Source organism: Onychostoma macrolepis, chromosome 18 (assembly GCF_012432095.1).
Source record: "Onychostoma macrolepis isolate SWU-2019 chromosome 18, ASM1243209v1, whole genome shotgun sequence".
NCBI lineage: Eukaryota > Metazoa > Chordata > Actinopteri > Cypriniformes > Cyprinidae > Onychostoma > Onychostoma macrolepis.
This window is the reverse complement of record NC_081172.1, coordinates 19,149,244-19,293,422: the sequence shown is the minus strand read 5'-3', so window position 1 is coordinate 19,293,422 and position 144,179 is coordinate 19,149,244. Positions and strand designations below refer to the sequence as shown.

At 37.4% G+C, this 144,179-nt stretch overlaps 11 protein-coding genes across 11 annotated transcripts; 8 read left to right on the top strand and 3 right to left on the bottom strand.

Annotated features, from left to right (window-relative positions):
* Window positions 1–15,923: 15,923 nt before the first annotated feature.
* Window positions 15,924–19,862, top strand: LOC131524057 (extracellular calcium-sensing receptor-like). Its single transcript, XM_058750800.1, has 7 exons — window positions 15,924–15,968; window positions 16,348–16,586; window positions 16,676–16,967; window positions 17,244–18,032; window positions 18,246–18,473; window positions 18,721–18,844; window positions 18,949–19,862. Exons 1-7 carry the CDS (start codon window positions 15,924–15,926, stop codon window positions 19,860–19,862), a joined length of 2,631 nt encoding a protein of 876 aa, XP_058606783.1.
* A 10,482-nt stretch (window positions 19,863–30,344) lies between these two features.
* Window positions 30,345–36,003, bottom strand: LOC131524038 (extracellular calcium-sensing receptor-like). Its single transcript, XM_058750763.1, has 6 exons — window positions 35,545–36,003; window positions 35,150–35,444; window positions 34,145–34,933; window positions 33,838–34,065; window positions 33,501–33,624; window positions 30,345–31,243 (listed from the first exon to the last, which is right to left on the bottom strand). Exons 1-6 carry the CDS (start codon window positions 35,763–35,765, stop codon window positions 30,345–30,347), a joined length of 2,556 nt encoding a protein of 851 aa, XP_058606746.1. The 5' UTR covers window positions 35,766–36,003.
* A 10,487-nt stretch (window positions 36,004–46,490) lies between these two features.
* LOC131524044 (uncharacterized) lies at window positions 46,491–48,839 on the top strand. Its single transcript, XM_058750770.1, has 2 exons — window positions 46,491–47,856; window positions 48,055–48,839. The coding sequence occupies exons 1-2, from the start codon at window positions 47,103–47,105 to the stop codon at window positions 48,573–48,575; spliced, it is 1,275 nt and encodes a 424-aa protein (XP_058606753.1). The 5' UTR covers window positions 46,491–47,102; the 3' UTR covers window positions 48,576–48,839.
* Window positions 48,840–53,594: 4,755 nt separating this feature from the next.
* On the bottom strand, window positions 53,595–56,847 carry LOC131524031 (extracellular calcium-sensing receptor-like). The gene is made up of 6 exons (XM_058750755.1): window positions 56,627–56,847; window positions 56,215–56,506; window positions 55,232–56,020; window positions 54,931–55,158; window positions 54,590–54,713; window positions 53,595–54,496 (listed from the first exon to the last, which is right to left on the bottom strand). The coding sequence occupies exons 1-6, from the start codon at window positions 56,845–56,847 to the stop codon at window positions 53,595–53,597; spliced, it is 2,556 nt and encodes an 851-aa protein (XP_058606738.1).
* A 23,301-nt stretch (window positions 56,848–80,148) lies between these two features.
* LOC131524037 (extracellular calcium-sensing receptor-like) lies at window positions 80,149–83,532 on the top strand. The gene is made up of 6 exons (XM_058750762.1): window positions 80,149–80,363; window positions 80,530–80,821; window positions 81,002–81,793; window positions 81,904–82,131; window positions 82,332–82,455; window positions 82,625–83,532. Exons 1-6 carry the CDS (start codon window positions 80,149–80,151, stop codon window positions 83,530–83,532), a joined length of 2,559 nt encoding a protein of 852 aa, XP_058606745.1.
* Window positions 83,533–84,301: 769 nt separating this feature from the next.
* LOC131524036 (extracellular calcium-sensing receptor-like) lies at window positions 84,302–87,518 on the top strand. The gene is made up of 6 exons (XM_058750761.1): window positions 84,302–84,501; window positions 84,603–84,891; window positions 85,067–85,873; window positions 85,975–86,202; window positions 86,334–86,457; window positions 86,605–87,518. Exons 1-6 carry the CDS (start codon window positions 84,302–84,304, stop codon window positions 87,516–87,518), a joined length of 2,562 nt encoding a protein of 853 aa, XP_058606744.1.
* Window positions 87,519–94,050: 6,532 nt separating this feature from the next.
* Window positions 94,051–97,106, top strand: LOC131524039 (extracellular calcium-sensing receptor-like). The gene is made up of 6 exons (XM_058750764.1): window positions 94,051–94,250; window positions 94,334–94,619; window positions 94,767–95,567; window positions 95,663–95,890; window positions 96,007–96,130; window positions 96,211–97,106. The coding sequence occupies exons 1-6, from the start codon at window positions 94,051–94,053 to the stop codon at window positions 97,104–97,106; spliced, it is 2,535 nt and encodes an 844-aa protein (XP_058606747.1).
* Window positions 97,107–102,868: 5,762 nt separating this feature from the next.
* LOC131524040 (extracellular calcium-sensing receptor-like) lies at window positions 102,869–106,665 on the top strand. Its single transcript, XM_058750765.1, has 6 exons — window positions 102,869–103,638; window positions 103,800–104,088; window positions 104,398–105,204; window positions 105,393–105,620; window positions 105,796–105,919; window positions 106,166–106,665. The coding sequence occupies exons 1-6, from the start codon at window positions 103,436–103,438 to the stop codon at window positions 106,531–106,533; spliced, it is 2,019 nt and encodes a 672-aa protein (XP_058606748.1). The 5' UTR covers window positions 102,869–103,435; the 3' UTR covers window positions 106,534–106,665.
* Window positions 106,666–116,298: 9,633 nt separating this feature from the next.
* Window positions 116,299–118,541, top strand: LOC131524056 (uncharacterized). Its single transcript, XM_058750799.1, has 5 exons — window positions 116,299–116,374; window positions 116,601–116,787; window positions 116,936–117,481; window positions 117,620–117,725; window positions 117,859–118,541. The coding sequence occupies exons 2-5, from the start codon at window positions 116,632–116,634 to the stop codon at window positions 118,539–118,541; spliced, it is 1,491 nt and encodes a 496-aa protein (XP_058606782.1). The 5' UTR covers window positions 116,299–116,374; window positions 116,601–116,631.
* A 3,668-nt stretch (window positions 118,542–122,209) lies between these two features.
* LOC131524043 (extracellular calcium-sensing receptor) lies at window positions 122,210–126,037 on the top strand. Its single transcript, XM_058750769.1, has 6 exons — window positions 122,210–122,247; window positions 122,372–122,657; window positions 122,779–123,609; window positions 123,695–123,916; window positions 124,001–124,124; window positions 125,068–126,037. Exons 1-6 carry the CDS (start codon window positions 122,225–122,227, stop codon window positions 125,979–125,981), a joined length of 2,400 nt encoding a protein of 799 aa, XP_058606752.1. The 5' UTR covers window positions 122,210–122,224; the 3' UTR covers window positions 125,982–126,037.
* Window positions 126,038–127,005: 968 nt separating this feature from the next.
* Window positions 127,006–131,844, bottom strand: LOC131524030 (extracellular calcium-sensing receptor-like). Its single transcript, XM_058750754.1, has 6 exons — window positions 131,618–131,844; window positions 131,128–131,425; window positions 130,108–130,941; window positions 129,782–130,003; window positions 129,258–129,381; window positions 127,006–128,052 (listed from the first exon to the last, which is right to left on the bottom strand). Exons 1-6 carry the CDS (start codon window positions 131,842–131,844, stop codon window positions 127,160–127,162), a joined length of 2,598 nt encoding a protein of 865 aa, XP_058606737.1. The 3' UTR covers window positions 127,006–127,159.
* Between the last annotated feature and the right edge of the window lie 12,335 nt (window positions 131,845–144,179).

Sequence of the window (144,179 nt, the reverse complement as noted above, 5' to 3'; positions counted from 1 at the left end):
AAATTTGAAGACGACATGGAAAGTAAAGGCATGACTTAATACGTAACGCAAAAACGAATCAAAAACGGATGGACGAGCCCCCATTTGTCATAACCCGGTTCAAAGATTATGGCAAAAAAAGAGTTAAGTGGGGATTTAACCAAAATATAAAAATTTTATTTAACAAACAAAATAATACAAGTGCCGGCAAACAAATAACACAAAAGGGTGATGTACGAGAGAGAAACTCCCCACATACACACCACCAAACAGGGGAAAATGTAAGAAGCTTTTATAATGAGGGAAGACTCCGGGCCCAGGTGTCCTCCATCTACATTCGGACTGCAGCCCCGCCCCACTGAAACACAAAAACAAAACCACACAGCAGGCAGGTTTGCAGGCCGTCACAATATATACACGCCTCTTATCTTGTTAACTGGGTTGATTACTGATTGTGCTCCTCTAGTGTTAATTAGGTTAATTATCTGAACGTGCTCCTCCCGAACTTTGTTAATAAAACATCATATATAAAGTGCAGTCAAAATTAGCACGTTAACGCATGCGATACATTTTTCCACTTTAACAGCATTAAAAATATTTAACACAATTAATGCAGCGGCGGAGCTAGGGTTGGCCACCCCACTCACAACTGTTGCTTGTGTCTCTTTTTTCTTGACAAGAATTGCATATATTTTAATCTTTACGACCACAAATGCATATATCATTTCAAATTAAAGCTATATCTTAAGTCATGAAGTTATCCGTCACGAATCTGGTCTGTACTTCCATTCACTCACCACCAGAGGTCACTCACTCAACATCATCCATCGCACAGATCACACAGCTTTCACATATTACAATTGCACTGATTGCACACACAGCTCTCACTAATCACACACTCTATTTCAACCCTGGACTTTCCTTCCGTCACTGCCGAGTATTGTATGCACTTATCCCTCTCCTAGCGATAGCTACTATGGAGCCCACTTTGTTGTCTTAGTCTTGCCTGTTCTCCCGTGTTTGTTTTTAGCCTGTGTTCCCTGGATTAACCCTTGCCTTGCCGTTTGGACACTGTTTGCACCCCTATTGGATTCTAGCCCGTGTTCCCTGGATTATCTCTCTGCCTTGCCCATTGGATACTGTTCGCCGATTGTCGACCCACGCTTGCCCTAGGTTTACTCTTTGTCTTGTCCCTGCCATACCTGTTTGCCATTGTCTCGACCCTGCCTGCATTTATGACCATGCCTGTAAATAAAAGCTTGCACTTGGATCCGCACCTCTCACGTCTCGTCAGCTTTGTTACATTATCAAAAAGGCTATTAAAGCTACCTTAAATGTAAGTATTTGTAATATATGAGTCACATTTAAGAACATGTCTCTAAAAACTGTACTGGAGCACCCCGGCATTGTCTCCCTCATCTAACACACCCAATTCAATGCATCAGCTTATTAGTAGAGACTTTAAGACCTGTAGCATGCCAGAAAAGGTAAAGAGTTACAATTTAATTTAGAAGTTAGTGTTTGATAACTTCAAAGAGCTAAATAGGTGGCTAAATATGACATTCATTATAATGGGTTTATGTGAAGACTGTTTTAAGTTCAATTAAATTAAAAGTTTTTTTTTTTTTAGTCTAATAAATGTTAAAATTGTTATTTCTCAATTATACTGTAATGCTGAATGGCTATATTCAGTGGTTAAATATTAGAGAAAGAAAAATCTATTTCATAGAGTCATCAATACTGGTATCAGTGATACTTGCCTTCAGTCATAAAAAAAAGATGCCACCAAACAAATATAAAAAATATATACAGGTGCATATCAGAAAATCAGAAAAGCTTTTTTTTTGTTGTTGTTCTGTTTTTTTTTGTTATTTCAAAAAGTGAAATTTCATATATTCTAGATTCATTACATGTAAAGTAAAACATTTCAAAAGTTTTTTTTAGTTTTTTTTAGTTTATTTTGATGATTAGAGCTTACAGTTCATGAAAGTAAAACAATCCAGTATCTCAAAATATTAGACTAATTCCTAAGATCAATCAAAAAAAGGATTTGCGGTAACACTTTAGAATACTGTTCTGTCGTTAATGAATAACTACACAGGAATAAATGGCTAATGCACTATTAACTCAAAACTCAAACAGCTTCGCCAGGCCAAAGAGGACGCCTACAGGAGTGGGGACAAAGCCTTGTACAAACAGGTCAAATACACACTGAATAGGGAGATAAGAGTGGCAAAATTAAACTACTCTGGAAAGCTAAAAAAACAGCTTTCAAGCAATGACTCTACATCAGTGTGGAAAGGCCTGAAAGCCATCACCAGCTACAAGACCCCATCCCCCAGCACTGAGACCAATCAACAACTGGCTGAAGACCTGAACGAGTTCTACTGCAGGTTTGAAAAGACTGGTCTGACACCCCACACCCGCTCCGACCGTCTCACAGCACAGCCATCCACACCCTCACCCTCCCTCCCCCCTACTGTTTCTCAGCCTGTACTCAAGATCTGTGAAGATGATGTATGCAAAGTCTTCAGAAAGCAGAAGATAAGGAAAGCCAAAGGCCCAGACGCTGTCTCTCCAGCCTGCCTCAAAGCCTGTGCTGTCCAGCTATCATCCATCTTCACATTGATCTTTAACAGATCACTAGAGCTGTGTGAAGTCCCCTCCTGCTTCAAATGTTCCACCATCATCCCTGTACCCAAGAAACCAAAAATCACAGGACTTAATGACTACAGACCTGTTGCTTTAACATCTGTGGTCATGAAGTCATTTGAGAGACTGGTGTTGGCCCACCTGAAGGACATTACAGGACCCTTGCTGGACCCCCTACAGTTTGCTTACCGAGCAAACAGATCTGTGGATGATGCAGTTAATATGGGACTGCACTACATCCTGCAACATCTGGACAAACCAGGGACTTATGCAAGGATCTTGTTTGTGGACTTCAGCTCCGCTTTCAACACCATCATCCCGGACACCCTTCAGAACAAACTGACACAGCTCTCTGTACACACCTCCATCTGTCAGTGGATTACCAGCTTCCTGACAGACAGGCAGCAGCTAGTAAGGCTGGGAAAACACACATCCAGCACCTGCACCATCAGCACTGGAGCTCCTCAGGGCTGCGTTCTCTCCCCACTACTCTTCTCCCTCTACACAAATGACTGCACCTCTAAAGACCCCTCTGTCAAACTCCTGAAGTTTGCAGATGACACTACAGTCATCGGCCTCATCCAGGACGGCGACGAGTCTGCTTACAGACAAGAGGTTGAGCAGCTGGCTGTCTGGTGCAGTCTTAACAACCTGGAGCTGAACACGCTCAAAACTGTGGAGATGATAGTGGACTTCAGGAGAAACCCCCCTGCTCTCCCCCCACTCACCATCATGAACAGCACTGTGGCTGCAGTGGAGTCATTCAGGTTCCTGGGCACCACCATCTCCCAGGACCTGAAGTGGGACAATCACATTGACTCCATCGTGAAAAAGGCCCAGCAGAGGTTGTACTTCCTTCGTCAGCTGAAAAAGTTCAACCTGCCACAGGAGCTGCTGAAACAGTTTTATTCAGCTGTTATTGAGTCGGTTCTGTGCTCCTCCATAACTGTCTGGTTTGGGTCAGCCAGCAAATCAGATCTAAGAAGACTTCAACGGACTGTTAGGACAGCAGAAAAGATCATTGGTGTGCACCTGCCCAGCCTTCAGGACTTGTACAACTCCAGAGTGAAGAAACGGGCAGGTAACATCATCAAAGACCCCTCTCACCCCGGACACAACTTGTTTGCACTTCTCCCTTCAGGCAGACGCTACAGATCTCTGTGCACTAGAACATCTAGGCATAAAAACAGTTTTTTCCCCCATGCCATCTCCAGCCTAAACAGCTAACACACGAATCGCGCAGATTTGCGCACACCTGGCGAATAAAGCTAATTCTGATTCTGATTCTGAACATTGTAGTAACTACTATTAACTAACAAGAAACTCTGATTAACAATTTATTAAGTAATAGCGCTAAGTTGAAACTGGTAGTTCACTATTAGCTAACCAATAACTACTATTTTTTTTTCATATATCCTGAGAACTTCTAAGAACTACTTTATACAGGTTCATAATTAATGTGAATTATGCATAATGAATAATTAATTCTAAAATGAAGATCATGGTAACCCACTAGTTATGACTCAAGTATTACCAAATCCTTCTAAATGAACTACTAATTACTTGGATCAGTATTCTAAAGTGAAATCATCATAATTTCCTAATATTGACTGATGTCACTGTGAGTTTTTGAGATGTATGTAAGGTTTTGGATAGTAATGACTCAAGTGTTACTACATCCTTCTGAAGAAACTAATTATTTGGATCAGTATTCTAAAGTGAAGGTCATGGTAACCCACTAGTAATGATTTAGGTGTTACCAAATCTAGCTAAATTAATTACTAACCAGGACCTTACAAAAACCTCAAAAGTTTACAATGACTTCAGTCATTGCTAGGGAGTTATCACGATCTTCACTTTAGAATACTGATCCAAAAAATTACTAATTCCTTTAGAAGGATGTAGTAACACCTGAATAATTACTATTCAATACTTTACAAAAACCTCAAAAGCTTACAATGATTTCAGTCATTGCTAGGGAGTTATCATGATCTTCACTTTAGAATACTGATCCAAATAATGGTGAAAAATGGTGACATGAGTCAGATCACTACATCAGATGCAAAAGGTCCCTGCCAGTTCCTGTTCTCCTATTGTAAGTGAAATGAGCCAAATGAGCCAGACTCGAATCTTTTGTTCTGCAAATGGCTTTCGGAGCCCCCTGGCCCAGACATGAATCGTTAGACTGATTGGATTATCAATGCAATCGAGTGTTGTTGATTGGGTCTGTCTTTCTCATTTGCATGCTTTGTTTAAAGTTGTCACCCAGGTGCTTGGTCTCCATTCCTAAGCACTGCCCCCTAAAATGTATTTAAAACTACAATGTATCACTGCTTTAGTTAGACTTGGATGACTACAGCGACGCGCAGCGAGTTCTCAATAAAGAGTAACTTCTGGATGAAAGATATCCCAACGTCTCCTGGTCTCTGCTTCGTAGAAGAGAAAAGTTCACAACAGATGGTGCCGTGACCCGGATAGAGTTCCAGCTTCCTCACCTGAATCCAGATTGAAAACTTCAAGCTCAAACAAAGATCTGCTTCCAGACTGCATCTTTTGGAATCCAGCGAAAACTTCAAGCTGAACAAAGATTTCCAGACTGAATTTTTCTCTCAACCAAGGTTGTGGTGAGTGCTGTCTCTAATCCAAAAGAACCTTTAAGACCAGTACAAATTTGTTTATCCTCTGCGCCGTCAGAGAAGAGTTAACAGACAGCTGTAGGGTTTGGTTAACTAAGTTTTCCTCTAAAAAAATGAACTTTTAGAGATGAAGTTACCCTCTGTCCAGGCAGGGAAGTTTAGCATCAAGTGCTAATATTGTTTTATCCTCTGTTCTGTGTAGGCAGGGAAGATTGGCATTTACGTGCTAGTTATTTTGGTTTATCCTCTTTTCACAGAGAAGTTTAGCATTTCATGCTAATAATTTTGGTTTATCCTCTGTTCTTGTAGGCAGGGAAGTTAAGTGGGAAGTGTTGGTAATTTGGAAAGTTAACAATAGTTAAGCTGTGTTAACAAGTGTACCCTCTGTTGATCAGAGAAGTTTTAGTGTTTTTGTTTGTGTGGTACAGAAGAAACGTACAAAATGGTTAGAAGGAATGCTAGGCTGATTCCAACAACAGAAAAGGGTGGTCTTGCGACTCCTTTGTGGTCAGATAGCGAATTCAAATCACTGTTAGGAGTGCAAATGAACCTAATAGTCACTGAAAAAGTTAGACAAGAACTAATTCAGAAATATGAGATCCATCCAGATAAGACTTGGTCTGTAGATGAGTGTAAAAAGGTATTAGGAGCATGTGTTCGCAAGAACAATGTGAAAGGCATTATCTGCTGCCACAGAGAATTTGGTTTAGCACTAGCTACACAACAATCTCAGCGTAACTCAGAGCTAGAGAAACAGAACAATGAGCTTCAAGCTAGAGTGTCCTCTTTGACTAAGAAATTGAACCGCAACAAAGCTGCAGCAAAACTGATGTGGAAGTTAGTCAGCGGATAAAATTTACCCTGATTTACAAGCATTCTTTGAAAGAGATGTAGCTCTCCAATCAGTAATTGATGTGCCTGTAAATTCGGTCAATGTTTGTGGTGCTCGGAGAAGATCTCAAGGCATTGAGGAAACTGAAAGTGTTCCTCTCAACTCTTCTGTTGTGCAAATACAAACTGTTGCCAAAACACTAGGACCTAAAGATATAGAGACTGTCTCAGAGCTTACCCTCAGCACGCACACATTTTTCTGAATTTAGAAGAGTATTGACCAGTAAAATGCACCTTTACGACATGTCGTTAACAGAAGTCACACAGCTGATGTCACAAATTCTAACTGAATCTGAATTCAACAGTTTTGAGTCTGCTGTTACTTCTGAACTACAACATGCCAGTAAAGGCGATTTGAGAGAAGGTGTTTTGAAAATTCTAAAGAATATCATGGGACCCAAAATAGATTGGTCTAGAATTACTACCTGTGTGCAAAAGAAAGAAGAAACTGTGAGTGAATATACTGAGAGATTTTGTCAGTCAGCTGTAATTTACAGTGGAATTGTTGATGACCCTGAAAGTGTGCTAGATGACAAGGGACCCCTAGTTCGTATCTGGTCAGATGGCCTTGTAGCCGAATACAGAAAAGCTTTACCATTCTTAGATCTAACTTGGTCTAACAGAACTCTCAGAAGTAACCTAGACAGGTTAGCTACATGGGAAAGAGATGCTGATGTCAAGGCTAAAGTGAGAGTAGCAGCAGCTATGTTTAACACAACAAAACAAGACAAGAGATGGTCTAAAAGAGAAGGCAAATGCAACTACTGTGAAAAATTAGGACATTGGGAGAAAGAGTGTAGGAAGAAGTTGCAAGATAGTAAAAGAAATGCTATGCATAATTCTGCTCCTCCTCAGCCTGCCTACAACCCTGAAGTAGTTCCGCCAGTGACCACTGAAACTTTAGGACAGCTCGTACAGGCTCTTGTAAGAGCACAACAAGACCAGGAAAAAAACTAATTGTTGGGGCTGTGAGTAGTTACCTTTCCCCTGTAATCCATCACAATGACAAAATAATTTTTGTGAAAGGTAGCGTAAAAGAGAAAGAGATTGATTTTTTGCTTGATACAGGTGCAGAGTGTACAGTAATTCCTACAAAATTGGCACAAGTTTTAAACATCCCATACAAGAAAACCAAACTTTGTTTAACTGGCGTAATAGGTGAAGATTCTGTTTTGTATGAAACCCCGCCCATAGAGGTACAATTTGGCCCAAAAACTCTGACTACAAAATTGCTATGTGCTCCATTAAATACAGGTGCAATTTTAGGCATGGATCTTCTGAGACAAGTACATCTAACGTTAGACGTGTCCTCAGAATCCGCTAGCATAAACATTTCCTCAGCACAAGTTTCTACCAATAATGCAATCCCTACTGAGTATGCTTTCTTACAGAATCATCTAATTTGGGCTAAAGACAAGGATGATTGTGGTTTGTTAACAGGTGTAGAACCAGTTAAATTGACGGAAATCCACCTCCGGTCACCAAACAATATCCGATTAATAAGGAAGCTATACAGGAATCAAACCTATTGTAGAAAAGTTGCTGAAGCAGGAGTGCTAGTTAAAACCAACAGTCCATGTAATTCACCCATATGGCCCATCAAGAAATCAAATGGGACATGGAGACTTACAATAGACTACAGAGTAGCCAATAAACATATTGATAAAATCACCCCTAGTGGCAGATCCATCTACAATTTGTAATGGCTTACCATTAGATTGTAAGATTTTTCAGTAATTGATATGTCTAATGGATTCTTTTCTGTACCGTTGCACTCTGACAGCCAGTCATGGTTAGCTTTCACAGTTGACTATGAACAATACCAGTGGACACGATTGCCACAGGGATTTCAAAACTCCCCAACCATATATCATCAGGCTGTCAGACGTGATTTGTGTGACCCAGAATGTCCAGTCAAACAGTCCACTATGATTCAATATGTCGATGATATTTTGCTTGCCTCAACAGACCACGAGGTACATCAAATTGAATTGACAGCATTGTTGGACTATTTGCATAAAAAAGGACACAAATGCAGCTTTCACAAAACTCAAATTGCTAAAAAGCAAGTCACATTTCTGGGCCAAACAATTGGTGCAGGAAATAGATCCATTACACAGGATCGGCGGCTTCAGTCAAAGCCATACCTCCGCCTACTACCATTAAAACACTCCGCTCATTTTTAGGAACAGCAGGTTACTGTAGACCTTGGATTGAAGACTATGCCTCGATTGCACAGCCTCTCTATGATTTGTTGAAAGGCCATGGTAAAGATTCAGATACTGTTTGTATGGAAGAACTTCATATCAAAGCTTTTAATGATTTGAAGAGAGCACTATGTCAAGCACCAGCATTAGGAATTGCCCAATCTGATAGACCCTTTGTGCTTTATGTCCATGAATACTTAGGCTTTATGACTGCATGTCTAATGCAAGATCATGGGGCAGCTTACGCCCAATTCATTACTATTCTGGTAAACTTGACATAGTCGCTCAAGGTATGGGCCCATGCCTCAGAGCAGTACAGGCAGTTCATCTAGCGCTTCAGGCTTCATCAGGAATGGTGTTAGGTCAGAATGTAAATGTAAAATGCCCTCACGCAGTGTCTGCACTAATGAATCAAGCAAAAGTCACTTCTGTCACCTCCTCCCGTTGGGGAAATTGGTTAGCAACGCTCACAGCCCCGAACATTGTTATACAGCGTGCACCAGTCACGAACCCATCCTCATGTATGATGTCTGCAATGACTGAAGTTGTGTTAGATGGTGAAGGTGAAATGACTCATGATTGTGTTACGCTTACATATGCAGCGACAAGTGAAATAGCAGAAACTCCCATAGAGAACGCAGAATTGGAGTTGTTTGTTGATGGTTCAGCTCAAGTTATTGAAGGTAACAGACGAGCGGGATATGCAGTAACTTCCACCACTGAAGTAGTTGCTTCAGGTCGTCTTCAGATCATTTTTCAGCTCAAGCTGCAGAACTAGTAGCCTTAACAAGAGCATGCACGCTAGCTTCAGGATCAGTTGCAAATATCTACACAGATTCCAGGTATGCTTTTGGGGTAATTCATGATTTTGGTGTTATTTGGCAAACCAGACAATTTCTAACTTCTGCTGGATCCCCCATTAAGCATGCTGGATTAGTGAAAGATTTAATGTTTGCCATGAAACTCCCAAAGAAATTAGCGGTGATCAAAGTGAAAGCACACCTCACAACTAATACTACAGAAGCTAAAGGTAATGCTCTTGCTGATGTAGCGGCTAAACAGGCTTGTTTCTATGCAACTGTACAAGTGTGTTCAGGTAGTACAGCACAGAAGGCAATTCTACCTCCGGAATCAATCATTGATCTGTATAAAGACGTTCCTCTATATGAAGCATGGACATGGTTAGAAAAAGGAGCCACTGTGGATTCATCCAGCTGCTGGACCAAAGGGGGAAAGTATGTTGCTCCCGAATCACTGTTGCCATATTTGGCTCAACAAATACACAATTTGGGTCACAGTGGTCCAGCAACGATGAATCACAGGTTCTCAAATCAATGGTGGAGTCCAAAATTCAGAAACATAGCCACTGAAACAGTCAAGAGATGTGTAACATGTCAGAAAAATAATGAGGTACCAGCAGCCACCACACCAGCAGCACATACCCCAGCTCCACCAGGGCCATTTCGTCACCTGCAAGTTGATTACATATCATTGCCCCCTTGTAAAGGAAAAACTGACGTTTTGGTAGTAATAGACAAATTCTCAAGATGGGTAGAAGCTTATCCAACAGGGCGTGCTACAGCTGCACATACTGCTAAATGTCTTGTTACTGATTTCATTCCCAGATGGGGATTACCAGATTGCATTGACTCAGATCAAGGTACCCACTTCACAGGACAGGTAGTCAAGGAAGTGTCTAGAATGTTGAAGATTAAGTGGAACCTTCACTGTCCCTATAGGCCACAAGCATCAGGACAGGTTGAACGATCAAACAGAACAATCAAAACCAGGCTAAGCAAAATGCATCAGGAAGGAGTACCATGGGTTGAAGCACTGCCCGCAGTACTGTGTAGTATGAGGCGTCACCTAACAGATCAGTAGGACTGAGCCCTCATGAGATTATTACTGGGCGTCCTATGCAGATGCCAGGTGTGATTGATCTTAGAAATGCTGATGTTCACATTGCTTCAGATGCCCTGATCGCTTACTGTGAAAACCTCACAAAGGCAGTACAGAGTGCCAGAGAGAGTTGAGTCGTGTTGGCAGACTCCACTAGAAGGTGGACACACTATCATCCCAGGTCAATGGGTCATGATAAAGTCGTTCAGAAACAAGCCATTAGAGCCTAAGTGGTACGGACCACATCAAGTGATGTTGATTACAGCAGCTGCAGTATTGTGTCAGGGAAGGAAAACTTGGACTCATGTGTCACACTGTAAAGTTGTTCCTCTTGCCTTTTGTTTGTAAATTGCTCTTGATGCCCCTGCCCCAATCTTTGGGCAGTTAGGCTGATTAGATTAGGAGTGGTTAAATGGGGCAGGATTCTATACCTGAATACCTCATTTGCATGCTTAAAGGTCGTCACCCAGGTGCTTTGTTTTCACTCCTAAGCACTGCCCCCTAAATGTATTTAAAACTACAATGTATCACTGCTTTTAGTTAGACTTGGATGACTACAGCGACGCGCAGCAAGTTCTCAATAAAGAGTAACTTCTGTATGAAAGATATCCCAACGTCTCCTGGTCTCTGCTTCGTAGAAGATAAAAGTTCACAACAATGCAAATATGCTAATTTTCATAAAAAAATCCGGAATTTAAGGAAAATAAATAATCACCAAAAATAATAACAAAACCTACATAAATAATTAGAAAAAAAAAAGCCAAAAAAAAATAGCCAAAAAAAAAAAAATTCAGGACTGAAAAAAAAATTGTAACATTGAAGGTCTTCGGGTCAATTTGAGCCGCGAGGGACACTTTTGTTATAGGTTTTGGAGGGATGGATGAGGGTTAAGAATCCAGAAGAGACAGAATACACAGAGGACAAAAGCAGTTACGCTAAAGGGGCTCTAGACAGTGCATCTGCAATCACATTGTCAATTCCCTTCACATAGCGAACGTCCAAACAATAATACTGCAAAAATAATAACCACCGAATTAATCTTTGATTCGGACTGCAAGGAGTTTAAGAAAGTAAGGGGATTATGGTCAGTAAAGACCACCACAGGAGCACTGCCACTGACATAAACATCAAAGTGTTTTAGAGCCATAATCAAAGCCAATGTCTCTTTTTCAATCACTGAATAATTCAGCTGACAAAGATTGAACTTTTTGGAAAAGAAACTAACCGGACTCTCAATGCCAAGGTCATCATCCTGCATGAGGACTGCTCCAGCGCCTACCTGGCTAGCATCCACATACAATTTGTACGATCTATCCAAACGTGGCGCCGCTAAAACAGGAGCCGAACAAAGCAGCATTTTAACGTGCTGAAAGGCACTTTGACAAAGAGGAGACCAAACGAACGTAACTTTATCCCTCACAAATTAGTGAGAGGTGCCACAACACTAGAAACAACTACAAAATGCTCTGTAATAACCTACGAGGCCCAGAAAGCTCATCGACTCTTTTTTTAGTTGCTGGAACCAGAAACTGCTCTACCGCCTGAACTTTCACATTAACCGCACGCACCTGCCCTTGTCCGACTACACGGCCAAGATAGGTCACGGTCGCCCTTGCAAACTCACACTTGCAAACTCTAGGTTGACCGTGAGCCTTGCCTCCGCCAAACGTGTGAAAAGTTCCCGCACATGTTCTACATGAACATCCCAGGTGTCTGAATAAATGACTACATCGTCAAGATACACAGCGCAACCCTGCATATCACCAATAACATGATTCATGAGACGCTGAAAGGACGCAGGTGAGTTTCGAAGCCCGAACGGCATAACCTTATGCCTATACAACCCTTTATGGAGTAATGAACGCAGCAATCTCACGAGCACGGTCAGACAAGGTCCCACCTGATCGATGCAGTCATCCATTCTTGGAAGGGGAAACGAATCTGAAACTGAAGATGTTATATACCTTGTATTTAGCATTTAAGGTGAAAAATGGTGACATGAGTCAGATCACTACATCAGATGCAAAAGGTCCCTGCCAGTTCCTGTTCTCCTATTGTAAGTGAAATGAGCCAAATGAGCCAGACTCGAATCTTTTGTTCTGCAAATGGCTTTCGGAGCCCCCTGGCCCAGACATGAATCGTTAGACTGATTGGATTATCAATGCAATCGAGTGTTGTTGATTGGGTCTGTCTTTCTCATTTGCATGCTTTGTTTAAAGTTGTCACCCAGGTGCTTGGTCTCCATTCCTAAGCACTGCCCCCTAAAATGTATTTAAAACTACAATGTATCACTGCTTTAGTTAGACTTGGACGACTACAGCGACGCGCAGCGAGTTCTCAATAAAGAGTAACTTCTGGATGAAAGATATCCCAACGTCTCCTGGTCTCTGCTTCGTAGAAGAGAAAAGTTCACAACACTTGTTATTTACTAGTAGTTACTAGAGTGCTAATATTGCATTAATCGTGTGTTCTTGTGTAGTTATTCATTAATGATGGAACAGTATTCTAAAGTGTTACCGGATTTGCAAAACAGAAAGTTCAAGTTCTTTAAAGTATGTTCATTTATGCACTCAATACTTGGTCGGGGCTCCTTTAGCACAAACTCCTGCATCAGTGAGGTGTGGCATGGAAGCGATCAGCCTGTGGAACTGCTGAGGCACTATTGAGCCTTCAGCTCATCTGTATCGTTGGATTGACTGTTTCTCATATTTCTCTTGAAAATATCCCATAGATTCCTTATGGGGTTCAGGTCGGGCATGTTGGCTGGCCAATCAAGCACAGTAATATCATGGTCAGCAAACCACTTGGAAGTGGTTTTGGCACTGTGAGTTAGTGCTAAACGCCTGCTGGAAAAGGAAATCAGCTTCTCCATAAAGCTTGTAACTAGATGGAAGCATAAAGTGCTCCAAAATCTCCTGGTAGACAGCTGCATTGACTTTGGACTTAATAAAACACAAATCAACCAACACCAGCAGATGTCACGGCACCCCAAATCATCACTGACTTCGGAAACTTCACACTGTACTTCAAGCAGCTTGGATTCTGTGTCTCTCCAGTGTTCCTCCAGACTCTAGACCTTGATTTCCAAATTAAATGCGAAATTTACTTTAATCTGAAAAGAGGACTTTGGACCACTGAGCAACAGTCCAGTTCTTTTTCTCCTTAGCCCAGTTAAGATGCTTCTGACATTGTTTCTGTTTCATAAGTGGCTTGGTAGCCCTTTTCCTGAAAACGTCTGAGCGTGGTGAGTCTTGATGACTCCAGCTTCAGTCCACTCATTGTGAAGCTCTCCCAAGTGTTTGAATCGGCTTTGCTTGACAGTATTCTCAAGCTTGCAGTCATCCCTGTTGCTTGTGCACCTTTTCCTACCCAATTTATTCCTTTCAGTCAACTTTGCATTTAATTTGCTTTGATACAGCACTCTGTGAACAGCCACCCCTTTCAGTAATGACCTTCTGTGACTTACCCTCTTTGTTGAGGGTGTCAATGATTGTCTTCTGGACCATTGCCAAGTCAGTAGTCTTCCCCATTATTTGGTTTCAAAAAACAAGAGATACCTGGAATTTATAGTGTGGGGAAGGTCATTTAATGAAACTCAAATGTAAATATTCAAAAATTTTGAAGTACTGGATTTTTGACTTTCATGAGCTGTAAGCTCTAATAATCAAAATCAAAATAAATAAATAAATAAACTTTTGAAATGTTTTACTTTACAAGTAATGAATCTAGAATATATGAAAGTTTCACTTTTTGAAATAAGTTACCCAAAAAATTTGAATATATGCAATGAAACTTGAATATATGGAATGAAAGTATGAATATATGGAATACAAGTTTGAATATATGGAATGAAATTTGAATATATGGAATTAAACTTGAATATATGGAATGAAAGTTTGAATATATGGAATGGAATTTGAATATATGGAATGAAACTTGAATATATGGAATGAAAGTCTGGATATATAGAATTAAATTTGCAGTGTATGGAATTAAAATGTAAATTTAACAGGATTTAATGAATAATAATATACTGTAGCTAGTTATATCCTTGTTATCAGAACAATAGTTTTCTGAATTGAATGACTTTAAAAATATAATTTCCTCAAATTTTCCAATACTTTGTTGAACTAAAAATTTTGGCAACAGCTGATCATATACCAAACAAACAATACAAACAGTTTGGAGTGTACATCCCATCATATTGATATCCCATCATCTCAGACATTTCACAGTGTTAATTCTGACAGCATTTTGCTTTAGTTTTAGTCTTTTGACTAAAATGCCATATAGTTTTAGTCATATTTTAGTCATTTGAATTGTTTTAGTTTTAGTCTAGCTTTAGTCGACTAAAAATACAGTAGATTTATTCGACTAAAATCTACTGAGTTTGGTTAAACTGTAATGCATTAATTAAGCATTTACTGTATCACACAACTGTTACTTGAATACATGACTAAACTGACAGTTTGACAATTGTGTGTGTTTTTTGACAATTCAAGTGCAAAAAGGCAAAATAGAGCTCAATTCTGTGCTCATCAGGGCCTAACACATACTTTTTATGGCTCTAGTTAACTATAATAATCCTGATAGTAAAATCTATTTATTGAATAATATGTCAAATAATGTCCTTAGTCTTTCCTTCCTGTCATTGGAATCCCCGAAACAAGACCGAAATACACCAGAATTCTTATTTGCAGGCTGTTCATTCACGTTCATGAGGGAGATAAAATATGCATTCTTACAACCGTCTAAAACACATTACCATATAAACATTGTAAAGTAAACATCACTATAATTAATCAGCATTAGTTCATAAGCAGTTTCCTGTCATAAATGTGTGCTATTCATTTATTGCAAACCGCTCTGAATCAGTTTGAAGCACTGTTGTTCGAGCCTGTAGAACATGCAACAGCGCAGTTTTCCCGCGGTTAGATCAGAACGTTACAATTCATATGTGCACATCTATCACACAGGACGTCAGTTCTGACTGGGAATTTTCATCTCATTTTTATTTGTCAACAAAAATAGCATTGATGTAGATTACTACAGAACTACACAAGTTTTTTGTTTTGTTTTTTTTTTACCTGTAAGATACCATTCACTTGTTTCAAAATACATACTCTTTAATGTAAATCATCCACCCAATTCAAGTTTCGTCCCATATATTCAAACTTTTATTCCATATATTCAGACTTTCATTACATATATTCAAACTTTCATTCCATATATTCAAGTTTCATTCAATATATTCAAGTTTCATTCCATATATTCAAACTTCATTCCATATATTCAAACTTTCATTCCATATATTTAAACTTTCATTCAATATATTCAAGTTTCATTCCATATATTCAAACTTTCATTCAATATATTCAAGTTTCATTCCATATATTCAAACTTTCATTCAATATGTTCAAGTTTCATTCCATATATTCATACTTTCATTCAATATATTCAAACTTTCATTCAATATATTTAAGTTTCATTCCATATATTCAAACTTTCATTCAATATGTTCAAGTTTCATTCCATATATTCATACTTTCATTCCATATATTCAAAATTTCATTCAATATATTCAAGTTTCATTCCATATATTCAAAATTTCATTCAATATATTCAAGTTTCATTCCATATATTCAAACTTTCATTCAATATGTTCAAGTTTCATTCCATATATTCATACTTTCATTCCATATATTCAAAATTTCATTCAATATATTCAAGTTTCATTCCATATATTCAAGTTTCATTCCATATATTCAAACTTCATTCCATATAATCAAGTTTCATTCCATTCCATATACTAAAATTTTCCTGAATGGCATGCCATAATATATATACATATATGTATATATATATATATATATATATATATATATATATATATATATATATATATATATATATAATGTTTTTTTTTTTTTTTTCAGTTTTACATCAGCTAAATATCTTCATTGTTGTTTGTTCCATAGTGAAAAATAAGTGTAAAAAGCCAACTAGCATGAAAGATTCATAATGCCAACCCCAAAGGACAATTAAAGACAATAAAAGGCAGCGCTATCACTGTTTTCCCTCAGAGGTTCCTGCCCTTCATACAGATTGACATGGCAAAAAGGACTGTGTCACTGCCGCTACTGTTGCTGGTGGTGTATGGCGTCTATTCAGCACAACTCTGCAGACTGCTTAGTCAGCCTGCCCTTCCTCTACTTTCTGCAGAAAGAGACATTAACATTGGGGCGATATTCTCAATCCACATTAGTGCTCTGTTAAAGATGCATCCTTTCACTTCCAAACCAGAGCCAACAACATGCGCCAGGTTTGTATGATGATATAAAAATAGCTGAACATGACTTTGATGATATAATAAAAATCTGATGTAGAAAATCGAATGTTTTATTTCCACAGCTTCAGCTTGCGAGAGTTTAAATTTGCTCAGACACTGATTTTTGCCATTGAGGAGATTAATAACAGCACACAGCTATTGCCTGGTGTTTCTCTGGGCTATAAGATATATGATTCATGTGGCTCAATAGCTCAGGCTATCTTCTCAGGCATGGCTTTGATGAATGGATATGAAGAGACTCTGAGTGAGACATCCTGTTCTAGACCACCAGCTGTTAATGCAATTGTTGGAGAGTCAAACTCCTCTCCAACCATAGCCATGGCTTCTGTAGCTGGTCCATTCAGTTTGCCTGTTGTAAGAACTCTCATTTATCATGTTAAATCAGAGCATGATGACCACTGGAGCAGGCACCAAAAATATGTGCTTCAAGTCATATTTAACCAATTAAAATCAATTGTTGTAAATATAGAAAACAATGAGTTAAATTGTTTAGATTGTTGCAGTCTATTTGATAAAAATTATGCCTTTTTGGATATTAGAAAGATTAAAATAAATTGTACGTATTAAGTAAATAAGAAAATGAAAAACTATGTAGTTAAAATGCTCTGCTTTTTTTTTTTTTTCTCGCAGATCAGTCATTTTGCCACATGTGCATGCCTGAGTAACAGAAAAAGGTTTGCATCCTTCTTCAGAACAATACCCAGTGATTATTACCAAAGCAGAGCACTGGCTCAGCTTGTCAAGCACTTTGGCTGGACATGGGTTGGCACGGTAAGGAGTCGCAGTGACTATGGTAATAATGGCATTGCAGCATTTGAGGAGGCTGCAAAACAAGTAGGGATTTGTATTGAATACTCAGAAACCATATTAAGAACTGATCCACAAGAGCAGTTTCTGAAGACGCTAGAAGTGATAAAGAAGGGCACTGCCAAGGTGGTGCTGGCTTTTGTTGCACTAAGAGATTTTTTCCCCCTTGTGAATGTAATTGTGCAACACAACATCACAGGGATACAGTGGGTTGGCAGTGAATCCTGGATTACTTCTCGAACTATTGCAGAAACAAAGGAATACAGTTTCCTTTCTGGAGCTGTGGGTTTTGCTATAGCAAATGCCAAACTTGTGGGCCTGCGAGAGTTCCTAGTGAATGTGCACCCTGATCAAGAACCAAACAATGAACTTTTAAAAGAATTCTGGGAGACAGCATTTCACTGTTCTTTCAGGATTAGCAGCAATGGTGGCTGTACTGGTTCAGAAAAACTGGCAGAGCTGCAAAATGAGTATACTGATGTTTCAGAGCTACGGATAGCAAATAAAGTGTACACTGCAGTGTATGCTATTGCACATACACTACATAATATATTAAAAGACTTCAAATCCTCCACCAACAGTAGCAAAGTAGAACGGCCCACACCACAAAAGGTATTTAAGAGCACATAAAATAACAATAGAAAAATGAAAATAAAAATCATTAAAATAGAATAGGTGCAAGCACAAAAAAATAAAATAACAATAAAATCATGTTCATAGAAAGGAAAAAAAAAAAAAAAAACTTTTAATATAGAATAAATAATAATATTAATGATAATAATAATAATAATAATACAATCTAATTAAAATGTTGTTTCCTCTCAGGTGTTGGAGTATATGAGAGATGTGAGATTCACTGTCAAAACAAGTGAAGAAATCTTCTTTGATGCAAGTGGTGATCCAGTGGCGAGATATGACCTTGTTAACTGGCAGCCTGCTGGGAATGTAGGTCTGCAGTTTAAGCATGTGGGTGTCTATGACAGCTCACTGCCTTCAGAGAAACATCTTCAGGTCAATCAGGAAAATGTGTTATGGGCAGGGAACAGTGGACAGGTACATTAATACTAATTAATAACAAATTATTGAGGTCACATTAAATATCTGAATTGTAAAAAGGACAGCCAAGTACAGAACAATCATTTTAACAAACGTATATGAAATACAAATATAAAAGCAGAGTGTCATAAAAGTTGAGAAAAAAAAAAAAAAGAAAAAAAAACATTCCAAGGTGTCAAACAATACTTTAACTACTCAAATCATAATAATTTGAGGTTTTATATGACAGCTTATTTTCTTATAGTTGCCTGTGTCCGTGTGCAGTGAGACCTGCCCCCCCGGCACTAGGAAGGCTGTGCAAAAGGGTCGACCTGTCTGCTGTTATGACTGTATTCCATGTGCAGAGGGAGAAATCAGTAATGGCACAGGTAAAATAGGACATTCTGGTGTGATAAAGTGATGAGTAATACTGTCTGTTGTTCTAGGTTCTTAATGATTCACTTTCCTTTTTTTTTTTTTTTTTTCTTCACAGATTCTAGTAACTGCTTCCCCTGTGACTTGGAGTACTGGTCAAATGAAAACAAAGACAGATGTGTCTTAAAAATGGTTGAATTCCTTTCCTATACTGAAATCATGGGGATGGTGCTTTGTATTTTTTCCTTTATTGGAGTTTTATTAACAGCAATGGTATCTTTTCTCTTTTATCTTCATAAAGAAACACCTATTGTAAGAGCCAACAATTCAGAGCTGAGCTTCCTGTTGCTTTTCTCACTCTCGCTGTGTTTTCTCTGTTCACTCACTTTCATTGGTCGACCCACTGAATGGTCCTGTATGTTGCGTCACACAGCGTTTGGAATCACTTTTGTCCTTTGCATCTCCTGTGTTTTGGGGAAAACAATAGTGGTCTTAATGGCTTTCAGGGCTACACTTCCAGGAAGTAATTTCATGAAATGGTTTGGGCCTCTTCAACAGAGACTCAGTGTTGTTTCCTTAACGTTAATACAGGTGATTATATGTGTGATTTGGTTAACAATATCCCCTCCTTTCCCATATATGAATTTGAGCTATTACAGAGAAAAGATCATCCTAGAATGTAACTTAGGTTCAGCTCTTGGTTTCTGGGCTGTTCTGGGTTATACTGGTCTGCTATCAATCTTGTGTTTTGTTTTAGCTTTTCTAGCTCGGAAGCTCCCTGATAACTTCAATGAAGCCAAGTTCATCACATTCAGTATGCTCATATTCTGTGCTGTCTGGCTCACATTTATCCCAGCTTATGTCAGTTCTCCTGGAAAATTTACTGTAGCTGTAGAGATATTTGCAATTTTAGCTTCGAGTTTTGGTTTACTATTTTGCATATTTGCTCCGAAATGTTACATCATTTTGCTAAAACCAGAGAAAAACACAAAGAAACAAATGATGGGAAAATCTTCAACAAAAGCACTTTAAACCCACAAATAATTGAACAATATAGCTATATTAAGCAATAGATAAGTAACCAAAAAAAAAAAAAAAAAACCTTCAAGAAAAGTAACTTGATTCATTATAGCTGTTTGAACTGACAAATTGATAAAAATGCACTCCTGTCTTTTTAACTGGTGGTTCTGCTCCTCTCAGGCTGTGGCAGGCTTTGCAGGGAAGGCCAGGTCAGCACTATGCAGAGCACTCTTGTTTGCTATCTCCCAAGAAAATCAATGAAAAAACAACAACAACAAAAAAAATTTTTTTTTTTTGAATGGAAAATAAATCTAATAGCCTAAAATATGCAGCCATTTATTTGGTTTAGAACTGTATTTCATGGGCATGCATTTATGCCTCTTAAGTGTATGTTATGTATCAAGCATCATACACATGCCGTAATTAAATGTGAACCATTCATTCATTCATAAATTTGTTTATTTATTTGTTTGTTTGTTTGTTTGTTTATCTATCCCCTCAAGAAACTTCAACATTGTTAACAGAGAACACACTTCTGTCTGGGTAGACATTTTTCACTTTGCTTTTCATATTAGAATATAACTTATATGCTGCTGAAGTTGTGTCCATCGCTGCTACCCCCAGTCTGAGGCTATACACTAGTCTTCTGTTCTTCCCTATAGGACAGGGTTCTCAGCTCTGTCCCTCGATGTCCACTTTCCTGCAGAATTTACCTCCAACCTTGATCAAACTCATCTTCCAGTAAATTTATACTAATCACGTAGACCTTGACCTCAGGTGTGTTGGATTAGGGTTTGAGCTAAGCTCTGCAGGAAAGTGGACCTCGAGGGCCAGAGTTGGGAACCACTGCTATAGGATCTGGGCATGGGCTGTTGGCTGGTGGCCACGCAACCGCCAGCTCATGAAATCAGTTGTGAAAATGTTTTTGCCAAAGAGACCAGAAGAAGAGATTGGGGCTTCCTGGAGAAAGCATTTATCTTTCTCCTTAACCCCTGTTAGAGTAAGCCATAGCTGGTGCTTTGTGGCCACCATATCATACACCCCATAGACTGGCCAGTACCTTGGCCATACAGTGAAGACTGTGCAGTGTTTTAATTTGACATGTATTACTTCATTAAATGTCTGCAGCAGTGTTCATTTCATCAGTGTTCAAAACAAGTTTCATCATAATTTTTGTAAACTACAATTTTTGTTTCATCAACGAAAACAAGTCAATAATGGAATTAAACTCTTTTTGAATGACAAAAGCTATGACGAAAATCTATTGACATTTTCGTCAACAAAAAAAAACAAGACGAAAATGTCAGAAAGAACCTGCTGCATAGTTAGGAGGTTAGATGCGCACATTTGAACTATAACATAGCCTATTGATCTATCCGGTGGGACATGAGCTAGCATACACTTGCTGCACATCTCATAAAACATCCAAAAATGTCAATATCTGGGAGTAAGAGAAGAGCAGACAAAGGGATAAATTTGATGATGCAAAAGAGAACTCTATTCAGTCCGGTTTTCAAAGCACACAACAAAGCATGGAGACACAGAAAGCACCTCTCACATATCGCACGAGCACTCTGTCGCTTTGCATGAATGAAGAAATACACACAAAATGATGTTGAATTGTTCGTTTCGATGAGTATTCACGTAAATACACTCGGTTATGTTTTCAGTGAGCGTAAACAGTTGGGAGAATATCAGATGTGTATCAGTACATTGCATCTGTGCATTCGGTTTTAAGGGGCTAAACCATTCAGGGCTTTATAAGTAATTAGCAAGATTTTAAAATGTATGCGATGTTCAATATGGAGCCAGTACAGAGTTGATAAAAACCGGATAATATGATCATACTTCCTGGTTCTAGTAAGAACTCTAGCTGCTGCATTTTGGACCAGCATTGTTTATTAAGCATGCAGAGCAACCACCCGATAAAGCATTACAATAATCTAACATCGAAGTCATGAACGCATGAATTAACGTTTTTGCATTTGACACCGATGGCATAGGTCATAATTTAGATATATTTTTAAGATGGAAAAATGCGGTTTTACAAATGCTAGAAACGTGGTTTTCAAAGGAAAGTTTGCTATTAAATACACCTAGGTTCCTGACTGATGACGAAGAATTAACAGAGCAGCCATGAAGTGTTAAGACAGTGTTTTAGGTTATTACATGCAGAGGTTTTTGGTCAAATAATTAAAACCTATGCTTTTACAGAATTTAGTAATAGGGAATTACTAGTAATACAGGTTTTTTTAAATTTTTTTTTTATATCAACTATGCATTCCGTTAGTTTTGCGAATTGGGCCATGAAGAAATATATGCTGTCATCAGCATAACAGTGAAAGCTAACACTGTGTTTCCAGATGATATTTCCTTTCGGCCGAATCACAGCCATGTTAATATACAGCCATATTGCACTGCACTCATGTGGTATTGCTTATATATATATATATATATATATATATATATATATATGAGCAATACCATACGAACCAGACCTATACTGCCGTGCAAAGGCAAAAGACCGTAACTTCGATTTTTGTCGAAAATTAGTTATTGATATTTTTGGGACATTCAAGACATCCTTTATCATGTACATAATTATCTTGAGTCAATTTTGTTGTTTTTCCGAGAAAACAATGGATGGTCTCAACCGTAACTTCAAAAAGCCCCAGATAAACCAAGGCAGAACATCGTATAACACCAGTTACGGCTCTTTCACTTTGTTTGGAATGCTCAAATTGAGTTACGGCGTTCTGCCTTTGTTTAACTGCGCGTCAAAATGAAGTTGCGGTGTGGTGTTCTGCATTTTTTTTTTTTTTTTTTTACTGTCCATTAAAGTCTGCCACATTTTAATTACGGTGCAGAAAAACGAATTAGATAGATCGCGATCTACCAAACAGCTCCAAATAACATAGCACTGTAAAGACTAGACACCTTGGCAGCAATACATAATTGTGAATATATTTATTTTTTTTCCTTTTTATAATGCAGATTATTCACCAGGCTGTCACTTCTAGTTGGATGCATGCCTGTGTACTTGAATGCCATAGCATGTAGCATGATCAATCTTAAAATCAGTAGCCTAACAGTTCGCAATTAAATCCATATCCTACCTTTTCTTGTAAACCGATAAAATCAATCCATGGCGCTGAATGTCGTCGGAGATGTTTATTAATCCACACGCATTTCTGAGCATTATTCCTGCTCTCTGGGGTTAACATCAATCCACAAGTCTTCTTTTAGGTTAGGCTATTTTCATTCAAGTTTATATAAGCAATTATGCTATGTCTAGCATTCTTTTAGATTACTGAGCATAGCAAATAAATTGGTTGCAAAACAGTATCCACTCACATGTTTTACTTTTAGTCTGCTTGTTACGGTCAAAATAATAATAATAATAATAATACAGTCACATTACTATATGCAATAGCCCCATGATCACTAGATTTTATACAGGTGTTACTATAACGATTTTGTAAATGGTGATCAGCAACCAAATACTGATAATGTGGAAGTTATGGTCTTTTGCCTTGGTGTGACTTCTCACTTTTTGTAGACAATGCAAAGGCAGAGTACATTAACTTAAAAATAGGGGTAAAAATCAAGTTTGAGCTCACAATTTTTTAATGTAGATAATTTTCTTTACTAAAACATCTAATTGCCAAATTCCCAGTGTCCTACCTATAATTAATTTGGCTGGTCAAGTAAAACACTTTAAAGTCATTTTTCTCAGTTTCACACTCCAGCGAGTTAAGGTCTTTTGCCTTTGTAGGGCAATATATATCCAGCATGGATTGCTCTCTAACTGCTGCAATAGCAAAAACTCTCTTGATATTTTAGTAACAATTACATAAGAATAAAATAAGAGAGAGTCAGGACCTCGGTTTAACGTCTCATCTGAAAAACGTTGCTTTTTGACAGTATAGTGTCCCTGTCACAATACTGGGGCATTAGGACCCACACAGACTGCAGGGTGAGCACCCCCTTCTGGCCTCACTAACACCTCTTCCAACAGCAACCTAGTTTTCCCAGGAGGTCTCCCATCCAGGTACTGACTAGGCTCAACCCTGCTTAGCTTCAATGGGCAATCATATTCGCAATCTCAACCATATTCTCAAAACTATTATTTTTAGTGTCTTCAAAATCAATATTTTGATCACTGGCAACTTATTCACCACATCCACCATTAAATGACAGTGACATTTATATTTCATTGCGTACAGTAATTTCTCTGCAATAAAGCCATTCAAACCAGTTAATTTTTTTATTTTATTTATTTATTTTTTTTGCTAATGATATTCTTTTGTTCTTTTGTTTGTTTGTGTATCAAACAGTGCCTCGAGGAATAAATATGCATTGCATGTATGGAGTCATCAGATATGTAAATATAGCTGCGCAGGAAAAATATACTTACACATTTACATACCCCGGGTCTCTAGCGACCCTATACACTTTTTACAAAAAAATAAAATAAATAAATAAATAATCAGAAATCAGGCATTCTTGTCTGATTTGAAAGTTGATGTCTATCTTTAAAAAATGAAGGAGGGAGAGGGTAGTGAATGATGTCCCAGGTCGCTAAAGACCCAAGCTATGCATTTAACCCTTATGTACTGTTCCGGGTCAATTTGACCCAATTTGATTTTTGAGTTGTCGGAAATATCAGTTAACTTATGTTTTTTTTTTTTTGAAATGTTGTGACTTTTCCTCATTTAGGGTCATGAACATGCATGCAAAGTTTCAACACGCTGATGTGTTTTGACATGTCTACAAAATTTTTTGTTTCGTTCGTACTGTTCCCAGGTCAATTTAACCCTCCTATTTTAATGCTCTAAGGCAACTTTACAGACCCAAAATAATATAATTTCTTGGTTACATTTTGTTATTTTAGTTTTTTACTATCCTATGATGGGCCCCACTAGGCGATGGACGAGGAGCAACGTGATTTGGGTAGCCCGATATGGAGGGCTCACACTGCTTCTCTGACGGGAACAGCTCATAGCGTCGGACGGGTGAGCCCTACTGGTCGATGACGGAGTGGACGGGCTTGAATCGAGTGACCGGGAAGGTCCACGTAGCTTTGACGGGAGCAGCTCGCAGCATCTGATGGGTGGACCTTTTTTTATGCTTGAAAACAGGGAGTTATCCGGAGCCGACAGATGGGTTAGAATGTGTTTTTTACCCAAGAATTTTCTTAGTAGCCACTCCAATGGGCTAATGCGAAACTGAGAAGGCGGGGCGTCGAAAGGCCTGATCATGAACCCTCATTTAATTCATGCTGCCTATGGGGAAATCGGAACAAATAATTTCTGTGAAACGACAATTGCTGTAGCATTTCTCTTGTAAAGAAATGGCTATATATTAAAGATTAAGTGGTCATTTGAATTGAATGTGGTTTAGCCAAACAATGATTAAATCGCACAGTGACTTATAAACATGATCGTCGGGCCGTTTGTGCCCTCTGTAGGCTTTTGATACAATGTGTAATGTAAAAGTATATTGTTTATGATACATTGTTAAGTTTTGTTCAACAGAACCATATTTTACTTGCTTTTGATACTTTATTTGAACCAATTATTATGGTCTCATTGCCATTATATATACATTTAAGGTCATTTTAAAGGCTATTGTCTGATTAGGCCTATTTTTTATTTATTTATTTATTTATTTTTTACTTCCATAAAAATAAATTATAATTAACCCCTTAACTGTCACTCACAGTTTTGAACATAGACATTAAAGTGCACTATCCAAATTTAAATTTGTATAATTTATGAATGAAAACATTTTGTAACATGATTTTGATGTACCATTTCCATGGTAATGCAATGTCTGATTTTAAAATGGATTTCAAACGATGAATTTTGAGATTTTAAGTTTTCAACTGATCTATAATTTCGTATGATTTCTAATATGTGATAGAGAAAAAGGCAACTAAGAAGACTTTCTGTGACAAAGGTCAGAACTCCTGATATGATGTAGATTTTTCAGGTGCGCTCTTGTCATAAATGTATCTATTACTTTTCCTACATAATTTTTTAACAAAAAAAGTGGTAAAATACCTATTTAGGAGTCTTAGACCTTTCCAACGATATATAGTTTGTCATGATTAGATTAGGATTTAATTGTAAAATAGTGAAGTAAACGTAGGCGTCCCACAGAGGGGACGGTGACAATTTGAAGTTGTGAGCCACTGGAGGTGGTTTTGAGGCAACAGCATTTGGTGAGACAGGCAGTGATGTTGCAATGAAAAGAGAATATTGTGACTTTAAATGAAGTAGAGAGCTATGAGGGAGAGGAGCAGGGGTCGCAATTGTCAGCGGAGGGAGCCTCACGCTTAATATCGGCCTCTGGGGCTTGAGGTGGGAAACTGATAGAAGCTTAAAAGAAAAATGGAGTAAAATAAAGAAATGTGTGGGTCTGTGTTGCGAGCAGAGGCAGCCTCACGCTTGCTTTCCCTGCTGTAGGAGTCCTGAAGAACCTGTGTAGCCTGCACTGCTAGCGGAGGCACCCTCATGCTAGTGTCTGCTAAGGGAGCTGGAGGCCACTGAAAAGAAAAAATAATTGTTAGTAGCATGGGGGAGCGGAAGAGATGTGTGGGCCTGTTTCAAACGGAGGCAGCCTCATGTTTGCTTCAGCTGCCGTAGCTGTAGGCCACGGGAAGGGGGTGGGGGTTTGTGACGTCCTGAAGAACCTATGTAGCCTGCTCTACTAGCGGAGGCAGCCTCACGCTAGCATCTGCTATGGGAGCTGGAGGCCACTGAAAAGGAAAAAGTTTAGAAGTAGCAGTGGGAAAGACTGAAATGTAAGGGCTTGTGTTGCAAGCAGAGGCAGCCTCACGCTTGCTTCAGCTGCTTTAAGAGGCGGTCACACTGCACGTTTCGTTCCATTGACTCCTAATCCTACGCATGCCAACGCGTCAGACCGGAAGTGCAAGCTTGCACAAAAAAACATTTTGCTGCATTCCAAAGTTAAAGCTTAGTGAACTCTGGCCTGCACATTCACATGACGTGATACCATGTGACCGATCCATAAGTCACAGCATGACCCCTATCTGAATTAAATTACACATTTAAAAACTGTAGCGCTGCAGGAAAGTGGAGTAGATTGTATGTTTTTACATTTAAAATGTATTATAATTTGTTACGTGTTGAATTTAAGCTTAAACAATTTCGCAAGCTCAAAGTCTAGTATGACTGCGGCTTCAGCTGTAGGCCGCAGGGAAAGGGGAGTGGATTGTGACTTTTGACAGAAAATGCTGAAATGCCCGAGTAGCCTGCAGTGTTGTCTATTTAACAGTTTTGTTGCCAGATTTAGCAACTTCTCGGATTGCCTTAGCAACTTAGCAAACATAGCAACACATTTAGCCATTTAAAAATGTATTTACCAACTTTTAGCATGTTTTTAAAAAGTGATAAGATGCTAAAAAGACATACATTTTCCTCTTAACCACAAAAAGAAGAAAGTATTGAAAAGCTAGTCGAGCGGCATATCAGCTAGAGACTTTGCAATACTTATATGTGAATTAGGTTGCTAGTTGCACTTGTTCAATAATAATGGTTTCTTTATGATACACCTTATTTGTTAGTTTGTGCATATAACTGTAGGTATAGTTGAATTTATTTTCTCAAAAATCTATCTTTTTCATCCGTTTAGCTGAGTGAAATGTCATTTAAATAAAAATGCTAGTGAAAATTAAATCTGAGTAATTTTGTCGTGTATTTTACGCAGTTTTGCACCATGGTTAACTTTTAGCAACAAATGACCTGCCTTTTTGTGACTTTATCTAAATTAATTTGCAACACGGTCTGCTGCTACAAGAGCTGGAGGTCCAACTGCATACGACACTGTGGCCGGTAGAGCTGCGGTGAAAGGTTGAGCCGAAGCGGGAAGCAAGTGAGACTTTGCCGCAGTGAGATCTGGGGCGTTGCCCAGGCTCGTTGAAGGCCTGCAGCTGCGACCCAGTGCTTAAGGAGAACCGGGTTTTGTGCGGGGTGATGGTGGTGTCGAGCGAGGTGAGTTTGGGGCCTTGCTTTGCTCTAAATATTGGCTGCCCTGCTGGAGTGGATTTAGGAGTGAGGTTGGCTGATTGCAGAGAGGAATAACTTAGATCGTACAGATCCGCTTTGTTTACCCTCCACAAGGACGGTACGTCGGAATTAATCAGTGTTTGCCTCAGGCTTAAATAAAGCCTGGAGCTCGGCAGCTGTGTCTGGCAGAGAAGGAGTGATCCTTGGGCCGGCAGATTGGCCGGAGGATCCGAAAAATCCCCAGTATAGGTCTCCTTGTTTGGACGGAAAAAGTTGAGTCTGTGATATAATGGCAAAATGTGCAAACCGAATGCTGGAAAACTGCCAATGAACAGAGGTAAGTCTGCTGTGTGTATATACACACCTCTTATCTTGTTAACTGGGTTGATTACTGATTGTTCTCCTCTCATGTTAATTAGGTTAATTATCTGAACGTGCTCCTCTCCAACTTTGTTAATAAAACATCATTTCTGTCTCTTTTTTCTTGACAAGAAGTAGTAAATTTATTCAGTCGCAGAACGTCTTTACGAGCACATCAAACAGGAGACGTTTCAGACGCGCGCTTCAACTTCACTTCATGCATCAGGCGCGAGTCAAACGAGTGCGGAAACTGTACTGTGCTCGCAGCGTGTGCTCTTCAATACACGTGCAAAGGTCCCGGCGCGCGCATAGCCAGTATCATTTCACATCAAATCGCGACGAGCATGCACTGCCATGATCAGTTAAGTCATGAAGTTACCAAAAAGGCAATTAAAGCTGCCATAGAACTGTGCATGCATGTAATAGGTTATATATGAGTTACATTAAGAACATGTCTCTAAAATGGTTTCCAAAACTGTCCTGGAGTATCCTAGCACTGTCTCCCTCATCTAACACAACCGATTCAACTCGTCAGCTCATTAGAAGAGACTGAAAATGGGTCCGACCTGAAATGGGTCAGAAAAGGTAGAGTTGAAAGAAAACACGATGCGTGTCGGATCCGCGTCACATTCAGCAGCGGCAGCTCTTAAAGAAATAGCAGCCAAAACATCCTAATAACCAGCTGCTGTGATGTTTGTTCATCAAGAACAAAAGAAAAAAGAAGAAGAAATCAATAAGTTTTATAGTTTTAAGGATTCATCAGTCTTTAGTTTAGAATTTAGTGTTTAATAACTTTATTCAATTTCTGTATTTCTGCTGAGGGGCACATATAGCTAAACATGACATTATTGTAATAGGTTTATGTGAAGATTGTTTTAAGTTCACTTAAATTAGAAGTTATTTTTAAAGTCTAATAAATGTTAAAATATATAGCTCTTAATTATAATGTAAAGTTGAATGACTATAGTCAGTGGTCAAATATTAGGGGGAGATCAGTAGGGAAATCAGTATTGGCATCAGTGTAGATCAAATAAAAATAAATAAATAAATAAATAAAAATATATATATATTTTTTCGGTTGTGTTAACCATTATTTATTTATTTTTTTCTTGTTATGTAAGGGATAATCAATGGCTAGCTGTGCATTAAACGATCTGAATGCACGACGTGGAGGCGAAGAGCCACCCGACGCGCAGCAGAGGCTTGTTGCCTCCGCGAAGTGCATTAAAATCGTTTAATGCACAGCTAGCCGTTGATTATCCCGTTTTTTCCATGGTCATTTGCCAGCATTCACATATTAAAGATGTTAATAATATTTGCGCTGCAATATTTGACCAGAACAATAAAAATTACGGTTATTTTCGTCTGTATTACTATTCAACTGTCACTGTATGTTATTATGGTTACCAATGATTATAGGAAGCGCATTAATATAGAACGTGATTAAACTGACCTGGAACTACCTGTGCAGTAGTAAACTAATTTAATCAACGCCTGCAGAATCGAGTATTCAGACAGACCATGGCATAAATTGTTTATAATGAATAGATTAAGGAATATTAAGAAAGTTGATGTCTATCTTTAAAAAATTAAGGACGGAGACGGTAGTGAATGATTTCCCGGGACGCTAAAGGTATGCATTTAAGTGTTAAAACATAAAATGCACATAAGAGGCATAAAGCTATGCAAATGACTGTAAATGGCTTTGCAGTTTACCGTAGCCAACATAAGCAGAAAGCTGTAATAAATACATATTATTGTTTCTTATTTCTTACTTTTTTTTTTTTTCAAACATACTTTATAGCTGCTATTGTGTAGCTTTCATCATAATGACATGGGAATCCATCAGTTCAGGGCATAGAAGTGTATTTTTCCTGTCAGGTTAGGCAGCCTCAGTACCCTAAAGCACAAGGCTTGCACAGTATTTATTTAGCTTAAAGTCTATCTTTTATTGTTTATAGACAAAATACTTGTATTCACTCATACACTATATCTGTTAGTTTTCTTGAGTTGAATTCTGACAATACAAATAAATACATTTGATTTTATTCATTTGTGTTGTTTAACTACACAATTATCACTAAGCTTAAGGAGCTTTAGATTAAGATTTTCCCATCATTTGTTTCTTTGTGTTCTTCTCTGGTTTTAGCAAAATTATGTAACATTTTGGAGCAAATATGCAAAACAGTAAACCAAAACTTGATGCTAAAATAGCAAATATCTGCACAGCTACAGTAAATTTTCCAGGAGAACTGACATAAGCTGGGATAAATGTGAGCCAGACAGCACAGAATATGAGCATACTAAATGTGATGAACTTGGCTTCATTGAAGTTATCAGGGAGTTTCCGAGCAAGAAAAGCCAGAACAAAACACAAGATTGATAGCAGGCCAGTATATCCCAGAACAGCCCAGAAACCAAGAGCTGAACCTAAGTTACATTCTAGGATGATCTTTTCTCTGTAATACCTTAAATTCATGTAAGGAAAAGGTGGGGATATTGTTAACCAAAGCACACATATAATCACCTGCATTAATGATAAGGAAACAACACTGAGTCTCTGTTGAAGAGGCCCAAACCATTTCATGACATTACTTCCTGGAAGTGTAGCCCTGAAGGCCATTAACACAACTATTGTTTTCCCGAGAACACAGGAGATACAGAGGACAAAAGTGATTCCAAATGCTGTGTGACGCAACATACAGGACCACTCAGTGGGCTGACCAATGAAAGTTAGAGAACAGAGAAAACACAGTGAGAGTGAGAAGAGCAACAGGAAGCTCAGCTCTGAGTTGTTGGCTCTGACAATAGGTGTTTCTTTATGAAGATAAAACAGAAAATATACAATTGCTGTTAATAACACCCCCAAGAAGGAGAAAATACAAAGCACCATCCCCATGACTTCTTCATAGGAAAGGAATTCAACCACTTTTAAGACACATTTGTCTTTGCCTTCATTCGACCAGTACTCCAAATCACAAGGGAAGCAATCACTAGAATCTGTGAAGAAATTTAATTAATTAATGAATAGATAGATAGATAGATAGATAGATTAAAGCAGACAATTATTTTATCGCGCATTAACAGTTTTTTATTATTATTTTGAAAGTCTGTTGCTCACTGGCTCTGTGTGTCACAAGAGGGGTTGAGCGTAATCACACATCTCAACCAATGAGAGCATTTGGGGTGGGCCTAAAGACGGTAACACTTTAGAATACTGTTCTGTCGTTAATGAATAACTACGCAGGAACAAATGGCTAATGCACTATTAACATTGTAGTAACTACGATTACCTAACAAGAAACTCTGATTAACGATTTATTAAGTAATAGCGCTAAGTTGAAACTGGTAGTTCACTATTAGCTAACCAATAACTACTATTTTTTTCATATATCCTGAGAACTCCTAAGAACTACTTTATACAGGTTCATAATTAATGTGAATTATGCATAATGAATAATTAATTCTAAAATGAAGATGGAAACCAATAGTAATGACTCAGGTATTACCAAATCCTTCTAAATGAACTACTAATTACTTGGATCAGTATTCTAAAGTGAAAATCATCATAACTTCCTAATATTGACTGATGACATTGTGAGCTTTTGATATATACGTAAGGTTTTGGATAGTAATGACTCAAGTGTTACTACATCCTTCTGAAGAAACTACTAATTATTTGGATCAGTATTCTAAAGTGAAGATCAACGGTAACCCACTAGTAATGATTTAGGTGTTACCAAATCTAGCAGAATGAATTACTAACCAGGACCTTACAAAAACCTCAAAAGTTTACAATGACTTCAGTCATTGCTAGGGAGTTATCACGATCTTCACTTTAGAATACTGATCCAAAAAATTACTAATTCCTTTAGAAGGATGTAGTAACACCTGAATAATTACAATTCAATACTTTACAAAAACCTCAAAAACTTAAAATGATTTCAGTCATTACTAGGGAGTTATCATGATCTTCACTTTAGAATACTGATCCAAATAATTAGTAATTCCTTCTGAAGAATTTGGTAATACTTGAGTCATTACTATTGGGTTACCATGACCTTTACTTTAGAATGAATTATACATTATGTATTATTCATATTAATTATCAGCCTGTATACAGTAGTTCTTGGGGAGCTATGAAAAAAATAATAGTTGCTGATTAGCTAATAGTGAACTACCACATTCGACTAAGCACTATTACTTACTAATTCATTAATCAGAGTTGCTTGTTAGTTACGAGTAGTTACTAGAGTGCTAATATTGCATTACTCATGTGTTTTGTGTAGTTATTCATTAATGATGGAACAGTATTCTAAAGTGTTACCCTAAAGACTGCTGCAGCGCTCACATGAATGAACCTGATAAAATTATTTAGGCTAAGCATCAACATTCACAAACCACTGTTCACTGTTATTTTTAACAGAAAAGCAAGCATGGACTGCTGTGTGCATGGTTTGGCATTAGCATGACCTTTGATTGGCCATTGCGTTCCTGAAATCAACATATATGCCTGTGATTGTCTGCATTGCTCAACGCGGCAAACACATGTTATAAATAGAAACTGCCTATGCTTGCGCATATTAATTAGTTTATCTTATATTAGTTGTTCTTTTTGCTTTTGTGCAATAGATGAATAACAATTTATATGTTTTTAGATATTTTATGTTTAGATAGTTCTATTTTGGGGGAGTCCCGCAAATCATTTTATTCTCCCGTATCCCGCACACACACGAGTCTCTACACACTCGCCCATCAAGAGTTGTCCTGCGCTGCACTCTGCTGCGTTGGGTCTCTAAAGATGCCTGTTATAATGTTATGATAGAGGTTCTGGACTCTGACCATCTTTTCCAATTACAATATATAAAATATTTTCTATAAAAACATTAATGCCCTGGCAGTGGCAAATAGCTTTGGTCTTATATTTAATTTGATTACATTAATGTAAAGTTTAGATTTACAAAAAAATATTTTAACTGCTACTATGTAAGAGGAATAAAACTTATTTTTTTAAAGTGTTTGCAACCAAATGTTATTGCACTTTTGTTCATATAGCAGTCCTTTTAAAATAAAGGTGCACAATACACTACTTTTGAATTCATTATTGAGTTTTGTGCATAATGTGATTAATCGTGATTAATCGCAGAAAACATGTGATTAATCACGATTAAAAAATTTAATCATTGCCCAGTAGTAGTATTTATACTTTACACTTAATCATAATTTCATGAGAGTTAAACAACATGTGCTGTTTTACCTGTTTCATTATTTATTTCTCCTTCTCCACATGGAATACAGTCATAACAGCAGACAGGTCGTCCTTTTTGCACAGCCTTCCTAGTACCCGGGGGGCAGCTCTCACTGCACACGGACACAGGCAACTATGAGGCAAAGATTTGTCATATAAAAATGATGATTTGTATTGTTAAATTAATTGCTCAGCTGTATATATATATATATATATATATATATGTGTATGTATGTGTGTGTGTGTGTGTGTGTATCATTGCTTTCGTACATATTTAATCATATTCAACTTACTGAAGTTATTTTACATGCCTTCAATAATTTTTCACTAAATAATATCAATGTACCTGCCCACTATTCCCTGCCCATATCATGTGTTCCTGAATGACTTGAAGACACTGTTCAGAAGGCAGTGAGCTGTCATAGACACCCACATGCTTAAACTGCAAACTTCCATCTTCAGCAGGCTGCCAGTTAATAAGGTCATATCTTGCTGCTGGATCACCACTTGAATCAAAGAAGATTTCTTCCCCTGTTTTGACAGTGAATCTCACATCCCTCATATACGCCAACACCTGAGAGGAAAGATTGCAAGCATAATTAGTTTCAGTATGCTTTTCTACTTTTTTTTTGTTTTTGTTGTGCTCTACATACCTTTTGTGGTGTAGGCAGTTCTCCTTTGCTGCTGTTGGTGGAGTATCTAATGTCCTTTAAAACATTGTGTAGTGTGTGTGCAATAGCATACACTGCAGTGTACACTTTATTTGCTATCCGTAGCTCTGAAACATCAGTATATTCATTTTGCAGCTCTGCCAGTTTCTCTGAGCCAGTACAGGCACCACTAATGTTGCTCCTGAATGAGCACTGAAAAACTGTTTCCCAGAATTCTTTTAACAGTTCATTGTTTGGTTCTTGCTCAAGGTGCACATTCACTAGGAACTCTTGCAGGCCCATGAGTTTAGCATTTGCTATAGCAAAACCCACAGCTCCAGAAAGGAAACTGTATTGTTTTGTTTCTGCAAATGTTCGATAAGTGATCCATGATTCACTGCCAACCCACTGTATGCCTGTGATGTTGTGTTGCGCAATTACATTTAAGAGGGGAACAAAATCTCCCACTGCAACAAAAGCCAGCACCACCCTGGCGGTGCCCTTCTTTATCACTTCTAATGTCTTCAGAAACTGCTCTCTTGGATCGGTGCTTAATATGGCCTCTGAGTACTCAATGCAAATACCCTCTTGTTTTGCAGCCTCCTCAAAAGCTGCAATACCATTATTACCATAGTCTCCACGACTCCTGACCGTCCCAACCCAGGTCCAGCCAAAGTACTTGACAAGCTGAGCCAGCGCTCTACTTTGGTAATAATCACTGGGGATTGTTCTGAAGAAGGATGGATACCTTTTTCTGTTACTCAGGCATGCACATGTGGCAAAATGACTGATCTACAAGAAAAAGAACCACTGTATATCATTACTGTACAAATAGCATTATATTCATAAACATTACATATACTACAATCTAAACATTTCTTTCTTGATTGCTTTTCATTTTAATTCAAAACATTAATACATATCGTTATGTATAAAAGTGATTATATAATAATTTATAATCACTGAGTCAACTTGATAACAAAGGAGCAGATAAGTAAGAGTTCTTACAACAGGTATGCTGAAAGGACCAACTACAGAAGCCAGTGCTATGGTGGGAGAGGAGTTTGATTCTCCAACAATGGCATGAACAGCTGGTGGTCTAGAGCAGGACATATCACTCAAAATCTCTCCATAACCATTCATCAAAGACATGCCTGACAGAACAGTTTGAGCTATAGAGCTACAGGAATCATATATCTTATAGCCCAAAGAAACACCAGGCAACAGCTGTGTGCTGTTATTAATCTCCTCTATGGCAAAAATCAGCGTCTGAGCATACTTAAACCCACGTAAGCTATTGAAGCTGTAGAATTAGAACATCAGTTGTGTCTGTTATAGTCTGCAAAGTATCATCAGATTTTTTTTTTTTTTTTTTTTCCTTGAGTTATTATTTCCATACAGACCTGCCACATGTTGTTGGTTTTGGTTTGGAAGTGAAAGGCTGGATCTTCTGCAAAGCACTTTTGTGGAATGAGAAAATTGCCCCAATGTTGATGTCTTTTTGTGCAGAAAGTAGAGGAAGAGCAGGCTGACCAAGCAGTCTGCAGATTTCTGCTGATGAAGGCACACAGACCCCATATGCCAACAGAAGCAGTTGCAGCAGTGACACAGTCCTCTTTGCCATGCCAATATGTATCCAGGGCAGGGATATCTGAGTCAGAACAGATATTGCTGCCCTTTATTGTTTCTCCAAATGCCCAATGGGGTTGGCACATTGAATCCCCAACTGTGGTTTGCTTTATGATGTTTGTACTGAATTTCAAGTAATACCCTACAAGTTTGGAGATGGAGTGGTTCCAAATCCCAGTTGCTACTCAGACAGTTGCACACAAATCCAATCCAATGGGTAGCACGATAATGAGTACAATGATAAATAGTATGGGACTATTAAGAAATTATTGAAATAAATGTACATATATCTTTTCAGCCAATTTTTTTTTTTTTTTTTTTTAATTTACTGAAAAAAAAGCACCTCCATGGACATCTCTGCATCTAGTAATCCTCACAACAATGACTTGAAAACAATTTTGATTCAAAGAATTTCAATGACATTTTATGTAACCTATTTTGACTAATTAATTACCTATGGAAGGTCCAAACTCAAGAAAAGTTGGCAATCATAGATAAAATGACATTCAAATGATGCACACCAAATTGCATACAATTCTGCATATGAAAAAAACCTCAGCATATCTTCACAAGAATTTGATTAACCCTCATGTACTGTTCAAAAACAGATGACTTCCTGTATGGTCCGGGTCAAATTGACCCGTATTAGATTCAATGTAATTCCACAAAAAATGATGACATATAAAAATTCATACAATCAATAAACTTTTAATATAAGTACTTTTCACACATTTCAAAGAATGAATATCTGAATTTATGATTTATAAAAATGCTTTTAACCACTATTTTTGACTGCCACTCCCCCAGACCTGTGAGATGTTTGCGATTGCACATTTTTTAACAATAATATCTTGGTCTAAACCTAAAGTAATCATTGCAAATTATATATCATTTGAAAGGTTTTGGACTCATATTTGGTTACTGTTTTTCAAAGAAATGACAGAGCAATAGATAAATAGCGATAGATTCTCCATTTGTGATATAGTGCCAAACACACTTTTATTCAAATCAAATTCAAATCAAATATTAAAGTTATTGCCCAAACTATTTCTGAATAGGATGTCTACTTCATAAATATTATAAAAAATATGGAAATATATAGATCAGAACACTCAAATAATAAATGGAAATCAAGAGTCCCTGTATATCACCTAGTAGAAAAGTTTGGTACTGCATCCACAAAATCATACTTAAAAGTTCATTTTTTGAGATATCAACCTAAAATTTGGCACAAAACTTGTTCAGATCATTGGCTTTGATTTTCTTGAAGATTTGGTGGTAAACATTTTGTAAAATTGCTATTTTAAATAAAATATAAAAACATGTATTTTTATATTTTACATTTTCATACATTTAAACTTCTATAACGTTTTATAAATTTACTTTTATAACAGTTTTTTTTTTTTACTTCTACAATAACCTGTGATGTTTCACCTTTAAAAACATACCAATCTTAAGTCTGTGCTCTGAAGTATTCAAGTTTTATAACAATTTTAGCCAGAAAATTCATATTTATGTCTATGCTCAAAAACTAGCTACGTTTACATGCAACCAAATAATCCATTTGTAACCGGATTGACGGCTCAATCGGACTGAAAAGGCTTCATGTAAACACCTTAATCGATCCGATTGAGCTCGATCGGAATGAAATTTCGATTGGATTGAAGGGGGTGGTTTATTCCTTTTCTAATCCGATTGAGAGTGCATGAAAACACTCGATCGGATTGAAAACCGAAACTGAAAGGACTGCGCATGTGCAATGATGTAGAAATAGCGTAAAGACATATGGCGCACAGAACGAGCGAGTTATTCTTTTGAATAAAATGTTGTATAAATGCGTGTCCTGTCATTATAAAACTCTCCTTTCACTCAGCAACTGTGAAGTGGAGCAGGACAAACTCCCACCAGTCCTTGTTTCGGACTCTCATCCACAGGCAACCCGTTTTGTGCATGGGGAGGGGCATTTTTCTGCATGATATGAGCAGCACAGCACTGCGGTTTATATGTATATTTGTCCATAAATGGAAAAATATTAATTCTGATGTTAAAAACAAATAAAGAAACAGAGATTAGTTATTATGTGTAAACAGTGTGAGAAACTCTGTATTTGTGCAGTGTGCGCATCTCTAAAAAAAAAAAATTACGATTTGAAGCTTGTGACATATAAACGCGCACATCAACCCGATCACTTTATTTCAATCGGAATAAATTCAGTCCGATTGAACCAAAAATGGTGCATGTAAACGTAGCCACTGTGACTTACAGTTAAAAGGCTAAACAGTTTTGTTTTCACAAACTTTGAAATTAAAAAGTTGTTAAATTCATCAAGACACTGACACTAGGAGGAACTTCAGGACTAGAGTTGAGGAGCTCTGAAATACAACAAAGGAATTTGTTGTTATTTTGTGTGTATTTCAGTTGCTTTTGAATGGATGCCTATGCGGGTCAAATTGACCCACGAACATCACAAACGTATAATAATTTCTGTATGCACATTTCATAACACATCAGTGTGTTGAAACTGTGTATGCATGTTCATGACTCTAAATGAGAAAAAGTCACAAAATTTCAAGAAAAACAACATAGGTGTAATTAGTATTTCAGATAGATTAAAAAAATAAATGATAGCTCATATTTACCATTTTGGCTGACAAAATATTTTTTCTGTATTGAAATGAGTGGGGAAAAGCTACTTTTTTTGCTTCATAGCATTGTAAAAAACTAAAATAACAAAATATAACCAAGAAATGTTATTATTTTGGGTCTGTAGAGTTGCCTTAGAGCATTAAAATAGGCGGGTCAAATTGACCCGGGAAATATTTTTTGGACATGTCAAAACTTCGCATGCATGTTCATGATCCTAAATGACGAAAAGTCAAAAAAATTCAAGAAAAAAAAGTTTCCTGAAAAGTTAACTGATATTTCTGACAACTCAAAAATCAAAACGGGTCAAATTGACCCCGGAACAGTACATGAGGGTTAAGATGGAATTGAATTAGCAATGATCAGCTTATTAACCCTTTGATGCACACGCTATGAAAACCCCTTCTAATGCACAACATGGGTCTAAAATGACCCGTACTAATTTCCTATGTTATTTCATGCTTCGCTGGGCATTTTTTATTTATTTTTTTGGTTTGTTTTATCTTTTGAAATCAGTTTATTTCAGCATTTAATATTCGCTGATCTATAAATTCCATGATCCATGAATATCCAAAATATATTTTTACAATGACCACAAATTAATATATATATATATATATATATATATATATATATATATATTAGTGCTGGGCAACGATTAAATATTTTAATCGCGATTAATCGCATGATTTTCTGCGATTAATCGCAATTAATCGCAGCATGTGCAAAATTCAATAATGAAATCAAAAGTAGTGTATTGCATAATTTTATTCTTTCAAAGTACTGCTGTATGAACAAAAGTTCGTACTGGCATTTGTTAGCTTGTCTTTCTTTTGTTTATCTATAGTTCTCCCACATGCTGCATCCAATGTAGTCTGCGAAGCCTTCCTCCACTGTTTGTTTGGGTGGGTGATTTGCTGGCATTAACGGTGTGCATTGCATTTAAGTGATACTTCAGACTCAAGTACTCCGATGATAAGACAATTCAGCTTTGCAGTGGTTACAAATAGCTTTAGTTCTATCAACTCCACCGTGTGGAAGAGGTTTAAAATAAAATGTCCATTTAAGATTTCGGTACCTTTTTCCATTTTTCTGTCCGCACCAGATATTTTCTGTTTCGCGCTGTAGCTCTCTTAGGCACACAACAAATGCTTTCATTGGTTGAGACGCGTGATGACGCTCATCCCAAGCAGCCAGTAGCCTACTGATAAACATCCCACCCCTCCTGTGACCCATGGTTTGTGCTGTATTCGGTTGTATTATTACAGTCTATCTATGTGTATTCAAACGCAGTGAGCAACGGACTTTCAAAATAAAAAGTACGTTAACGCGCGATAAACTAATTGTCGGCGTTAATTAATTAATGCGTTAACGCAATAAAAACACGTTAACTTGCCCAGCCCTAATATATATATATATATATATATTTTTTTTTTTTCCCCTAGGTTTTGTGTTACTCCATCAAGTTTACACACATGGGTCAAAAATGACCCATCTATGCAAGCATGAAAAACACTAAAGAATAAAGACATTTTGTTAAAATAATTATTTTAGCAATTATTTAGACTAACACTTTAAATATGTTTATTTGCCATTTTGTCACACTTAACTTATGCATACCACTAATAACCGATAACAATGAAATTGAACTGTACAACTGTAGTGAATTTTAGTGAATGTGACAGAATAGATGAAAATAAAACTAACAAAATAAAATCACAGGTACAGGTATGTATACCTGTGGCCAGGTGGTGGCCGTGTTTTGTTTTTATCCCACATCTTCCCACTTTAGACCCATGTAGTGCATCAAAGGGTTAAATACCCATTTAGCACTTTATTCACACTATTAAATACCTAATAGGCATTTTACTTCTCTCAAATGATATGCAATGGGTAAAGGGGAAGAATGGAATCAGAAAAGAAAAATTGGAATCTTACTTTCCATTTCACTCTCCCAGTTACTAACATGGTTTCTTTTGTATTTTTGTCTGACTTAAACAGAAAATGGGGAGCAGAGTTCGTTGGCTATTGGCACTTTAGTGCTCCAATGAAGATATTATACTCTTGCATAATTTGCTGACACAGATCTAATGTCAAGTCAAATCATTTTTATTTATATAGTGCTTTAAACAATACAGATGTAGCGGATTTACAGTGACAAACAGGAAAATAATGATTCAGTGATGCAAACAGAATTCAATTCTGCTGTAAAGCAGCTCTAAATAGACAATAGTAAACAGTTACTCTCCAGCTGAAATCAGTTTGTTGTTGATTAGGATTCCCTAACCCTAACAAGGTGGGGATGTCCGCTTCCCCCCTTATTGTTTTGTCTATCTCTTGAACCCTTAGCACAAGCCATCAGGAAATCTGAAGTATCGATTAAGATTCATGATCATAATCATAGTATTTCGTTATACACTGATGATATTATTCTTTATTTAGACCACTTTGATGTTTCAGTCTCTAGTATAATTAAGGAATTTGGTAATTTTAGTAGCTTATCAGGATATAAAATAAATCGGGAGCAAATCTGCTTTAATGCCAATTAACAATGCTAAAGTTAATTATTCTATTCCCTCATTTATCCCTATTAAGGAATCTTTCATCTATTTGGGCATTACCATATATAAAAACATTCATAAGATTGCCAGAGACAATTTTAATAAAATTTTAGTTAAGGTAAAAAATGACATTCAAAGATGGAAGAATCTTAAAGTCTCTCTCCAAGGAAGAATCTCCACTGTTAAGATGAATTTGTTACCTCGATTTAATTTTTTTTCTTCTCTATGCTACCACTTTCTCCCCCTCCAGGTTACTTTAAGGAGATCAACTCCATAATTTCTAAATTTATCTGGAATGATAAATGCCCCACAATTAAACTTACCACATCAGTTGTAAATGTTTTACAAACTTTATGGTTTCCAGTCATGTGTGTGTAAATATATATACGCACACAAACAACCTGTAACCGGAAGGTTTGTAAAACATTTACAACTGATGAGTAGTTTTTCACTTTAGTTTAGGGGATGCAGAAAGTGTTGTAAATGCCTTGTATACACCTACAGGTCATTTGTAACAGGTAAGAAAGATCTACAAATGATGTGTAACACATTTACAACTGATGAGTAGTTTACACTTTAGATTAGGGGATGCAGAAAGATTTGAAAATTATTTATAATGTTTATTGAGATAATAGTATGTTGACATTTCAATGATTTATAAGTGATTAATAATATATTAACTAGTAACTATTAACCATTAAGGATATGTTTGATTATTTCATGATGCTATTTTTTTAAAGATAATTTATGAGAGATTTGTAAATCGTTAGCATGTTAATTAATCATTTGTGAATGTATAGTCATATTTTGTAAATGATTAGTTCATCATTAGCTAATTACTTGTAAATAAATTAACAAAACATGCACATTGTTAGCATATCACTTATTAATCGCTTATGAATGTTTTGTAAATGATTAGTTCATCATTAACTAATCACTTATAAATGACTTATAACTGAAAGTTATTATAAAGTGTTACCATTTACTCTTCCAACTCTTACATGTTCAGTGATTATAATTCTTAACGTTTTTATTTTTTATTTTCATGAATTGACAGTGTTATCATTATAGCAGTTTGTGTAATATAATTGAAATAGTTGCAATAGTTTTTCACGTTTCACGTTCTACCCAAAGTGGTTTACCCAAAAAATTAATCCATATTTTGTTTTAATCCTCATGGCAATTTTAAATAATATCCTGGAACTTTATAGCATTGTAGCAACTTTGAGCCTCAAAAAATGCATCCATTAATCCTAAAGGGTTAGTTCACCCCAAAATGAAAATTCTGTCATTAATTACTCACCCTCATGTCGTTCCAAACCCGTAAGACCTTCGTTCATCTTCAGAACACAGATTAAGATATTTTAGATGAAATCGGAGAGCTATCTGACCCTCCACAGACAGCAACACAACTGTAATGTTCCCAGGTCCAGAAACATAGTAAATATCGGTAAAACAGTCCATGTGACATCAGTGGCTCAACTTCAGTTTTGCGAAGCTACGAGAATACTTTTTTTTTGTGCAAAGAAAACAAAAATAACATAATTTACTCAACCATTCTTCTCCCCCGATTTACGTCTTCTGCCATTTTGGAGAGTATCACAACGTATACGCATGCTTTTTAATACGCAGATTTCATTCATGTGCACGCTCCCCACCCGAACGTAAATGACGCTGATTACGTCAAATATGCTCTTAGGTACTCTCCAAAATGGAGGAAGACTTAACTCGAGGGAGAAGAATGGTTGAGTAAATTGTTATTTTTGTTTTCTTTGCGAAAAAAAAAAAAAAGTATTCTTGTAGTGTTGCAAAACTGAAGTTGAGCCACTGTTTTACCGATGTATTTACTACGTTTCTGGACCTGGGAACACGCTTCAGTTGAATTTTTGTCTATGGAGGATCAGATAGCTCTCCGATTAACTCAAAAATATCTTAATCTGTTTTTCGAAGATGAACGAAGGTCTTACGGGTTTGGAACGACATGAGGGTGAGTAATTAATGACAGAATTTTCATTTTGGGGTGAACTATCCCTTTGAAAGTAAACCACATGACTTCAGGGGGTTATTACATGTCTTATGAAGCGAAATGAAATGTTTGGAGCAATATCTTGAGCTTATTTAGTAACATTTAAATGTAAACATAACACATCACTGGACACAAACAAAATGGCTGAGCTATGTTCAGCTGAGGAGAGGAAGACATCTTAGATATCACTGTGGATTATTTTGGGTGAACGTTGTCTTTGAAGTAAAGATTTTATAGATTGACATATGTTCATGCTTAATATGTTTGAAATAAATATTTTATACACTTCATATCTTGGAAATGGTACTTTTTGTGATCACAGGGTTCCTCCATGAATGGAGATCCTGGTCCTTTTGAGTTCATGTTGTTATTAAGTAAATCAACCTATCACTGGTTAGTGCAAAATGTTTCTCACGGATCTGAAATATACCAGCACAAAAATGGTCTATTACACAGATAATCTGTAACCTTTAAACTATTTTCTGTTAATGTCACAATTCATATAACCAATTAGTGGAGTAACAACCTTGGGAGAACCCAGACTCAACGGTGGGTCCAGTTTTCCTCTAGCTACTCTATAACAATGTCTGTTGCAAATTTTATAGATAATGTGTAATGTTTTTAGCTATTAACCTAGCTGCAAAATTGTTAACTAATTTAGGACTAAGTCTGTCCGAATTGGATCTCTGTCTGTCATTCTCTGGTATCTTTAGGAACCCAAAGATGAGACTTGGAATCAAACAGGCTACTTTTACCGCAGAAGCTGTTTGCATGTTATATAGGGTTATATATTGTCGCTGTCCTTCCAAAACCTTGTATGTCCAAATTAGCAGGTTTTTAGGAAATGGGAAAAACACTGTAACACTTTTTAAACGATTAAATACTGTGTTGTCAAAGTTAACAAGCACGTTTTAATACGTTTTATTCGTTAGGTATTTTCAAAACCCAGTGATAAGCATGAAGGATGACTAATAGTAATGATTTATGGCTAAAAATGAAGCTCATGAAATATGGAGATACATGGTTTCAGAAGGACAGCAGCATTATTGTTACCGGACTGACGAGACGCGAGACGTGCAAATCCATATGCAAGCTTTTATTGACAAGAGACGTGGTCATAACAGGCAGGGTCGAACAATGGCAGACAGGTATATATAGGCAATGCAAAGAGTAATCTAAAACGGGCGTGGGTCAGATGACAGCGAACAGTATCCAAAGGGGCTTGACAAGAGAGGTAATCCAAAACATAAGCATGTGACATGTGGTGAGTGAACGGAAGTGCATGGACAGGATTCGTGACAGTTATGACAGGTGAGCTGAATAATGGAGCCTAATCAAAAACATCAGGGAAATCAGGTAAATGCTTTGTTAAAGAGATGAGCCTTACTTTTAATCAAACGTTAAACAGTGTGTCTGAATTCCAAACAATACAAAAAAAATGGTTGTAAATAGAAATCTTTGACTTCAGAGCGCAAATACACCTTGAGCTGTTTGAATCAGCCATCTCTCTGATACCCTAGTCTATACAGCTGGAACTGAAGAAGGTGCTGGTATTGTCTTATTTGAACACTTTGGGGTGGTTTCTCATACAGGGCCTAAGACTAGTTCTAGACAAAAATAAATGTTAGAGCTGTCTAAACTGAAAACAGGTTGTGCTGACATGTTAAAATTAATCAGTGCTATTTTTTTTTGTCTCAAAATTAACACAAGTAGGCCCAATGCTTTTTGTAAGACATGTTTGTAATACTACTTAAATGTCCTAATGGGAGAAGCTGAATATTCACCAGAAGAGATGGACAGCAGTGCGTAAGTGTTGCAATACTTGGTCATAGATCTGTTGTTTAAATTATTTACTTGCTGTTAGGAAGGAATACTTCGTTTTCCATCTATTTCTATTCTGCATTTTCGTTGAGGTTTCTATGTTTGATTGCACTTACTGTTAATTATAATAATTTGCACCTCGGCTAACACCGTGTCCTAACTACACGCGACGCGACAAGATTCCAGCGACAAGCAATTTGGGTGTCCACACCAGACGCGACGCGACGCGACAGAATCAATCAAATATCACAGCCAATCAGAAGCGTGTGTGGGCGGTCTCTCTCTGGAAGCGCACTGCTCTTGCAACGAAATGGATACGTTTATAATCTAATTCATAAATTTTAAAGCTTTTTAACATCATTAAATATACATACTGAGTGACTGATAACATCTTTGTTATGGAATACACTCGTTGGTTGACAGTGAGTTCACAGTTTTAACGGTCATCTTTGATTTAATTTATTTTTCAAGATCTGAGGTAAACTATCTGTTGTTGCTTTCAGTATGGCTATAGGGTCACGCAATATGATATTTAAACTCATATTAGACACGTTAACTTTGAATAAAGCATATAATCACCTGAGATTATCTACTGTCATATAGTTTGTATGTTGTTGTTCCAGCCGCGACATCGCTGAAATAGAAACCGTTTCTAAATTAGAAATTTCGCGTGTCGCCGTCGCAGCTAGTTAGGACAAAAACTCTGATTAACAAGGAAAAGATACCTTTTATCGCATGTCGCGGCGTCGCGTCGCGTATAGTTAGGACACGGTGTAAGAAGGAACCTGGATCATTTTCATTGCTCCTTGCAAGCGAAGTGTTAGTTTCGTCTTGAGCTATTTGCACTTGGCTATTGGCTGGGCCAATCAGAAGCCGGCCACAGCTGTTTTCACTGTAGTGTTTTAGGCTGTATTTATCAGAGGTCCGAGCGCTGACGCGGAAGCATCAGCGGAAGCGTTCAGCCTCCTCGTGTGAAGACAGACGAGGGTAAAGACCATCGACTTTTCCTGCGCGACTTTAACCGAGCAACGACACCGAGCGACACACTTAAGTATCCTTTTTTCCCCCTTCCCTTACACACTCTCCGTTTCTATCCTCTTTCCTGCCACCTCTATCATGTGTTTCCAAACCATTCCGATTCTCTCTCAACCACGCTCTAACGTCACACGCAGAAGGCAACGTAACCCTGCTAACCTGCGCCTTATCTCTACCTCCTCCACTACACCCCTTTCCTTTTCTGTGGGTCTCTGGAATTGTCAGTCAGCTGTCAACAAAGCTGACTTCATTTCTGCTTTTTCTTTAAAATCCACGCTCAGCATCTTGGGCTTGACTGAGACCTGGATTCGTCCACAAGACTCAGCAACCCCAGCTGCTCTCTCTACTAATCTCTCTTTCTCTCATACCCCACGCCAAGTTGGCCGGGGTGGAGGCACTGGTCTGCTCATTTCTAACAATTGGAAATACTCAACCCGCTATCCCCTATGCAACTACAACTCATTTGAATGATCTTCATCATGTCATTACTGTATCAGCTCCCATAAAACTCCAGATTGTGGTCATTTACCGTCCCCCTAGCCAAATTCTAGCCACCTTCCTAGAGGAGCTGGACGGGCTGCTGTCCTCTTTCGTGGAGGATGGTACACCGCTCTTAGTCTTTGGTGATTTCAACATTCACCTAGACAAGCCTTATGCTACAGACTTCCATTCACTCCTAGCTTCATTTGATCTCAAACGCCTTACCACTACTAGCACGCACAAATCAGGCAACCAACTTGACTTAATTTACACACGCAATTGTACTGCAGATAACATTCTGGTACAACCGCTACATACTTCGGACCATTTCTTCATTACATTTACATTACACTTTGCTTCTCCTGTGCCACCAACCCCCCTACCAGTTACTTTTAGACGAAACCTGCGCTCCCTTTCTCCTTCCCATCTCTCCTCTGTAGTATCCTCCTCTCTTCCATCATCCACCCATTTCTCATCTCTGGATGTAAACGCAGCTACTGAGACTTTATGCTCTACCTTAACCTCTTGTCTAGACGACATTTGCCCTCTCTCTTCTAGGCCAGCACGGGCTGCTCCTTCCAACCCCTGGTTATCCGAGGTTCTTTGTGAACATCGGACTACACTCAGAGCGGCAGAGAGAAAATGGCGCAAATCAAACGATCTATCGGACCTCAGTAGGTACCAGTCTTTGCTCACATCCTTCTCTGCTAAAGTCCACACTGCCAAATCCTCACATTTCCGCAACAAGATCGACAGCGCTCCAGACATGCGTAATCTCTTCAGAACATTTAATTCCCTCCTCTGTCCCCCTCCACCTCCTCCCACCACCTCTATTACAGCTGATGACTTTGCCACTTTCTTTACAGACAAAACTAGATCGATCAGTGGTCAGTTCTCACCTCCACGCACACAGGACCCTCAACCTACCACATCCACTGCTAAAACTCCCATCTTCTCTTTCTGTCCCCTCACTGAAGCTGAAGTATCCAAGCTTCTCCTCTCCAACCATCCTACAACATGTCCTCTTGACCCAATCCCCTCACATCTTCTCCAAGCAATCTCACCCACACTCTTACCTGCACTCACACACATCATCAACACATCCCTCCTCACAGGCAACTTCCCCACTACGTTCAAGCAGGCTCGGGTAACCCCACTGCTCAAAAAACCTACATTAAACACTTCTCTTATAGAAAACTACAGACCTGTCTCTCTCCTTCCGTTCATAGCGAAAGCGCTTGAACGAGTTGTCTTCAACCAAGTCTCACTGTTTCTTTCACAGAACGACAAACTGGATGCTAAACAGTCAGGTTTCAGGAGGGGCCATTCAACTGAGACTGCGCTTCTCTCGGTCACTGAAGCCCTGCGAATTGAAAAAGCCCATTCCAAATCATCAGTCCTCATTCTGCTGGATCTATCTGCCGCGTTTGACACTGTCAATCATCAGATACTCCTGTCCACCCTCTCATCACTGGGCATCACTGGCATTCCACTTCGCTGGTTTGAATCCTATCTCACTGGTAGGTCTTTCAGGGTGGCCTGGGGAGGGGAGGTATCCAAAGCACATCAACTGGTCACTGGGGTTCCTCAGGGATCAGTTCTTGGACCCCTCCTCTTCTCCACATACACTACATCACTGGGTCCCATCATCCAGGCACATGGATTCTCATACCATTGCTACGCTGATGACACACAGCTCTATCTCTCTTTTCAACCAGATGATCCAACGGTAGCTGCGCGGATCTCAGGCTGCCTGGCGGACATCTCGGCATGGATGAAAGAACATCACCTGCAGCTCAACCTGGCAAAGACTGAGCTTCTTGTCCTCCCTGCCACTCCGACTCTACAGCATGACTTCACGATCCAGTTAGGTTCATCAACAATAACCCCATCAACTTCGGTCAGAAATCTTGGTGTAATCTTTGATGATCAGCTGACCTTCAAAGACCACATTGCAAAGACTGCTCGATCTTGCAGGTTCGCACTATACAACATCAGAAAGATCAGGCCCTTTCTGACAGAGCATGCTGCACAACTTCTTGTCCAGGCCCTTGTCATTTCTAGGCTGGACTATTGCAATGCTCTTCTGGCTGGACTTCCGTCAAACACAGTCAAACCTCTACAAATGATTCAGAATGCAGCGGCACGACTGGTCTTCAACGAGCCCAAAAGAGCCCATGTTACACCTCTCTTTATCTCCCTGCACTGGCTACCAGTTGTGGCTCGCATCAAGTTCTAGACACTGCTGCTTGCATATAGAACAACCACTGGCTCAGCACCCGTTTACTTGCACTCTCTATTAACAAACTACATCCCCTCCAGAAATATGAGATCTGCTAGTGAGCGACGCCTCGTGGTACCATCACAGAGAGGCTCAAAATCACTCTCCAGAACATTCTCGTTCATCATTCCTGGCTGGTGGAATGATCTTCCCACCCCTATCCGGAATGCTGGATCCCTGTCAATCTTCAAGCAACAACTGAAAACTCATCTCTTTCGACGGCACTTGACTTCATCCTAAACTTTAAAAAACAAAAAAATAAAAAAATAAATAAATTCTCTTTACTTATTCCTTCCTTTGGTAGTTTGTATTTATTTGAACAATGCCTGAGACTTGGTGTTGCAAGCACTTCGTCTGTCTGATTGCCTCTTCAAGATGAATCGCTTTATGTATTCCCCAATTGTAAGTTGCTTTGGATAAAAGCAGAGGTGGGTAGAGTACCCAAAAACTGTACTCAAGTAAAAGTAAAAGTACTTGAAGAAATATTTACTCAAGTAAAAGTAAAAGTAATAGTCTGAATAGTTACTTGAGTAAGAGTAAAAAAGTATTGGATAAAAAAACTACTCAAGTAGTTAGTTACTAGTTACTTTGGATCATATACTGAACATAGTCTATTTTTATTTAGATATATAGATATTTAGATACATGTTTATACACACACACACACACACTGCCGTTCAAAATACCTTTAATTTTTTTTAATGTAATTTATTTCAGTGATGCAAATCAGAATTTTTATCAGCCTGATTTATTATCAATGCTGTTCTTTTTTTAGCTTTCTATTCATAAAAGAATCCTGAAGAAACTGTCACAGGTTCCAAAAAATATTAAGCAGCAAAACTGTTCCCTGTTGAAAAAAACAGCATATGCTGGTATGGTATGTTTTGAAGCATGGGATGCTGGTTTGAACTGATTTAGGCTGGTCCTTTGCTGGTCCTTTGCTTGTCCTAAGCTGGTCCTGACCAGCTCAAGACATGACCAGCACATGACCAGCACAAACCAGCATCCCAGCTTCAAAACATACCTAACCAGCATATGCTGTTTTTTTGTTTTTGTTTTTTTCTTCAACAACACTGGCAATAAAACAATATATTTGAATGATTTCTGAAGGATCATATTACACCGAAAAGTGGAGTAACTGCTGATACAAATTCTGATTTGCATCACTGAGTTAAATTAAATTATATTTTAAAGTTTAATTATGTATTATAAATGTATTTAACCTCTGACACGGAGAAGAGTGAAATCTCCTCACACGACCGCTACAGAACATCTGAACATAACGAAACAAATGCACATTGACGGATCTTCTTCCGTCTGTTCTGCAAAATGTAAACAAATGTAGCCTTTATTTCTGCGAGCGTAAATATTGTGAAAATTTCCATATTAATTGTCTCCAGGCAAGGCATTCCTCCTGGAACTAACGCGGGTTTGGCGGGTGTTTATTTCATACTCTGTGGCAGCTTATTTAATGAATCAATTATACATTGTATTTAATGTGTAAGGTACATGTACAACAAACTGGCAATGTCATAGTGGTATCGTGTATTGTAATCGAATCTATACCTGTGGAACCATAGACAGCACACGCGGTGTTCGTCTAATAAAGATCTTCATAGCTAGCAAACCATAGCCTTTGCAGATTTGCTTTCAACTGACTGTTGATCCAGAGCCACGTCTTCAGCGCTCTTGATGTTACAACTCTGAGTGAGAACCGCTTCAGACGACTCAGCGCGTGCGGCAGGGAACTGAACGAATCATTCAAACTGATTCGCGAACCGATTCATTGGTCTGCCAACTGGTTTGATCAAGCCTTCGAACAGAATTGACTCAAAAGAATGAATCATTCGCGAACGGGCATCGCTCATTGCCCAGAAAAAAAAAGTAGATGGCGCGCTTGGAATAAACTGAAGGATTTTTAACTTGTATGCATTAAGATAAAGTAACGAGAGGAGCGTCGCCCACAGTAACGATGTAAAAGTACAGTTTTTTCTCTAAAAATGTACTTGAGTAAGAGTAAAAGTACCCATTTTTAAATATACTCTAAAAGTATTAGTTACCCAAAAAATGTACTCAAGTAAATGTAACGAAGTAAATGTAACTCGTTACTACCCACCTCTGGATAAAAGCATCTGCAAAATGACTAAATGTAAATGTAAATGTAATGCAACTGAGGCCTAGTGCTGGATTAATCTAATCCCTGGCCAGGAAACCGCTCCTTTAAATAATAGCTTGTTACTGAAGCACTAATATTTAGGACAATGCTACTGTCAGCATCTTCTAACGTAAAACCAGACATTGTCTCTCTTGGGTTTTTTTTTCTGCAGCGTATGTGCAAATGTCAGTACATACTTGCAATCACAGAACAAACAGGTAGTGGAGAAATAGAGCAATGACATATTGTTCAGAAGTTAATTGATTGCAGATATATAATTGTTTCATCTCCCATCTTATACATATATGTATAAAAGGTAATGACTTTGTAATTTTTGTGTGTTCCTGTATACAAGTAGTTAACCCTAAACCCTATTGTTCTCATAAACCAGCAAGTAGCTAGTTCTGTGTGTTGTATGAATAGAGACCTCATAAACCCTATCGTCCCCGTAAACCAGCAAGTAGCTAGTTCTGTGTGTTGTATGAATAGAGACCTCATGAACCCTATTGTCCCCGTAAACCAAAACGTGGTTATGTCCCCATAACCCTGTAAAAAGTCACATGTTTAATATATGTATGTTGTGAAAGTGAAATAAATTTTTTGAAGTGAGATTTGTCTTCTGTAGACCAAATTAAAATTTTTGACATAACTTTTACCTTGATTGGATGGTGGGAAAGATGGGTCCCCATAAACCACTGAAAAAACACAGTGGCCTCATAAACCACATATGCCTGTATGTGTGTGTACATCACGCCAGCATACCTTGTGCTCCAACACGGACAGCAGTTTAGTGTTCGACGCCAGTTGCTTCCTGTTGCTTAATGTATCTTATTTTATGGAGTCATGCTTTGTGTTGTGCGATTTGATGTTTAGAGATTCGTTCTTTGGTTATTGACTTGTATCGAATTCTGTGTGTAAGATTACGCTGACAACCGTGTTAAAGTTTCAGTATTACTACGTCAAGTTCAAAGTTAAGTATGCATCTTAGTGCTCCGAGCTACTTAACCAAGAATATATCTGGCGATCATTCGAGTATCTAGTCAATCCTTGTTACGATATTGTTTGTTTTGTTTTTTTATTAGATTCTTTGTTTTGTTAGATTAGTGCTGGAGTGTTTTGCAACCCTTGTACTTTTGTTTTTTAGTTTAAGGGAGTTTATTCAGGGAGTTGTATATGCCAAAGATTTTGGTTTTATTTTCATATTTCATTTATTAGTCAGTTTAGAGGTTAGCTATAATGATTGCTTTGTTTATTTCTTTGATTTGGGTTGCACTCCTACTTTTTTGTTTGTTAAATTTCATATTTCTTTTCACTTATTAATGTATTTTATTCTTCCACACAACGCGTATAGTATAGTCTTCTGAAACAAACTACTTTTCATCTTTGATTTGTTCCACACCCAGTAACAATTGTCTCACTTAAATGTTACGGTATCATCCCTCTTTAACATCAAGCACGTAACAACTTGCATTATTATTTACATAACTTACACTTATTTCTGAGAAGTACATGAAAAGTAGACTGAAAGTATACTTTCCTATTTTTTTGTTTAAAAGATGTACACTAATAGCACACTTGAATAAACTTATTTTTCATAAGGGTGGACCTCTGTACCGAGACAATGTAACAAAACTGCACAAATTCTGGCATCAGGCCATGCAGTACCCCGCGCTCCGATGCTAAGCAAGTAGTTTTGGAAAAAATATTTCCACGTAGAAAATGGTATGGCAGGCTCTCCTACTGTCGGAAGAAAAAATGCAGGCATGGGTACGGATGCAGACATCGTTGCCAGATTTTGTAGTGTCTTAACTTGTTTGTAATGAAATCAAAAGGTAATGGAACAGCTCATCTTACAACATTATCAACATGCCGGTTTATTCTTCTCTCTTTTCTTTAACTCTGCTCCAGCCAAACATTCACTCACACAGCCTCTAGCGGACTGCCCAGTATTACAATCTATGAACACTAACAAAGGACATAACACTCTGTAATCCGGTGATCAATGATCTTTTAAAGTGTGAGGGTGGTGAGTGAGTCAATGAAGAACTGTACTTTATTACATTTATTATTCTTTATTATTAGTCGTCTAGCATATTAAATTTGAGTGGGTGATACAGGACAAAATAAAATAAAATAAAAAAAACTTTAAGGTTCTTATAACAGTAAATGTAACAGAATTAACAAAATATAGTTTAATAACATTCAGACAATTTTAAATTTCAACTAACAGATACCGCTTTGATACTTCCAGATGTTCAGGCCCAATTTAAGCCGTTTGCATGCATGGAAAATCATTTTGTATATAGACAAGGATATAGACATTTTTTAATCAGTGTCTGGTGTAGTAATAAAAAATTTAAATTAAAAAAAAATTTAAACATTGCTGTAATCTAGTCAATCTAGTCTTTGTTTTTTATAATTTATATAATGCAGGTCCAGAATATGGCTGTCATAGAGAGAGTTACTATTAGTGCAGCCCAAGGCTATACTGCAGAGAGCAGAAATAGAGGTTTAGACTCACCCACCAACACATAGTAGTTCTGCTATTGTGATGATGATATGGGAATCTATCGGCACAGAACTGTGTTTTTGCTTTCAGTTTCAGCATTGTTATGAAAGCCATCCTCAGTACCCAAATGGCCAAGAAAAAGGTTTTAGATTAAAATCTTTCTTTTCACTGTTTACAGACAAAATACTTTCAGATACTCTGTTTTATTTATTTTTTACTTTTATCTGTTGGTATATAATTTTATAGCAGAAATGTATTTATTGCATCATCTTTCTTTCTCAATTGCATGGATATCTTTGTTTAAAGATTAAATTTATGTAGACTTCCCTATCATTTGTTTTTTTGTATTTTTATCTGGTTTTACTAAAATGATGTAACATTTTGGTGTAAATATGCAAAATAGTAAACCAAAACTTGAAGCTAAAATAGCAAATATTTGTACAGCTACAGTAAATTTTCCAGGAGAACTGACATAAGCTGGAATAAATGTGAGCCAGACAGCACAGAATATGAGCATACTGAATGTAATGAACTTGGCTTCATTGAAGTTATCAGGGAGCTTCCGAGCAAAAAAAGCAAGAACAAAACACAAGATTGATAGCAGGCCAGTATAACCCAGAACAGCCCAGAATCCAACAGCTGAACCTAAGTTACATTCAAGGATGATCTTTTCTCTGTAATAGCTCAAATTCATGTATGGGAAAGGGGGGGATGTTGTTAACCAAAGTACACAGATAATCACCTGTATTAACGTTAAGGAAACAACACTGAGTCTCTGTTGAAGAGGCCCAAACCATCTCATGACATTACTTCCTGGAAGTGTAGCCCTGAAAGCCATTAAGACTACTATTGTTTTCCCAAGAACACAGGAGATACAGAGGACAAAAGTGATCCCAAATGCTGTGTGACGTAACATACAGGACCACTCAGTGGGCCGACCAATGAAAGTAAGTGAACAGAGAAAACACAGTGAGAGCGAGAAGAGCAACAAGAAGCTCAGCTCTGAGTTGTTTGCTCTGACAATAGGTGTTTCTTTATGAAGATAAAACAGAAAAGATACTATTGCTGTTAATAACACCCCAAAGAAGGAGAAAATACAAAGCACCATCCCCATGATTTCTGTATAGGAAAGAAATTCAACGACTTTTAATACACATTTGTCTTTGCTTTCATTCGACCAGTACTCCAAATCACAAGGAAAACAGTCATTAGAATCTGTGAAAGAAAAAAAAAGAAGAAAAATGGACAGTATTATATGTTATCATATGTTCATGAGAGGTACTCAGCGTTTTAAAAAAAAAAATTTACCAGTTGCATTGTTGATTTCTCCCTCTGCACATGGAATGCAGTCATAACAGCAGATAGGTTGTCCTTTTAGCACAGCCTTCCTAGTGCCAAGGGGGCAGCTCTCACTGCACACAGACACAGGCAACTATGCAAAAAATAATTTTGTCACACAAAACATGAAGTTTTAAATTAATTGTCTCCATGGAATAATTGCTTTTATGCTTTGTTTTTTATGCTTTTGTGCAATTGTTTTATGCATATTTCATACATGCTTTTTAACTGTTCTTCAGTTGTTGTTCTTTTCATAATTAAATGGTTATTTTACATGCCCCTTTATAATTTATTATATAATATTGATGTACCTGTCCAATGTTTCTTGCCCATAAGACACGTTCCTGATTGACCTGAAGACGTTGTTCTGAAGACAGTGAGCTGTCATACACTCCCACATGCTCAAACTGCAGACCTACATTTCCAGCAGGCTGCCAGTTCACCAGGTCATATCTCGCCACTGGATCACCACTTGCATCAAATACAATTTCTTCACCTGTTTTAACAGTGAATCTCACATCCCTCATATACGCCAACATCTGAGAGGAAAGACCAGCAACATAATTAGTTTCAGTATGATTTTCTACTATTATGTTTTGTGCTCTTATATACCTTTTGTGGTGTGGGTTGTTCTTTTGTGCTACTGTTGGTGGAGGATTTCAAGTCCTTTAATACGTTATGTAGTGTATGTGCAACAGCATACACTGCAGTGTACACTTTATTTGCTATTCGTAGCTCAGATACATCAGTATATTCATTTTGCAGCTCTGCCAGTTTTTCTGAGCCAGTACAGGCACCACTATCAGTGGTCCTGAAAGAGCACTGAAAAGTTGTTTCCCAGAATTCTTTTAAAATGTCATTGTTTGGTTCTTGGTCAGGGTGCACATTCACTAGGAACTCTCGCAGGCCCATAAGTTTGGCATTTGCTATTGCAAAACCCAAAGCTCCAGAAAGAAAACTGTACTCCTTTGTTTCTGCAAGAGTTCGAGAAGTGATCCAGGATTCACTCCCAACCCACTGCAGCCCTGTGATGTTGTGTTGCACCATTACTTTCAGGAGGGGAATAAAATCTCCTAATGCAACAAAAGCCACCACCACCCTGGCGGTACCCTTCTTTATCACTTCTAGTGTCTTCAGAAACTGCTCTTTTGGATCAGTGCTTAATATGGCCACTGAATATTCAATACAAACCCCCTCTTGTTTTGCAGCCTCCTCAAATGCTGCAATGCCGTTATTACCATAGTCTCCACGACTCCTGACCGTCCCGACCCAAGTCCAGCCAAAGTGCTTTACAAGCTGAGCCAGTGCTCTGCTTTGGTAATAATCACTGGGGATTGTTCTGAAGAAGGATGGATATCTTTTTCTGTCACTCAAGCAAGCACATGTGGCAAAATGACTGATCTACAAGAAACATAACCACTTTATATCAGTACTATACAAATAATGAAATTTTCATAAACATTGGAAATGCTACAATCTAAACATTGCTTTCTATTTTTACAATTGCTTTTCATTTAAATTCAAAGCATTTATAAATGGTACATGTTCCCGTGCTTCATCATGATAACAAGGAGCAGATAAGTAGGAGTTCTTACAACAGGTATGCTGAAAGGACCAACTACTGAAGCCAGTGCTATGGTGGGAGAGGAGTTTGACTCTCCAATAATGGCATAAACAGCTGGTGGTCTAGAGCAGGATGTATCACTCAAAGTCTGTTTATAACCATTCATCAAAGACATGCTTGAAAGAATAGTTTGAGCTATAGAGCTACAGGAATCATATATATTATAGCCCAAAGAAACACCAGGTAACAGGTGTGTGCTATTATTTATCTCCTCAATAGCAAAAATCAGTGTCTGAGCAAATTTAAACCCACGCAAGTTGAAGCTGTGGAAATAGAGCATCAGTTGTATGTCTTTCATTCTTGCAAGATCATCAGAAGTATTTATTTACTTATTTTTTAAAGAATTCCTAATGTCAATTTCAAAGAGTTGTTTTCATACAGACCTGCCACATGTTGTTGGTTCTGGTTTGGAAGTGAAGTTATGCATCTTTAACAGAGCACTTCTGTGGAATGACAAAACTGCCCCAATATTGATATATTTTTGTGCAGAAAGTAGAGGGAGGACAGGCTGACCAAGCCGTCTGCAGACTTGTGCTGAAGCTGGAACATAAACCCCATACACCAAGACCAGTAGTTGCAGCAGTGACACAGTCCTCTTTGCCATGCCAACATGTATGCAGGGCAGGAACCTCTGAGAAAGAAAATGGACAGTGCTTCCTTTTATTGTTTCTTCAAATGCCCATTGGGGTTGGCATATTCAGGGGCAGACTTAGTGATTTGGGGGCCCTAAGCAAATTTCAGGAACGGGGCCCCAACACAATAACTATAATGCTCTTTTACACGTAACCCTTATTTTGCTCGCTAGCTTTCTCTCATTATAGCTATATTTATTATTTATTGTAACTATTACCCCTTCACAACTTAAGTAGCCTAAATAATTAGTAAACCTGATGCTGTTCTAAAGCCATATTAAGCTACCTTTTTTTTTTTAAGAACAAAAAAAGACATTTATAAAAAAAATTTAAAAAAATGCTTGCACTTGTCCATTTAATGACTTGTAAACTTCTTAAATCTTTTTCCAAAAAGGATTAAAATGTCATAAAAATTATCCCATGCATCTCGTTCCGTATTCCAAGTGTCATATACGATAGGGTTTGCCGAGAAACAAATCGAAAATGTAATCTATTAAACTAAAATCTCCAGTCATTGCATTCGTGCATTTATATGCGTTTTTAGTTTATAGTTCATTTGCATTTATTGTTCGCTTAAAGCACACAAGATTCATTTTGAAACAAGAAAAATAAAATTATGACTTGAAACTATTTCTTTACCGAGGTGAAAACTGTTCTGAGACAGTCAAAACAGCTTAGAAGGAACGCAAAGAGCGCTCCGTCTATAATCACTGAAAGCTGTCACTCACTTCAGTTCATCGCTATCTCGTGACGTTCCTTTAATAAGCTCTCTGCACAATTAATCTCTTATTTACACGGTGTTATATAATGAGAGGATTCACAAGCTTGCAGAACTCCGCACTAAGCTTGCTGCAATAGACGGTGTTGGCATGTTAAGCTGCAACACCGGTTATGTCACTTGCCCACTGTCCCTCACTGTCGTTTTGATTTTTTTTTTATAGTAATAAAAATAATTTTGTTCAGTTAGAGGACACTTTAATCAAAACTGAACGCAGCTGCATCACAGATCAGATTTCATTTATCACATGAGGAGTGAGTCGAGCTGACTGACGAAGAGTGAGGTGAGACAGACAAGACGATGGCGGAAGAGTTTCAAAACTAAATGTAAAAGCGCCTCTTTTAAAAATATCTTGGATTTTGAAAAGCCTGTTGACTTCTGCCATTAATCTAAGTGATAATGGGCGTTTTTTTTAAATGTTTCTCATGTATTTGGTACCACAGTATTTGCTGATTTTTATTTTATTTAAACTGTGTATTTTTTTTTTTCTCCATTATTTTACATCAAGGTGTGTATGCTGTCCGTGCCTCCAAACTTTCTTATTGGTTTTGCTAATAAACGTTCTACATTTCATAATTATTTGTTCCTCATTCTTTACTGATTTTTTGTTTTGTATACCTATTTAAACTTTGTGTAAGTTATTTGTTATTTTATATCAGGCATAGGCTAGCCTATAGCATGGTGTATTTTTATTCGTTTTGTTAATAAAAGTTCTATGTTCTACGTTGTATTTTGTTGTTGCTTGAATTGAATTTGAAATTGATGCAGAATTGCCGCTAATTTAAAAGTGAAAGTAAAATGTGCACGGTGCTTTTATAAGCTATTTAAGCAAAGGAAAGTGAGGGAAAGAGGGAAAACTCAAACGAACTACAAGCAAACTGCTTGACGCCGAATTGCGGCTAATTTGATAGTGAAAGTAAAATGCGCACGGCACTTACAGGCTATTTAAAACCGAAGGAAATCGTGGGAAAGAGAGAAAACTCAAACTCACCCCCCACCACAGTGATACCAGTATTGTCACACGTCGATTAACCGGTGGGAAAATTTCCTCACCGTCACAACCCTACTCCGCACCAGACAAAAACTCGCCGTTTTGAGTGGTGAATGAACATTTGACGCTCTCCATAACACAAATACATACTGGTGCATTTGCCAAATATGTTTCACGAATATCAGACGGGGCCCCCTGATTCCCCGGGGCCCTAAGTGGCCGCTTACCTCGCCTATTGGTTAAGTACGCCCTTGGGCATATTGACTCCTCAACTATAGACTGGCTATTTTATTTGTACAGATTTTCTTGTATTTGCCCAGATTTTCTTGTTACACCCTAAAGTTTCAGTAGTTGTAAATTGCAAAGACCCCAAACTTGATGGAATGTTCCAAATCCCAATTGCTACTCAGACAAGAGCACACAAATCCAGTCCACTGGGTAGTGCTATAGTAAGTACAAGGATTATGGAATTGTTTACATGAAAGTTAAGAAATTATTTATGTCAGTGTATAAAATTCCTCCTAGGACATTTTTGCATCTATCATCATGACAAAATTAAGCAAAGCAATTTGATTAATCAAAGAACTGCACAAATAAAAGACAAATACATTTTATGTTGCTCATTTTGACTATTTTACCTATGACTATGGAACAGAAAATGAAAAAAAAAAAAAAAAAGGCAAACAGATGTATGGATTTGTGACGCCGGACACAGGATGAAGAATTTAAATGGGGCCTTTTATTCCAGACTGCACTTGGAACAGCGCAGCATTAAGTATGCAAATTTTGGGGTTTTGGACAGAAAAATGAAAACTTAAATCCAGCCATTGAGAGCAATAAAGGTTGATCATCACATCAAATTGAGTGTACTTCTTGTCCCACATTTACAATAACCAACTAACATAGACAACGGTAGTAGCCTTTCATGCTGGAAAACAAATAGACACATAGGTGTAAGCGGTCAACAAACCAAAGTTGTCAAACCAAATAAGGATACTCAAATTACATGAAAAGTACATGGAAAGGAAATTAGAAGTTGCATTTTTGCATATCCTTAATACATTACAAACACTATTGCACAATTTAACACTCAGTCAACCTTACATTAGTAAAGGAGTGCTCATAGGACTTCAAAAATGAATTTGATGATTCAAACTTACAGCTCATCACCACTCTAGCACATGTAAATGTTAACACTGCCATGTGCTGACTCGATTTCCCTCTGCGGATGATAAAGGGACAAAATACAAAACTTTTCCTTAACATTTGGAACACGTGATGTTAAAACAACAGTACTATTATACTTGTTCCAATGAAATATGAATGCACATGACTAATAAACACTTTTACAATCAATAAAAGTGAACAACACTCGAATGCTTCACACTCACACCTGAAACACTCAGAGGGTCTACAGAGCACTTTTCTCCCCTCTAAACAAAATAACTGTTTCAATAACACTGATTTGCATTAAATTATACACAAATTAAGTTTTTAACAGTACACTGATACAGATTAGTGATGGGAAGTTCGGATCATTTTACTGACTCGGACCTTTGAGTCTCGTTCAGCAAAATGAACGAATCTTTTTTCGAGTCATTTCGTTCATTTTAGCAAAATATAATTAAAATGTTACGTGCTACTTCCCTAACACATCTACTACTTATGCAAACGTTGATCACACTACAAACAATATAAACTATAATGCTATAAGAAACAGAAAAGATTAATTCATCGTTTACCTGGGTCTTGATTAGCTCACCTCACCTCTTATCTGAAAAGTCATCGGGTTTGAGTCGTTCGTTCATCACGTGACAGCCTCATACACTAACCAATGCAGTCAGAGCCGGAAAGAGAATTGATTAGTTCACCTACCGAGTCATCATGTTTCAGTCGTTCGTTCATCACGTGACAGCCCCATAAGCTAAACCAATGCAGTCAGAGCCGGAAAGAGAATTGATTAGTTCACCTACCGAGTCATCGGGTTTGAGTCGTTCGTTCTTTTGTCACGTGACGTGACAGCTTTGGGCAGAGTAATTAGTTAATTTACAACCTTCCTTACAAACATGTGCATAGTCATTATTATTATTATTATTATTATTATTATTATTTACTCGTACAGTTATGTGATGCATTTCTGGTCTCAAATTATTGCTTTTAATTTCTGTCACGATGGTTCTTTTCCATAATACTGAATGTAATAATAAAGATAATAAAGAGTTGGTTATGCTTTAATTTAATTATTATTATTTTTATTTTTTTTTGGAGTCTAATCTTCATAAAATACAATACCTTGTTGTATTTATGTCTTTTGCGTTAACCCTTTAGATTAGACTATAGTGTTAGTTACTATACCTTTGTAACATATGACACTTTAGACATTAACACTGTGTACACACTCTTGAATTGTTTTTTTTATTGTTTATTTTTGTTCCAGAAAAAGCTTTAGCAAAGAGGATAACTATTCCAGAATGAATTAAAACAATTTAAAAAAAAAAAATACAAGAAAATTAAAATATACTAAAGCCACAGAGCCAGATCATAACCTTAATATTTTAAACTAACATTAACCATTCATATTCAAAATGTTATTTGCTTTCACTTTATGTCATTGTGTCCTTTTTGACCAATCTTCTTATACAAATATTTGACCAATATGTCAAGTCTGCCTAGGAAAAACAATTATACCAGCAAAGTCAAAATTGGAGTAAAAATGAACAAACTATAAGTGCTTTGTAATTTTAGGCTTGGATTTTTTTATTATATAGTTATATTATATGTTTATTGATAGACAAAGACAGTGAAAGGACAAATCAATCAATATTTTATTTATAACAGGGTTTTATTTATTTATAAAATAACACAGATCCTCAAGAAAGAGTAACAAAAGCATAGTGACAGAAATGAACAGACCATTTTTATTTCTAGGAAAATGCTTATTACACATATTTTGATAAATATGATCCAACATACAAAAAATACAGTTTTACTTTATAGTATTTTACTGATCCGGCAAGTGGTCACGTGACAAAAGAACGAACGACTCAAACCCGAAGACTCGGTAGGTGAACTAATCAATTCTCTTTCCGGCTCTGACTGCATTGGTTTAGCTTATGGGGATGTCACGTGATGAACGAACGACTCAAACCCGATGACTCGGTAGGTGAACTAATCAATTCTCTTTCCGGCTCTGACTGCATTGGTTAGTGTATGAGGCTGTCACGTGATGAACGAACGACTCAAACCCGAAGACTCGAAACAGGTGAACTAATTCCAGTACAGAACCTATAGGATGTTGCGCATGCGCGACTGAACGAATCTACGGAGCCCGGGAAGTCACCTGTAGGAAAAAAAAAAAACAATCCGTGCCGACGGTTTTGCAATCCGTTCCCTCAATTTATAAACCGTACTCACGAATTCTTAAACTGTTCCCTCGGTTTAACAAATCGTGCCCACGGAATAATAAACCGTACCCACGAATTTCCAATCCGTGCGCTCAGATTTTGTAAACCGTACCCTCGGTTTTTGAATCCGTACCCACAAATTCATAATCCGTGCACACGCTTTCGCAATCCATTCCCATTGCAGCAAGCTCCTAGGTAGCCTACGTGTTAACGAATCATATTGTGTATTGTTTTATTGCATATTATTATGTGGAATAGGCCTACAGCAAATTGTAACGGACACGAGTTGGAATACAACGATTTAATAAGAAAGATGTGCGTCAAAATCTTGTTTAATTTGTGATCATCTTAGACTTGATTATTATTGTATAATAAACCTGGCATTGTGACTGACTATGGAGTTATTTGTTACTCTTTTGTAAGTCGTTTTGAATAAAAGCTTCTTCTAAATGCATGTAACCTAAATATATAACAACAACAACAACAACAACAATAATAATAAAATAATAGTTATTATTATTATTTTAATGTATAGGCTAAATAAATGAGTGCACTTAAGACAGTAAAATGTTTGTCATAAAATAATTCATGAATGCTTTATTTTTAATAACATTTTACAGTTTTGGAAATGTGTTTGTGTACTATTTATTCTTAACATGATGACTTATTTTGGTGATTTTATTATACATTTTATATAATCAGTTCGGAGTAGCACAGTGCTCATTCAACAAATGCACAGCTAAAAAGATGAGTTTTGAGTCTAGATTTAATTGTGGCTAATGTTTCAGCACATCTGATCTCTTCTGGAAGCTGGTTCCAACTGCGGGCGACATAATAGCTAAAAGCAGACTCCCCTTATTTTGTGTGAACCCTTGGTGTTTTTTTTTTTTTTCTTTTTTTTTTCTTTTTTTTTATTAAGGTCAACAAAACATACATGACAGCCCACATGATTTGTGAGTGAGTGAGTGACTGAGTGTGTGTGTGTGTGTTTGTGTAAGTGTTGGGGGTGGAAGTATATAAATAAAGGAAAGTACAACAGACATGACAAAAGTAAAAAAAAACAAAAAAAACAATAGTAATGATAACAGTAATAATAATAATAATAATAGCATTAATAACAAAAATTAGAGGATGAGGAAGGTGATAAGTAATAATAGTAATAGTAGCAGCAACAATATCAATAAATAAATAATAACAGTAATAATAATAATAGTAATTAACTCAATTAATCAGAAATGAGGGGAAAGTTGGAGGGTGAGGAGGATGACAAATATCAATAATAATTGTATTAAATAGTAATTAGTAATAGTAGCAACAATAACGATAATACATTTATTCATCCGAGACAGGGGGTGGTTGGGGAATCAGGAAGAGGACAAATTGTAATAATAATAATAATAATGGTAGTAATAGTAAGATATTGTAAGGCTGCCTCTGGGCCCTCCATGCGTAAGGCATAAATTAGGCCCAAAACGAGCCATCAAGGAGAGGTGCTGCGGGGCACAAGGCCCAAAGTCCCACCCCCGGCTGCCACTCACATGCCACGCTTACCCTACATATGTATATGTATTGTTGAGTGTATGATGCATTGAAAAAGTGTGACGTGCAGCATGGAACCAGCCCAGTGCTGCTAAGTCCAAAGTCCAACCCTTGGTGTTTCTAACTCGATCCTAATGATCTGAGTGGTCCGTTTATATTCAGTGAGCATATCTGCAATGTATTTAGGTCCTAGGCCATTGAGTGATTTATAAACGAGTAAAAGTACTTTAAAATCAATCCTGAATGTAACTGGAAGCCAGTATAAGGACCTGAGGACTGGTGTGATATGCTCAGATTTTCTGGTTCTAGTCAGAATCCTGGCAGCAGTGTTCTGGATGAGCTGCAGCTGTCTAATGGTCTTCTTTGGAAGGCCGGTGAGGAGACCATAAAGGCATGAACAAGTTTCTCCAAGTCTTGACTGGACACAAAACATCCAATTCTTGCAATGTTTTTGAGATGATAGTATGCTGATTTAGTTGCTGCTTTGACATGACTACTAAAACTAAGGTCTGTCTCCAGAATCACCCCAAGATTGTTTACTTGGTTTTTAGTCGTTTGACCTAGACTCAAGGTATGCATTCACCTTGAGAACTTCATCTTTGTTTCCAAATGCGATAACTTCAGTTTTCTCCTTGTTTAACTGAAGAAAATTCTGGCACATCCACATTAACAGTATCTAACTCTGGGGGGAAAAGCTTAGTATAATAAAATCACCAAAATAAGTCTTCATGTTAAGAATGAATAGTACACAAAACACATTTCCAAAACTGTAAAATGTTATTAAAAATAAAGCATTCATGAATTATTTTATGACAAACATTTTACTGTCTTAAGTGCACTCATTTATTTAGCCTATAAATTAAAATAATAATAATAACTATTATTGTTGTTGTTATATATTTAGGTTGCATGCATTTAGAAGAAGCTTTTATTCAAAACGACTTACAAAAGAATAACAAATGACTCCAAATTCAGTCACAATGCCAGGTTTATTATACAATAATAAAGTGCTAAGATCACAAATTAAACAAGATTTTGACGCACATCTTTCTTATTAAATCGTTGTATTCCAACTCGTGTCCGTTACAATTTGCTGTAGGCCTATTCCACATAATAATATGCAATAAAACAATATACAATATGATTCCTTAACACGTAGGCTACCTAGGAGCTTGCTGCATGAATCCGTGAGTACAGTTTACAAACCCGTGGGAACGGATTGCGAAAGCGTGCGCGCGGGTTATGAATCTGTGGGTATGGATTCAAAAACCGAGGGTATACGGTTTACAAAATCTGAGCGCACGGATTGGAAATTCGTGGGTACGGTTTATTAATCCGTGGGCACGATTTGTTAAACCGAGGGAACAGTTTAAGAATCCGTGAGTACGGTTTATAAACTGAGGGAACGGATTGCAAAACCGTCGGCACGGATTGTTTTTTTTTCTCCTACAGGTAACTTCCCGGGCTCCGTACGAATCACTCCCCGAGACGACTCGTTCTTCCCGAGTCACATTAAAGATTCGTTCAAAATGAACGAATCGTTCAAGAACGACCCATCACTAATACAGATTATTATCAGTACTTACGCTTTGGTGAGGAACGGTTAGCTTCCCCACCCCGAACTGTTCATCAGCAATCACTGTCGATATGCAAAACTACACAGCCATCCGAATTCCCATCACACTGAGAACGAGTATATAACTCAATGTATGTACATATTTCTCTATATTTTGGGATTTAATTGATTTTAACGACTTCGATCCTCCATTTCACGAGGAACATTCACCCTGCACTGATAGCTCATGCTGCTCATTCGTAGCTCTCGCCGCACTTCATGACACTCACGCCGCCGAGTTTCTTAAAGGGCCAGCAACACATTATGGCAACAGATGAGAAAGACTTGAAAATATGCTCTATACATTCAAACCAGGGGGTAAAAAAAAAACAGTCTTGCGTTCGACACCAACTTTTCAACCTGGTTACACAGATAAAATTACATTCAAGGGGGCAACAATTGAAAATGAATAAATAAAATAACTCAGCATACCTCCACAACCATTTGCAATTTAGCATGTTTTTATTTTTTTATTTTATTTTATTTTTGCTTTAATAAATTACAAATGCATTATAGCTTAAGCACACTAGTGTGAGAAACAGTGCAAATTGTCATATATATTTTTTTTATCTCGTATTGTGAAAATTATTAATAGAAAATATAAACACAAAACCAGTCTTAAATGAAAGGAAACAAGTTGACAAAAAAAAAAATGAAACCAATACTTGGTGATAGAATAGCATAATGAGAGATATATAAGCAATTGTTTGGAGTCTGGTCATTTTTGACCGGGAACACCACAAGTGTGACAGGAATCCGAACACAACCAGAGGGTTAAACATCCTGATTTTTAAAAGATGATATCTCCGCTTACGTTGAACTTTCAGCCCAGCAACTTTGCAGATACTGTTCATTCACCAAAAGCAACATTACACACTATTTAAAATGAAAAAAGTGAAATCGCAGTAAACCACCCCTTTAAACGGCACTGCGCTTAAAAATACCAGTTTTAATGGGTTTCAATGGGGACATTTTTGTCCAAAAGGTTTTGTCCAACTTGTCCAGAGGAACTATTTTTGTGCCTAGTGCAAAATAGATTTATTAAAGGAAATGGGGGTTAAATAGTAAAATTCCAATAAAAATACATACCTGTGCCAAAATTTATGCAGCTGCCAATAACACAGGCAAAATGATCGAAAAAAACAAAACTGAAAAGGATAAAAATGTCCAAAAGGTAGCACAAGGGTTAATAATAGCAGAGCACTCAGTTCGGCACATGTGGTACTTACAGTGGTGCAGTTTGCCAACACAACCATAAGCAGTCACAGGACCAGAGCACTAGATCATTATGCCCACGGACGGGTGCATAACCCATGATTTGGGAACAGTGCTCACAGGCGACCCTTTAGAGCAAGGGGAGACACTTGCCAACTATCTGTCCCTGTAGGCTCCAGCGCTAACCACCAAGCTGCTCACAGCAGTGGGTCAGGCTCGCACATTCCTTGGACACCATGGTGGTGTTGCAGGCATACTAAGCTAACCTGCTCAGAGACCTGTCTAAGTGGTGCCCGCAGATTAACATAGGTTTCATAGACAATTGGATGAATTTTTGGGCCAGACCTGTTAAAACGAGATGGTATTCATCCCTCCAGGGGTGGTGCTGCTCTTCTCTCTAGAAATATGGCACATGGTTTGTACTTGACTACCTGGGGCCCAGGTAAGGAAGCAGACAAACTGGCTAAACCAACCATCTGCTAGCCGCCCCATGTCACAGAAGTCAATTAATTCTCAGCACATAGAGACTCTTTCTCAACCCTGGTCCTGGGCGCCCCCCAACACTGCACATTTTGTATGTCTCCCTTATCTGACACACCCATTTCAGGTCCTGGAGTTTCTTCTAATGAGCTCATGAATTAAATCAGATGTGTTTAATTAGGGTTAGGTTACAAAATGTGCAGTGTTGGGGGGCGCTCAGGATCAGGGTTGAGAAACACTGTTTTAAAAGAAAATCAGAATAAATAAAAGTATTGATGTCTGTCGAAGGGGGAAAAAAAAGCAAAAACAAGGAACGACAAACAACTGTGTATAAAAACCAAAGCAGACTGCACATTACCGAGAGTGTAGGTCTGCATACACAACAGAAACAAATGTTGATGCGTGACCAGTCCACTTCAACTCAAGATATGTCCCCAAAAGGCCCACTGAGCCAAAAGCATAGTGATTGAACCTGCTCTCCATCAGGCCGAAGAATAATAATAATAAATAAAAATGATTTATTTTCTTTATTTTTATTTATCAATCAGTGGACAAACGTACAGGGCAGGGGCAAGATTCCAAAAAGAAGTTAACAAATATCCATGGCCACCTTGTTATTGTCCTCTTCAGGGCAGTTAGGATCACCACAGACCTCATCGTTCATTTTCCCTCTTTGAGCTGAGAGGATGGAGACGGTAGCCGACACCTTCCCGCTGCTTTGTAGCGCTGTAGAATACGTCTTCAGTGACAGTGAAGTAACAAAATCCTCTGCCTTTTGAGGAGAGTCGAACATCATCTGCTCACCTTTGTGCCGTAGTTTAATTACCGCCAGATAGGTGAGAAAGGGCTGGAGACCAAGTGCTGTCATCTTCTTCAAGACTGGATTAAAGCTCTTTCTCCTGGTAGCCGTGGCTGGACTAAAGTCGGGAAAAAACAGCAGCGTGACACCGTCCTGCGCATACCTCACCAGATAAGCCTGCCTAGCTTGATACCGTTAGCTATAGCAGCATCGAGATCATCTCTGGAGATGGTGGAATCTTTGAATTTTTTCTTTATTGGTGATTGTTCACACTCTTTTTTTCCAGCTGTCCTTGACTGCTGGGGCACTATGATCTAGATAAAGAGTGGTTCAAAATTTACTGACAGGATATATACAATTTCTGACAAAGTGAGCAGAGCGAAGGACTATGCGTGCATTGCCGCCGAAGTGTCTCGTCATCCCCTTATTGTAATAATTTATTAAGAAGCCAATAGACAATATAAACTTTCTGACTGTGTGGGACATCCGACTACTTTCCAAGAAGGGGTGAAACTGATTTGCAAATATTGCAATAGTGTCAAATAAGACTGTACAGGGGCTTAGGCAATGACTAATGACAGTAGTAGAGTAAATGTTGCAGGGCTGTCTACTAGAACATTTGTATAATGTCATACTGTCACGAACTGTGCTGGAAGGAATGAGGGAGACGAGGAATACACGAAACAGTCTTTAATTCAATCCAACACACAGGGTAAATCCACACATGGAACAAGGAATGGCACACGAACATCACTGGTAGACCCGACAAACACAAACTGAACAGACTAGGGCTTATAAACACAAGATAATCAGGGAAGAACAAGACACACCTGGAATCAACTAAAGACAATCAATGGGAGAAACTAGGTCACAGGGAGCAAAACACACAGACAGGTCCATAATCCTGACATAACACCCCCTCCCGGAAAAGCGCCATAGAAACTACAAGGGGAGGGACGGGTGGGAACATGGGAGGCGGCTCAAGAGGAGGACGAACACCTGGGAGGGGGCCGGCGAACAGAGTCCAAGAGGGTGACGAAGGAGGGAGGAGGCAGGAGGGACCCGGAGCAGGAGGAGTCCAGCTAGACCCAGGCCACAGCCATGATGTCGACCCAGGGTGGAGCCGACGGAGGGAGGAGCCATGGAGGAGGGATAACTGCCGACTCTAGGGGGCCGACCAAAGGCGGTGGAGCAGGTGGTGGAGGAGCCCAAGGCGGAGACAGAGAGCCAAAGAGCAAAGGCGACGGGGAGGATCCGGTGGCCCAAGGTGGAGCAGATGGTGCCAGCGACCAAGGTGGAGGCGGGGACCCAGAGGGCCGCGGCGGAGCCAGAGCGACAGAGGATCGAGGAGGAGCCGAAGAGATGGTGGAGCCTGACGGAACTGGAGGGATGAGGCACAGCCGGAGGAGTGGAGTCTCGAGGCGCAGGATGGTCCACGCCAGACCAAGGCGGAGCCGGAGGGACGAGGGAGCCCGGCGGAGCCAGTGGACAGATGGGCCACGGCGGGGCAGAGAGGAGGGAGCTAGGAGCCATGGTGGAGCCGACGGGTCGACGGGCTGAGGCGGAGTCCGGGCCTCGGAGGCTGGAGACGGAGGTGAGGAATTCTCCAGCCATGGCGACGATGGAGGATGGCAGACCCACGGCACTCGCACCGTATTGATGGTGGGCTGAGGGCGAGCAGAGGGACTGCCAGACGACAGAGGTGGAGGAGGCAGGAGCAGGGGGAGGGCAGGCATTTGTGAGCCTCCGGGCTACCAGGGCTGAACTCAGGAACGGGAGCCGACACTGGAGTGCGCTTTCGAGGAGCAGGCACTGGAGGGCGCTCTGGAGGCGCAGGCTCTGGAGACACGGGCTCTGTAGGATGCATTCGGGGAGCGGGCACTGGAGGGCGCTCTGGACGAGTGGAGCTGCCTGGGACCAGCGGAGACGATGGAGACGATGGAGACTCAAGAGACGAAGGAGGGCTGGACTTGGGATCTGTGGCCCTCCCTGGGCCAAAGTCGGGAACAGGAGCCCTCTCTCCCTTGCTGTGGCAAAATCCATGCGCCATACTCAGGTCACCCTCAGCCGCGGTGCAGGGGGCGGAGCTCCTCTCTGCGCTCACACCGTCCGCGGCGATCCATGGCTCTGTCGCTCCGTGCGGCAATGGCATGTCGGTCGCAGTGGGCTCTTGCTCTCTTTCAGCGGTGGGCTCAGGCATGCGATGTTCAAGCTGGCGTCGTCGTCCGGGTAGGTGGTGAGGCTGGCGAGGACCAGGAACAGTCTGGTGTGGCCCCAGAGTAATTTCTCCCCCTGCTCCAGCAGGAGGAGGAGGTATTCCGGGCGAAGGAGGGGATCTATGGGGAACAACACAATGGAAACAAAACACTGAGGTAAACACGGAAAACAAAAACGGAGGGTAAACGCAGAGGTAACTATTGCCGGTTGGGTCTTCTGTCACGAACTCTGCTAGAAGGAATAAGGAAGACGAGGAATACACGAAATAGTCTTTAATTCAATCCAACACACAGGGTAAATCCACACATGGAATGAGGAATGGCACACAAACATCACTGGTAGACCCGACAAACTCAAACTGTACAGACTAGGGCTTATAAACACAAGATAATTAGGGAAGAACAAGACACACCTGGAATCAACTAAAGACAATCAATGGTAGAAACTAGGTCACAGGGAGCAAAACACACAGACAGGTCCATAATCCTGACACATACAAGAATTAAATTGAAATATTGAATTATTACTACTCTGATGTGATACTTTATTTAGGGTCCTTCTTACTAATGGGACTATGGGGAATTTTTAAGACAAAGTTTAAGAGCTGTCGCTGCTGAACACGTGGAACTCTCATCACCTTTTCTAACCCATTTCAGTCTCTACTAATGAACTGACGAGTTGAATCGAGTGTGGTATATGAGGGAGACAGTGCTGGGCTGCTCCAGGACAGTTTTGAAAACCATTTCAGAGACATGTTCATAATGTAACTCATATATAACATATTACATGCATGCACAGTTTTAAGGCAGCTTTAATTGCCTTTTTGATAACTTCATGCCTTAACTGACCAGGCCTGAAATGATACAGACTATTTCCGCGCTCATTTGACTCGTGCCTGCCGCTGAAGTGAAGCTGGAGCGCGCGTCTGAAACGTCTCCGGATTGATGTGATCCTAAAGACGTTCTGCGACTGAATAAAAGCACTTCTTGTCAAGAAAAAAACAGACAGAAACAACAGTTATGAGTGGGGTGGCCAACCCTAGGCTCCGCCCCTGTGTTAACAGCGTTAAATAATTTTAACGCGTTAAACCGAAAAAAATTAAATGCCTGCGTTAATGCGCTAATTTTGACAGCACTACTACAAATGCAACTTACATATTTGAACCTGATATGAATATGATTAACTGATCAAAGATCAGGTCACCTGACAGATAGCCTTTAATCATCCTAGTTACCCTACACTCATAGTTTACCACTATATATATATACAGGTGCATCTCAATGAATTAGAATCTCGTGGAAAAGTTCATTTATTTCAGTAATTTGAGTAATAACTCAATTTGTGAAACTCGTGTATTAAATAAATTCAATGCACACAGACTGAAGTAGTTGAAGTCTTTGGTTCTTTTAATTGTGATGATTTTGGCTCACATTTAACAAAAACACACCAATTCACTATCTCAACAAATTAGAATATGGTGACATGCCAATCAGCTAATCAACTCAAAACACCTGCAAAGGTTTCCTGAGCCTTCAAAATGGTCTCTCAGTTTGGTTCACTAGGCTACACAATCATGGGGAAGACTGCTGATCTGACAGTTTTCCAGAAGGCAATCATTGACACCCTTCACAAGGAGGGTAAGCCACAAACATTCATTGCCAAAGAAGCTTGCTGTTCACAGAGTGCTGTATCCAAGCATGTTAACAGAAAGTTGAGTGGAAGAAAAAAGCGTGGAAGAAAAAGATGCACAACCAACCGAGAGAACTGCAGCCTTATGAGGATTGTCAAGCAAAATCGATTCAAGAATTTGGGTGAACTTCACAAGGAATGGACTGAGGCTGGGGTCAAGGCAACAAAGTCACTGCACCCGTTTACCAATTAATTATGGAGCACTTCATGCTTCCTTCTGCTGACCAGCTTTTTAAAGATGCTGATTTCATTTTCCAGCAGGATTTGGCACCTGCCCACACTGCCAAAAGCAGCAAAAGTTGGTTAAATGACCATGGTGTTGGAGTGCTTGACTGGCCAGCAAACTCACCAGACCTGAACCCCATAGAGAATCTATGGGATATTGTCAAGAGGAAAATGAGAAACAAGAGACCAAAAAATGCAGATGAGCTGAAGGCCACTGTCAAAGAAACCTGGGTTTCCATACCACCTCAGCAGTGCCACAAACTGATCACCTCCATGCCGCGCCGAATTGAGGCAGTAATTAAAGCAAAAGGAGCCCCTACCAAGTATTGAGTACATATACAGTAAATGAACATACTTTCCAGAAGGCCAACAGTTCACTAAAAATGTTTTTTTTTATTGGTCTTATGAAGTATTCTAATTTGTTGAGATAGTAAATTGGTGGGTTTTTGTTAAATGTGAGCCAAAATCATCACAATTAAAAGAACCAAAGACTTAAACTACTTCAATCTGTGTGCATTGAATTTATTTAATACACGAGTTTTAGTTGAATTACTGAAATAAATGAACTTTTCCACGACATTCTAATTCATTGAGATGCTCATGTGTATATACAGGTGCTGGTCATATAATTAGAATATCATCAAAAAGTTGATTTATTTCACTAATTCCATTCAAAAAGTGAAACTCGTATATTATATTCATTCATTACACACAGACTGATATATTTCAAATGTTTATTTCTTTTAATTTTGATCATGAAAGTCAAAAAGCAGTATCTCAAAATATTAGAATATTACTTAAGACCAATATAAAGAAAGGATTTTTAGAGATCTTGGCCAACTGAAAAGTATGAAAATGAAAAGTATGAGCATGTACAGCACTCAATACTTAGTTGGGGCTCCTTTTGCCTGAATTACTGCAGCAATGCGGCGTGGCATGGAGTCGATCAGTCTGTGGCACTGCTCAGGTGTTATGAGAGCCCAGGTTGCTCTGATAGTGGCCTTCAGCTCATCTGCATTGTTGGGTCTGGTGTCTCTCATCTTCCTCTTGACAATACCCCATAGGTTCAGGTCAGGCGAGTTTGCTGGCCAATCAAGCACAGTAACACTATGGTCATTGAACCAGCTTTTGGTACCTTTGGCAGTGTGGGCAGGTGCCAAGTCCTGCTGGAAAATTAAATCAGCCTCTCCATAAAGCTTGTCAACAGAAGGAAGCATGAAGTGCTCTAAAATTTCCTAGTAGATGGCTACGTTGACTGTGGACTTCAGAAAACACAGTGGACCAACACCAGCAGATGACATGGCAGCCCAAATCATCACTGACTGTGGAAACTTCACACTGGACTTCAAGCAACATGGGTTCTGTGCCTCTCCACTCTTCCTTCAGACTCTGGGACCTTGATTTCCAAATTAAATGTAAAATTTACTTTCATCTGAAAAGAGGACTTTGGACCACTGAGCAACAGTCCAGCTTCAGTTCTCTCCTTGTGAAGCTCTCACAAGTGTTTGAATCGGCTTTGCTTGACTGTATTCTCAAGCTTGCGGTCATCCCTGTTGCTTGTGCACCTTTTCCTACCCAAATTCTTCCTTCCAGTCAACTTTGCATTTAATATGCTTTGATACAGCACTCTGTAAACAGCCACACCTTTCAGTAATGACCTTCTGTTACTTACCCTCTTTGTGGAGGGTGTCAATGTTCGTCTTCTGGATCATTGCCAAGTCAGCAGTCTTCCCCATTATTGTGGTTTCAAAGAACAAGAGATACCCAGAATTTATACTGTAGGGATGGTCATTTATTCAAACTCAAATGTAAATATTCTAATATTTTGAGATACTGATTTTTGACTTTCATGAGCTATAAGCTCTAATCATCAAAATTAAAAGAAATAAACATTTGAAATATATCAGTCTGTGTGTAATGAATGAATATAATATACAAGTTTCACTTTTTGAATGGAATTAGTGAAATAAATCAACTTTTTGATAATATTCTAATTATATGACCAGCACCTGTATGTATATATATATATATATATATATATACACACACACACACACACACTCTTTTCTTATTTAATGAACACACAGAATAAAATGTCTCTGTAACTCATTTACTCATACCATATAAAATTAAAATCAGTAAAGAGTTTAAAGTAAAAAGTTTTTTTTTTCTCAAATTTCAGACCCATCACCTATGTAAATTTAATTTGACTTCCAGTACAATAGGTGGTGAGTTATTCACCATTAACACTAGAACCGCCAGAGGTCGCTGTATACCTAAAAGCGCCAGTAAATTTTACCCACACACATGCCAACTGTTTTTATATGGCTAAATAACATATTATTTCACTGTATTATGCCACTGTCTTCACAAAGAAGTGTCTAGAGTCATGAAATGCTTATGTCTAGTCGTCAATTATATTTTTACCCTGTTGTTTTATGTTCAGTACTTTTTAATGCAGCCTACACTAATCCATAATGGTCAGTAAGCTAAAAAAACAAACAAACAAAAAAACAACAAAAAAAGCCTGACAACGAAAATTAGAAGGTAGTAAATATTTGGGTGGTGTAATATTATAATACAATGTCATTAATCAATGTATTAGGATAACCCATGTTATTTAAATTACTAAAATAGCCAATAGACAATAATGAGCAATAATAATTCTCCACACTGCATAGGATGATGCTATGACAAATTCAAGCGCACAGCTTCACCTAGGCCCAATTATTAATTTGTTAAGTTATATCATTTATAATTTGAATGAGAGAACAACACCAATAAACTTCGGGTAATCAAAAAAATAAAAAAATAAAAAAGATTCATTACATCATAGATCGGATTTTTTTTTCTTCAGTAAACGGCCAGACAGAATAAATAGCAGCACTGTAGCGAACAATAAACAATATGGCAAGACAAAAATGAAATAATAAAACCAAAGTTTGACCAATTATGAGTAACGTTAGGCTAAAACATCTAAATATGATGTCTGGATCACTGTCAGATGCTGAGCCGACCCAGGACACATAACTTACCATCAGACTCCCCATCACTCATGGTATTTAGTGTTTCTAATACCGAACTTCCATAAATCGCCTTTCTTTAGTCATTTTGACTTTATTTATGAAACTGATAACCGCTAAATCAGTGAGGGAAAGGCGTTGCCTAGAAATGTACAATGTTAAAACACAAGCGGCAAGAAAATGAATGAAAATACGAGAAAATACATGCATTATATAGCGGGTAAATTTGACCCGCGTGGCGCTTATAGGTATAAATGCTCCATTTTTTGATCTGGTTTTATCAAAATAATTTTTAACAATACAGAGTTGTAAATTACATAATGTTAGTAAAAGTCAATGACTGGGAGACTTCAATGTTTTGTTGAAAATCTGTGATGTACATTTGAAAAACAGCCACGGGTAAAATTTACCCCGTGGCGGCGGTTCTCGTGTTAAACAAGAAGAAGGTGTTACATCCGGGACATTTACATACTTTGCGCGCCTAAACGGGCTGAAACTTTTTTCACGTTGCCATTTTCTTTGACCCGCGAATCGCGATGTGGAGAATACGTGGACGGAAAATACAGAGATTGAGGCTACGTCCGAAATCGCATACTACTTGTGTAGGTACTACATTTGAATTTGAACGTGCTACTCGACCGTTAAAAAAGTACATTCTATATAGTATGAATGAGGGTAGTATGAATGGAATTCGGACGTACTACATCCGCCATGTTGATGTCATGCGTCTTCACAACAGTGCGAAAATTTAAAGAGCCCACTTCACTGTGTGAACATGGTTAATGATTTAAATTCTTACCGCTTAATGAACCGTCTATTTAAAGAAAGCAGCGTTAACAAGCTGATGTACTACATTGAGGTTAACGTAACTCCATCTGATCGGTAATGATTAGACCCAGTCGGTTTAAAACGGCACACAAGACATGGGCCAGATGTCAAATGTAGTATTTGGCCCAGGTGTCAAATATAGATATGTGGGCCACATAAGTATTGCCGATCTTGACCCACATTTAAAATCCATTTCAAATATTTTTGAGTAAAATGCCAATGTTTTCCCATACAGAAAGGTAATATATTCACATATATGTGAAACACTGTTAAATGTATTTTGAAAATGCATAACATAAAGCTCATGTTGTGTGTTATTATGTGTTTACTTGTATGCAAAATTATATTCATATGGTATTATATAATATATGATATTATATAGTATATTATAAAATAATATATTCTGTTGTTATATATATATATATATATATATATATATATATATATATATATTCATCTGCCATTCATCCGGCACTGGCATACAGCATGTGGGCCAAACATGGCCTGGGTTTGGCAGAGGTGGTACCGGCCGGGTTTAAGATGGCACACAAGACATGGGCCAGATGTCAAATGTGGGCCACATAAGTATTGCCGATCTTGACCCACGTTTAAAATCCATTTCAAATATTTTTGACTAAAATCCCAATGTTTTCCCATACAGAAAGGTAATATATTCACATATATGTGAAACACTGTTAAATATATTGAAATGCATTTTGAAAATATATTTTTAAAATGCATAACATGAAGCTCATATTGTGTGTTTAATTGTGTTTACATGTGAAATTATATTCATGCCTCATATGATATTATGATATTATATGTTATATTATAGAATAGTATATCCTGTTGTTTTATTTATATACAACTGACTTCAAACGTTTTGCATTCACTGCTTTCATATTCTCATTCAATTTACAGTTTGATGTAGGCCTACTAAACAATGCATGATGAAGTTTCAGGACATTTTATTTTACTTTTATGTACTCTTTATGTAAATGCGTAACTTTGATGCGTTTTAGGCCATGTTGGCCAATCAGAAGCCTGAAAAAGTTTCCAGTAAGCGGAGATAACAGCGCAGGCTCCGACGTCACAAGCCAAAAACTCTGGTTTTGCTGTCTACATGATAACACTGCAGCCGGAGTTTTTGAAAATCTTCACCCTGGCAGGAGTTTTCAAAATGTTCGGTTTCAGTGACCTGCTGCAGTGTTTGCGTGAGGACGAACGGCCAAACCGCATAGAAAAAGCTGCTGTTTTGAAAATAACCGCGTTCGTGTGGACAGGGCCAATGAGCGTGCGCGTTGAGCATTCAAATCGCATTTAAACTGGAGCGGAGGAGGTTACCATGGTAACAGGGCGTCAACTCACTCAGCTGACAAGTAGGGAGAGGCTGTCTCTCTGCTGTTTTCACTGCTTTCAGGTAAGTTTAGTCTCTAAAGTTACACAAATAATACATACAACCGTTCCTGACACTTTCTTACATGTAATTGGCACGTTTCTGTTGAACCTTTACTTTACAGGAATGGTTTACTGTCTTCAAAAAGACCGTTAGCATCAGAGGCTAACAATTAGAGGTAAGCTAACTTATAGATTTGAGCTCTTATTAATGAACGTTAGAGTTTTTAAGCACCTTTTATGTGTAGATGAGCGGCTTTGATAGTTTTGTAAATGTTTTGCTGATACTTTGTCAATAGATAAATGGAAGTCACTATAAGCTAATTAATTTAACCTAAAAGTCTGCACTGTGGGGTCAATCGGTGACGTCACTTACATGAACTAATGGGCTGAAACTATTTCAAACACGTTTTGAACTTTCATTGCAAACAAATATTGATAAATTGTACTGTGATTTCAGGAGCGTCAGAAAAAAATACCTAAGACAGGGGAAGTTACAAGAAAATCTGGGCCAACACTATGTTGCTGTCTGGGTTCCTGTATGTCCTACAAGGCCATCTTGTTTAACTCTGCTCTGAGGACACTTCATACACAACAACCTACAGATGGGTCAATCATAATTCAAAAAAAGACACGGATGATAATAAAAAAGTTATTTGAAATTAAAATTAACAACGGTAAGACAGAACCAGTACTGTGAATGCACCTCACTTCAAACTGTAACGGTCTGTATGTATATTATTTTCTAAACTTTAAATGTAGTGTAGTTTTTGTTCAAGCAGACTTTGTTGCTTGTGGAAACCTCACGCGAGCCTGAAAGATACTTAAAACTTAAAATATTATTTGCACTCTTGAAGACTGTTCACCAAAGACTAAATTTCAGTCCAGCAGAATTTTCTGCACACTTCACCACCGAGGCCAAAATTAGCATTGTGAATGTAAGAGCCTCACACTACATTGTTTGTTTGAATTGTATTTCAGGGCAGTTCGTGAAGACCGATAACCTGGACAGAAGTCAGTTCAAGATCCAGCCTCCACACCAGACTTCTCACTCACAAGGATTGCTGTCTACTAGATATTATGTGTACTCTTCAGACTTAGGTTCATGCAGATATTATTCAAGGACATGAACACTTGAATATTGCAAAAAGAGAGAAACTACCTTATTTAAGAATTTTGTGTTAATTGCGTGAACATTAAACAAATATATATTTATTTTACTGTTTTTTGTTTTGTTTTCCAAAGCACCTAAAAGCCAATTCACACTGACATACTCCAACAGGGTGAACACACTGACCAAGCAAAACAAATAAGCATGTTTTTTTTTAATAGTTTTTTATAGTTTTTGTGAAAGTGTGAACTGACCATAATGCTGTATGTTAGGTGTGAGATTCATTCAACTTGGTTTGCTGATTAAACATGATTAAATATTTGTTCAGAATATTGTCGTCGTTGTGACTATTCATCAGGGAGGGGTGTGTATCAAGTGGCTTGGTTATGGTTTTGTTGAGGCTGACATGTGGAACTCATCTGGTCCAGCGTATAGGACCCCCAGATCCGGCCTACATCTGGCCCGCATGGATTTCACGCGGGCCAGATGTGGGCCGGATCTGGGCCAACACTACGTTGCTGTCTGGGCCAGCTATGGTCATACAGGTATGGTCCCACATAGCAATTTTCCTCTGGCATAGTGACCCCTACTGTTGAAATTGTTCATCAGCTGTCATTGTTCTTGAGAGCCTGTGTGCGGCATAATATGTGCATTATATGCATATGGTTGTGTTAGCTGTAACAGAGATGTGGAAGATGTGTGCATGTAGTTTACAGTTGCTTACTGAAGGCCCTGACTGAAACCCCACGGTACGCTACTGTATTTGACAAATATTGCATTTTATTCACTTCATCTGTGATAGAGTATGCAAACACCGCGTGAGCATCACTAACGGGAGCAGAAAGTGTCCGGCTTGACGTGTCTGTTTTCAATTCCGCCCCTGACTGCAAGAGGCTACTCTCATTGATCGCCATCTGTAGCCGTGCTTCAAATCGAATGCACCTATTCATAAAAACAGTCATTTGATTCGCTCTTGAAGGATTCAGCCGTTTTTAAAAAATCATTTGAATGACTCAGTGATTCAGTCACGAACTTCTGCCACCTGGTGGCCGTTTTTAAATTTCCCATCTAAAAGTAGGCATATTACATTATTTTCCAACATATTTCTATATTCAGAATTCAGTATTTAAAACATGAATCTCATGACATTATTTATGCAATTATAAATACAGCCTAAATGTATAAATGCCACATCTAAATGCAGCTTCTGTGCAGTGCTAAGATGAGTTTTGTTTAGGTCCTATTACTGTAAGTCAGTATTTTCTATATTTCTGGGTCTTTTCCAGGTCTAGTTGCAGTTTCTATTGTTTTTTCAATCATGAAGGACAGTGAAAGAGTGAAAGATACTGCAGTACTTCAGAGTGTACAACTTAGTTTGCACATGGTTGTGTATTATTAATTTTCAGTAATTTCACTCACTCACTATTAATGTTAAAAAGACTAGATTTTCCAAATAAAGTAAAGAACTAATGTAGGCCTAAGACTGTAGGCGAAAAAAGTTACCTGATTACAAGGCTACAGTATATATATGTAAACCAGGACTCTCTTTTCTTCAAAAATGTACATATTTCAAGCTTGTTGCATTATTTTGTATGTGTATAAAACAACAACTCCTCGTATATTGTGATGTTGTATATGTATATCCCCCTGGCTTGTCAGCACTCATTTTATTTGCTGCTGAAATAAATAAATTAAAAGGTTTTGAAAGTGAGATGTATTTTGTTTCTCAGAAAGCATTTAGTACAGGATTTTTAATCTTTAAAGCCGCAAATTGCATATATATATATATATAAAAATAAATCATGCCAGGGTGGAGCACCTCCTTCATTAACGGTTCAACTGTGTAATTCTCCCATAGAGGTTGAGTACCTTTCATTGCTATAAATATCACAAAATCCTTTCTCTTCAGCCTATTACAATATCATACCGGGTACATCTCTGAGTAGCATATATTCAATGGGTGGATGGAGCCATTCTTTGCACTCATGCACGTAGTAATGACCATCATTACTTTTACCAGAGCTAATGAAACTGCCTGTACTCTGCAAGGACAGCCTGTATACCCTCAGTTATGGAAAGATGGAGACATCATAATTGGAGGTGTTTTCTCCTTCCATAGCAGCTGGGAGATCAGACAAATAACATATTCTGTTACACCACCTCCACTGAATTGCATCAGGTAGGCAACATCTGCATCAGAATATATCACAATTTATGTAGACATAACTAACAGTTTCAGTAAAATATAATTTTAAGAATATATACTTTTTAGAATATAATTTTAAGATTCACTTGAATGTAATGATTCACTTGAATATTTTATTTTTTTATTTTTTCCAACCAAGTCTTAATTATAGAGACTTCCAGTATGTGCAGTCCATGCTCTTCGCTGTGGAGGAAATCAATAATAGTTCCACCTTGCTACCAGGGGTCTCATTAGGCTACAAGATCTATGACACATGCGGTTCAATGGCAATGGCTGTTAGAGTGACTATGGCTCTTGCTAATGGACATGAAAACACTTCCTCAGCTGGACCTTGCACAAAGCAAGCGTATGTGCAAACCATACTAGGAGACACAACCTCATCAGCATGCATGGCAATGGCAAAAACTATTGGACCATTCAAACTTCCAATGGTATTAATTACTCTTTTTGAAAATTAGTTCTTATTTGAATGTACAGTCATGTTATTTTATCAAAACATTATTTAATATATATATATATATATATATATATATATATATAATTTAATTCAGAAATGTAAGCCACTCATAATTGCTTAAAATAAGACAAAACACTATTTAATTGTCTCTTAGATCAGTCATTATGCCACTTGTGAGTGTCTCAGTGACAAAACCAAATATCCTTCATTTCTTCGAACTATTACGAGTGATTACTACCAGAGCAGAGCACTGGCAGAACTGGTTAGACACTTTGGCTGGACCTGGGTGGGAGCCATAAGAACGGATGATGATTATGGTAATAATGGGATGGCCACTTTCACGAAGATGGCAGAACAGATGGGTATCTGTTTGGAATATTCTCTCCCATTTTTCAGAACCTACCCTGAAGATAAAGTAATAAGGATAATTGAGCAGATTAAAAGCTCTACTTCACGAGTGATTGTGGGATTTCTTGTGCACTGGGACTTGGAGGTTCTGCTGCATAAATTTGTTGAATATAATATTACTGGATACCAGTGGGTAGGTACTGAAGGTTGGATCTCTGATTCAGTCATTGCCAATATGGATAAGCATCATATTTTACAAGGGGCAGTTGGTCTGGCTATACCCAAAACACAAGTGACAGGTCTAAAGGAATTTATTCTAGACATCAAGCCACTTAAGTCTTCAGGAAGTGCCATTTTTACTGAGCTCTGGGAATCCCTATTTCAGTGTAAACACTCGACCAAAAATGACTCAGTGTTCACAACTTCGTGTACAGGCAAGGAGGAATTGTTCCAGATGCAAAACACTTTCACAGATATGTCACTCATGCCTATCTTCAGCAATGTGTACAAAGGAGTGTATGCTGTTGCTCATACACTTCATAATCTTCTGGGCTGCGAGGAAAAATGTGTCTCAAAGAAACAGCTTGATCCTTTAACAGTGGGTTAACACTACGTTTAGAATGAGCTCATATGATTTCTTGAATTAAACATTTTGGTCAATGACTGGTTAACATTTTAAAAATTCGATATCTCTTCCCCCCCCTCCAGTTTCTGACACACCTGCGAAAGGTGCGTTTCAAAACCAAGGACGGCGAGGAGGTTTACTTTGATGAGAATGGTGAGGCAGTGGCAAAATATGAAGTAATAAACTGGCAACCAAGTAAAAAAAAACATGATGAATTTGTCACTGTTGGGCTTTATGATGCCTCTCTTCCTGTGAAAGATCGTTTGGTAGTGAATATGGATTCAATTGTATGGGCCACTAATGTGACAAAGGTGAGAATAAAAGACAAATCTTTTCATTGCCAAAAAATTAAAAAAATTAAAAATAAATAAAATAATTGTATATAAAAATATATAGACAACAATAATGCTAATAATAATAATACATGTAAACGTGTATGATGATGAACTTTATCATTGTATAGATACAATAATATGTTCAACATTGTATAAAGTTGGAATATTTGTCACAGGTACCGGTGTCTGTGTGCAGTGAGAGCTGCCCCCCTGGCACTAGGAAGGCTGTGAAGAAAGGAAAGCCTATATGTTGTTATGACTGCATACCATGCACAGAGGGAGAAATCAGTAACACTTCAGGTAAAATACATACATACATACATATATAAATATATAAATAAACTGAGTAAATTTAGCTATGTAGCTACAACTAGGCAAAGCTACATGTTTAATGTAATCATTTCACATTAAACGTTACATTTCCCAATTATTATTATTATTATTACTTTATTTATCACACTTCATACAGATTCTGTAACATGTCTGCGGTGCCATCAAGACTTCTGGTCAAATCTGCAGAAGGATGGATGTGTTGAGAAGGAGACTGAATTTTTGTCTTTTGAGGAAATCATGGGGATATTGCTTACAACGATTTCTATTGTTGGTGCAGTTATTACAATGATAATTGCTGTCATATTCTTCAAATATAAAAATACCCCAATAGTGAAAGCCAACAACTCAGAACTGAGCTTCCTGCTTCTGTTTTCGCTGATGTTGTGTTTCCTCTGTTCACTTACTTTCATTGGTCGGCCCACTGAGTGGTCCTGTATGTTGCGTCACACAGCGTTTGGGATCACTTTTGTCCTTTGTATCTCCTGTGTTCTGGGGAAAACAGTTGTGGTTTTAATGGCCTTCAGAGCTACACTTCCAGGAAGTAATGTCATGAAATGGTTTGGGCCTCCTCAACAGAGACTCAGTGTTCTTGGATTCACTTTCATACAAGTTCTTATTTGTGTGCTTTGGTTAACAATATCTCCACCTTTTCCCTTTAAAAATCTAAATTACTTCAAGGAAAAGATCATTTTAGAGTGTGATGTAGGTTCATCTATAGGTTTCTGGGCTGTTCTGGGTTATATAGGATTTCTTGCTCTTTTGTGTTTCATTTTGGCTTTCCTGGCCCGTAAATTGCCTGATAAGTTCAATGAGGCCAAATTCATCACATTCAGTATGCTCATATTCTGTGCTGTGTGGATTGCTTTTATTCCAGCTTATGTAAGCTCTCCTGGAAAGTTTACCGTGGCGGTAGAGATATTTGCTATTTTAGCCTCAAGTTTTGGTTTACTTTTCTGCATTTTTCTCCCAAAATGCTATGTGATTTTACTTAAACCGGAGAAGAATTCCAAAAAGCATATGATGGGCAAAATGGAATCAAACTAAGACATCAGACTAACATCTGTGATTTTTTTTTAATAAAAATATATTGTATTATAATTTTGTAAATATGGTAAGGTATGAATACATAAAATGCAACATGAAATGCCTTATATATAACAATTAAATATGTATCAGAAACACATCAGTTACAATGGATGTTTAATCATATCATTATGTCCTGGGATAAAGAAGAGGGGATTTCTTCCTTGAGCATTTTATCTTGCAAACATGTAAGTAAATAAATAAATAAAATTGAATATGTACAATATATAAAAATATATATATGTATTGCTGTGCTGTATGGAGAGCAGATTTGATCAAGATTCATTTACACATCAGTCACCCTTGAAAATTCTCTCATGGATCGCAGCTGAAAGGAACTTATCTTATGGTGGTACTTGTGGTATTCATTTTGACATTTGATTGCAGTTTAATTCATAATATGGAATTGCTGGAATTATTTAATTAACAACTTTCCACTGTTTTCTATCCATTATTAATCAGGTAGTTCTATAAGCACACAAATCCAAATTTGGCACTTATTGTGCAAACAAACAAACAAATACATACATGCACACATACATAAATAAATGAAACAAATTTTCATTTCCAGAAGGAAATACTAGTGGCTGCAAAAGCAAAATAATTTGCTGCTTAGAGAAGGATAAACGATTGGAACTTTCAGTCCCGAGAGAACTGATGCCATGAGTTGTTTGGGCTTCTCACACTGTATAAATGCAGTGATTGGCAACAGGCAGGAACCAGAACTGCCATGCTGATATTTCAGCTGCTTTTGATGGTCCTGATAACCCAGGCAGAAAAGCCTGACTGCACACCACAGGGGCACAGGGTGATGCCTGAAATGGAGAAAGATGGAGACCTGTTAATTGGGGGTGTATTTTCCTTCCGCACCGGACAAGATGGCTACACAGATTCCTTTACAAAAATGCCGGAAATACGTGCATGCAAAGAGTATGTATGTGTTAGTACCATGGTTTATTTTTACATTTATTGTTATTGTGCTGAATCCTCTTCAGTAAAAATGCAGCATGCCTGACTAAAATTTCCTAAAGTTTCAGTTTCAGGGAATTCAAGTTTGCTCACACAATGATGTTTGCAATAGATGAAATAAACAGGGACACAGACATTCTCCCTGGAATTAAACTGAGCTACAAAATTTACAATGACTGTGGATCCACAGACATACTAAGAGCTGTGATGGCATTAGTAAATGGTCTAGATCAGTCAGAAACTGGAGCAAACTGCACTAAACCTCCAACAGTCCAAGCCATTATTGGACATTCTGGATCAACACCAACCATGAGCTTTGCGAAGATTGTTGGAAGATTTCATATACCAGTGGTAAGCTATGTTTTATCTTTATAAATTTGTTATGTATAGTTACAACTAAAAGTTTCCATGTGGAAATTTTCAAATAAATACTTTCATGTGTCTTTCGACAAATACTTTAGCAAATGTGCATCCTTTTTAAAATTTTTTATAAATGCTTATTTTTTCACTATCTCTGTCTTTACAGATTAGTCATTTTGCAACATGTGCTTGTTTGAGCAACAGAAAGGAATACCCCTCCTTTTTCCGAACTATTCCCAGCGATTACTATCAAAGCAGAGCACTGGCCCAGCTGGTCAGACATTTTGGCTGGATGTGGGTGGGGGCATTAAGCAACAAAAATGATTATGGAATAAATGGAATAACCACTTTTATTAAGGCTGCTAATGAGGAAGGAGTGTGTATTGAATACTCAGAAGCCTTTGAAAGTACCAGTCCATACCATGAAATAATAAGAATTGTGAATATTATCAGAACCTCCACATCTAAGGTAATAATGGCTTTCATGTCACACAGAGAGATCAAGATACTGGTGGATGAGTTATACAGACAGAACATTACAGGACTGCAGTGGATCGGAAGTGATGCCTGGATCACAGATGACTCTCTAGCCGATATCAACGGTCACACTTTGCTCATTGGATCTATAGGATTCACTGTCCGCAATGCTCAAATACCTGGACTGGACCTTTTTCTACAGGAAGTTAACCCTTCTCAATTTCCTAACAGCATATTTCTCCAAGACTTTTGGGAGCATGTCTTTGACTGTTCTTTGAATCCAAGTGAAATAAGAAAGACATGTAATGGCTCTGAGAACTTGAGGGATGTGCAAAACTCTTTCACTGACTTGACTGACTTAAGGTTCTCAAACAATATATATAAAGCTGTTTATGCAGTAGCTCATGCAATTAATAATATTCTCTCGTGTGATCAAAACAAAAGCTACAATTCTAATTCCTCCTGTCTAAAACTTGTCGAAATAAAGCCTTGGCAGGTGAGATCAGTTGTTTTTTGCCAGAATAAAATAAATTGCACATATACTTCAATCAGTTAGCCTGAAGACACTAACATTTTTATTTAATTTGCTTGCTGAAGGTCTTAAATTCATTACAATCTATAAATTTCACCACACCTGGGGGTGAAAATGTCTTTTTTGATAACAACGGAGACTCACCAGCAAGATATGAGCTGATCAATCTACAAAGTGTTAGTAAAGGCAAAATGAAGGTGGAAACTATTGGCTATTACGATGCCTCTTTGCCTAAAGGTCAGCGGTTCTCCATGAATAATGTGCAGGTAGTCTGGAAAGAAGGAAGACATCTGGTAGAGCTTTTTCTATACATTTTTAAACACACACACACACACACACACTTTTTATTTTTTTTTAATTAAAACATGAAGTAAAAAAAATAAATTAATTAAAAAAATTGTGTGCTTGTATTGTAATTGTGCAGGTGCCTGTGTCCAAATGCAGTGAGAGCTGTCCCCCAGGCACCAGGAAAGCTGTACAGAAAGGAAAACCTGTCTGCTGTTATGATTGTATACTATGCCCTCCAGGAGAGATTAGTAACAGCACAGGTACATAACTATAACGAAACAATAATGGAAATGTCTGTTATATTAAAAATATTATTAGAAGATGTGTTTTGTCACAAAATTGGAGACAATGCTTGATTAGGGTTTTAAATAGAATTAATTATTTTCATTTAATTTTCTTCTTTCTAGATTCCATTAATTGCCTCAAATGCCCTATTGCTCAGTGGTCAAATACAAGAGGAGATGCCTGCATCCCAAAAGAAATTGAATTTTTCTCATATGATGAAATAATGGGAATACTTTTGGCATTGTTTTCTTTAGTTGGGGTCTTTTTCACAGTAGTAATCATGCTCATTTTCTTCATTTACAGAAACACACCTATAGTTAGAGCCAACAACTCAGAGTTGAGCTTCCTGTTGCTCTTCTCATTGACTCTGTGTTTCCTCTGTTCACTTACTTTCATCGGTCGGCCCACTGAGTGGTCCTGTATGTTGCGTCACACAGCATTTGGAATCACTTTTGTCCTCTGTATCTCCTGTGTTTTGGGGAAAACAATAGTTGTGTTAATGGCCTTCAGGGCTACATTTCCAGGAAGTAATGTCATGAAATGGTTTGGGCCCTTGCAGCAAAAACTCTGTGTTCTTACCTTTGCACTTATACAAGTGCTTATATGTGCATTTTGGTTAAAATTATCTCCACCATTTCCATATATGAACATGGATCATTATCAGGAAAAGATCATTTTAGAATGTAATTTAGGTTCAGCTATTGGTTTCTGGACTGTGCTGGGTTACATTGGTCTCCTGGCTATCCTTTGTTTTGTTTTAGCTTTTCTGGCACGGAAACTGCCTGACAACTTCAATGAAGCTAAATTTATCACATTCAGTATGCTTATATTCTGTGCTGTATGGATCACATTTATCCCAGCTTATTTCAGTTCTCCTGGAAAATTTATTGTCGCTGTGGAGATATTTGCCATTTTGGTCTCTAGCTTTGGTTTACTGTTCTGTATTTTCCTGCCAAAATGCTATGTAATTTTACTGAGACCTGAAATGAACACTAAAAAGCACATTACGACAAAGATGTCAAATGATATCCATTAATAGTTATTAAAGTGTAAAGAAATGGACATGAGAATACAAAAATCTCTGAAATAATACATCTTCACCAAACAGATTATCACATTCTTCTGTTATGCTGAAAATAAACAAGACTAAATCCACCAGTGTCCCACTTGTTCTTTTCAGGCACTGCTCTTTCCTTACTTCCACCTAAGCTGTAATGGAAAGATCTTCTTGAGTTTAATACATCTCAAAAGACACTTATTTTCAGGATTTATTGTCATTTTATAGATTCAGAGGATTACTCTATTGCTAAAAGTGCCAGGGAATATGAGCCGGGTGAAGATTTTGCGGATGACTGGTGGTGGGTTAAAGTTTTTAATATAATTCAAACAATATTTGCACAGCTTTGCCTCATAGTTTAAAATACTGCACGGGTTCACTGTTCCAAATACTTTTTTCTGTCTTTCTTTCATAAACTTTAGGAATAATATTCTGACAATTTGTCCAAATTATTTAAAGTCAAGGTCAATGTCTGCCCTACTACTGCAATCTTTGGTTGCTTAGTTTGTTGCTAAATGAATGAATGTTGTGTAATATGTTTAAACTGAATACATTTGAAAGACATAAAAAGCTGTTTTATTTTACATAGAGCAGGTTGCCCCCTAATGGAGGCTGCCGTGCACCACCACCACCACCACTACTACTACTAATTTTACTACTAATTTTAATATTTAATATAATAATATATACTAATTTAATTTTAATGTAAAGTTTAGTTTATATAGTAACCTCAACAACAAACACTTAAGACACATCATAATCACAAAGAAGTTAGCAGCAAAGTGATAGATATAGATCAACATGTGTGTGATCCACCAGTCTAGATCTCATTCACCTGCTCAGGTATTGGGACATCCTTGGCTACTGGGCCACCTATCACACTTTTTGAAAACAGTTCATATTCATATATTGTGTGAACATATTACATGATATAGGCTATGTAAAATATTAATTTCATATTCAAATATTATGTGCTATGTGAAAAAAAAAAAAAAAAACAAGTGTGGCAATAAACATTTTAAATTGTATTGTGTTACTTTGTTGTTGTTACAGAAGTTTAGGTAACGCTTTAGATTAAAACCCGCAAAGAGCTACGTAAGTATACTGAATTTACAGTGTACGTTTCTGTAATAATAGTATAAAGAACGTACGTGTAGATATAAGGGAACAATGTGTTACGTTTGGGTAATGAGGGGGTAACAACCAGATATGCAACCTGCAAAGAACTGTGTAAGTAAACTGAAGTTACAGCGTAACTTTTTTGTAATTATAGTGTACCTCCATGTACTATAGGGGAATAATATGGTGACTTTTGAGGAATAAAGAGGTAACAACCTGTAAAATTACAAATCATTTATACTGTAAGTATTTTGAAACTAAGGGGTACCTATTCTAATATTACGTGGTATGGCCTAAACAATAATATTATGCTTGGGAGTGATTTAGAAAGACCATTCTTTTTATAATTTTATACTGGTATTTTATTATAAGTCTAGGTATTTTTAACCATTCTATTATTAAAGGAAACATGACGCATTACTGAACAACAAAACTGGACATCTAGTGAAATGAGTTAATGAGTTTCAGCTATGATTTATAATTCACAAGTCAGCTTACCTTATGAAAGCTTATTTGTCGATCTCAGCAACTTCCCAACATCACTATCACCAAACTTTGCATGATATACCATCAAGGTTCAATGCAGCTTAAAACAAGCTTACCTCTTTCCAGCTGTCCGCAGGAAAAAAAAAAAAAAAAAAAAAAAAAAAAAAATATATATATATATATATATATATATATTAGTTCTGTGTTTAAGCCCAACTTGTTCCTCCCTTGTTCCATGTATATACAGGGTAAATACAACATTTGCAGGCTGTAAATTAAAGTGGTGCTTGTTCCAACTTATTCCATGTAGTTACAGGGTAAATACAACATTTGCGGGCTGTAAATTAAAGTGGTGCTTTGTTACCTCCTTGTTCCATGTAGTTACAGGGTAAATACAACATTTGCGGGCTGTAAATTAAAATGGTGCTTTGTTACCTCCTTGTTCCATTTAGTTAAAGGGTAAATACAATAGTTGCGGGCTTTAAATTAAAGTGGTGCTTTGTTACCTCCTTGTTCCATATAGTTACAGGGTAAATACAACATTTGCGGGCTGTAAATTAAAGTGGAGCTTGTTCCCCCCTTATTCCATGTAGTTACAGAGTAAGTGGCTACAACAAATTGCTCTAAAACGATTGTTTATATAGTAGGTCATACATTATATATCAGGTACAATAAACATGGTGACATGGAGTTTTATTTAATTCAAATATTATTTGAAATTTGGATTTTTCAATTAAAATAACACACAATATGACAACAGTAACAACACAGGCAACAGATAATAAAAGATACAAATTTATTACACCAGTTCAGAAAAAAGCAAAGCAACTCCATACTTATACAGCTTATACAGTTGAACCAAATTATTTTGAATAGCTTGTTTAAGAACAAATTTAAGATTTTGTTCAATTTGTTCATGTTTTTCACCCAAAGTTAAACTATTATGGCCAAACCATCACGTCAATAAACACAGTACACTGAAAGTCAAGATTAAACTGTGTATTATAGCGAACTGACAGGATTTTACCGTCTTTGATTTTACCGTTTTGATCCACATCCTCAAGCACCATGTTTACTAGTTCACAGTTCCCGGTCTTAATCGCCGCTCAATGTTGCGAGAACATACTCAGACAAAACCCTCCAGTTTTAAAAGAACACATTCCAGTCAGTTTCAAAAATCTCTCTCCTCTTTGAATTAGTTTTCTTGTATTTTCAAACACAGATAGACTCGTCTCAAGCGCCATTCAAGCTGTTTCCAGTTCCCGATCACCACATTCACTGTTCCAGTTTTAAACGAACACACTCCAGACAGTTTCAAAGTTGTCCCTCATCTGCGCTTTGATTATTATACGTTTCCACCTTAAGCACCACAGACAGGGATTGCATTGTACACAGAACTGTTCGCGTTTGAACCTCCACATTCCTATCAGGGTTGCCAGGTTTTCACAACAAAACCCGCTCAATTGCTCCTCAAAACTAGCCCAATCGCGTTTCGAGGGGGGTTCCTTGGGAAAACTGCGTAGTAGGCAACACTGTTCCTAACCCAGGACCGTTGGGTTACTTATTACTGATATCAACCCAAATTGGGTCAAATCAAGTCAGCTTCCTATCCCAATAGTCTCAACCAATCGTTTGGATTGAAACAATAACCCAGCGTATTTAAAAAGTAGGCCTACACAGTGAATGTTTTTGCTAAATCACTTGCAAATATAAGATTGTTGTAATATTAGAATAGGTAACTCTTAGTTTCAAAATACTTAAAGTAGAAATAATTTGTAATATTACAGGATATTACCCCTTAATTCCCCAAACTTCACATATTATTCCCTTATACCTACACAGTGGTACTGGTACTGTCACGAATCTGGTCCGTGGCTTTCTGTCCGATTGTCATCAGAGGTCACCCTTCCATCATATTGACTCTCACACTACACAGACTGTTACACTTACACTGGACTTCAGTACCCACAATCCATTTCACTCTGATTACGCACACGGCTGCAGCCAATCACACTCTCTACATAAGCCATGGACTTCCGCTTTCTCACTGCCGAGTATTGTTTAGCGTTTATCACTCACCTAGTGATAGCTACATTATAGAGCCAGTCTAGTTTTCCCAGTCTCAGTTCATAGTCTAGTCTAGTCTTGTCTTGTATTGCCTATTACCCGATTCATGCCTGTGTATCTTGTATTTAACCCTTTGCCTTGTTGTTTCGGATTGTGTTTGCACCTCACCTGGACTTTGCTCGTGTTATTTGGATTACCCCTCTTGTCAAGCCCTCTGGATATTGTTTGCTGATCGAAGACCCACACTTGCCCTAGGAATACTCTTTGTCTTGCCTGTGTTATACCTGTTTGCTGGTGTTTCGACCCTGCCTGTGTTTTTGACCATGTCTCTGAATAAAAGCCCTGCACATGGATCCATATGTCTCTCATTCCTGTCGCCTCGTAACAGGTACACTATAATTACAAAAAAAGTTACATTGTAAATTCTGTTTACTTACGCAGTACATTGCAGGTTGTAATCTAAAGTGTTACCGAAGTTTACCATGGTGTTAAATGCAGCATGGTGAGTCTAACTTAACTGTCAATATTGGCGGTCCAAACAGATAACGTGTCAGGCAAACTAATGAACTAACTAACAAACTAATGAACTAAATAAATAAATAAGTAAATACATATTAAATGTTGTGACCAGTATAAGTTCTCATCCAATCCTTATTATCACACTGTAAAAATAAAGTCAAGCTGGGTGCATTGCATCATGGAATACAGTAAATAGCACATTGGGGACCAATGTTGTATTGGCACTGTTGTCTTATTGTGTCAAAAATATATAATAATCTTCTATGCATACAGAAGAAAAACCATACTATGGACACAATACATAGATACCTGAAAGGGATATTATTGGCTGATGACCATATGTGCATAGTTTATTTGTTTATTTATTTATTGTCATGTTGACTTTGATGTAATTAGGATGCATTAGGGTTACATTTTATGTGGGTTTAAGCCGCTTTCACAATTCTTATACTGAATTTAGGCAAGAAGAAAAGCTCAATTTTATTTAAATTTTATTTGATATGTTTGTTTGATATTCATAATTTGAAAAAGCAATGTAAACATTTTATAGGTTTATATTCTATTTAACACTTATGTACTGTTCCGGGTCAATTTGACCCGATTTGATTTTTGAGTTCTCGGAAATTTCAGTTAACTTATGTTTTGTTTTTGCTTTTTTTCTTTAAGTTTTGTGATTTTTTCTCATTTAGGGTCATGCACATGCATGCAAAGTATCAACACGCTGATGTGTTTTAACATGTCCACAAAAATTTTTGTTACGTTGGTACTGTTCCCTGGTCAATTTGACCTGCCTATTTTAATGTTCTAAGGCAACTCCACAGACCCAAAACAATAACATTTATTGGTTAGATTTTGTTAATTTGTGACCCTGGACGACAAAACCAGTCTTAAGTGTCAATTTTTCGAAATTGAGATTTATACATCATCTGAAAGCTGAATAAATAAGCTTTCCATTGATGAATGGTTTGTTAGGATAGGACAATATTTGGCCGAGATACAACTATTTGAAAATCTGGAATCTGAGGGTGCAAAACAAATCAAAATATTGAGAAAATTGCCTTTAAAGTTATCCAAATGAAGTTCTTAGCCATGCATATTACTAATCAAAAATTAAGTTTTGATACATTTACGGTAAGAAATTTACAAAATATCTTCATGGAACATGATCTTTACTTAATATCCAAATGATTTGGGGCATAAAAGAAAAATTGATAATTTTGACTCATACAATGTATTTTTGGCTATTGCTACAAATATACCACAGCGACTTCCAGGATCACATTTAGTTTTCTTTTACTATCTTATGAAGCTAAAAAGGTGTTTTCCCCCACTTATTTCAATGCAGAAAAAGATGGTAGCCATACATCAGCCACAGATGGTAAAAATTTGCTATCTTTTATTTTTTATTTTTTTTGAGTTTTCTCCCTTTCCCACGATTTCCTTCGGTTTTAAATAGCCTGTAAGCGCCGTGCGCATTTTACTTTCACTATCAAATTAGCGGCAATTCGGCGTCAAGCAGTTTGCTTGTAGTTCGTTTGAGTTTTCCCTCTTTCCCTCACTTTCCTTTGCTTAAATAGCTTATAAAAGCACTGTGCACATTTTACTTTCACTTTTAAATTAGCGGCAATTCAGTCTATCTGAAATACTATTTAACTCATGTTGTTTTTCTTGAAATTTTGTTACTTTTTTTCTCATTTAGGGTCAGGAACATGCATGAACATGCACTATTTCAGAATAACAGTGTTTGGCACCATATCACAAATGGAGAATCTATCATCAGTCACCAAATATGAAAATTAGAGTCCGAAACCTTTCAAATGATAGTTTGTCAAGTTTGTGAAGATTACTTTACCAAGATATCATGGTTAAAAAATGTGTAATGGCAAACATACCACAGGTGTGGGGGAGTGGCAGTCAAAAATAGTGGTTAAAAACATTTTTATAAATCAAAAATTCAGATATTCATATGTGTGATATGTGTGAAGAATATTGATATTAAAAGTTTATTGGTTGTACTTGATTGTATGATTTTATTATTATTATTATTATTATTTATTTATTTTTCATATCGTCATTTTTGGAATTACATTGAATCCAATATGGGTCGATTTGACCCGGACGGTACAGGAAGTCACCTGTTTTTGAACAGTACATGAGGGTTAAGTTTAGTTTACTTAGTGTGTTATTTTCTCATTGGCTTAAATTAAGCAAATATGCAGTTCACCAAGAAACACCCACAACATTAAATTCAGTGGATTGGGATCCAACAGCTGTTATATAAGACAGCACTAGAGGTTTTGTAGCCAGTTGAGGGTTTAGAATGGGGTTCTTACACACATGGCTTCTGTTCACACTAGTGAGAGCAGCCGACCCTCCATGCAAGTTATGGGGGTCTCCTGACATCCCTCAGCTTAGAAGAGACGGGGATGTAACAATTGGTGGCATCTTCTCCTTCCACAATAGCTGGGAGGAAATGATGCCCACATTCACTTCTAAACCAGAGCGGGCAAAATGCAAGAGGTGAGTGGGTAAGGAGAGCTGTCTTACCTTTCGCATTTTCATTGTCATTTGTTATTTTTAATTTATTTTAATTTTATTTTTAGTTTGAGCCTCAGAGAATTTCAAAATGCACAGACAATGGTATTTGCCATTGAAGAAATTAACAACAGAGCTGATATTCTTCCTGGTATCAGCTTGGGTTACAAAATCTATGATTCATGTGGATCAATAGAAATGGCTCTTAGAGCCTCCCTGTCATTAGTTAATGGAGACAATGCTTCTGAGTTGTCCTGTCAAAGACCTAACACAATCCAAGCTATCATTGCAGAAACATCCTCTACTCCAACTATTGCCATTTCTGCCACTGTTGGACCTCTGCATTTACCTGTGGTAAGTTGCTGCATCTTTACTCTAATTGCTTAAAACCCAAGCAAATATCTGTAACAAAATGTGTTATGCCATAATGTATAAAAACTACAGAGCATAGTTTTCTTACTAATAGATCACAATTCCTTTTTTTCTGGGTGAAAAATGCAGATCAGTCATTTTGCAACATGTGCCTGTCTTAGTGACAGAAAGAAACACCCCTCCTTCTTCAGGACTATTCCCAGTGATTATTACCAGAGCCAAGCATTGGCCAAACTGGTCAAGTATTTTGGCTGGACCTGGGTGGGGGCTCTTTGCAGTGATAATGACTATGGAAACAATGGCATGAACACTTTTATCAAAGCAGCCACAGAATTTGGAGTCTGTGTAGAATTCTCAGAGGCATTCTTCAGGACTGATCCCAGGGAGGAAATTTTGAGAATTGTTGATATTGTAAAGAAATCTAGCTCTAAAGTGATTGTTGCCTTTGTATCATACTCAGACATGGAAGTTCTTCTAGGGGAAATAGCTCAACAGAATATTACTGGACTACAGTGGATTGGTAGTGAATCCTGGATCTCTGATATGAACATTGCTACTGGTAAATGGCAACAAGTTCTTAGAGGGTCCATGGGCTTTGCCATCCCAAAAGCTGAAATAAGAGGCCTAAGGGAATTCCTGACTAATCTTAACCAGTCTTCAGACATACATCTGTATAAAGAGTTGTGGGAAACAATATTTCAATGTAAACTTCCCCCACAAGAAACTAGTGGAAACAGAATCATGTGCAAAGGCAATGAAAGTTTGAACAATGTGCAGAACCAGTACACAGATGTAACAGAATTACAAATTGCCAATAATGTTTACAAGGCTGTGTATGCTGTTGCTTATGCTCTGAACAGCATAATCAGTTGTTCAAAATGGAGCACAAACCAAAGCAAATGCCTGCAGAAGGTCAACAATACATGGCAGGTAGCATACATTGCATAGATGTGAAAATGGTCATGTCAATTGCACTCAAAACTGCATTCATTTATTTACATTAATTTATTTGCATGCTTTTACAGGTACTTAATGCCATGAGGGAAGTGAGCTTCTTCACTGAAACAGGTGAGAAGGTATTCTTTGATAAAAATGGAGATCCGGTAGCAAGGTATGATCTCTTGAACTGGCAGCAGGGGGAGGATGGGACAACAAAGTTTGTTAAAGTGGGTTTCTATGATGCATCTTTGCAACCAGAATTTCAGCTTTCATTTAACAACATCAGCATAGTGTGGGCCAAAAATCAACACCAGGTACTTTTTTTTTTTTTCTTTTTTTTTTTGTGAGCATGCCTATAGATTTGAAGTATCTTACATTACTGTAAACAAGAAGCAAGCTTTGTTGTAGAACAAATTGTCATGTTTTACAGGTACCTGTGTCTGTGTGCAGTGAGAGCTGTCCCACAGGCACTAGGAAGGCTGTGAAAAAAGGAAAACCCGTCTGCTGCTATGACTGTATTCCATGTGCAGAAGGAGAAATGAGTAATAAGACAGGTATGGTACAATAATGCATAACATCAATAAGCAAAAGTGTACAATCTAAAATAATTTTTATGTTCACATGTCCTCCTCAGATTCAGTGATTTGTCTCAAGTGCCCTCCGGAATTTTGGTCAAACAAATGGAGAGATACATGTGTCCCAAAACTTGTGGAATTCTTATCATTTGAAGATGTGATGGGAATTATTCTAGTACTGTTTTCTTTATTGGGTGTGTTTTTTACATTAGTTATTGCAGTAGTTTTCTTTGTACATAAGGACACCCCCATAGTAAAAGCAAACAACTCAGAGCTGAGCTTCCTGCTGCTCTTCTCATTGTCTCTGTGTTTCCTCTGTTCACTTACTTTCATCGGTCGGCCCACTGAGTGGTCCTGTATGTTGCGTCACACAGCATTTGGGATCACTTTTGTCCTCTGTATCTCCTGTGTTTTGGGGAAAACCATCGTTGTGTTAATGGCCTTCAGGGCTACACTTCCAGGAAGTAATGTCATGAAATGGTTTGGGCCGTTGCAGCAAAGACTTAGTGTCATTGCTTTCACTCTATTACAGGTTCTAATTTGTGTGCTTTGGTTAACGTTATCCCCTCCTTCCCCATATATGAACATGAATTATTACCAAGAGAGAATAATTCTAGAATGTAAGTTAGGTTCAGAATTTGGTTTCTGGGCTGTGCTGGGTTATATCGGCCTGCTGGCTGTCTTGTGCTTCATTCTGGCTTTCCTTGCTCGTAAATTGCCTGATAACTTCAATGAGGCAAAATTCATCACATTCAGTATGCTCATATTCTGTGCTGTATGGATCACATTTATCCCAGCTTATGTTAGTTCTCCTGGAAAATTTACTGTAGCTGTTGAGATATTTGCTATTTTAGCTTCAAGTTTTGGTTTATTATTTTGCATATTTGCTCCAAAATGTTACATTATTTTACTCAGGTCAGAACAAAACACAAAAAAACACATGATGGGTAAATAATAATAATAATAGTAATAACAATAATAATAGTAACAATAATGTCAAAAACAGTCATCTGAAAGTGTTTAATTCTGAATTTAGCCCTGATGTGCTACTAATTAAATGACAAAGTCGTAACATAATAATTTAAGTGAGTAACTTATATACTGTATATTCAACAAATTATCCCTGATTTTATGAAACCCTTTCAGCAGTATGAACAGATTTAATAAAATCTAAAATATGCTTTGTGAGTTCTTAAAAATGAAGATGTTTCATATCATCTGTGAAGTTTGTGAATTTGTGTACTATCAAATTACTTTGCACACACACACACACACACACACACACACAAATAAAATCAATTATAAATATTCAATTTCACCATCCAGTTGGGCAAATCAACCATAACTCTTTCAAAAACAGCCAGAAACCTTGGAGTTGTGATTGATGATCAGCTGATTTTCTCAGACCACATTGCTAAAACTGCCCGGTTGTGCAGATTTGCTTTATTCACAACTCCTCTTCAAGCTCTTGTTCTGTCCAGGCTGGACTATTGCAATGCTCTCTTGGCAGGTCTTCCAGCCAGTTCTGTCAAACCTATGCAATTAATTCAGAACGTGGCAGCAAGATAAATTTTTAATGAGCCGAAAATAATGCACGTCACCCCTCTGTTTATCAATTTGCACTGGCTACCAATAGCTGCTCGCAGAAAATTAAAGGCATTAATGTTTGCCTACAAAACCAACACCGGCTCTGCACCCCTTTACCTAATGTCACTTTATTGTGCCATCCCAAAGAGGCACAAAATCACTTTCACAGACTTTTAAATTAAATGTTCCCTCCTGGTGGAATGACCTGCCCAACTCAATCCAAGCAGCTGAATCCTTAGCCATCTTCAAGAATCGGCTAAAACACATTTCTTCCATCTTTATTTGACCCTCTAACTCTAGCACTCTCTATTCTAATTATATTTAAAAATAATAATAATAATAATAATAAAAAAATAAAAAAAAACTTTTAGACTTGCACTCTATTCATTTACTAACTGCTTGTTAAAAAATACTAAAAAAAACTAAAACTAGCTTCTCTAATCATTTTATATTCTATCTATTTGTTTTCTTTTTATTTATTATACAATTAACAAAAGAAAAAAAGGCCTCTAACACTAGCTTGCTCTATTTTTCTACTCTATCTATTTTCTTTTTATTAAAAAAAAAAAAAAAAACATCTTCTTGCGTGTACTGACTTGTTATAACACTTGCATATCATTGCTCTTCTGTTGATTTTGATTGCTCACATGCATGTATGTGTATACAGGTATATATATGTTATGGCATGCCATTCAGGAAAATTTGAGTATATGGAATGGAATGAAACTTGAATATATGAAATGGAAATTTTAATATATGGAATGAAAGTCTGAATATATGGAATAAAAGTTTGAATATATGGGACAAAACTTGAATTGGGTGGATGATTGACATTAAAGAGTTTATTTAAGTGAATGGTATCTTACAGGTAAAAAAAAAAAAAAAAAAAGAACACTTGCTTGTGTGAACAGCACATTTGTGTAGTTCTGTAGTAATCTACATCGATGCCATTTTTGTCGACAAATAAAAATGAGATGAAAATGCCCAGTCAGAACTGACGTCCTGTGTGATAGATGTGTACATATGAATTGTAACGTTCTGATCTAACCGCGGGAAAACTCTGCACTGTTGCACGTTCTACAGGCTCGAACAACAGTGCTTCAAACTGATTTGGAGCAGTTTGCAATAAATTAATAGCACACATTTATGCCAGGCAACTTCTTATGAACTATTGCTGTTTAAGTATAGCGATGTTTACTTTACAATTGTTTATATGGTAATGTGTTTTAGACGGTTGTAAGAATGGATATTTTATCTCCCTCATGAACTTGAATGAGCAGCCTGCAAATAAGAATTCTGGTGTATTTCGGTCTTGTTTCGGGGATTCCAGTTACAAGAAGGAAAGACTAAGGACATTATTTGACATATTATTCATTAAATAGATTTTACTATCAGGTAATTATAGTTAACTAGAACCATAAAAAAAGTATGCGTTAGGCCCTGATGAGCACAGAATTGAGCTCTTTTTTGTGTCTTTTTGCACTTGAATTGTCAAAAAAACACAATTATCGTATTGACCCGAATATAAGATGCCCCTGATTATTAGACGACCCCCCTTTTTCCAGATGTAACTTTTGGAAAAAGGCTTTTTGAAAACCAAATCTTGTTTTTTTGTTTTTTCTCTCTCTCTTATTTTCATATTGCATATTTTTCCTATTTTATTTTTTTGTTTTGAAAGTATGGTAAATGCTGGTAAAATGTACCAAAACTGACATTGAAAAATATACACTTTTTGATATACCATAAAAATAACAGGTAGACAATTTGAATTATATAACATTTAGGCTATCCATCTCATAGCAGCCTACCAAAATTTTATTAACAGTAGAAGTGAAATCTTATTTTAGTCTTCAAATCTGGGTACTGTGTTTTAAAATCACTTACAGAGGAAGTTTAGTCCCATCAGGTTAACATGACAGTCACGACTCGTGCCGCTGTAAGCTTTTCTTTTGTTTTCACTCGCGATCTTTACAACACACATTACATCACATATTTCATGGCACACTCGTTTTACACGTATTTAGCGCCACCTATTGTTCTGGGTGTATTATTGACATGTCAAAGTCTAGACCCCGAATATAAGACGACCGCATTTTTTCAGATGTATTCCCAAGAAAAAAACATTGTCTTATATTCGGGTCAATACGGTACATCAAACTGTCAGTTTAGTCATGTATTCAAGTAACAGTTGTGTGATACTTAAATGCTTAATTAATGCATTACAGTTAGCCAGTCGTTACAGTTTTTAGTCGAATAAATCTACTATTTTTAGTCAACTAAAACTAAAGAACTAAACTAAAACTAAAACTAAGACTAAAACTAAAACAATACAAATGACTAAAATATGACTAAAACTATAGCCTATGGCATTTTATTCAAAAGACTAAAACTAAATCAAAATGCTGTCAGAATTAACACTGTGTGAAATGTCTGAGATGATGGGATATCAAGATGATGGGATGTACACTCCAAACTGATTGTATTGTTTGGTATATGATCAGCTATTGGAAAATTTGAGGAAATTACATTATTAAAGTCATTCAGTTCAGAAAACTATTGCTCTGATAACAAGGATATAACTAGCTAACAGTATATTATTATTCATTAAATACTGTCAAATTTGCATTTTAATTCCATACACTGCAAATTTCATTCTATATTCAGACTTTCATTCAATATATTCGTTTCATTCCATATATTCATATTTCATTCCATACATTTAAACTTTCATTCAATATATTGAAGTTTCATTCCATATATATTCATATTTCATTCCATATATTCAGACTTGTATTCCATATATTCAAACTTTCATTCCATATATTCAAGTTTCATTCCATACATTCAGACTTCCTTTCAGTATATTCAAACTTCATATTATAAATATGCTCTGATAACAAGGATATAACTAGCTAACAGTATATTAATATTCATTAAATACTGTCAAATTTGCATTTTAATTCCATACACTGCAAATTTCAATCTATATAGTCAGACTTTCATTCAATATATTCAAGTTTCATTCCATATATTAATATTTCATTCCATAAATTTAAACTTTCATTCAATATATTCAAGTTTCATTCCATATATATTCATATTTCATTCCATATATTCAGACGTGTATTCCATATATTCAAACTTTCATTCCATATATTCAAGTTTCATTCCATACATTCAGACTTCCTTTCAATATATTCAAACTTCATATTATAAATACTATAATTTCCTGAATGGCATGCCATAATATGTATGACTAGTTTTTGTCACACACACACACACACACACACACACACACACACACACACACATTATCGCCTTGGAATTATAAGGTTCTATCTGACATTTTTGTCAAAATTGAGTTATTCACATATTCTTATTCTGTGACAACTTATTTACATTATGTGATGTTTTTATTTATTCATTTTTTTAAAGTGGTGTACATTTTAGGACTTTTTATTTAGAAAACAAAAAGGTTCTATCTACAAAATCGAACTCTAACTTGGTTCTATAAGGGTCTATCTGAGAATCAGCCAATCAGCACTTCGAATGCACGCAAGCTGACCAATCAGGATCAACGTTCTTTGTCATGTCGCCGGACTGCTCCGTAACAGCTGGAAAGATTAAACAACAATAATTACGTGTCTGCATAATCAATAAGTGCAATTCACCTTTATTCCACAAAGTGGCACTGTTTAAAACATAATGATGACGTGATTTTTCACTTATAGCGCATGCATAAAACAAACAATCATCTTCAAAAATTGAACTGGCTTCAATGGATTTACTGCCGAGCAATTACTGCATAATGAAATATAAGTGCCACAGGCGTTTGATGGTGGATGTGGTGAATAGCGATCAAAATGTTGTTTTTGAAGATGCTGAAAACGATAGTTTTGAGAATATATTGAGATCGTGAATATGAGCCAGATGCTGAATCGCTGAGGAAATGAGCTCTGACGATGGCAGTGATGGTAAAATCTGCTCTCGAACCCTTTTAAGCTTGAAAAGGTAAGAAAGTATGCTTATTTTATTCTTTTTTTGTTTTGTTTTTATTTTATTTTATGTTCTTAAAATATCAAGAGAGTTTGCTATTACAGCAATTAGAGATCCATCCGTGCATTTTTGTTCTGGGTCCAAAGTAAGTCTGCTAAAGACCCGAATATGTAATGATTGGCGAAATATTCATGAAGTTCAAAGTCTTAAAATGTCTTAAATTTTACAACATTAAGCCTTAAATATCAAATAGTCAACCATTTAAATGATGGGGTCTTAATTACAACAATAAATGTCAGCATGTTATCTCGTCCACTGATTTAAAGAGAAAGCCATTTTCCCTGTCCCGGTTTCTGTGGAATAAAGTCCTGGTCAGATGGATTAGAGTAACGTTAGCTGCCTTAACTGTTCCCTCAATAATGTGTTTAAGTACCCACTATAATCCTAGCTAAAATTAACATTAGCACTGAACAAAATATTTAGTATTGCCCTTTGTGCCTAACTTAACCAAGAAAAAATTATTTGTCCTAAAATATGGAATAAATGTGATAAAGAAAGCATTAGATTTACCTTTCTCATACATGTTGACACATTGTTACAACACTAATTTTATGTTTTAAAACAAATTATAAAAAAAACTATTTGTATTTCTTGAAAATTGTTGCTTCAATTAATGTTTTGCAAGATCAATGACTTTTAGAATTAAAAGGTTCTATCTGCATTTGACCTGTTCCAAAAATCCCCATTTAACATTTTTGATATTGTACATTTAGAATACATTTAGAGTCTCTGTCATTTTCATGTAGGAAAGAGACTTGTTCCTCATATCATTTTTGCTATATGGAATGCAAAAATTTTAAAGCTCAATATCTCAAAACCGTTTAGAATGCAGATAGAACCTTATAATTCCAAGGCGACGATATATACACACACACACACACACACACACACACACACACGTGTGTGTGTGTGTGTGAGAGAGACCCTGGACCACAAAAAAACAGTAATAAGGGTCTTTTTTTTTTTTTGGAAATTATGATTTATACGTCACCTGAAAGCTGAATAAATAATATAATCATGTAAAATCAATATATATATGTTTGTGTGTGTGTGTGTGTGTGTGTGTGACCCTGAACCACAAAACCAGTCATAAGGGTAAATTTTTTGAAATTGAGATTTACATATAACCTGAATAAGTAAGCTTTTCATTGATGTATGGTTTGTTAAGATAGGATATTATTTGGCCAAGTTAAAACTATTTGAAGATCTGGAATCTGAGGGTGCAAAAAAAAAAAAAAAAAAATCTAAATATTGAGAAAATCGCCTTTGAAGTTGTCCAAATGAAGTCCTTAGCAATGCATATTACTAGTCAATTCAGTTTTTATATATTTATGGTAGGACATTTACAAAATATCTTTATGGAATATGATCTTTACTTAACATCCTAATGATTTTTGGAATTAAAAAAAAAAAATAGATAATTTTGACCCGTACAATTTATTGTTGGCTACTGCTACAAATATACCCCTGCTACTTATGACTGGTTTTGTGGTCCAGGGTCACACACATATAAAATATATACATAATGATGTATGGCAATACATCGTCTGTCATGGGTGTAAAAAAAAAAGCTTTGGTCTATAAAAAGAGTGTTTGAAGGGATGTGTTGGCCACTGAGTGTTTGAAGGGATCCAATCCACAATGCTGATTCTGGAGCTACTACTGCTCTTATCAGTGTTGATCAAAGCAGAACAGCCAGACTGTAGGCGACAGGGCAAAGCACATCTGCCTGAGTTCATCAAAGATGGAGCTCTAAAGATCGGAGGCATCTTCACATTTTACACAGGCTATACAGGGGTCATTCCGCAGTTTACCCGATTACCTCCACAACCAAAATGCAAGGAGTATGTATGTCTTTAATGCAAATTGTTATCATAGCGTATTGTAATGCGTAGGACTGAATAATGCATTGGTGTTTGTGTTTTGCTTAAAAAGAAGCAGTACTTGCTTGTATGTGCTACTTTTTTCCACTCTTCCTTTAACGAAAAAAAAAATGTCTCTTTAGTATCAATTATAGGGAATTTAAATTTGCATGCACTATGATCTTCGCAATAGAGGAAATAAATAAAAACCCAAATATACTCCCAAACCACACACTGGGGTATGAAATCTTCAATGCTTGTGGATTCTCTAATATTCTTCAATCTGCACTTTCACTGTCCAATGGACAAGATGCCGTCTTTGATGAATTAAACTGCACCAAGGCCAATACTGTACAGGCTATAATAGGCCATTCAGGATCCACTCCAACCATTGGGTTTGCTAGAATAACTGGCCGATTCCACATACCAGTGGTAAGATGTCATCCAATTATATTATCTTCCTATACATCAAGTTTACCAGTAGTATGCAGGTATAAATGAAGTTTGTATATATATTTATTTTTTTCAAGTTTTTGTTGTTACTTACTCTCTCTGTAAAAAAAATATATATATATATATCACATGAAAAAGCTAAACATATATTATACAGATAAGGATGTTAAAAAAGTTGTCGTTTACATAACTAATGGTCTGTTCACATGAAGAGAAAAACATGTACTAAATTTTTTTTCTCTCAGTCTCATTCATGCTGTGGTCACATTTGTATTTGTGTTGGCACAGATCAGTCATTTTGCTACCTGTGCTTGCCTAAGCAACAGAAAAGAGTTTCCTTCTTTCTTCAGAACTATTCCAAGTGATTACTACCAAAGCAGAGCACTGGCCCAGCTGGTGAAACATTTTGGTTGGACATGGGTGGGAACCTTAAGCAATGACAATGATTATGGTAAAAATGGCATTGCCACATTCATTAAGGCTGCACATGAGGAGGGAGTCTGTATTGAATACTCAGAAGCTTTTGAAAGCACAGGATCAAAAACGTCATTAACAAATATCGTAGACACTATCAGAACCTCCACATCTAAGGTAATAATGGCTTTCATGTCGCACAGAGAGATTAAGATACTGGTGGATGAGCTATACAGGCAAAATATTACAGGGCTGCAGTGGATCGGAAGTGATGCCTGGATTACAGATGGCTCTTTAGTAGATAGCCAAGGCCACACTTTGCTAATTGGATCTATAGGATTCACTGTCCGCAATTCTCAAATACCTGGATTAGGCCCTTTTCTACAAGATGTTAACCCATCTCAGTTTCCTAAAAGTATGTTTCTCAAGGAATTCTGGGAAAATGTTTTTCAGTGCTCACTGAGCCCAAATATAACACAAAGGTCATGCAATGGCTCAGAGCACTTAAAATATGTCAAACATCATTTTACTGATGTGTCTGATCTGAGATATGCCAATAATGTCTACAAGGCTGTATATGCAATTGCTCATGCACTGGATAATCTATTGTCATGTAAGCAACAAAAAGGCCCATTTGCTAATGCCACCTGTGCCCAACCCACTACAGTACAACCCTGGCAGGTAAAATATCTTCTAAATAGAAAATCTAAATATCTAACTTGAAATATATGTAAACATCCAAGTAAAAGGCATGATTAAAAAAAAAGATGAATTAATTTATTATTAAGTACATTTTAATCAATGTAGTCACCATATGGTGTTATCAATTTACAAAAAAAAAAAAAAAAATCCTTGTTTTGCCATTTCAGATTTTACATTATCTGCAGACTGTGAATTTCACCACGAATGGGGGAGAAACACTGTTTTTCGATAGCAAAGGTGACTCCCCCGCGAGATATGAACTAGTAAACTTACAAAAGGCCACAAAAGGCACGATGGAAGTAGTCACAATTGGCTACTATGATGCAACTCAGCCTCGTGGGCAACAGTTTACTATGAACAATGTCAACATCATCTGGGGAGGAGGCCTAAGGACTGTAAGAGTCTCTTTTCAAATTAACTCACCAATCAAAACAAAATCCCCAAGTGCACATGTGATGCAGCGATGCATCACAATGGCAAAGACAAACATGTGTAAACATGTACAAACATGTCACACAGCATATTATTTTTCTATTGTTGTTCAAGTAGATTTCCCCTGATGTGTGGCAGGTGCCTGTGTCTGTGTGCAGTGAGAGCTGTCCCCTAGGCACTAGGAAAGCGGTGCAGAAAGGAAGGCCCATCTGCTGTTTTGACTGTATCCCATGCCCTCCAGGAGAGATTAGTAACACAACAGGTAATGCTTGTTTAATTGCTATTTTAACACTTGCAGTTCATCAAAAGAGGATCAAATGGAAAAGCTTTACAATAATTTTAATCTAAATGATCAAATAAACTGTCCTCAAAACATTATTTAAAACACTTACATCTATTTTTTAAAGGAGTGGTAAATGATCAGTTAGTAGTATATGATTGGCTAGAAGAGGCTTAATTGAAATAACAGGCTCATTACTATTGCAATTCCATTTTTCACCCACACCAGATTCATCTGACTGTGTGAAGTGCCCTTTTGGATACAGGTCCAATAGCAGAGGTGATGAGTGTATCAAAAAGACAGTGGAATTCCTGTCATTCACCGAAATCATGGGTATCGTTTTAATGATGTTTGGGTTACTTGGGGCATTTTTAACTATGTTCATATTTGTAGTATTTTTTCACTACAAAGACACACCAATAGTAAAAGCCAACAACTCAGAGCTGAGCTTCCTGCTGCTCTTCTCATTGACTCTGTGTTTCCTCTGTTCACTTACTTTCATTGGTCGGCCTACTGAGTGGTCCTGTATGTTGCGTCACACAGCATTTGGGATCACTTTGTCCTCTGTATCTCTTGTGTTTTGGGGAAAACAATAGTGGTATTAATGGCTTTTAAAGCTACACTTCCAGGAAGAAATGTCATGAAATGGTTTGGGCCTCTTCAACAGAGAATCAGTGTTGTTGGCTTTACTCTTGTACAGGTCCTCATCTGTTTCTTTTGGTTAACAATATCCCCACCTTCACCATATATGAACATGAGCTATTACAGAGAAAAGATAATCCTAGAATGCAGATTAGGCTCAGCTGTCAGTTTCTGGGCTGTGCTGGGTTATATTGGTTTACTGGCTGTATTGTGCTTCATTCTGGCTTTTCTAGCTCGGAAGCTGCCTGATAACTTTAATGAAGCCAAATTCATCACATTCAGCATGCTCATATTCTGTGCTGTCTGGATTGCCTTCATACCAGCTTACCTAAGCACACCTGGGAAGTTTACAGTAGCAGTGGAGATATTTGCCATTTTAGCTTCCAGTTATAGTCTACTGATCTGTATTTTCATTCCAAAATGTTATGTTGTCCTGCTAAGACCAGGTGCAAACACAAAAAAACATTTACTAGGAAAAATGCCACATTAACCTGTTAATATGGTATAAAAAGGATGCAGCATAAACATAACACTTTTAACTGAATTAATTTAGCTGAATATACAAAAAACAAACAAAAAAAAACAACAACAACAAAAAAACACTAGGTCACATCAGACATCGAAGGACTCAGTGAAGACCTGAACAATTTTCAGTCTTTCAAGTAAATGCAACAAATATTATCTCCCTCTAGTGGAAAAAAAAAAAAATGGTTATAGGACTACTAATGCAATAAATTAATTGTATCATTCTCTCTCTTCCGTTTCTCACACTGTAAGTATGTTAAGTCATTATCAGACCTTTATGGGTGAATATGATAATATGTGTTTTTTTCTTTCTTTTTTTTTTTAAATTTTTTATGATAAAGTTATGACAGCTTGTGGCCAGTGATAATGACATTGCCACTGCAAATGTTTAACTGCCAAAATAATGACATGTCAGCTTCTCAATTATTGTACTGTAACTCAGAAATTCTCTTAACTCTTACTACACTGAACTTTACAAATAAAATGTATACCAAATATAAACCTTGTGCATGCCTCCATTCCCATGGAAGACCTAAATAACACAAAAGGCCTTTAAAAAAATCAGTTCCCAAACTATCATATTTTGGTGTTTAGGCTAATTATAGAAGGTATAACAACAGCCAAAAACAAATTCAGGACTGGTGGGTACCTTGCCATATGGACTTTGGCAAGGGAATAACAAACAAAAAGCATGCACATCCTCTGGCCTACATAGAGAGAGAAAAAAATGCATTTATGAATGGCAAGAGACATCAGGGATATTTCAAATTAAACAACGTTTTGGGTGAGTAGCCCTGTCAAGACAACATCTATTGTCCTGTCAACTTCCTCCTGCCCCATTGCTCTTTATCTTTTTTTATTATTATTTATTAAAGCAAATATTCAGTCAACAGTAGGTTAAACATGATTTTCAGAGTAAATTTACATTCACTCAGACTCATTTAGATAAAATTTTATAATTAATGATCATTGGGTGAACTATCTCTTTAATGTTTTTATTAATATGGAAATTATTATTATTTTTATACTGCCAATATGTGGCTTAAATGTCTTGATTAATGAGTAAGTCACTCATTCATTGGTTTGTTCAAATGGCTGATTCATTCATGAATTAAGTAAATGGCTCTCTTTATAAACAGGCCATTGAGTCATTGGTTCACCTGATGGTTCACCTTTGCTCCAATATCTTAAATTTTGGAGGCATACAACTGCATTCTATAGGCTACATCACGCAGTACCCAATCAATAAGGTGACCTAATTAGGTCTGGTTCAAATTAATGGATTAAATCTATCTATCTATATATATATATTAGGCCTATTGATTTATATTTCAGAGGTTGTGTTAACTGAAAATTTTCTGTCATTTACGGAATTTTTTGAGCAGTGACGGAAAAATCTGAAGGCCGTCCGTCACTTTGACAGATTACGCTGAGGGTGATCTTTTGTAATTTGTAACTGTAATTCCCACCCATGTCCGGTTGGTGGCGAGTATGCTCCAGTTTGGCAGCAGAGCGCAGGATCATCAGCCTTTTTACTATGCCTTTGATTACGCACAGGTGAGTACCCACTAGTAAAGCGAAAGAGATTATCAATTCACGTGCGCTGCCACTTCGCTTGATCTGAGGTGTCTACACTGATCTATCATGCCACATTAAAGAACGTCAAAATGGTATTTATTGCTTGAATTTCCTAATAAAATGGAAAAAATATGAAGTATGAGACTATTTCATATCAAAAGTAACAACGCACAAGCTTAGCCTATTGCGCTTTATTGGATGGTAAGGCACACTATATGTAAGGTTCATTCATCAACTGGAAACTGAATCGATTGGGATTTAAGAATCGATATTGATTCAAAAAATGAGAATCTATTAAAATCGAGAAACCTATTTTTTTAACCCAGCCCTAGCAAATTTTGTTGTTTTTAGTGGCCTCCACTGTCACTGCCGTGATCACTGTGATGTCGAACATGAAAAGTGATGCACAGTCTCTGTTCATCTGTTCTCTTTATAAATAAATAAATAAATGCATAAGCCTATATGCTCGTCCTGTAGGTTCATTATTAAAAATGAAAATGTGAACAAAAATACAAGCAATCAAATGTGTTATTTTAATTAAAATATGAAAATTAAAATGACGGGTAATAATAAATTATGAGTATGTATACATACATACATACACTGTATGTATGTATATATTAGTGCTGTCGATCGATTAAAAAAAATTATCTTGTTAATCACAGTCATGGACTGTGATTAATCATGATTAATCGCAAATTTAAAATACTAGGATTTACCTGTAAATGTGTTGAAATAGAGAAATGCATGACAAACTAGTTCAAGGAAACAAAACCTTTCACATTTCCGCGAGGTATGAGACATAATCCATATTATTCTTTTATCATTATTCTTTTGTTTTTATTCAGCCATTATCAGCCTTTATACTGGCAATAATGTTTACCAAGCCACATCGCTTCAATCCCAGTATACATTTACCCAACTATTATCAAAAGTATTTCTAAATAAATACAACAAAACATTTTCTTGCGACCTTGCGTGAAGTATTATGACAAAATGCATTATGAAGAAGAATTCGACCTGTTCTGCAGGTGCATTAGAGCTAATATTAGCATCATGCTTCATAAGGCAATTTATGAGATTGATAGTGCACTTTTACTCAGAACTCACTTTAAACCACCATCAAGTGTTTGTAATAACTTCCTTTTGCGATCACATGTGGAATTTGGTTGTTTACTATTGTTAAAATATGTTATTTATAGCCTTTTATATGGCTGCACAAATTAGCATTTTAGATGCACACATTCACTCAAGAAAATCACATACAAATATCCTATCGTAATCGTGTTTATTATTTTAAATAATCTATAGTGGCTGTTGTCATGTTTATTTCTGCTGTGTAAAAGCCTTAACATGTATGCTCTGTCTGAAACTCACGTTGTGTGTGATGTTACAACCACATTTCCGTTCTTAAGTTGCCAGGGATACATTCCAAGTATAATACACATTAGTAAAACAATCTATTTTAATATTTATTTGTCTATTTGGGCGGCCGCGTTACATTATAAAAGTAACCCAAAAAAACGCAACCCACGGCTCTGTAATTTTTCCCGCGACTGTATTTTCAAAATAGCCCACTTGTGCCGCTGAACTGGCAACACTGGTTCACTGTACCCTCATCACACAATGATAGATGACCTTCCGCGCTGCGATGACGGGAAGAAGTTGGGGTCAAACCTTATCAAACGATTAATTTGCGTTAAAAAAATATTAATGCGTTAAACTTTTTAGATTAATTACATGCGTTAGCAGCGTTAGCGTTGACACCTAGTATATATATATATATATATATATATATATACACACATACATATACTGTGTATATATATATATATATATATATATATACTGTATATATTAGGGGTGTCAACGTTAACGCTTTACAGAGCCGCATGCGATTAATCTAAAAATTTGAACACATTAATTTTTTTAACGCAAATTAATCGCTTTGACCCCAACTTCTTATAAAAATTTAAATAGATCCTTTTACTAATGTGTATTATACTTGGTAACATCACAAACAACGTGAGTTTCAGCCAGAGCATACATGTTAAGGCTTTTATTTTTGTGTAGAAATAAACATGACAACAGCCACTATAGATTATATAACATAATAAACACACGATTACGATAGGATATTTGTATGTGATTTTCTTGAGAATAATGTGTACATCTGAAATGCTAATTTGTGCAGCAATATAAAAGGCTATAAATAGCATATTTTAACAACAGTAAACAACCAAATTCCACATGTGATCGTAAAAGGAAGTTATTACAAACACTCTGGTAGTTTGAAGTGAGCTCTGAGTAAAAGTGTACTACTAATCTCATAAATTGTCTTATGAAGCATGATGCTAATATTAGCTCTAATGCACCTGCAGAACAGGTCCAATTCTTCACAATGCATTTTGTCATAATATTTCATGTAAGGTCGCAAGAAAACGCTCTCCAGAGTTCTGTCATTCAGCCCTATGCTCTCCTTGTTGGTCGAGCTGGCGTTGCTCTCCTCACTATTGAGGGTCACCTATGAGCATGCTGCTCCCTTCTGAGCATCTGAGTTCCCTCTCATGCTGAGAGTTGGGTTCTCCGCTCTCCCGAGCTCTGTCATCAGCAGCCTCGGGTTGTTAGGCCTCTCTTGCCTCCCTGTTTGCGTTGCTCTCCTTGTTGGTTAGATTAGATTAGATTCAACTTTATTGTCATTACACAAGTACAGGTACAGGGCAACGAAATGCAGTTGGTAGAGTTAGCATTGCTCCCCTCGCCATAGAGGGTCACCTATGAGCATGCCGCTCCCTTCGGAGCGTCTGGGTTCCCTCTCATGCTGAGAGTTGGGTTCTCCGCTCCCCTAGAGCTTTGTGTCCCATATGCTCTCCTTGTGGGTCGAGCTGACGTTGCTCCCCTCACCATGAGGGTCACCTATGAGCATGCCGCTCCCTTCTGAGCGTCTGAGTTCCCTCTCATGCTGAGAGTTGGGTTCTCTGCTCTGCAGAGCTGTGTTTATTGGTCGAGCTAGCATTGCTCCCCTCACCATGAGGGTCACCTATGAGCATGCCGCTCCCTTCTGAGAGACTGAGTTCCCTCTCATGCTGAGAGTTGGGTTCTCCACTCTCCAGAATGGTGTTTCAAATCCATGTTATGGTAAGTGCGCACGCTAGTCTCTGTGCACTTTCTGAAAGCCACGTTGTGGTAAGATCGCACACCAAGTGTTTTGTGATCTTTCTAAAATCCTGTATGGTATGGGTTACGCGCTGCGGCTTCGTGCCCTTTCTTTGAGTCGGTCAGGTCCCTGTTTTCACCTTGGGCCCCACTCTACCTATGTATCCCCAGTGATACTGACTTGAACAGGGTGTTGCTACCAAGGATCTGTTGAGACAATTCCTTCAGCGAGCTCATGCAGAGCAAGCAGTAGCCCCTGGGTGACAGGCCAAGGCCTAGTTACTATCCTAGGCGCTTGGTCATATCCCCTTAAAGGAATCTCTGCTAAATCTGATTCCAAGCCTTCGAGCTCTACCCTGGGTCCAGGAGGCCCGGCCCCTAACAGGTAAGTTCTGGGGTATGCAGCTCAGGTTTTTGGCCGAAGGGGATAATGTCACTGACAGCTGTTGAACCGTCCCAGGGGCAACTCCCTTAGCCGTGTAGAGTTGGTACTTAGTGCTCGCCTTTTGTGCTTGGCTTGCACTCCCCTCAGCATGGTGGCGTGGGTATTCCGTTCCCCATAGCGACCCCTAGAGGACGCAGTTTGAAGTTTCCTCGAAAGGGAACGTCTCAGGTTACATATGTAACCATGGTTCCCTGAGTAGGGAACGAGACACTGCATCCTCTAGGCTCGGTGCCATGCTTCGGACGCAAGCTTCAGACGAAGAAGTGAATGACGTATTTTCCTGGCTCCCCTTTATACTGTGGTCGCGCCAGTAGTGACGTCATAGGCTGTCGCCTATATATGCTTCAGACATGGGTCACGCTGACGGCGTTCCCCATAGCGACCCCTAGAGGACGCAGTGTCTCGTTCCCTACTCAGGGAACCATGGTTACATATGTAACCTGAGACGTTATGTCTCATATCTGGTGGAAGTGTGAAAGGTTCTGTTTCCTTAAACTAGTTTGTCATGCATTTCTTTATTTCAACACATTTACAGGTAAATCCTAGTATTTTAAATTTGTGATTATCATGATTAATTTTTTTAATCGATTGACAGCACTAATATATATATATATTTTTATTGTGTCGGTCAAACATCCTCATTGAGGTATAAAACAATACAACCCACTGAGCTGACTGTACGTCTATCCCTTATCACGTAATTTTCACTAGTGTGAATTGAAATGTACCATGTAAGGTCATTAAACTCCTTAATTCAAATGTAAAAACTGTAAATTGTTAAATACTTTGTGTTAAATATTTTGTTATTTTATTATGGAATGATTTTCCGGACTATTTTCAAAAGCAATTGCAAATTGTATTTTCAATTGCGTTTTCCACATGTGGGCGCATAAATTGTGACATAATCCAAATGCAATTGCAAATCTTGCATTACCGTTTGCATTTTCGCATTTTTTCGCATTTCCGTGACTGCGAACGCACAGTGACTGCCACATTTCAAATGAAAAGGCAAAGTCCATTTGCAATTGTATTTCCCATGTCTTAAGAGTTATGAGCCTGTCACATTTAAATAGCAATATTAATTACCACATTTGGTTTTTCACTTTCTCTGCGTCGCGCATGTAACCTGCCAAAACTCAAATGAAATCGCAATTCCTTTTGCATTTGAATTTCCGATGTCTACACGGAAAGCTGTCAATCATTGTGAGGGGGCAGGACTATACTAGGGGGCATGTTTGTATTGGGAAGTGATGTCACTCACAGACGACCGTGCTGAACACTTTGATTAATGGAGGTAATCGATGAAGGCTCCGCTAAAGGCAGCTGTCAATCAGTTCATGCCTGTGTGAACCAACAGACAACCTTCTTGGCACAATACATAATTCTGTCTTTTTTACCCCAAATGCAGCGATTATCCCCTGCTAACAGCGGGAGCCACAACGGTATGCACAATAGGTCAATATTCACTATTAACGAAACGCTTTACACCTGTATCAGCATCTCTCACGGCTTCTCTCACTCCGATTGACGCAAATGAGTAAACAGACACTTATTACAGTACATTTTATTCCTTTCTACACCTGCCTCAATATTACAAAAAAAAAACAAAACAAAAAAACCTTCCCAATCTATATTTATTTACCCATTTTCCACCTTATAATTTCATATTTTAACAGTTTTAATCCGTTATGGAGCACGCGTCCCATGGGCCATGGCACCAAAGAGTCGCGCAAGTCTCAAGATCTCTCACTGTGTACAGCCACCCGACACTGCGATTGATGCACATGATTTTTAATATTAATTCACATTGGCTGTGGCATGTTCTGTGACAGCTGCGCCTAGATTGTTGGTGTGAAGTCTCTTCTAGGGCAGGCAGAACAGGAGTATTTTCTGTTTTGTTACGTGCATTAATTGGAGTGTAAACAGACTGAGAGATTTTGAGGCAGGTGCTCTATTATAAGATAGGAATAAGATATAGGTGGCAAACAGCTAAATGCGTGCAGATTTGCACTGTCTGTTTGTTTATGTGCCTCAATCAGAGTGCAAACAGTAAAAGATCTTGAGGCAGGTGATGCGCTCTCTATTACTAGGGAAGTTCTACGTGGCCATGCATTTTTTTTCCCTTCTTGTTTTCTTGTGATCTCGACATGACAAAAGTTGTTTTCTATTTATCACAACTTATTTTTCTCACAAACTCAACATAACAAAACTTGTTCTCTAAGTTACACAACTGCGCCAGCAGGTGGCAGTATACTACTGATGGGGAGCTGATACTGTATCAACTAAATCTTACTGTACGCGTTTGGGAAAGAGGACCTTCTTGATCGCTATAATTTATGCAGTTCATTGCTGATATTTAATTAAACTTATAAATGTTAAATGCTTGAATAGATATGATCATTTTGCTTGAAATTGTATATGTTTTTGTTACGTTATTACTGCTGCGCGACTCATCACAGTTTCTCATTTGTGACCCTGTACCACAAAACCACAAAATTTTTTTTTTTTTTTTTTAACTGAGATTTATACATCATTGATGTATGGTTTGTTAGGATAGGACAATATTTGGCAGAGATACAAAGTTTTGACATATTTACAGTAGGACATTTACTAAATATCTTCATGGAACATGATCTCTACTTAATGTCCTAATGATTTTTGGCATAAAATAAAAATCAATAATTTTGACCCACAATGTATTTTTGGCTATTGCTATAAATTTACCCCAGCGACTTAAGACTGGTTTTGTGATCCAGGGTCACACTTTCTTATTTTTAATCTTTAATGTTAATACATGTGTATTAATAAGAAATGTGATTTGCATATGGGTATAATTTAGTTCAGTGATGTTGTAGCCTGATCTTTTGTATTTTCTACATTTGTAGGAAACCATAAGTGTATAATTGCACTGTCTGTTTACTCATTTGCTTCAGTCGGAGTGAGAGAAGCAGTGAGAGATGTTGAGACAGGTGAAAAGCTTTTCGTTAATAGTGAATATTGACCTATTGTGCTTACCGTTGTTGCTCCCTCTGTTAGCAGGGTATAATCAGTGGTAATTTGGGGTAAAAAAGACAGAATTATGTATTGTGGCAAGAAGGTTGTCTGTTGGTTCACACAGGCATGAACTGATTGACAGCTGTCTTTAGCGGAGCCTTCACCAATGACCTCCATTAATTAAAGCGTTCAGGACGTTGAGTGACGTCACCTCCCAATACAAACACGCCCCCTAGTATGGTCCCGCCCCCTCAAATTGATTGACAGCTTTCCGTGTAGACATCTGAAATTCAAATGCAAAAGGAATTGTGATTTCATTTGAGTTTTGGCAGGTTACATGCGCAACGCAGAGAAAGTGAAAAACCAAATGTGGTAATTAATATTGCTTTTTAAATATGACAGGCTCATAACTTGTAAGACATGGGAAATACAGTTTCATTTTAAATGTGGCAGTCACGAAAATGCGAAAAAATGCGAAAATGCAAACGGTAATGCAAGATTTGCAATTGCATTTGGATTATGTCCCAATTTATGCACCCACATGTGGAAAACACAATTGAAAATACAATTTGCAATTGCTTTTGAAAATAGTCCGGAAAATCATTCCATATTTTATTTTGAATAAAGTTCCTAATTAATCAGTCATTAAATTTATTCAAATTAAAGCAACATGCAGTGCCATCTGAAGATTCAACGGAAATAAATATGAGATTTTATATATTTTTCAGTAGTTATTGTACTGCTTCAGATAAACCAAATATCGTCTTAAATAGTGTTTGTGTAAAGTAATGTTTACCTCTGAGAATTGGCCCTTGTGTTTCACATCAGTACCTTCCTCCTGTGTCTCTAAAGGAGTGTATAAAGCTAGGACACTACCCTGAACAGGAACTCTAAACCAGCACAGCTTCTGAGATGAGAGGAGCCACTGTGGTTCTACTTGTTCTGCTGACTAGAGCACTGAACCCTTGCTGTAGATCGCTTAGCCTAAGAGATGCTGATGGACAGAATGAACAAAGTGAGCATTCAGAGGATAGAGTTATTAATGTTAGCAAAGCCTTGACATTTACTACAAGAGATGTTCTGATAGCATGTCAAGGGTGGGTATGATTTGATTCAAGTTAATTTAATTTACTCATGTACTTTTTATTTGTATTATATATATTGTATTAACAATATGAATATAATGGCAAGGTAAAATCTGATTTTTACATGAAATGTTATTAAGAAAATGATTATGTGATTCCATTGTGCTATGACTGAATAATCATGTGCATTTGGTTTTGGAAATAATGAGTCTATGATCTTCTGTTTGTCTTTTTTCAGCTACTTTGTAGAAAAATATCATTCTATACACATGGTGATCTTTTCTGTGGAAAAAGTTGAAGCGATCAAAGTGCAGGTGGTTTTTTCAAGGTGCTCAGTATTCTGCCTTTGTGAAGTCCTAAATGGGCAGGTCCTGGTTACACAGCACAAACTGGAGCTCAACCAGGCCTTTCTGGGCTCACAAAAGGTAAACATTTTAAACACGGATTGCTAGAGTAAATGAATATGAAAGTGTGAAATGTGAAACAACAGATAGCAACCAAAGCAAAGTTGAAAAGCTCGAAATTAAATGTAAACATCTTGAAAAACCTTTTTTTCTTTCTTTTTATGTCTAGGCTTTCAATCAGTCTACACACACTTGTTTAAATTACTGCCATGTGTATCACCTGCTGTTAAAATATATGAACAGTTACAGCTTTTATCTGAAAAATGGATTTTCAGAAAGTGTCTGGACAAATGCGCTTCACACAATGTGTGAACTGAATGTCAAAGATCACAAAAGAGGAATGAACTGTGTGCACTTCGAAGTTAACATTGTCTTGGCTGCAGAGGACCAGGTGGATATCACAGATAAACTGTGCATGGAAACTGGGGCCTGGTTTATGCCAGCTAACTTTACTGAAACGTATGAGTCTAATCTGTCAAGGCTCACTATGTTTTTACCTGGTGTGAAACTATCTGGGCCAGCAGTAAAAGCTCTCATTGGTACCTTCCCCAGGCAGACAGATGACTGGACCATACCTTCCTTGATCTGTGTGTGTACTAAGTGCACTATGTGTTGCAAGCTTGTACAGTCGCTCCACAGATCTGTGTGTATGATCTCCCTCGTGAAGGGAAATGGTGATAGCTGCACTTACAATCACCGTGCTGAGCTTTATCAGGTACAGATTTCTGCTTCATGAATGTTGTCTTCCCAATTAATCTATAATAGAAAAAGACAAATAAGAAATACAAATAAACTATATATTTCTATGCATTTATTTATTATTATTATTATTTATTTTATTTTTTATTGGCAGTTCATATGGCGATGTCGAGTGGAGAAACAGAGAGATTTGAACCAAATAGCTAAAAGCTGCTTCAGATCAAATATGCTCACCTGCACAGACATGTGGAAGCATAAAGGTGACCTCTGATTGAATGTTTTTGGTTTGTCTATGATTTGTTACTACAGGGAGCACATATGCAATAATTAATATTGTTCAATTGGTATGGTATTATAACAATTGATGTGCTTTCATTTAATTTTTACTTGTAGAAATCAGTCCACTACAATGGCAGATTTGCACTCAACTGTTCAGCAGAGGCCTGTCTCACCAGTGGATTATGAGAGTGCTGCTAATCACCATTTCTCTGTTTTTAATTGGTCAGACTGCAGTTGTGACATATATGAGGTATACACAAAGATATGTTTTTACCCAAAGAGGCAGGAATTCCAATCTAAGTTTTATGCTGCTCATCTCATGGTGCTCTTTGAGTCCGATTACTGTTGCTGGACAGTCAAGTGGTTGTTCCTGCAAACTTCACCACACAGCATTTGGGATCACATTTGTCCTCTGTATCTCCTGTGTTCTGGGGAAAACACTAGTGGTGTTAATGGCCATTAAGGCTACAATTCCAGGCAGTAATGTTATGAAATGGTTTGGCCGATTGCCACTTAGACTCAGTGTTCCTGCCTTTACTGTGACACAGATATTTCTCTTTGTGTTTTGGTTTTTAATATATTCCCCTTCATTTAACTTGAGTATGGACTGTTACCAGGAAAAGTTGACCCCAGAATATGATGTGCTCTCTGCAATTGGTTTCTGTCCTAGTTTGGATCACTTGGTGCTCAGCTTTATTCTGACATTTCTTGTATGTAACCTGCCATTTACTATGGCCTGCTACTCAGTGTTGAACATCCATGCAATTATGGGTGTGACAACAAGAATATTGAGATAAGATAAAGAGCTAGCCTGGTTGCAGGTTGAATCCAAATATATATATATATATATATATATATTTGTGCATTTTTTTTAAAGCCATCCTAAACAATTGATGTCATGCTTTTCATTGGAGTGTTATTAAAAATGATGGAATACTACAACATCGCTGCTGCATTTTTGAACTATTCAGGTGAATAAAAAAGAAAAAGAAAAAAAAAATCTTCTGTATTTTACAAACTTGGACCCATATTATAGAAGCCCCCCACCCCTTTTGTATTCTAGTGTTATTACTGTTCCTTGTAATAAATAAATAAATAATTTCAAGAAACATTTAAACATTAAGTGTTCTTTTTTGCAAACATACTTTGCAAAAATATCACTGTAGATATTATTTACAAATTAAAAGTACTAAAAAGTCTTTGAATGTAAAGCTCAATTAAACAGAAACTCTACCAAATAAGTCAATATGCCATATCAAACAAGACCACAGGGAAATGCCAAAGGACTGCATATAAACTACTATATGGATCCATTCAGAATCACTAAATACACCAAAATACAAACATCATCAGTGAACAGTTCCTCTATTAGAACAAGCAATCTTGTCTGTATTTGGAGCGTCGATGACCACATAAACACAAACTTCCTCACAAACTAGGAGGTCATCTTGGTAACGTGAATTTTAAATCCATATGCGTGTGGGGAAGTGTCATGCATGAGCAGTAAAGAGTGAGTATATGTGCCATGCATTAAGAAATAAATCTATAATTTATCATCAAATGGGGCACATATGCTATGCTTAATGAGTCCCTAGCATGTAGATGCCGTTTTTTTTTTTTTTCAACATTCAGTAATTAGTTAACAAGCTTATTGTAAGCAATGAAAAAAAAAATGCTATATACATTACACATTATATAATTTGTTATTGTTGTGCTATGATTTTCTGAATTACACATTTTTTAATTCCCTACTTGTTTTTCCCACATATGATTTACCACAAGGACATGTTATAAGGTAAATAACTGTTTTGTTTTTTTATTATTATTGTTTGTTTGTTTTGTTTTTTTACAACTTATTATCCATTTTATCGGAACTGATTTTCCACTTTGTGGATGTTTAAATAATGATGTACAGTGATACATATAATTAGATCGATTGCATGCACCACAATGATAATTGCCTTCTGAAATGTACACAAATAATGCAATTGTTTCCAATAATTATAGTAGGACTTAATTGCAGTAAGATGTTTGCATGACACAAGCAAATCTCTTCCCTTCAGTTTACAATTTACGTTATTCTGACTATTGGCTAAGAAGTGTGGTTATTTTTACTGCAATTATTCACACACCCACAGCACAAATGATAATCTCACATAGGTTTGTTACTGGCTACTTACCACTCACATCAACTGCAAAACATGACAACAGATGCATTGGAAGATTTTGTGCCGTGATGAATATCACGATCTCATAAAGTTCCATTATAATCAATGAATCTCTCTACACTTCACAATAAATATATTATTTACATCATGCCTACTCTTTTGTTTGTTACAATGTGATGGTTGTCCCCCCTAAAAATATGATTAAAAACCATGCTGTATATTGTAAATAACAATGTTTTATACTTTAAATAATTGTGCAAGTAGTCAAATGCAAACGTAGCAAAAATGCATTTTAAGTTTAGGAACATTTTGAGTCTCCCCCTCCCTCGCCTCACAGTGATTTGGTCCAAATGCCTGCTTTCCTCTTTTACATCACGTACACATTAGTTGAAGGACTTCTGATTTTTTAAAGTCGACTTTTATGTGATGAAAGTCGAGTCGAAGTCAACTGGTTGTTGATGACGTCATTAATGAACAAATAAGTCTGGAGCTGTGACAAACACCTTGTGCACAGCTATGGCATATGACACAGTGCTGCCCACATGGCTATTGTTCCTATAACAGCTCATTTTTATCAGTTCTTTTGTTTTTGGGTCGTTATATTTCTCACATATTTCTGCTCGTTTTAAATCAGATACAGATATTTAGATACAGAACATTCATATGAATGCATTAGTGAGAGCGATATTGTGTGTGTGAATTAATTCTACCTGGCAGCATCTCCCTACTAGTACTGAAACTGTGGGATTTAGTTATTAAGAAATATATGCTTGAACTTTAAAGTTTCTAAGATATTTTACTGAGAAATCACAGAACAGTGTTGACAATACATTTCCGCGCTGAATGATTCTGTGCGCGCGATCTGCGTGTGACGTACGAGCTACTGCCTGTAGCCTGTGTGTGTGTGTTACAGTGCAGCGCATTAGATTAGAACATTTATTAATTTGCCTGCACAATAAGCTGTTTAAACCGTGCATTCTCCCGTTCAACATCGATCATCCAGTAATATAATCACACATGTCTTGTGCAGCGCTTGCAGAGTATGCATTTAGTTGTCATTTTAACTGTTTGTAAACGGAGCGTAAATGTGTAAGTCCTTCAAAGATTTATCATCCTGTTGTGCCCTCTATAGGACCAGCATCTAGTCGACGTCAGCGTCATGGCAGAGCATTGAAGTCGACTAGTCGATTAGTCGGTGCAACCCCTACTACACACACACAAGTCTGGTGAGAGAGAACAAAGTCAATAGTTGTGGAACTCCAGTAAGTAAGGCTGTAAAGGCTATTTTATTCACTTAAACATTGGATGAAGTGATTATTAAGATGATGCCAATGTATTTTTCGATGAGTCCACTATGTTAGCAATAATAACGTTACCTGCTTGACGGAAAGGGTTGCCAGGTTTTCACAACAAAACCCACCCTATTGATACTCAAAACTAGCCCAAACTTACCGCGTTTCGAGGGGTCCTCCAGTAAAAATTGTGTTCTGGGGGCTAAAATACATGTTATTGGGGTCGCTTCAACCCACACACACACACACACACTCACCTACACACCTGTCAGGCGAAATTGATGTATAATAATCATGTATAATAACGGAATTACACTAAGTTGACCCCCACACACACACACACACACACACACACTCACCTACACACCTGTCACGCGAAACTGATGTATAATAATAACGGAATTACACTAAGTTGAAATTGTTGTTAACGTTACAAACCAACCAACAAATGAATAAGCTTAAATTAGTGCACAAATATCTTACAAATAATCAACCACTTACGCTGACTGTGCAATCACATCATAAAGCTTCTTTGTAATACACATAAATTTACACAGTTGAATGATTTACAGTTATTACAATTACTAATATTACAATTATTTATTCTTACTTAATATAAGATTGCATGTAAAGGAAACAAACACCTACATATATAAACTGTTTAAAAAAGTGCACAATTACTATTAATTTACAAAATGAGAATTGTGTGCACTTATTGCTTAACAGCTCACTGGGGAAAACCTTCAGTAATAATGGGCCAGTGTTCACTATGGATAGAAGAGCTGTATATAACAGAGCCATCAGAACTAAGTCTTATCTTCTCTCAGCCACCTCTGAGCTATGGGAAGCTTTAATATTTTGCTATTTTGCTCTCTGCTGTTCATGCACACAGGCTCAACATGTCAGTTGCGTGGTAAATTTGAAATGCTTAATATTTTTAAAGCAGGAGACATTATGATTGGAGGAATTTTTCCTATTTTTAATAAACAAGAAAATGTTATTGCTTCTTTTGAGAGAAAAATGCGAAGGATTAATTGTTCAGGGTAAGTGCAGAAGCATGCTTGTGATTCAAACAGGAAATTATTAAGGGATTTTTTTTTTTTTTTTGGTGAAGTTATTGGGAAGATTCAGGCATGCATTGTTGTTCGTGTCAAATTTTCTGTACAGATTTGACCTACGTGCCTTCCGTTGGACGCAAGTCATGATGTTTGCAATAGATGAGATAAACCAAGATGAGGGTCTGCTTCCTAACATTTCTTTGGGCTATAAAATAATGGATTCTTGTGCTTCTCCCACTAATGTTTTACGTGCGGCATTCACACTGGTGAGTGAGCAGAAGGAAGAGGAATCTACAACTGAGTGTCACCTTCCGCTTACAGCTCTTGTAGCTGAATCAGGCTCATCACAGTCTTTAGCTGTTGCTGGAACACTTGGACCATTCAGAGTGCCAATGGTAATAGTAACATTAATCAATCCTGCAGTGTAAATGCAATTAAGTACTCCTGATAATGTAATAAAGGCCATTTATAATTACTGTTTAATTTTTAATTTTTTTTTTTTTTCATTTAATCTAGGTGAGTTACTTTTCAACATGTGCATGTCTGAGTGATAGAAGAAAATATCCATCATTTTTCCGTACAATTCCAAGTGACTACTACCAAGCAAAAGCCTTGGCCTCTCTTGTAAAACGATATGGATGGACTTGGATTGGAGCTTTGCAGTCAGACAATGATTATGGAAAAAATGGGATTTCAGCCTTCACAAAGGAAGTGGAAAAAATGGGAGTTTGCATTGCATTTGTAGGCACAATTTTAAGGACATACCCCCAAAGTAAGATCATTGAAGTGGTTGAACTGATAAAACAGTCTACAGTAAAAGTGATCCTGGCATTTGTGCCAGAGGGAGATCTCTATCCTCTAATGAGAGAAACTGTGAAACAAAACATCACAGGAATCCAGTGGATTGCAAGTGAAGCCTGGGTAACTGCAGCAAGACCCTCTACCCCTGAAATGTTCAAGTCTTTTGGAGGAACGGTTGGATTTGTGGTACGAAAGATGGCTATGCCCAAACTTGGAACTTACCTGAAAAACATCAGTCCTTACTTTCCTTCACAATCCACTTTTGTCAGTGACTACTGGGAAACAGTGGTTGGCTGTAAACCATGTCTTAATTGTGAACCCCTGCCATTTGCAAATGTTACACTCAATAGCCAAATGTGCACAGGAGAAGAAAAACTAAATTACACAGACAAATTCTTTGATGTAACACAAGTAAGAGTAACATATAATGTGTATCAAGCTGTGTATGCAATTGCACACGCTATTCACAACTTGTTGTTTTGCCAAAGAGACAAAAATAATGTTTTGAGACAGTGCCTAAATGTATCACAGATAACTCCAAAATTGGTGAGCAAGTTGGTTTATTATTTGTCAAAACACTTAAACATCATAAGCTGACAGTTTCATTAACTATATCATACTTAATTCCAAGGTCAGTGATCACTTACAGAGGGTGAATTTTGTAGATGAATATGCAGAAAATGTGTTCTTTGATGAGAATGGAGACCCACCTGCATCATATGAGGTGATCAACTGGCAGCTAAGAGATGGACAGGTACAGCATGTAACTGTGGGCTATTTCAGCACATCTACAGATGGAACATATAAACTTACAGTTAAAGAGGACAACATTCGCTGGAACACAGGAAATTTGGTACTTATAACTCCAAATAAATGCGTCTTAGTTATTATTATTATTATTATTAATTGGCTAAAACATATTATATTAATTTGACAGATACCCAAAGCAGTATGTTCAGACACCTGCCCAACTGGCACAAGAAAGGCCCCAATAAAAGGACGGCCCGTTTGCTGTTTTGACTGCCTCTCATGTGCTGATGGTTCAATATCAAATACTACAGGTACCCATTCACCTGTAATTCCCTACATTATGTATTTTAACCCATGTAATCCCATTTTTTTGTCACAGACATGAAAATATCCATATCCAAATGATGTGTCATTAGTAACACTTTGAAATGATTAATATATATATATTTATTTATTTTTATTTTTTATTTTTTATTTTTTTTGAAAAGTGTTTTACGGTCGGTCACAATTGTGACAGGTGGGATAATGTGTATACTTGTGTATAATGTGTATGTGAATTAACATATTTATGCAGTTATAAAAATATTAATTAATGTTATATACTGTATCTTAAACCCTTATACAACACTGACAGGAATACTGAGATAAAATACAAAATAATAATAATAAAATAAATAAATACAAAATACAACCATCAACATATTTCAAAATGGTTACTTTATTGTAACATACAGTATATCATAAAACTGTTATATTAGTGCTACCAGTATTACAACGTCAATATTGTAACTTATTTGTAACATTTGAACTTTTAATTTGGTGCAATATTTTGTCATTGCAACATTTTAGTGCAGCCTTCACTAACTGCAATTGGATTTACTGTATATGTATACATAAATTCACTGTTATCCCACTGATCACTATTGTGACCATCAAGATAGACCATCATGACACACTCAAAAGAACTGAATACAGTATATGTGAATTCATATATTACTACTAGACACCTTGAAGATAATGTGCACCAAAAATCTTTGTCATATCTTTATGTTAACATACTTTACTAGCCTTTTGTTGATGCAGCCATCATCTTCTCAATGTGCAAACAGGAAGCTGTTCTGGTGTCCATTTTGCACTAACCATGTGAAACTGCACATACTTACTTTTTTACGGTCACTATTGTGACCGGTGGGATTAAATGGTTAAAGCTCAATAAATACTCCAGCATAACATTTGTTATGTATTTTTTTTTAGGAGCAGCAGACTGCATTTCTTGTCCTGAAGAATACTGGTCAAATGAGAGACGAGACAAGTGTGTCATGAAAATGACAGAATTTCTGTCTTATACAGAAACTATGGGAATCATTCTGACTGCTCTATCACTGTTTGGAGCCAGCCTTACTGTAGCAACTATGATCATCTTCATACGCTTTAGAGAAACTCCTATAGTGAAAGCTAACAATTCAGAGCTGAGCTCATTATTACTTGTTTCACTGTTCTTATGCTTCCTTTGTCCTCTTACATTTATTGGTGAACCAACGGTGTGGTCATGTATGTTACGTCATACAGCATTTGGTGTTACTTTTGCTCTCTGCATTTCTTGTGTTTTGGGGAAAACCATAGTAGTTGTCACTGCTTTCAGAGCCACATTACCAGGAAATAAATTGGCTGGAAAGTTTGGGCCAGTACAACAAAGAGTCATTGTGTTCTCATGTACTGCAATTCAAATAGTCATCTGTGTTCTATGGATTATAATAAGCCCACCATTTCCTGATAAAGCTCTGAAGTATAACAATAAAAAGATAATTTTAGAATGCAACACAGGCTCAGATGCAGCATTTTATGCAGTTTTAGGATATATTGGTATTCTTTCAGCAATCTGTTCGAGTTTGGCATTTTTAGCTAGAAAATTACCGGATAATTTTAACGAAGCCAAATTCATCTCGTTCAGTATGCTTATATTTTGTGCTGTCTGGGCAACATTTATACCTGCTTATATTAGTTCACCTGGCAAGTACACAGTTGCAGTAGAGATTTTTGCAATTTTGTCATCTGCCTTTGGTTTACTGTTATGTATATTTGTGCCAAAATGTTACATTATTCTCATTAAACCAGAGAGAAATACTAAAAAACACTTGATGGGGAAATTTCAAAAGACTAGTCTCTGATGTAGAATTTAAAAAAATAAACAATAATAATAATAATAATTGATTTCTTATTATTTGCTAAAACCTGACATGTATTTAGGAACTGACAAGCAAGCAGAGAGGCAAAAAGGCAGCTGTTAACGCAGCCTAATTTAAATGCCTCAGTAGACCTTAGAGGTTGTGAACGTATATGTAATTCAATAAAAAAAATAATAATAATAATTCATTAAATTATTGTGAAAATTCCACCACCTACTCCGCAAAAACGTCCCAAACTTTCATTCCTCACATAGCCTGTTTAATTAAACAGCAATAAAACGTTCTAAAGGTTGAAGTGGACTCAAATTTGTTAACATACGTTATATTGTTGTCTTTTCTGCTGTAAATGTTAGGTGACTATTCACATACTGTTTTATTCATGGTATACTGTAAATGAGGACATAATATTTAACGTCTTCCATTCATTATTTGTAGCGCACCAGCCAACCAATAATCACAACAATTTTGTGCTTTGTTGCATTTACACACATCTCAGCTTTCAAATTCTGCCAGTTTTATAACGAAATACAAATTATAAATGTGTTTTTGCTCTTTATTTCAAGTTTATAGCAAGATATAAATTGAAGGAACATAAGGCATAAAACAAAACAGTTTAGCCTAATTTATAATGAAAACGTCTCGTCGTTCGTTATTGTAATCGGAAATATGATTGACTCACATGCCGCTTGACAAACACATTATTGCAATATAGCCTACATAATGTTGTTATTATTATTATTATTATTATTATTATTACTAATATTATATTTTCTATGTCTGGGTTTCATTCTAGCATACAAAATGATCATGTCAGTAAGAACATTCAAGTGTATGGTAAAGAGTTATATATGCTTCAGCAGCAGGGCCTTGTTGTTAACAGGACTGTGTTTGAAATGGTAGCTTTTACGTCAACAATTATATCATTGCACTAAACTCTTTAGGTTGTGATCATATAAACATTTTTCTCCCTTAATCCTAAATACAAAGCATTTAGTACACATTTTGAGAAACAACTGTGAACAGTTGTATCAGATATGTAATTTGGAATGATAATTATAACAACAACAAAGTGTATATTAATATGTTTAATAACCAGACATTTTTTTTTTTTTTTTTTTAATTGATGGGTTGGCCTCTTAGCTGATTTCATTTGAGTACTATTACTTCATCATATGCTTTTTGTCATTTTTCTCGGGTTTCAGAAGTACAATATAACATTTAGGAGCAAATATACACAGTAAGAGACCAAAGGCAGATGCTAGAATAGCAAATACATGGACAGCAACCATATACTTTCCACGAGAGCTCACATAAACTGGAATGAAGGTTATCCACACAGCAAAAAATATTAGCATGCTAAATGTGATGAATTTAGCTTCATTAAAGTTGTCTGGTAATTTCCTGGCCAAAAATGCCAATAAGAAACACAAGGAAGATAGGAAACCGATATATCCAAGCACACACCAAAATCCAATTTCAGATCCCACATTACATTCAACAACCATAGTTGCACTCATGAACTTAGTGTTATTTGATGCAACAGGAGGATTCATTGATAACCATATAATGCAAATTAGTGCTTGCACAAAAGTGCACAAGATTACACTTGATCTTTGTTTAGCAGGGCCAAACCACTTCATGACATTACTGCCAGGGAGGGTGGCTCTGAAAGCCATTAAGACTACTACAGTTTTTGCCAAGATGCATGAAATACAGAGAGTAAAGCTTATTCCAAAGGCTGGATACCGAATCTGACATAACCAGTCAGTGGGCTTCCCTATAAATGTTAGGCCAATCAGAAAGCAAGCGCAGAGGAACAGGAGGAGAAAGAAACTTAACTCTATATTGTTTCCTCGTATGACTGGAGTCTTTCTGTACAATATAAACACAACAAGCACTGCTAATGATGCACAGGCTCCGAATGCTGAAAATGCCCATAGAATTATTCCCAAGGGCTCCTGAAAGGACAAAAACTCTAAGGTTTTGGGGATGCACTGGTCTTGGGCTTGGTTTGGCCATGTTTCCTTTGAACATGTCAGACAATCAATTGAGTCTGTGGAGAAATTATGGAAAAAGCGGAGCATAAAACACTAGTTTCCCTTTTCTTTCTTCTCAAAATACCATTAATTGAGGAGCCACGAGGATCACACCTGTTTGATTACTGATCTCTCCTTCAGCACATGGTATACAGTCGAAGCAGCAGACGGGCTTTCCTTTTTGCCTGGCTTTCCTGGAGCCTGGCAAACAGCTTTGACTGCACAATGATTCTGGTGCCTAATGACCACAGCAAAACAAAACAAAACAAAACATAACAAAACAACAACAACAAAAAAAAACTACACAGTCTGAACTCAATGAGAGTGCAAATCAATAAATACTTTCCTTGCATAGAGAAATATCCAACATATAATCACTCTATGTATAGTGTTTGCAAATTAATCTAATTAATTGGCCAGTGTGAAAACCTAAAATGTTGCTAGATCATTTGTAAAAACGGTGTAAAAATACACATGTATAAATATTTTCAAAATTTTTAATACAAAATAAAAGCAAGAGTGAATTTTTGTTTAAAATTATAACACTGGATTCTTAGTTCAGCCATAAACATTAGGTTGAGCTGATGAAAAAGCAAACATAGAAAAGAATATCTGGTTATAGGTGTAGTGACACACACCTTCTCTCCTCTGTGCCACATAATTACTGGCTCATCTATTTCTAGGTCTTTGTCGTCTTCAAGGGAGGCATCATAGAATCCCACCCTCACTAGCTGAAGGGAGCCATCAGACCCTCTTTGCCAGTTCATCAGGTCATAGGATGCAATAGGATCACCGTTATCATCAAATCTGACCTCTTCCCCTAGTGTTGTGAAATGTGTTCGCTTCATGTAGTACAGGAGCTTAGATGAATTAGGGAGACAAGATAATGCAAAGTAAAGCAAACCCATTAAAATACATGTATGTGCATATAGGCAGTGAATGCAAAATATTGAGTAACACACACCTGCCGTGGCAGAATTGGATACAGACTCCCAATGCTGAAAATGCCCATAGAATTATTCCCAAGGGCTCCTGAAAGGACAAAAACTCTAAGGTTTTGGGGATGCACTGGTCTTGGGCTTGGTTTGGCCATGTTTCCTTTGAACATGTCAGACAATCAATTGAGTCTGTGGAGAAATTATGGAAAAGCGGAGCATAAAACACTAGTTTCCTTTTCTTTCTTCTCAAAATACCATTAATTGAGGAGCCACGAGGATCACACCTGTTTGATTACTGATCTCTCCTTCAGCACATGGTATACAGTCGAAGCAGCAGACGGGCTTTCCTTTTTGCCTGGCTTTCCTGGAGCCTGGCAAACAGCTTTGACTGCACAATGATTCTGGTGCCTAATGACCACAGCAAAACAAAACAAAACAAAACATAACAAAACAACAACAACAAAAAAAAACTACACAGTCTGAACTCAATGAGAGTGCAAATCAATAAATACTTTCCTTGCATAGAGAAATATCCAACATATAATCACTCTATGTATAGTGTTTGCAAATTAATCTAATTAATTGGCCAGTGTGAAAACCTAAAATGTTGCTAGATCATTTGTAAAAACGGTGTAAAAATACACATGTATAAATATTTTCAAAATTTTTAATACAAAATAAAAGCAAGAGTGAATTTTTGTTTAAAATTATAACACTGGATTCTTAGTTCAGCCATAAACATTAGGTTGAGCTGATGGAAAAGCAAACATAGAAAAGAATATCTGGTTATAGGTGTAGTGACACACACCTTCTCTCCTCTGTGCCACATAATTACTGGCTCATCTATTTCTAGGTCTTTGTCGTCTTCAAGGGAGGCATCATAGAATCCCACCCTCACTAGCTGAAGGGAGCCATCAGACCCTCTTTGCCAGTTCATCAGGTCATAGGATGCAATAGGATCACCGTTATCATCAAATCTGACCTCTTCCCCTAGTGTTGTGAAATGTGTTCGCTTCATGTAGTACAGGAGCTTAGATGAATTAGGGAGACAAGATAATGCAAAGTAAAGCAAACCCATTAAAATACATGTATGTGCATATAGGCAGTGAATGCAAAATATTGAGTAACACACACCTGCCGTGGCAGAATTGGATACAGACTCCCACATGTCCCATTCTGAAAGGGGCCTTTTCCTGGTTCACATGTGCTCATATCATGTAGTGCATGTGCTATGACATACACGGCCTTATAAACATTGTAGGAGACTCTGAGCTGTGAGACATCTGAATAAAGTGTGTACACATCGTCCAGACTCTCACTGCCATCGCAGGGTGGCCAGTTCTGTTCTGCTTCTCCGTGTACATGAGTATTTAAGGACCCGTTCAGCCGGCAACGGAAAGTCTCTTCCCAAAACTCTGAGAGAAAATGTGACTTCTGAGCAACAGAAACATTTACTCTTCTGAGGTAACTGCCAAGATGTGAGATATCAGCTCTCCGTATGGCAAACCCTAATGATCCTTTCAACAGATCACCAAAATCATTCCAGAGGACTTTTGATGTGGCCCAAGCCTCACTGGCAATCCACTGAAGATGAGTAACATTTTGTCGTCTACACTCTTTCAGGACGCCATGCAGATATGAATCCACAGAGAAGTTTATTATGACTGTGGCAGAAGAAGATTTTAAAATGTTCACAAGTTCCTCAGCTGCATCTTGCGTCAGTGCAACAGGATAAATGTGGACATAAGCAGGACAAATATTAAATCCTTCTGACTCTTTCAAGAATAGCTGGATGGCAAACCGAGCATAGTCTGTATCCACACCGATCACCCCAACCCATGTCCATTGAAAGTAATGAACAAGTTTTACCAATGCTTTAATCTGAAATAGATCACTTGGCATTGTTCGCATGAATGCTGGAAACTCTCTCTTGTTACTGAGACATGAACAGGATGCAAAGTAGCTCACCTAAAATATGAAAACACAATATTTCAGTAAGATTAGCAATACAATCAACCAGGTATCACTGTAATAACACTGCCAATGGAACAAATCAATATATGATGCACAGATTATTTGACTATAATTAAATCTAATAATATGACAACATGCTAATTGTGAAGTGATATAATGCTAAAATATATAATGTTTTACCAGAGGTATTTTGAAGGAGCCTAGAGTTCTCAGAACAGCCATGGAGACTCCGGATGATGCCTCTCCTACGATTACAGGGCTTGGCTGCTTTTGTATATCTTCACAGCTTTGTCCACTGCCCTTCTCTGGCTGTCCATTGACCAGGAGAAGAGACCTCTTCACAGATACAGGTATGTCATCACCACTGTCCCTGATGTGGTAGCCCAGAGATAGGTTTGGCAAAAGGTCTTGCCGCTGGTTTATTTCTCTCACAGCAAAGATCATCGTCTGCATCCACCTCAGGGCTCGAGGGGTAAAGCTGCAACAGATTTCACACACACACACACCTGTATAACTTATTCTTTACATAACGGCAATAAAGCAAATGATGCAACAAAGATTTTAAAATGAGACCAAATATATCTTTTAATCATTCTTATTTTATTTTAATTATTAATTATTGTATTGATCTTTTACACAACATCTTTCAAAAGATGAAACCATGACTCACAATTTATATTTGATTAGCTTAGGTTTGGTTGTGAAAGTTGAAACTAATGGTATTGTGCTGGAATGCAAAGGGAAAATTCCTCCCAAAACCACATCTCCGTCCTCGTAAAAGCTGTAAGTATCCTCATCTCCCTGATAGATGCATGTATCTTTGCTCTTAGACTGACTCTGCACACAAATATACAGCAGAAGCCAAAATGTGAGAAGAGTTACACAAAATCGTGCCATAATTGACACAGAAAAATGGACCTGCTGGGTACCACATACAGCATATATATATACATAAAATCTGTGATCAAGGGATGGCCTTAAGTTTTTACAAGGAAACACACAAACCAATAGCATGTGGAACTCCTACTGTCAATCTTTTTGTTTGCACCAAGCTTCTTTGACCCAATGTTAATGCATATTCACATTCAGTCATAAGGCCACCTTTACACATTTAATGTAAAAAGATGTTTGTCATTCTAAAATGCTTTTTCTTTGCCTTTTCGATTAATTTCACCTTAGCTAAGATAGAAATTTGACAATCAACTGTTGTTTTTTTTTGTTTTTTCATACAATATAAATTAAAAGGAGGCGGCAATATCACAACAGTATTGATTGATTCATTCACTGGGTTCGTATGTATTACATATGAGTAAATGATGAAATAATTTTATTTTTATTATATTACACTATTATTATTATTATTATATTATAAATATTATTTGATTATAATTATTATTAATTATTTAAGTGTTTGGGGCACATGGGTAAAGATGGCAGTTAATTTGATATCTAGCAGGAGGACGACATACACGCATGTGCAAGGAGCATGACCAACATATAAAACAAAGGATAACAGAAACATCTTCCTGCTGTTTGTCTTGTAAATCATAAGCTAACGATGTACATTTTATTATTCACACCTTTTCCAAGCAGCTGAAGTTGCCAGCTTAACGGATAGTCAGTAGCAAGTTACATGAACATGGAACAAAACTTTAATGTGACTACATATCCAACACAAAACAACAGAGTATTATGTAACCGCAGCAGTTTATGACTCAAAGATACTTCACAATAAAAGACTACATTAAGAGGCTACCAGTATCAAGGGTTAAATATTTAGTTTTTCTTATTTTGTTTGCAGAACAGTATGCAGTATACCAATACAGAATACACGTTCAATGTTGTATATGTATTTTTCTAAAACTGTCAATTTCATGCTGGCTGTGGAGGAGATAAACAATGGAACAACAGCCACTTCTGCCTCACTAATCACTTCTGGCAGTGTTGAACAGGTATATAAACATTAACCATATGTATTGGGGTTGGCTGTTGATTAAGATGAATCTGGAACCTCACAATCCATTATTGTCCCCTGGACTGTAAACATGCAATTACCTTACAAAAAAAAAAAAAACATCCCCTCAAATATTGTTTCAACAGACAATATAGTTGTCTTAACAAACAATTTAATATTGAAAATGCTGCTGATATGGAAGTCTTCAGCATGCATTTCAGCATTATGTGTTCAGTAGTTATGTTTTTACTGTTGCAGAATGCATATATGCCTTTGCTTTGCAAGGTGATCTCTCATTCAGAAGCAAAGCCTGCAGTGTTTACTTCATGTACAATGTCATATACAATCATGCATAAGAATTTTACAATGATAATTGATTTGTTTTTGTTTTTTATTAATTTGTATTTTTATTTTTTTAATTAATAAATAAGTTAGACATTACTGAAAAAACAAATATTTCAATTTGTTTCAAATTGTTGTATTAGTAAGGGCTACTATTTTAGATTGCTGAGATAAAATCTTAAAATCTTAATGCATCATCATGTTCTCTTGATTTTTATTTATTTATTTTGTGTGTGTGTGTGTGTGTGTTCACTGAAGGCCATGCAATTATTGCAGTATTGTACAATAAAGCAGACTATTTCTTTCCTCACTCTTTGCATAATATCATTGTTTTATTTATAAACTGAAAATACTATATTTTGAATTATTATTATTATTATTATTCATTATGGTTGGTAACTGTATTAATGTTTCACCGCCTTAAGGTACGTCCGACGAGGGAGCTATGTGTGTTCTCCCCAAGGATGTATACCATTTGCTGCAGATGGTGCAGTGATGAGCAGATTGCAGGGGGACATTTTCTCATTGTTCTGTTATAATCTTTACAGACAAGTAACATTAATATATACACAATATATTGATGAATAAAGTATCCATGGAAACTTTTCAGTAAAGTTTTTGGGTAACACTTTATTTTAAGGTGTACTTGTTACACATGGTACATGTAATTACTATAATTATTAATAATAATAACAACAACAACAATAATAATCATAATAAATTATGCATAATTACATGCAAGTAACCCTAATCCTAACCCTAACTATATAGTAAGTGCATGTAGTTATTTAATATTACGCAGTACTTTTTTTTTTTTCCTTCTTTTTTTTTTTTCTTTCAGTTTTAAACTGTATGGTATAAATAGCCTACAGTGTAATTAATACTCATGCACATGATGTGAAAAGCCACAAGTACCATGTATTTCAGTACCTGGACTTGTTTTACTATTGACCAAACAGGAGACAATGTCTGTCTGCAATGCTACTGAGTGGTTTGTGATTGTAGCTCCGTGTAGCTTTGTTTTTCTGATGTAATTTATTTCTTACTATCACTCTCTGTTGTTTAAACTGCTAATTATCACCATATTTAATTTAATTATCACCATATTTCTTATATTATCTATCATACTAACTTGACATCGTTTGCTTTTAATCTAAATATGTAATATGCTCTGGTCTGCTCCCTGCTTATCGTGGCGATGAGATTCATAGCAGACTGTCGTCAGTCAATGGCTGGATGTCTGTCACGATTCGCTGGGAGGAACGAGAGAGAGACGTGGAGAAACGTGGAACAGTCTTTAATACTGGAATCACAGGAGAAAATACATCACAGGAACACAGGAAACACACGACATCCAACAAGTAGACCCGACCAACACAAACTGAATGGACAGGGCTTTTAAGGGCAAGGAAATCAGGGGAAAACAAGACACACCTGGAGCAAATTAACTAATAACCTAAACGAGGACAGGAACAAACCAAATATGGAAGGAAGGCGCCTTTGTGGCGCAGGCACTGGGGGGGCGCTCTGGAAGCGCAGACTCTTGGGGCGCTTAGAAAGCGCAGAGAAAGGAAGGCGCCTTCATGGCGCAGGCGCTCAGGAAGCTCGGACTCTTGAGGGCGCTCTGTATGTGTGCGGAGCTGGACGGGACCAGTGGAGACTCTTGGGGGCACTATGGAAACGCGGAGAAAGGAAGGCACCTTCATGGCGCAGGCACTGGGGGGTGCTCTGGAAGCGCAGAGCTGGACGGGAACAGCGGAGACTCTTGGGGCCACTCTGGAAACGCAGAGAAAGGAAGGCGCCTTCATGGCGCAGGCACTGGGGGGCGCTCTGGAAGCGCGGACTCCTGGGGGCACTCGAGAAGCACGGGTACGGGAGGGACTGGCACTGGAGAAGCAGGCACTGGAGGCACTGGCCCTGGAGAAGCGGGCACAGGAGGGCGCTGTCGAGGAGCGGGCATAGGAGGGTGCTGTCGGTGGGCTACGCCAAACGTAGAAAACAAAATGGGGGGAAACGGTAGAGGTTGCGGTTTTGGTTTTGGTCGGGTCTTCTGTCACGATTCGGAGAAACGTGGAACAGTCTTTAATACTGGAATCACAGGGGAAAATACATCACAGGAAACACAAGACATCCAACAAGTAGACCCGACCAACACAAACTGAATGGACAGGGCTTTTAAGGACAAGGAAATCAGGGGAAAACAAGACACACCTGGAGCAAATTAATTAATAACCTAAACGAGGACAGGAACAGGAACAAACCAAATATGGGCACGAGAGGAGGGGAAACACAAGACACAGGAAGACAGGACTGACAATGTCTAAGTGGTGCCCGCAAAATAACATAGGCTTTATAGACAATTGGAAGAATTTTTGGGGCAGACCTGACCTGTTGAAAAGAGATGGTGCTCATCCCTCATGGGGTGGTGCCGCTCTTCTTTCTAGAAATATGGCACATAGTCTTAGAGTTCGTATTTGACTAACTGGGGCCCAGGTCAGGAAGCAGACAGACCGGCTAAACCGACCGTCTGCTAGCCGCCTCACGCCACAGAAGTCAGTTAATTCTCAGCACATAGAAACTTTTTCACCTAGATATCACACTATAGAGACTGTGTCTGCTCCCCGAACTAGAAAATACAGAAAACATCCAAACCAAAGTAATAGTAACAATTTAATTGATGTTCAACAAATAAAAAAACGATATAATACAGATAAACACATGATAAAGCTTGGCTTATTGAATAGTAGATCCCTTTCTTCAAAAGCACTTTTTGTAAATGATATTTTCACTGACCATAAACTAGATGTGCTTTGCTTGACAGAAACATGGCTAAAACCAGATGATTACATTACTTTAAATGAGTCTACACCCCAAGATTACTGTTTGTAACTGTACTGCACTGTTTGGACAAGGTTCCAAAAGGTAAAGGGGGAGGTGTTGCTATAATTTATAACAATATTTTCAGTATCTCTCAGAGGTCGGGTTTCAAGTATAATTCGTTCGAAGTAATGGTGCTTCATATAACGTTATCCAAATAAACAAGTATAAATGATAAATCCCCTGTGATGTTTATACTGGCTACTGTATACAGGCCACCAGGGCACCATACAGACTTTATTAAAGAATTTTGTGATTTTCTATCAGAGTTAGTGCTGACTGCATATAAAGTCCTAATTGTTGGTGATTTTAATATCCATGTTGATAATGAAAAAGATTCGTTGGGATCAGCATTTATAGACATTCTAAACTCTATTGGTGTTAAACAACACGTATCAGGACCTACTCATTGTCGAAATCATACTCTAGATTTAGTACTGTCACATGGAATTGATGTCAGTGGCATTGAAATTTGGCAGCAGAGCGATGATATCTCAGATCATTATCTAGTCTCCTGTATATTCCATATAGCTAAAGCTGTAAAGCCAACTCCTTGTTACAAATATGGTAGAACCATTATCTCTACCGCAAAAGACTGCTTTATAAATAATCTTCCTGACTTATCTCAGTTCCTCAGCATATCCAATAGCTCAGAACAACTTGATGATGTAACAGAAACTATTGACTCTCTCTTTTCTAGCACTTTAGATACGGTTGCTCCTTTACGCTTAAGGAAGATTAAGGATAAGAGTCCAACACCGTGGTATAATGAGCACACTCTGGCCCTACAGAGAGCAGCCCGGAAAATGGAGCGCAGCTGGAGGAAATCAAAATTAGAGGTATTTCGTTTAGCTTGGCGGGAAAGTACCCTATCCTACACAAAAGCATTAAAAACTGCTAGATCTGATTACTTTTTGTCTCTTCTAGAAGAAAAAAACATAACCCTCGGTATTTATTCAGTACAGTGACTAAATTAACGAAATCTTGGTTTTTCCCAAGAGCATAGCAGTAATGACTTTATGAACTACTTTACTTCCAAGATCGATACTATCAGAGATAAAATTGTATCCTTGCAGCCGTCAGCTACAGTATCGCATCAGATAGCGCACTATAGATCCCCTGAGGAACAAATCCACTCATTCTCTACTGTAGGAGAGGAAGAATTGTATAAACTTGTTAAATCATCTAAACCAACAACATGTATGTTAGACCCTATCCCATCTAAACTACTAAAAGAGCTGCTTCCAGAAGTCATAGATTCTCCTTTGGCTATTATTAATTCATCATTGTCATTAGGATATGTCCCCAAAACCTTCAAATTGGCTGTTATTAAGCCTCTCATTAAAAAACCACAACTTGGCCCCAAAGATCTAGTTAATTACAGACCTATTTCAAATCTCGTTTTTCTGTCAAAGATACTAGAAAAGGTAGTATCCTCAAAATTATATTCCTTCTTAGAGAAAAATGGTATCTGTGAGGAATTCCAGTCAGGATTTAGATCGTATCATAGTACTGAGACTGCTCTCATTAGAGTTACAAATGACCTGCTTCTATCATCTGATCGTGGTTGTATCTCTTTATTAGTTCTATCGACCACAACATTCTTTTGAATAGACTAGAAAACTTTGTTGGCATTAGTGGAAGTGCCTTAGCATGGTTCACTTATCTGACCGCCATCAGTTCGTAGCAGTGAATGAAGAGGTATCATATCGATCACAAGTGCAGTATGGAGTACCTCAAGGCTCAGTACTAGGGCCGTTACTTTTCACGCTTTACATGTTACCCTTGGGAGATATTATCAGGAGACATGGTGTTAGCTTTCACTGTTATGCTGATGATACTCAGCTCTATATTTCTTCGTGGCCCGGTGAAGCACACCAAATTGAGAAACTAACGGAATGCATAGTCGATATAAAAAACTGGATGACGAGTAATTTTTTACTGCTAAATTCTGAAAAAACAGAGGTGTTAATTATCGGACCTAAAAACCCCACATGTAATAACCTTGAACATTATCTAACACTTGATGGCTGCTCTGTCAATTCTTCTTCATCAGTCAGTAACTTAGGTGTGCTGTTTGATAACAATCTTTCATTTAAAAGCCATGTTTCTAGCATCTGTAAAACTGTGTTTTTTCATCTCAAAAACATATCTAAATTGAGACCTATGCTCTCAACGTCAAATGCAGAAATGTTAATTCATGCGTTTATGACCTCAAGGTTAGACTATTGTAATGCTTTATTGGGTGGTTGTTCTGCACGCTTGATCAACAAACTACAGTTGGTCCAAAATGCAGCAGCATTTAGATTTCAGCATTTAGCATGCAGCAGGATAGATTTTAAAATCTTGTTAATTACTTATAAAGCCCTGAATGGCTTAGCTCCTCAGTACTTGAGCAAGCTCTTATCACACTATAGTCCTCCACGTCCACTGCGTTCTCAAAACTCTGGCCGTTTGATAATGCCTAGAATATCAAAATTGACTGCGGGCGGCAGATCCTTTTCCTATTTAGCACCCAAACTCTGGAACAATCTGTCACGGTTCATAGATCCAATGTCTCTCTCTAGTCTCGTGCTTTGTTGTTTACATGTGTGTGAGTGGGTGTGTCCGGATCGTTACTGTTGATCAGTATCCAGCTGCAATCACTCTTCATCACCAGCTGCCACTCATCTCACCTCCTATAAATGCTTACCACCTTCTCATCTCCTTTGTCAGATCGTTTCATGAAGTCTAGGTTGTCTGATCCTGTTTCCGTGCCTCGTGTCCCGTCTTGTGTTCCGGTTTCACGTCTTGTTGGATCGTCTTCATGTCTGGCTCACATTATTCGTCATCAGAGCACGCTGCACTTCATCCATCACGCCACGTCTGACCATCAAAGTCCCTGTGTCACCGCCTGCATCACCCGGATCTATCATCTTCTATTTTGATTTTCAATAAACAGTTTTACTTGCATATTGTATCCTCGTTCTTGACGTAACACAATCTACCTAACACTGTTCGGGAGGCAGACACACCCTGTCAGTTTAAATCTAGATTAAAGACCCATCTCTTTAGCCTGGTTTACACATAACACACTAATACGCTTCTGTTATTAAAATCTGTTAAAGGATTGTTAGGCTGCATTAATTAGATCAACCGGAACCGGGAACACACCCCATAACACACGATGTACTCGTTACATCGTAAGTACAATGGCATCTATGCTAATATTTGTCTGTTTCTTTCCTATTCTGTTTCTCAGTCCGTATCCGATCAGATGGTGGATCAGCATAAAGAGATGATGTCTACAGCCCTGATCGTCAGCGGAGACCAGGACACCTAGATGAGCCCCAGAGACATATCCCCAGTGAAGACCTCGATTAAAATACAATAAAACTAAAAATATAACAAAATAACTAACTACATAACACTATTATTGTTAGAAATTGCAACAAAATAAAAAATAGAAATATAAACTTTTGAACTGCGGGTTTCATCTGGCCAGAGGAGAACTGGCCCCCCGACTGAGCCTGGTTTCTCCCAAGGTTTTTTTCTCCATTCTGTCACAGATGGAGTTTTGGTTCCTTGCCGCTGTCGCCTCTGGCTTACTCAGTTGGGGACACTTAATTTCTAGCGATTATCGCCGATTTGATTGCACAGATACTATTTAAACTAAACTGAGCTAGACAATGACATCTCTGAATTCAATAATGAAATGCCTTTAACTGAAAATTGCTACATTAATTATACATTACTGACACTCTATCCTCCAATTTGATACTGTTAAGTGCTTTGACACAATCTGTATTGTTAAAAGCGCTATATAAATAAAGGTGACATGACTGGACTTAAATCACTAACGCAGCGCGTAAGCATTCAGTATTTTTTTTTCATCAAACAAGTTTATCAAACAACTGTGCTAAATTGGAATCATTCAACAATCACAGAGAGTAATGGCTTATTCTCCTGTTATTGTCACTTGCACTGCCTGCTACATGTATAGTGTAACTTTATGAAAGTGTAACTTTCTCTGTCAGCGGCGAGGGATTCACATGTAATAAATTCAGGGAAATAGTTAGGCTGACAGAGAAGATTTTAGAACTAGAGACACACATCCAAACTTTAATTGAGAATAGTATGAATGTGAGCCCCTGCAGCAGGGCGACTGGGTGACTGTGAGGTGGCACAGTCACAGGACAAAACACTGCTCTTCCATTCTGATCAAAACATCAAAGAGGTTCAATTTCACTTCACTTTCATGATTACATTATTTTCAATTATTTTAAACCTCTCTCATAGGTGTTTCTACAATTTATAGTAAAATATTCAATATTTCTCAGAGGTCTGGTTTCAACTATAATTCTTTTGAAGTAATGGTGCTTCATATAACATTATCTAGAGTGGTAAGCGCTAATAATAAGTCTCCTGTTATGTTTGTACTGGCTACTGTATACAGGCCACCAGGGCACCATACAAACTTTATCAAATAATTTGTTGATTTTCTATCTGAGATAGTGCTGGCTGCAGATAAATTCTTAATTGTTGTTGATTTTAATATCCATATTGATGATGAAAAAAGATGCATTGGGATCAGCATTTATAGATATTCTTAACTCTGTTGGGGATAGAAAACACGTGTCAGGACCTACTCATTGTCATAATCATACTTTAGATTTAATACCGTATTGACCCAAATATAAGACAATGTTTTTTTGCTTGGAACTACATCTGAAAAAACGCGGTCGTCGTATATTCAGGGTCTAGACTTTGACTTGACAATAATACACCCACAACAGTAGGTGGCGCCAAATACACATAAAACAAGTGTGCCATGAAATACGTAATGGAATGTGTGTTGTAATAATGTTAAAAGATCGCGAGTGAAAACAAAATAAAAGCTTACAGCGGCATGAGTCGTGACTGTCATGTTAGCCTCCAATTGAGAGTCTCCAAACTCTCAATTGCATGACGGGCGGCGGACAACTCCTCCTCATGTCTGCCGAGCATGACTCCCTGAATCTCCACTGCTGATCGAAAAGGTTCCTCCTTTGCTGGATCCATCTGGTCGGATTATTCTGTCAGGTGTGATATAAAGGATCCAAGTGCAAAGTCAGTCAGTTAGAAACAGTCTTTAATGAAGACGCAAAACAAGGCAGTCTGTCGTACAATGACACAGAACTGGAAGAAACACAAAACACAACTGAAGAAGGTGAGGTTCAGAGGACTCCCGTCTAGGAGAGAGCTTGTGGGGCTGGGCTCACTGGAAGCAGCAACAGGACACCGAGAATACTTAGACGAGCACAGCAACACTAGGCAAGACAAGATATGGTAGTACTTCTGATGATATCTTGCCATGAAGGGTGAAACAATAGCATCTGCATGACACACAATAATCCGACAGAGACCAGCAAGCACAACCACTAGAAATAGAGTCAATGATTAGATCAGAGTGGGAACAGGTGTCACCGCAAAGCAGAGTGAGCGCTATGTATGTGTGTGTGAGAGAGAGACAGAGAAGCAAACCCAGCTCATGACAATTACTTTTCAATTCCATGTAATTATCTCAAAACAAATTCAAGATAATTTAAAGATTCGGTGTTCTTTTTTCCCCAAACATATGCAAAAATGCATATATATATATACACTGCAGATATTCTTCACAACTTAAAAGAAAAAAGCTCAATTATACAGTAACTTTAACAAATAAGCACAAGTCAAGTTTAACAAATAAGCAATTATACTCCAAAACTTCTCCAAAACATGCTTCTTCGGCGAGCATCCGTTATAAAACACTCGCTCTACATTAATTTTGACAACTATGTGAATATACTAAACTGTGTTCAAGCATAAATATGATGTTTTAGTGATCCGTGTGCCGAGATCGCGTATACACGGTGCATTTGCTCATCGACGCGCGCCTAATTTATGACTCCTGTATCGCTTTTACCTTGATTATCGCAACTTGAATATACTTTAATTTGAAGTTATGACCGAGAACCCCTAGCTATCTATGGTTCAAGTGAATGTACTGCTTTTTGGAAAGTATAGGCAACCCAAAAGAACTATACAAATTATGATATCATACATGGTAGGCTACTAACGACCTATAGTGCTTTGGAAAACAGCTGAAAATGTGTTTTTTTTTTTATTTATTATTATTTAAAGAAATAATGCATGCAATTATAAACGTGTTACATTTATAAATGTTCTCCGCCTCCAGTCCACTCAAGTCGCATTCACACTCTTCACCCACCGCCATAATTTTGAAGATGAAACATCACGTGTAGCGTGTTGCGTTCTGGGAAACAGTATCCCACGCAGAGTCCTCGGATGCATACATCAAATTTCCGCAAATATAGCAGGTAATCCTGCAGTATACAGTATACACACAGCATACTGCAATATAGTAGGAGTTGTAAGATAGTATGCCATTGGGAACACAGCTTATGTACTGATTTCAGTATACTTCAGTTATATTTAGCAGATTCTGGCAATTATAGTAGGTCATCCGGGTATTTCATGCATACAGAAAATTTGCATACTATGCGCAGCATACATACTGCATGCTGCAGAAATAGTAAGTGTAGTATGATAGTATGGCATTTCGAACACAGCTATAGACTCCAACAACGCAAAGAACGGACTTGTGTTCTCGTGGAGACCGGTCTTGCCAAGCTTCCTCGGAAGAACGAACTCAGAAGGACGCGAGAACACAGAACGCATCCTTGTGAGAATTGAGATGCAGGCATTACAAATCTTTTGAATGACTGTGTGTGTGTGTCTGTGTGTATGTATGTATATATATATATAGACAGACAGACACACACACACACACACACACACACATTACATAAATGTATATATCTAAATAAAAATAGACTATAGATATACAGTATGATCCAAAGTAACTAGTAATTAACTACTTGAGTCGTTTTTTTATCTGATACTTTTTTACTCTTAATCAAGTAACTATTCAGACTATTACTTTTACTTTGAGTAAATATTTCTAGAAGTACTTTTACTTTTACTTGAGTATTGTTTTTGGGTACTCTACCCACCTCTGCCGTTGGGTCGTTTGGCCAGTCACAGATAACGTACGGACAGTCCGACCCAATTCGGCTCAGTTTTTTGATGTATCTTGCTCTGTCGAGAAGCAGAAATGATTTTATGTAGACCTTTCTGGGTCAACACCATGCTTTTCCAATGAGGGGGAAAGGATCATTTTTCCCCACGCTGACTCCGCCCACACAGCTATGTCGTGACACCGACCAAGTCTATAGGTTATACTATTCAAATCTCTATTCTACAGACCAAAATGAATTGCTGGAAGAAGCAGAATATTTTCTGAAGGGTGTTTACCTGCTTCAGGTAACACCAGTGCCACCAGAAAAAAACAAAACCTTTAACCATTCATGAACTCGACAAAGCACTTAATTGTATGCCTGGTCCAGAAGGTTTCCCAGCAGAGTTTTATAGACACTTTTGGTCAAGTCAAAAGGCAAGTCAAGTCAAGTCACCATTCAGCACTTTTTACAATGCAAATTTTGTCAAAGCAGCTTTACACTATTAACACTAGAACTACAAACATTCTATAACTACTAGAATGGCCATAGCGGTCATTTTGACCGTTCACTGAACTAAATGCCATTTTTGTCATATCATATAACATTCGAAGCTTCTATCAAGGTTTTACAATGAAGCTTTGAATGTCCGTCGTCATATTTTATGATGCCATCACCCTGGGAGAGCAAATGTTTTTTCACCGCAGTGAAAGTGTTGTAGCCTATCTGAAAGTCTAAATGCCAACAAATATGAAATGAAGCAGAATATTTCGCTAGATAATAGATCTTGTGAATTTTGGAAATTATTATATATCTTTTTTTTTTTCCCCAATACATTTTGACGATTGTACTTTACAACACTCTGGAGTTATTGTATATTTGTATAGTTAGTATGTTAGTCTTGTCATGATTAAAATTAGCCTATATGCATTAGCTATATATGCTAGCATTACGCAAGGGTAATAATAATAATAACAGGCTAATGGCTATTTTGTCATAGCATTGAAGTAGGCTATTTT

Coding starts and splice junctions, on each gene's coding strand:
- LOC131524056 (XM_058750799.1), top strand. CDS start 116,632: ATGGTGATCTTTTCTGTGGAAAAAGTTGAAGCGATCAAAGTGCAGGTG. Junction 116,788..116,935: donor CCTTTCTGGGCTCACAAAAG/GTAAACATTTTA, acceptor TTTTATGTCTAG/GCTTTCAATCAGTCTACACA. Junction 117,482..117,619: donor ACCGTGCTGAGCTTTATCAG/GTACAGATTTCT, acceptor TTTTATTGGCAG/TTCATATGGCGATGTCGAGT.
- LOC131524031 (XM_058750755.1), bottom strand. CDS start 56,847: ATGGCAAAGAGGACTGTGTCACTGCTGCAACTACTGGTCTTGGTGTAT. Junction 56,507..56,626: donor GAACCAACAACATGTGGCAG/GTCTGTATGAAA, acceptor CTATTTCCACAG/CTTCAACTTGCGTGGGTTTA. Junction 54,714..54,930: donor GGGCAAGAAACATTGGACAG/GTACATCAATAT, acceptor TTTTTTGCATAG/TTGCCTGTGTCTGTGTGCAG.
- LOC131524038 (XM_058750763.1), bottom strand. CDS start 35,765: ATGGCAAAGAGGACTGTGTCACTGCTGCAACTGCTTCTGTTGGCATAT. Junction 34,066..34,144: donor AACTGCCTACACCACAAAAG/GTATGTAGAGCA, acceptor CTTTCCTCTCAG/GTGTTGGCGTATATGAGGGA. Junction 33,625..33,837: donor GGGCAGGGAATAGTGGGCAG/GTACATTGATAT, acceptor TTTGCCTCATAG/TTGCCTGTGTCCGTGTGCAG.
- LOC131524057 (XM_058750800.1), top strand. CDS start 15,924: ATGTTCAAGTTTCATTCCATATATTCATACTTTCATTCCATATAT. Junction 15,969..16,347: donor CATACTTTCATTCCATATAT/TCAAAATTTCAT, acceptor GTTTTCCCTCAG/AGGTTCCTGCCCTTCATACA. Junction 18,845..18,948: donor AGAAATCAGTAATGGCACAG/GTAAAATAGGAC, acceptor TTTTCTTCACAG/ATTCTAGTAACTGCTTCCCC.
- LOC131524037 (XM_058750762.1), top strand. CDS start 80,149: ATGGAGCCATTCTTTGCACTCATGCACGTAGTAATGACCATCATTACT. Junction 80,822..81,001: donor GACCATTCAAACTTCCAATG/GTATTAATTACT, acceptor ATTGTCTCTTAG/ATCAGTCATTATGCCACTTG. Junction 82,132..82,331: donor GGGCCACTAATGTGACAAAG/GTGAGAATAAAA, acceptor TATTTGTCACAG/GTACCGGTGTCTGTGTGCAG.
- LOC131524044 (XM_058750770.1), top strand. CDS start 47,103: ATGCGTAATCTCTTCAGAACATTTAATTCCCTCCTCTGTCCCCCTCCA. Junction 47,857..48,054: donor GTTTGAATCCTATCTCACTG/GTAGGTCTTTCA, acceptor CTTTTCAACCAG/ATGATCCAACGGTAGCTGCG.
- LOC131524036 (XM_058750761.1), top strand. CDS start 84,302: ATGCTGATATTTCAGCTGCTTTTGATGGTCCTGATAACCCAGGCAGAA. Junction 85,874..85,974: donor TCGAAATAAAGCCTTGGCAG/GTGAGATCAGTT, acceptor TGCTTGCTGAAG/GTCTTAAATTCATTACAATC. Junction 86,458..86,604: donor AGAGATTAGTAACAGCACAG/GTACATAACTAT, acceptor TCTTCTTTCTAG/ATTCCATTAATTGCCTCAAA.
- LOC131524043 (XM_058750769.1), top strand. CDS start 122,225: ATGCGAAGGATTAATTGTTCAGG. Junction 122,658..122,778: donor GACCATTCAGAGTGCCAATG/GTAATAGTAACA, acceptor CATTTAATCTAG/GTGAGTTACTTTTCAACATG. Junction 123,610..123,694: donor CACAGATAACTCCAAAATTG/GTGAGCAAGTTG, acceptor CTTAATTCCAAG/GTCAGTGATCACTTACAGAG.
- LOC131524039 (XM_058750764.1), top strand. CDS start 94,051: ATGGGGTTCTTACACACATGGCTTCTGTTCACACTAGTGAGAGCAGCC. Junction 94,251..94,333: donor GAGCGGGCAAAATGCAAGAG/GTGAGTGGGTAA, acceptor TTTTATTTTTAG/TTTGAGCCTCAGAGAATTTC. Junction 95,568..95,662: donor AGGTCAACAATACATGGCAG/GTAGCATACATT, acceptor ATGCTTTTACAG/GTACTTAATGCCATGAGGGA.
- LOC131524040 (XM_058750765.1), top strand. CDS start 103,436: ATGCTGATTCTGGAGCTACTACTGCTCTTATCAGTGTTGATCAAAGCA. Junction 103,639..103,799: donor CCACAACCAAAATGCAAGGA/GTATGTATGTCT, acceptor ATGTCTCTTTAG/TATCAATTATAGGGAATTTA. Junction 105,920..106,165: donor AGAGATTAGTAACACAACAG/GTAATGCTTGTT, acceptor CACCCACACCAG/ATTCATCTGACTGTGTGAAG.
- LOC131524030 (XM_058750754.1), bottom strand. CDS start 131,844: ATGGCACGATTTTGTGTAACTCTTCTCACATTTTGGCTTCTGCTGTAT. Junction 130,004..130,107: donor ATCCAATTCTGCCACGGCAG/GTGTGTGTTACT, acceptor AATTCATCTAAG/CTCCTGTACTACATGAAGCG. Junction 128,053..129,257: donor AGAGATCAGTAATCAAACAG/GTGTGATCCTCG, acceptor ATTTCTCCACAG/ACTCAATTGATTGTCTGACA.